General features: G+C 40.7%; 1 protein-coding gene across 1 annotated transcript; it reads left to right on the top strand.

The window, feature by feature from the left end:
• The first annotated feature begins 5,331 nt into the window (after nt 1-5,331).
• On the top strand, nt 5,332-114,385 carry suclg2 (succinate-CoA ligase GDP-forming subunit beta). Its single transcript, XM_082532681.1, has 11 exons — nt 5,332-5,454; nt 22,426-22,567; nt 45,612-45,711; nt 46,777-46,867; nt 48,462-48,614; nt 50,717-50,806; nt 52,697-52,793; nt 58,781-58,942; nt 60,078-60,220; nt 104,343-104,463; nt 113,513-114,385. The coding sequence occupies exons 1-11, from the start codon at nt 5,371-5,373 to the stop codon at nt 113,623-113,625; spliced, it is 1,296 nt and encodes a 431-aa protein (XP_082388807.1). The 5' UTR covers nt 5,332-5,370; the 3' UTR covers nt 113,626-114,385.
• The last annotated feature ends 7,511 nt before the right edge of the window (nt 114,386-121,896 follow it).

Genomic DNA, 121,896 nt, shown 5'->3' with positions numbered 1-121,896 from the left:
GGCGCCTGCTTAGTGGGCTGCCCACTGCTTCACTGAGTGAATGGGTCAAATGCAGAGAAAAACAAGTAATTTCCCCATGGGGATCAATAAAGTATCCATTATTATTATTATTATTATTATTATTATTGAAATGCTCCCAAAAATGGCACTACAACATATAAATTTATAAAATATACTCTGGCGGACTTGGTTCTATAGGTCTTAAAGGGTTAACAGAGTCCTGCAGACTCCGAAGGACCTCAGTCTCCTCAGCAGGTGGAGTCGACTTCTTATACAGGATGTCTGTATTTGTAGTCCAGTGCAGTTTATTGTTGAGGTGAACACCCAGGTACTTATAAGAGTCCACTATCTCAATGTCTTTCCCTTGGATGTTCACCGATGTTGTAGGGGGTGACTTCCTCCTGGAGTCTATGATCATCTCCTTTGTCTTGCCAGCGTTGATTTGGAGTACGTTGGTCTCACAACAGCCAACAAAGTCACTGATGACCCCCCTGTATTCCTGATCATTCCCGTCTGATACGCATCCAATGATGGCTGTATCATCTGAGAACTTCTGTAGATGACAATCGTCCGAATTATAACAGAAGTCTGAAGTGTAAAGGCTGAAGAGGAAAGGTGAGAGAACCGTGCCCTGTGGTGCCCCCGTGCTGCAGATTACCACCTCGGACACACAGTCATGGAGCCTCATATACTGTGGTCTGTTGGTAAGGTAGTCGATGGTCCATGCAGTCAGCTGTTTGCCTACTCCGGCTCCCTCCAGCTTTCCTCTCAGTAGTGCAGGTTGGATGGTGTTGAAAGCACTGGAGAAGTCAAAAAACATGATCCTCACAGTGCTCCCCGCCTGCTCTAGGTGAGAGAGGGATCAGTGTAACAGGTAGATGACAGCGTCATCCACCCCCATTCCAGAATGGTAGGCGAACTGCAGGGGGTCCATCACTGAGCCCACCAGTGGCCGAAGGTGGTGCAGGATGAGCCTTTCCATGGTCTTCATCAGATGAGAAGTCAAGGCAACAGGCCTGAAGTGGTTGGGCTCCCTGGGGTGTGCAATTTCTGGCACCGGAACCACACAGGAAGTCTTCCACAGTTCAGGAACCCTCTCCAGGCTCAGGCTCAGGTTGAAGATGTACAGGGCCACCTGACAGAGCTGGTCTGCACAGTCCCTGAGCAGTCTGGAGCAGATTCCATCCGGACCTGCTGCCTTCCTTGCCTTCGTCCTCTTAAGCTGATTTCTCACCTGATCAGCTGTGAAGTAGATGTGAGGCTGGGCTGGAGTGGGGGGTGGGGCTGGCTTTGTTGTGGGTAGATGTGTTATGTATCTGAAATGAACACAAGCTGCTTTAGTCACACTGTTTTGTGCTATAAAACATTCAGCCATTTTCTTCCATTTATCCAAATCAGAGTAAGTGGAAGGGAAAAAGATGAGGTACACGGTGGGCAGGTTGCTAATCTTTCACAGAGCTAAAACTTAGTGTTAATTTAGAGTGACTAGTTATCCTAAAGCCACTAATTGCATGTCTTTGGACTGTGGGAGAAAGCTAGATTACTCAGAGAGAACCCACACAGACAGGGGGGAGAACATGCAAGCTCCACACCGAAGGGCCCCAGACCTTCTTGCTGTGAGGTAACAGTGCAACACACATCCTACCTCACGATTCACCTGAATCCTAGTGAAACATTTTAAGAATTTTATGTGTGATTAAAATGTTTTTTTTTTTAATTAACTTTTGTTTTAGTCAAAGAAAGGAGGCACAAACAGCAAATACCCTGCTTTTCTGGTGCATTTAAAAAGTATCACTGACTTGAAAATCAGCACGTACTTCTAGTTGTGTATTCATATATGTAGATATCGTTGTACTTTGTGAACTGCCCATTGAAAACAAATTCAATTTGTGTTAGAAAGTTTAGGTAGTTTTGAAAAGAATACAAAGCAACAATAGCTGCTTTGTATTCTGGGATTAAAATGACATGATTGCTCCGAGTGCAGACAAAAACACAGGTTTTGTTCTGAGCGACAGGACAACATCTCAAATTTAAAAAAAAAGCTGAATTGTATTAGTTAGGGCCATTGATATTCTGACAGTCCTGTTTGAATATCAGTTCCTTGGAGAGAAGAAAATGTCCCTGGTGAGAGAGAGAGAAAAAGAAACAAAATGCTTTAAAACGCTCACGCGAATCATCTTTTAGTCATTCTGCTGGGCTCCCACTCTCAGTGATTTTGTTTTTTTTAATACTTAAGTTACACACGCCACTCTTCACTGACACAAAGACACTGGGTGGACTTTTTATACATTCGGTAGGATTTGTTGACACACCCAGATATTATGCTGGTGCAGCAATTTTCACTTCATTTGTGCAGTTACTGTGCTAAGGTTTTTTTGTTTTTTTTTTAAAGCTGGCAACCACAGAATATTTTCAATGTGTGAAATATGGATCACTGACTTCCAAAAAGCTCTCACCCACAAGCTGGGGGGGAGGTTAAGAGCAAAAAAAAAAAAAAAAAAAAAATCAAATAAACATGAGGCAAATTCTCTCCCCGTTGACATCAAAGTGGCTCACATTTGCAAATTTTTCTTCTTTCAAAGTTTTTCAGGGGTTTATCATTTCAACTTACTTATTGACCATAAAAGGTCTCCAGAAAAAGAAAAAAAAAGATCCTTTGGTTGTAGCTGTTCATCATCATCTCCTCCCCTCCGTCATGTCCTCTCTAGCCTGCTGACACTGATGGTTTCTAAGTGAGTATCTCATCCAACTCTCCCTCTCTCTCTCTCCTCCTGTCATAATCACTGCTCTTTATGATCGGTTTGCCCTCTCTGCCCTTTCAAGATGCGGCGTGTAATGAGGGCTCTGGAGAACTATGTGAGTGGGCTATTTAGCTATTCAGACAAGATCAGCTCACACATCCCACGCTCTCTCTCGCTCGACTCCCTACCAATACCTTTCAGCTGAGTGCAGTGATTGTTTGTCCTGCTCACAAGGTCACACTGTGGATGGAGCCGGAGCAGCTCCGCATTCAACATCCATGACGGGCCTTTTAGTGTCTGCTCACCACATGGAAATTGAATGATTAAAATGGGCGATTTAAATATTCAATTCGATACTACTGTCAAATTATTTTGTATAGCTTAATAGCTGCAAAGGCAACATAAAGGGTCAGTTTTCTCAAATTAAAATAATAATTATAACATAAAAGACATATTTCCTCCCACCAAAATCTGTGCACGCCGTATGAATCCATCATATTTTACACCAGCAGCAGCTTTTCTTTTTTTTTTTTTTTGCAATACTGCCAGAACTCATTAACCTTGAGTTTCAAGTACTGCTTGTACATGCTGTTTGCAGACACATTAATAAGCAGCAAATAATATTATTTCTATTAAGGCCCCCCAAAAAACTTGAAACTTACTCTGCAACCTTCCCCACCCACTGGATAAACAAATTATGTCCATGAGTGCTTATAGATAAACCTGTACAAATTCTTCCTGCAATTCATGTCCAGTCTGCTTGTGTGGGTTTTCCTCCCACAGTGCAAAGCCAAGCATGTTACATTAATTGTGGAGTTGATCCCCAGTTAAGAAAACGAATGGATGCATTTCCAGCAATGAGACTGAAACTAATACACACACACATCCTCCCCATCCATCCAAGCAATCAACCCCAAACGCAAAACAAAGACTGTATGCACTATGTGAGTCAGCACATTATAAATCCAAGTTATACATATATGCAGTAAAAATGTTTAGTTTGTTTGTGCCCTTTTCTTATGTCCTTTGATTCTTAACATTAGTGGAAAATTAACTCATATTGCTGTTTTTAATAATATGATTTATTATGATTTTCAGTTGTGATTGTTCATCACACATTAGTAACATAACTATTTTAAATCATATCTAATTTACCACATAAAAGTGTTAAATTGGAACAGATCGAAAGCGCATCAAATCTGACTTTTTTGACCCAATGCGACCCATGTGCGATCATGCTATGACAGTGTGAACGGCACAAATCCGATATTTTCAAATCCGATCTGGGTCACTTTCGTATGTGGTACTGAATCCGATACATAGCTGATGTTTCAGAAAGCAACTGCTGTGTGAACGGTCATGTCGCATTAAATCCGTCTTTTACGTCACTGACACAAGACAGACGCCAATTATCAGCGCCCGAGAAGACACTGTGAACGCTTCCTGGCCATCCAGTGTAGATGTTGAAACTGTTGGGAAAACAACTTTGAAGAAACGTGAACATTTTATTTGTACTGTATAATCTGCAGATTCTGACAGAAATCTGCAAATATCCTTTGGAGCACCGCTCCTCTCTAAAACAGCAATAAGGATAATTATTAAGGCCATATGTAAATAACAAAATAACTTAAAGCAAAATTGGGAAACGTAAAGTCCGAAACAAGTCTTTATATTAAGGGTCTAAACAGAGCGCGTTGTGTGTGACGTCTTCTTTTGCTTTGAGGGTTCACACTAGAGCGCATTTGCTGTCACATTTTATTTGTAGTGTGAACAAGCAGACAAGAAAATCGGATTTGATCAAAAAATCGGAACTGAGCATTAAGACCTGCAGTGTGAACGTAGCCTAAGATTCAAAGCTTATTACATTAGAAAAAAGGAAAAAAAGAAAAAACCTGCATGTGTAACATGAGTTTAATAATAGAATCTAAACTCTTCTTCAGTTGGTTAAAAACCACAAATTCCCAGAGATATTCTGAGGACAGAAACTCAGGGTCCTGTGTGGCAGTTGTAACACTGCACACGCTAACATGTACTACTTATGTAACGTGTAAGGGAGAAAATGAACATTAAAACTTAATAACAACAAGTTTTACAATCTTTGGTTTTACCCCACATATTGCTCAGTTACAGTATTTGGTCTAATGCTTAGATGACCCCATTAAGACCTCAGTAAGATCTAGATTGCTCAAAACAGCGATGCCCATCTTGCGCAGTGTCCACTGAGGGACACATACCAGGCTGGACATTTCTTCCTGTTAGAAGCGAGTTTTTCCTTCCCACTGTCACCAAGTGCTTGCTCATAGAGGGTCATCTGATTGTTGGGTAATAGAGAATAGAGAAGTCACAAGTTAGGACTAGTAATACTCCTAACTTTACAATATAAAGCGCCTTGAAGGATTTGATTTTAGACAAAGAGAAATTGCTAGATCGTTAGATTTTTAATCTAGTCTGTTCTCACCTCTGTCCCTGTAGTTTAGACTAAGCGCCAACAATGTCCATGCCTGCTAAACGTGCACACCTGCCTCCACCGTGTGCATGCGTCTTTTAGAAGCACCGCCCACCTCTGATTCTTGACCTATGATCGCTCATAGGCTTTCAGCGTCATCTCCCGTTGGACTTGCGTGTCAACATGGCGGCTTCCATGGCATCCCAGGCTGTAGCGAAAGGACTGAGGATAGCTACTTCAAAGCACATACTTCTTGATAAAGCGAAGGTAGCGTCACAGCTTCTCTTGCTGATGTTACGGTCTGCTGCTCGGGCTGGGTGGCTTCGTCGCTGACAGCGTCTCACGGCTAGGGTTAGCAAGTTAGCATGTGTGAGCGGACAGAGGTTTGACAGATCAAAGTTGAACAGTGTGACAGTTCACAGGTGACGTAACAATGCCGTCTTCAAGTCCTGCAGTAGCTCTAATCATGGAGGCTGTTAAATATACGCGCTGCTCTACAAATGATAGTTATTCGGCAAGAGCTTGTTTGAGTAAAGCTTTTCTAATGCGCTCCTGCATGTGAATGTTACTCGTGTACACTGTCTGTCACTATAACTGTGAGTCTGTAAGTTTGTGCGTTTAAGATATTTTTAATTTTTCTTTATTGCGTATAATTGAACTGCAAGGGTCTTCTCGTCAGTAAGTTATTTTGCATGCTTAGGTTCAGCACTTCTACAGTGGGCTGTGTGACCTCTGATGAGCAAAAGTCATAGTGAACAAAACCTCCAGCCTGGCCCCATTTCAGATAAGACCCGAGTAAAAAAGGTTAACCCTTGCACTTTGAGCTTCCAGCATGTGCGTGTGAGCTGGCAACAGCAGCCAGCAGAATTCGCCTGATTAGGGTTGTCTAAGTACACAGTGGCAAATGCTTACAGTTGCACAGTTTCTCATTTAGCAAACAAAGCATTTGGTCTGGTAATTGCAAAGAGTCTTAAACATGCTGCCAGAGCTGCAAGACATAAATCCCCACACCCCTGCACTGTACTGACTAACAAACAAACCCAGTCACACAGAGTTGTGCTTTCATAATAAATTTCAAAGCTCCAGGACGAACAGATGAATAAATTAGCATGATATGCTGTACTGTCAGTTTGATGCTTTTCTGCGCAGTCGGTATCTGAGAACTGGTCTTTCAGGTTGAGGTGCTTGCATAGGTATTTGGAACATTAGTACAAATCACCATAGTGGGTGGACAAAGCAGGGACATCTCATGCTGTGTTTACCTTTCATATTTACTCCCAGATGGATTCAAATGGATGGTAACTTATCATTAAACAGATTTCATGTGCAGTGTGGTAGAGTATTTTTTTATATAGGTGTTGTACCTGGAGGAAAGGTGATTGACTGAAAAATAATTGTGCTTTATGCTGATAGAAAAGAAAATATGTAAATTGAACTTCTTCTTTTATCCAAATTTGTCCAGATTAGCTTGGTAAGCTCCTAATACTAAAACTATTAGACATAATTACATGCTACGTCTCAGTATCAGAATTCATTATTATTGCTTTTCAGCTTTAATATTATGACTTATTACAAAGTATTGTCAGAAACGCATGGAGGTTTTCTTTTTGTGCTTTTGATATGTCTTGTGTTAAACTAGTTGCTTGCTTCTCTGCAACCATTACTAAAGTATAGAGAGGCCAAGTAATGGCCCACACTTTACTCCGATTATAAACCTGCATATATCTGTGCGTCATGCCTCCCCCCCCCCCCCCCCCCCCCCCCTTTTCTTCATGTGGCTATTGCACATAGCTGCATTACTTTCTTAGTCCTTCCAAAATGTGGGCAACCTACAGCTTACCTTGCCGGAACATCTTGGATTGGATGCTGCTTTGATAATGTGCTCTTCACACTGTGCCTTCTATTTAGCCATGTGTCTGTGTCTGTGTTGTTTTTTTTTCATGATTGAAAACCTTTGGTTAATGTTATTACCTAAATAAAAACAATGTCCCAACCAAGGCAACAAATTGCATGAAACATTTCCATTATTTCTTTTCTCATTTTCCACCAACACATTCCTTAGAGCAGGGAATGGGACCCCCTGTAAAGGCTGCAATTATTATAATTTTTTTCCTCCAGCATTAGAAAAAATGCTCTATAGGATTACTAAATCTGCTATTATTATATATCAAATATAAGTGTTTTTTATTTATTTAAAAAAATATATTTTTCATCCATCTAAGAAAGCAACTGTCAGTTTGCTAGTGGACGACAACTTCGCTCTTATTTTGAAAGGTCATTTGGCGGTTAAAATCTGGCCTTTCCAACTCCTGTTTTTCCAACTGGCTATCTTGCTAGCCGGGGGTGGAAAAAGAAGTGTATTTCTTTTTTAGCACTTACAGCACCAACTATATGAAATATCTCTGAAATTGAGGAACCTGCATCAATAACCAGCCTATCTGCATAAGGTAAAATTTAGATATGTCAGTGGAGGCCTGAGACCTGGCCTGAACTGTTCCTTTAAAAAGTAAACTCTAACAAAAGTTTTTATCTCATGTTTACTGGCTCTTTACCTGCTCGTCTTCTGCTTCTTTCACTTCTTTCGCTTCTGTCTCTCTCTTTCTCTCGTTCGGGCCAGGTGATAAGAGTAATGATCGGGGATTTTCTCTGGTGTGTAGCACAGTATCAGGGCCTGAACAGATTAACAGTCAGGTATCGCTACAATAGAATCAAATCAGCTTTGACAGTATGTCAGCTAAGCTGTGGAATTCAATTTGCAATGATTTGTCACCAACAATGCACAGGACATTGCAATATTCAGATGGTTAGGCTCCAAGATACTCCTTAAAGGAGGAGTGAGATGTTATTTTTTTTTTCTCTCTCACACTCTCTCTCTCTCATAAATCAAATCTCCTGAATTCTTGTCTGCACACCGAGATAATCCTCGGGTTGTTTTTCACTGTCGCTGCACAGGGATGAATTTGTAAACCTTTGCTAAGTTTTTATTTTTTGTGTGGCGAGCGTGCTTGGTAATACCCCAACTGTGTTGAAGCCCAGCGTGGTTTGAAGGGGTACACTGGGAAGAAAGGTGTCTCAATGAGACTCAGTCCTGAATATTTTACAGAACAGGGTGGAGAGCCCTCTGCTTGCAACGGCTTCTTTTGCTGGAACTTCAAACGACGGGAGGCTCCCCCATCTGTCTCAGCAAGAACACATTTACATTTCCTCCCCGCAAGGGATACTGGAGGACGAAGTTGGCTCTAACTGGATTTGAATATCGTTCGCCAAGGTTAATAGCCATTTCTGTAGCTGGTGAGGTGCTTAGGCTTTTTCAATAATTTAGAGCGGCTGCAGTCATTAGGAAATGTTGCCAGCCTCTGCAATGAGTAAATGCGCTCCTATCAGCTTAACTTATGCTGTTGTGCCTGTGTAGATAATGAGGGAGAAGTGGGAGTAATGCTGAAAATTACTTGAGAAAACAATGTCAGTGATGGCTGACAGGCGTAATTCATTAAAAGTGCAGTATATTGAAGATCATGTTCAGCTTCTCTATCATCTGTGAAATGAGACCTTCAAAGATTGAGTTTTCCTGGAACTACCCTTTGTGCAAGTCATAGGGATCCGATTCATTGAAAATTCTGACTGGGTCTGGCTGGCTGATCTCTCTGTGCCATAAAGGCGGTGATTCCACTAGCACTGCGTGAGTGAAGAGACTGTGTTACAGAGCACAATGGCTGCTGCCACTTGTAATAAGTACGCTGTAGTACTCTTTGCACAGTTTTGCCTAGATATCGACCATCTCGCCTGCTTAACCTTGGCATGCATGCCATGATCATTTTTAAAGTGGTGACGGCATATTAATCTGAACTTATTGATGAACAAGATAATTAAGCCATCAGCTAAAAGCAGTGCGTGGCTGTTAAAGCACAAGGGGAAGGCTTTTGCAATTCATGAGCTGTGACTGAAGGTTTGTGCCTGTGGCAAAGTTCACAGATATATGGGACTGAACTTTGCCACAGTTGCGCATCCTTGTATTAACTTCTCCTTATTTACTGCATTATCTTCCCTTTAGACCTGACACCTTTGAATCTGACTCCCTCCTCATATTAACTATGCTAATTACTGAAATCCCTATCTGTAGAGACACAACAGTCAGGTTTTCCTTTCTTAAGCCTGTCTGCAGGAGATTAGACCTGCCCTGCCTAAAGACCTGCCAATGATGCAAATCTCACTGATCTAAATCCTGGAGCCATGCTCTACTGCTTCCGTCTCTATCTCTGCTCCACTGTTCTATCCCCGGCTCTGTAACAGGCAGATGTCATTTCTCTCTCCTTACTAAAATGGTCTGAGCGTGACCTTTTTAAAAGGCAAGGGCAAAAAAAAAAAGCTACAAGTGGCTGCTAGCAGTAATAAGAGCAACAGCGCATCTTTTGTGCAATAACCAGACCCAAATTTAATTTATCACTTTTTTTATTTATTTGTTTTGTCCATGTGATCAGAAAGGTAAATTCAGAAAAAGTAAAGTTCTATAGTATAAAGTGCCTTTCTCTGGTAGCTACAACAGAATGAATAGGCCAATCATTTGAAACGCTTTAACATGCATAACTTTTTAAAGGGGGTTATGTAACCTGCAATTTTATTTATTTATTTATTTATTTATTTAAACTAAATAACCTATTCATGCTTTCATCCAAATCTATAGAGGCACTGCCACAGTTGAGGGGTAGAGAGAGGCACTTGTGCCACGAACACTCAAGCACTATATTAATTAGAGCAGATAAGGCTCTTTGAATTAGTCCACTAAAGCTTCATGAGGCATACTCGTGCTGCTTTAAATGGAAAGCATGGCTGTGATTCATACTGGCATGTTTGTGAACACAGCTTCTTCGCGTCGTCCATCTCTCTTATTTTATGTCACCTCTAGCACAGCTTACTACGCAGCGCTTGTCTTATCGCAAGACAGTTTGTATTTATGAGATGCAACGAAGTAGCCAAGTGCCACCTCATTAACAGAGTAACACTGTGCGATCAGTATAGCAGTGACTCTGATAGTCACACAGAGGACTGCTCAATGTGATTCAGCATGTGCGAGTGCGAATGGACACTATAAATTTCCCCTTTTAATTTTTCCTTGGATGGTTAGCTGAATGGATGGGGAAAAGAGATGAGTTCATAACCTGAATGGGAACAAATCAATTACATAGAATTGATGAACTGGCAATCTGTTAATTTCTTAAACATTTGATAATGCCCCTTAAGGAGCATTCTGGTTAATTAAGTCTGCAGTCATTTGTCTTAACTAATTAGGCAGTGTCATTTCAAAGGGTTAGGGACTGGCCATGACAAATAATGAGGATTTTAACCTCACCAGACATCTGGGAATACCACTTAATAATATGTGATATTCGGTGACTGTGATTCGCAGTTTGGAACAAGTGCATTGGTTTGTAATAGGTGAGAGTAAGGACTCATTTTTGTGCAGAAAAAATGGGACTTAACAGCCAATAATAACATGTCAGTGTGTTGCCAAAATTGCTCAAAAATGCTTAACTCTATTGTGATACATTAAAGAAAAATGTCCTTGTATACGGTTTAATGCATCGGTATTGAAACATACTGTTGTCCTGAAAAGTAATTGTTTCTGTACAACAATAACAACAATAACAAAAAAGATGTGCATGGGAGGGCATGAGTGGGGAGAGCGGTGTGCCAACCAAACCTCATTTAAAAATCTGGCCTTGTCAGCTCTTGTTGTGAGAAGTAGGTGCCACTTTTCACTGAGTGTGTGATAAGCTGCAGCTGCTTGAAGTGCATGCCGCTCCAGTCCTCAAGTTAGTGATATTGTCTGTAAAGTGTCTAGATAAGCCTGAAACTAGGTTTAACAGATATACAAAGCATATCTGATATCAATATGCTTATTTCTTATATTCTATGTAAAGTAGAATAGAATATATTGGTATTTCGTTATTCCCCCAGGCATATATGCAAATTAGGCATTTATTTTACTTTCTATTCTATTCTACTAATCTTCCTTAAAGAAAAAGAAAGTTATCACTCTGAAACTGTAGCATGGGATTTGTAAAAAATAAACAAACAAAAAACACTGATTAGTTTCTATTTAGAAGACAAAACCAAAAAAAATGAGTCAACAGTTGAATATGGAAGCCCGTTTCCACCACTAAAAAAAAAAAAGGATCCATAACTCGAAATTTCGAGTTATGGATCCTGGAAATGACGTCATTTCCTTGTTACCCGGAAGCTGAAGCCCTCGGGTACAAATGCTACAGCTAAGCTACCGGTATTACATCCAGTCATGAATGCACAGATTGCTGAGTATTTTCAGCGTGGCTTCAAAAATGATGAAATCCTTGTGTTATTAGCTGAATCACATGGCGTTACTATCAGCAAACGTACTCGCGAAAGCGCCAATTTGTTGCGATCAAGTTTTGAGTGCATGTTACTCTGTGCCATATGCTTCCGGGTAACAAGAAAGTGACCTCATTCACGTAGATTACTGATTGGCAGAACTAAGTCGAAATTTTGAGTTATGGATACTTTTTTGTTTGTTTGTTTGTTTGTTTGTTTGTTTGTTTTAGTGGCGGAAATGGGCTTCCATAATTGAAAAACCCCGGTAAGACCTGAATTGGAGATTCACCCATTTTAAGTTTAGCATCTTTAAAGACAATATATTCCGCACGTCTTTGAAACGCAACTGAAATTTATTGCTAGTCTGCTTGTCAATGTGCCCACTAATACAATCTGAACAGGCTTTTTGGTTTCGTTGTTAAATGTGCTGAAGACTAATTGTAAATGTTCTGGAATATTGTTGCCCAGTCCCTAATGACTGTGACCTGGTGTAGCTAAAACCAAAGAAATGTTTTTTGATGAGAAAAATGTTATTAGATTTTCATCAGAGCTCCCCTTTTTTTTCTGGCTGTGCATTATATGTGCTTAGGTTTGAGCATGTGGCAGCAGTGCATTCATACACTAGATGAAACTGAATCCTTTTTGCAATTACAGATGCTGTTTGATAAAACAATCTGTTGTTCTTTTTACAGAGCTTGCACGTGGACTTGGCACTGAGGAATGTATTTTATCTTTATTTTATTGATGCTGACCTTTCATTTTCTAGTGTTTGACAGCCTTACAAACTAGGAAAACTTCAGAATATGTTTTATGTGCCATAAAACCGCTGGTCTTGCTTTGAGGACCTGTTTCCCAGACATGTATTAAGCTTAGTTCAAGGTCTTTTCTTCAGTCGATATTTTTAAAAAGTTAATCCAGGACTGGGCTCAATACATATCTGGGGAGCTGGATGAAGATGTTCTTCAGCACTTGAATTAATAATAATAATGATTTTAAAGGCACAGACTATTGTTTTTGACGCTCATTATTCTTTAAATGTTGAGTTCCAGATGTCATCAGGGATGGAAGTTTAGTGCTACCTATTGGGAAAACTAATGGATACAAAGTGTCCTTTGTCCTATCTTTAATTGGATCTTTAAAATAATTACAGCTCTGAATGTCATTGTGTCTGTCTTTCTTTTCCCCATGAATCATGGTGACGGTGTGGGAGAAGTAGATCTGCTGTTTGCTTTGTGTTTGATGTACAGGACATGCTGGTGTTGGACTCCTGTCTTTCATTTACATTGGCCTGTTGGCAATTATGGTTTTACCATAGCAGCATCCAGTTATGTTTTTCTGTCTTCTTATTCAAGCACATTAGTATGCTAACATCTGTTAATTATTTCAGAATATCAAAGTACAGCTGGGGGTGATTGGCACATTGGTAATGGTGATTTATATGTTCATAAATGTCCAACTTATCAGTGGCTCCCCTGAGATATCACAGCTCATCCTTAAGGGAGCGTGAATTCAATAGCTGTCAAATGTAAATCTCATAATGGTGCTTTATATGAAAAGTCAGGAGGTGAAGGTAAAACATAGTATATGTGTAGTTAAAATCCACTAGATATTTTGGCAGTTCATTGCAGACATTCTTTCATGTAATAAGGAGGGGGACCAGCAGATTCACGTTTCCAGCTGCAGAGCTTTCTTCCTGCTGGAAATAAAAACATAATTCTTTGTTTTCACTGTAATAGATTCTAGGTGTAGCAGTGCACCTATGGCAGTTTGCTGCAACTGACAGCATATACAAACAAAAATTAACTTTTGCATAACTCCATTTTAATAATTGTATGACATTATTAAACTTCACAACTTTTCCCAAACTACTATAAGTTTAAGGATCTTTTCTCACTTACTCATCTGAAAATAAAGTGCTCTGATATTAGAAACCGGCATAAATACTTAACTGAAAGTGAGCTGCTGTACATTCATCTTCACCTGGCGTATTTGACTTTACAAGACTAAATCAGGTGCAACAGATTTATATAACAAAACCAATGTCAGTTTCTTACATCATTTTTTCAGAGGTAAAATATCGACCCCGTTTTCTTTTTAACTCTATAAATCTCTCTCCATAATTTTCCTCATACCTGCTTTGGTCCTTTGCTCATGCTGAGGCTGCTGACTTCTGAGGTTTAGATTGAGTTTAGCGTTAGCTACTTTTCCTTTGTTAGCTTCTTTAAAATGTCCACGTTCAGGTGATGCAGAGGAGTTAAGCATTGGACTACGTTTGTCTTTATAAATGTTTTTCAGACTCGTCCATCTGTACTTGAATTTATGTCCTCACAGTGAAGAGTTTCCATGGTGAAGACATGTTAGCTTGTGGATTTAAATGTGCGCACAACTATAGACCAGCTTGTAATCAAACATCTGGGAGGCTGTTTGGCTGGTCATTGGTCTCTACTGAGAATGCTGGAAATCGGTTGATTTAAATCATGGATTGATCGATGCATCTCTAATAAAAAATGTCTGCTTTTTTCTGAAAATGGAGAATAAAATAAACACAGCAGGCCATTTCAGAATTTGGCAAGTTAGGAATTCTAAGCAGTCATTAAAAGAACAACAATGAGGTCTTTCATAATGCTTAAATATTTCAAAAGTCCCTTTGACACGTCCTGATTGGACTGTTGCAAACTTTAGAGCTCTGAAAGGAGTGTCACGCAGGTTGCATCGATACAGATTTGCAGTGTCCTCATGAATATGCCTGCTTAAAATTGCCTTAGTCTCTCAAAGGTTGTCAATAGCCTTTCTTTATTTTTGCATAGAAACTAGTAAGGATCAATCCAGGGTTGACTTATTGAAAACTTCCTGTAATAGAACTCACTTTGTCCTGCCATCAGGGCTTTTGATTGATGATAGGCTTTTTGTAAGTGGGATGGTGTCTTGTTCAAGGTGCATTTCTGACTCAGTGCAGCTGTTTACTGCCTTAATGTAGCTCTTCACAGTGTATGTAAGAGATTTATCTGTGTATATATAATGTATAAACTTACTAAGTAAATAATTCAGTGAGATAATGTAAGGTTATTTGTTTTTATTTCTTTTTATTGAGTTTTGAAAGGTGATGACTGACAGTGGCTCCTGTTAAAGTACGTCTCCTGCTTCAGTGCAGCCTCTTCACAAAGTCATTTCATCACTAGTGTAACAATAGATACCATTAGGTTCTCATATTGCTCACATTTCTATATAACAGTTTCCATAAAGTACTGAGTTTTATTATCGCTTTGTTTGTCTGTTTTTAAGAATGGTTTTAATATAACTGTTACAAAGGTAATATTTTTGGAAAGCTGCTGAGCTTGTTTGAATAAATGTTATAATAGGATAGCTGGAAACTAGAGTTTTTTGGGGGGAAATAGTGAAATTGATTTATCAGATGATTTTCTTTATGCATCACTTGACACTTTGTTAGTTACACCCTGTTAGTACTGGGTTTGGACTCCTTTTTGGACTCACCACTGTCTTCGCGGCATCAATCCAGCAGCAATACTCAGATCGGCTGTACAAACCAAGTACAGTTCACACGGTCCTATGTGAACTGTACCTCAGTTTGATGTTTTTAGCTCGCACTTGGTGTGTGTGGTCTTCTGCTTTTATAGCCCTATGCTTCAAGTTTGATGTGTTGAGCATTCAGAGATGCTCTTCTGCACACCACAGTTGTAACAAGTGGTTATTTGAGCCGTCCTATCAGCTTGAAGGATTCGATCTCCTGTGATCTCGGGCATCAAGAGGCCATTCAGACCTCTGTAAACACTAGTGATGGTTGTGGGGAAATACCCCAGTAGATCAGCAGATTCTGAAATAGTTACACCAGCCTGTCTAGCACCAACAACTGTGGCACATTCATAGTCACTTAAATCAGCTTTTTCCTTATACTGATGTTCAGACTGAACCAAAGCAGGTTCTTGACCATGTCTAGATGCCTAAATGCAATGAATTGGTTCCATGTGATAAGCTAATTTGTGTTAATGAGCAGTTGAAGAGATGTACCTAACAAAATTATACTTTGCATACAACATCTTAGTTATATAGATAATGGTAACTGGTCATTTTTATGAACCTTCCAGCAACCTCTTTGAAAAAATATTAACATAAGGTGAAGACACTGCTTAACTGTGCACCATTGCTACATGTGCAGCAGTGTGGGGAGCATTATAAACAATGGAGTCAGAACCACTCTTAATTTGATTTTTCAATAATCAAATGAATCGTTTTAAATATGCCATTTAATATTTTGTGAGTACATATGTATGATGTAATTACTACGAGGATACGTGAATTTCATTACATTGCCAAAAGAAAACGTGTGGCGGAGTCTTTCTTTTACAGCCGCAGTGCTGAAGTCTCTTGTATGATAAATCGCTTGTGTTGAGAGATAATGTTCCTGTACTGTTAACACCTGCCAAATCAGAATCACATCTTCACTCACTATTCGCTGGATCCTGTCTAGACTTACTTCCAAGAAACAAATGTGTTGTTTGACCCGCCGTGTCAACCCTTTGAATTTTTGAGTAACAGATTGACGAGCAGTGCAGCATTGACGCTCGGCTGTTTATGGGCCTGATCAGAGGTGATTGCCTGCTTTGTAACCTTCCCCTGTAAATTAAGGCTTATGGCTCCAATAAATTTTCAAGGGAGCTGGAACTGCTCTGTCAGATGGTGACTTTTTGACATTGTTCTACTCTCATAGTGATAAAGACAACTGCTCTAAATTAGCCTTAGGATATTGACTCCTTAAGTTTAACAGAAGGGCAAATGACAAAGTAGTGGCATGTCTTGAAATGACTTTGCAAAGTGCCAAGATCAGACATACCCTAACTGTGGTGACACTTCTCACAACAAGTGTTGTTTGACATTGTGCATTCTGCTCTCAACTAAGCTTGAGACTGCACAATTCTGTTCCTCTTAGGAGGAAGAGAAGTCCTGATGTTGCACGATGCCGCGCTGATAACCATATGGTCCAGCCAGAGAGGTGTTTTGGGACTAGTGTTGTACATACCAAGATTTTGTCCTTCAACACCACTGGTGGATCAGTACAGCTGCGACAAGGACTTGGCAATCTGATGCATCTGCTGCCATAGCACTATCTGTCCTTCCTGTGCCTCTTTGTGCGAGGGCACAACCAGTGAGTGTTCTGGAAAGAGAGCGCCTGCATGTCTATTCTGCTCATTTCAGTGTTGCAACTATTCTTGTTTGCTTGTTCGTTTTTTGCGTGTAAATCTCATCAGAATTTAGTGCAGGGAATTCAACGTATGAACTGTGGTCTTTAGATTTGTTTACCTTTTTGCAATTCTTTCATTTATGCTAACTATCTAATAAGGTGCCTTTGATGTGAATCGTTTTTGCAGATACTTATGGAGCAAAGGACCATGTCAGGTTGTTTTTGGCTCTTTGTCACATACACGTGAATGTGTATCATCTATTTGTTTAATTACACTTCATCGTGTCTTTTCAAATCTAATATAACCACAGTACACTGAGCACTGACTCACTTAAGGCATATTTTTTGATTTTTCTATTTTTCTATTTTTGCAATTCCATCAGAACATAAGCGTGTGCAAAGCTCCTCTCTTTTATCGTACTTTTCTAGACAAATTTTATTCGCACTTTACAGCAATAACCTTGTGCACCAATACTTTGTTGGAGTTTTACTTTACTGTGTTAAAGGGAAGAAAATTTAAATGTTGATCAAGTAAGTAAGCAGACAACCCATCAAGATATGGCTAAATGTTTGATGTTTGCTTTTAGCATTAAATGAAAAGCCCTGTTAGGATCCATCTTTTCTACAGTGTATTGCTGTGACATTTTCTGATCACTCGCTGAATGTCAGGACTCTTGCTGCAAGCATGCCAAAAGCAAAATCTTTCTCAGAATAAGTGCTTACTCAGTTTAACTTCAGCTTCCCTTTCCTCTGCCTAATTTAAATTTTATAGTTAAGTTATTTTTCCGTGCTTTTGCATCAAATCTAAAATGCAGTTGCACAGGTATAAAGAAGACAAGGTTGAGCTAATAATAGAGTGGTATGGCATTAATACTGTATGACTTTGTGGTTAGTTTGGGGTTATTCCTACCTCCTGGACATTTGCGTGTTCCTGTCCTGAAGGGAAAACCGGAGACAATTTGTGTGGGCCTGCGATGGTTTGTCAGTGGGCCAAGTTCTTCGAAAGTATGGCTGGAATGAGAAAGGGGACTTTTTGATTTACAGAGGAAAATTGTTCCTTCAGTTTTTTTTTCTTCTGCCTCCTCTTACCTTCATATATTAATATAGAGATCATTATTTATCATTGTCACCACTCCACCTCTCTTTCTCCAGTGTGCCCCACTTCCTTCACTTAAATGCATCCATATGAGAGATCTTGAGTGCTTTTGTCTGTAGAGAGGTTTGCTCTGAATACTTTATCCCATCTTGGGCCCATTGCATACAACTTTGTTTGTGCCAGTGTCTAGTCTAGTCACCATTGTGCACAGCAAACCTTATGTCTATTCTTGTCATCTTTGTGTGTGCATTAAGAATAAGTAGAGCAGTAGTTAGGCTGAAGGACTGTGTAGGATCGTCTCTAGAGTGCTGCTGATGATAATTACTGTAGAGAGTGTGTCTCGAGGGACTGCAGGCCAGCTGCCTGCTTGCCTCCCTGCCTTACTGCCATACTGTCATCCAACACTTGCAGCTTTTTTGTTTTTTTTCCAGGGCAACCATGCAGTACTCAGATTATTTCTCTTCCTGTCAAGATGTCAGCACTATCATGACTTTCTTGTCTGAGTGCAGGATTAGAAATGGCTGAAACCATAACTGTTTCAATGATTAGTCCGAAAGGAATTTTAAAGTAGTGATATCTTTATATGGTTCACAGTATCTATTGTTAAGGTGGCAAATATATCTGTGCTCTGAGTTGCAGCATCTGGGGAATTGGCTAGTATAAAAGGTTTTGCAATACTGTAATTCCCATTTGACACTTTTCTTTAAGCCTTACTGTTTTCCTGTTACTCAACTTTGAAATAACAGAGTTTATGCAATAGCCTTGCATAAATATTAGCATTACAGAATGACAGTTAACTAAAATGTTCCTGTACTTTAAAATCTGTCAGTGATCGAATGTACCGTCCTCTCTGTTTAAATATTTTAAAAAAAGAAAGAAAAAAAGTAGTAGTAACGCAGGCCGGGCAGTTAATTGATGTTTCTTTTTTAATTAAAACAAAGTAAATTGAAAATGAAATGAAAGCAATAATTAAGAAACGGTAATTGCAACACTGTGATAAAGATTATTGTGCAGCATTTCCTTTGCAGTCACGCTGTTGTGTATCCTTGTTGTAAATCCATCACACTTCTTTTACAGTGGTACATTTTTGTTGCTCCCTAAAACCAAAACTTGGTGTTATATTTAAAGTTCAAGAAAATCTAGTGCAAATTTCCATGAATTACTTTTGTTCACTTTCATAGCATTTCTTTTTGTCTCACCCATGTTACTCAGAGAACCAGGGTTATATTGATGACCTTACGTTTCCAGATTCGGAAACTAAATAAGCATCAAATAAACATGATTTAAATATTGACCTGCAAAATTTTAAATAAGACTTCAGTATTAATCAACAGCCCTTACTTGAGGATTTTATGCCAAGGCACAGTGACCTCGTTATGGGGGTGCATGTTTGCTCAACACCATCCTACGTTACTTCACTATGTGGATTTTTACATTAATTTGTCTCCCATTTTTATATTGTTATCAGCAGTAAGAGCCCATCTTTGATACAGACTATTTGTCTGTGGATCTGCGACACAGTAAAATGTGCCTCAGGTTTCTTTCCATTCCCTGGTGTTTTGCCCAAGGTAACTGTCAGTGCCTGGAGGGCCACCTCAATCCCTACCTGACTTTCTCAGTATGCAGGGGTTGTTATTTTAGGAAGTCTGGATATCTTTTTCACCCTCGCTCACCCTTTCTTTGGGTGACAGTGAAGCCTTATTAGTTTGAATTTATTTAACTTTCCTGAGTAGTTTTTCTAGACCACAACAGTGTTTCTAATAATATATGCATAAGTCAAAGATAGTTGAAGATGCCTCCTGTGGAGGAGAATAAACACTGACACTTTGGGTTTTTTATTTTCTTTTTTCAGATTAAGTAGACAAAAATTAATTGACATGGTAACTGTTAATGAAAATAGTCACTGGTACAAACACTCAATTAGTATGCTGTTTTATGATGCTGATGTATTTGTGGATGACTCTTAACCTCTGTAAAAATGAAACCTCAAGTTAGAATAATACACTGCAGACTAATACATGAAATTGTTTCATGCACAAACTTGCACTTGTGTAGTTGAGGTTGACTACACACTGGCATTACTGATGAGCATAAGAGCTTGGATACTTTGCAAGTATCTATATACATACCATCTGACCATACTGTGATGCGTCTTAGGTCACTCGGATCAAAGCATTTAGCTGTCTGGTTAATACGTGTTGGTGTGATCTGATGATACTTCCTATTAAGGTGTTTAACCTGGCCCTGGGAAGGGTCCCATTTGCCACTTTCTTTTAAGCCCATTATAGAGTAAAAGATTGACAGATGGAGTTATTCATTTAGGCAGCAGAGCTGATCCTCCTGGGGCAAACAGTTGGGTGGCAACGGAAGTGGATGTTTTAAGAGAGAGGGCCCTGCAGGTACCTGACAGCAGTCAAGTGAGTCGGCAAAACAGAGGAAACGTGTTTTGCAGCTTGGTTTGTTAAGGCTGTGTGAGATTTTCCGCTAAAGTGGACATAAAGGAGTGAGCGACAGGCAGAAAAAAAGAGTAAAGTTTTAAAGTCATACACATCAGCCAAGTTTTTGGCCAATACCACGCAGTACAGTTAATTTCCTGCCCTTCCTTTGAACCCCATCCACGCACTGTGAAAGAATGACATTATCAGAATGTGCTGCATTAGAGGGATATGGGTAATAGACTTGGAAGCATATATGTGTACAGTACAAGCTGTAATAGCTAAAACATATAAATAGTGTAGTATTACAAACAGTACTGCAGAGGTGACCTGCACATGCCCCTGTTTAGTGTAGGCCAGTATACATCAGCGTGCGCTGCTCTCCAAGAAAACAACCTATTTTGGCTGTAATGAAGTCTCTCGACAGGCTCTCACAAGAGCTGGAATGGAGAAAGCATGCTAATAGTGTGCTGTGGCACAGAGAGGATTGGTTTTGGCATGAATTGTGGATTACTGGTCTTGCAGTTTTGTTTTCAGTCGAGGTCCACCGATGATTGTAGATTGAAAAGGTTTAACTTGGCTATTGCCTATTTAAGGGACCATGTCAAGATCATTATCCTTTAATCACTAATAACCATTAAGTGCTAGTCGGGGTTACATTTTACTCCGTCTATCAGTAAATGGTTGAAAGAACATCTCTCTCTTTCAATTCCCTCACTCTTGTGTGTTCCCCCTTCGTGAATGATGGAGTGACTGATGACTTTAAAAAACACACAGTGGCCTTTTCACGCCCCATGAACCACTGAATCAAATTGCAGCCTAAAAATGCAGACACAGTCCATGTGCGTGCGCTCAAGTGAACAAAAAATGGCTTCTATTGTTGCCTGTTTGGTCCCTACTGTAAGAAGCTTTCAAAAATGTAGTTTCTGCTCCTCTGTCTTTATTCCTCTTGAATTCAAACTACATTATTCATTCACTGCGCACGGGTCTCACGCTGTTTGCAAGTGTGAGCAAGAAACATATAAACATGTTTGCTTGCTTGCAAACATTTTTACCATAATCTGAAGAGGTCCAAATAGTTAAACATGACTTAGTACGCAGAAGAACATGATTCTGTTATGGTTGTTTTTTTGTTGTTGTTTTTTTACCACATCACAAATCCTTAGTCTGTTTATGAAAAAGTCTATAAATAATTTGTTAGACTTATGTCATAAACTTTAGACAAAATGGCATTGTTTTGATTTTTTTTGTTTTGTTTTTTTTCTTGCCATGAGTCATCGAGAAATCGACAATGCTTCCTTAAGCACAGTTCCTGGTTTGTAGCATTTGACGTTGTTGCATTGATCTTTTGACAGTCTGTTACTAACAGAGTTTCAATAGTACACAAAAGCAGTGGATTATGTCACAAGTGATCATTGTCTTCTACATTTTTAGATCACTTATGTGGCCCTTATGCTCATGCAGGTGTCCCTGAATAACTAATGTATTCTCTAACAGCATCCCATCTCAGTTTAACTCGACTGAGTCAGCAATAACATATTGTGTTGCAGTCCTAATGTTATCCTGATGTAAGTTTAATCTTTACCGGGTAGACAAATAGAAATACTGAAGCATTCTTTCTGTGCCGGCCGTGATTTAGTTCATAGTTCTTGTTTTTCCTTTACTTTAATGGAGTTTCTCTTCTTAATGACTCCCCAAAGACCTTTGCTGTGAAAACATTTGCATCCAGGCTCACATACAAGCCTGCTGGTGCAGAGGGATTCTAACTCTAACACAGTCTATGTCTCACTGTCGCATTAAAAAGCCAATTTCTTTTTAATAGCAACAACAGCTGGAGCTGACAGGACCGGTGTCTTGCTGATGGAGCAAACGGCTTCTTAGCTGTCCTGCAGTTTAAGCCCAAATTGCTGCCTCATTACAGGAAAAGAGAGCGTAAAATAGTTGGAGAGGAGGGAGGAGAGGAGTAGAAGATATATCCTATACTTGCTATGTGTTGTTAGACATGTTATTGTTTAATGTAAAGAAAACACAGCAGAGTAGACAGGCTTGGCGATGTTAAGGTGAGGGGAAAAAATTGCCATTGTTAGATGTGGTGGGAGCCTATTTGCACTATTAACTTTGTTTCATTTACACTTTTACTCTTTCTACCTCGATCTTTCATCTAGTGCACCTGGTTGAGTCCGAGGAGATGGCTGAATCTACAGGAGTACCAGAGCAAGAAGCTGATGCAAGAGAGTGGCGTAGCTGTCCAGCGCTTCTATGTGGCTGACACAGCTTCTGAGGCACTGGAGGCTGCAAAGAGACTCAGTAAGTAGAGGACACACATACAGAGACATGTGATTCACTTATGTCAGCAGCTGCAATACGTTGTTGTTTAATATTGGTTTGTACCAGTGCTCATTCGTGGATTTCACTGATACATTACTTGAAGCTGTATGTTCAATGATTATTTGGGATCTGTCACAGTTTTTCACATTTATGGTAAATGGCCTGTATTTGTATAGCGCTTTTCTAGTCCCTAAGGACACACCTGTCATCCACCCATTCACACACACATTCACACACTGGTGATGGCAAGCTACATTGTAGCTGGGACGCACTGACAGAGGCGAGGCTGCTGGACACTGGCGCCACCGGACCCTCTGACCACCACCAGTAGGCAACGGGTGAAGTGTCTTGCCCAAAGACACAATGACCGAGACTGTCCAAGCCGGGGCTCGAACCGGCAACCTTCCGATTACAAGGCGAACTCCCAACTCTTGAGCCACGATCGCCCCCAATTTAATGAAAAGCAAGTTTAAGGTCAGTCTCAAATAAACTGGTGAGTCTGTGTTATAGCGGTCAGAATTGTGTTATTTTCAATTATTTTCATGCAGTATAGATTCAGCAAGTGCACTTGACTGTATTGCATTTGTAGCTCTCTTTTAAACACAGATGTAGTGAGGCATAAGCTAATTCCTAATTATTCTCTTACTGTAGTTTTAATGAGTTAGTGTAATGGTAAACTGTAATTGTATTGCTGTACCCAGTAAAACCTTAACGGTCCTATTTGTGCCGCATGGCTTTTGGCCCTGCTACCCAATGGCTGTGTTTGCAATTTAACAAGGCTCGAAGTTTTATCATGTTAAATTCCATCTTTGCTGTTTGCGTACGTGTGGGAGCTTGTGTTTTTGTGGTAGTGCCTGCTCAGTTTTTCATCACGGCATTCATCCATACTAATTTGTTTCGCAACCTCTCATATGAAGTTTCATATATAAGTGTCAAGCTTTTGTTTGGGTGTGTGTGTGTTGTATAAAATTCAACTTGCTGCCTCACACAGTCATACAATGTAAGGTAGTGGCCAAAATTGTGATTTTTCTTTTTCTGTTTTTGTACTTGTGGTACAAATTTTCACAGATGCATTGTAAGCACAGTGTTAAGCACACATACATATGTGTGTGAACCTACATCTGTCCTCTACCTTCCCTGTTCTACTTTCCTTTCACACACCAAATTGTCCAACACGTATAGTGTGTATTTCCACCCCCAGCTTTATATTTTATTCAGTGTCCTCTCTAGCTACAGCAGCAGCTTTCTGATAGTGCCTCCAGGTTGGTTGTCAGCCAGTGAGGTGCCACTCTTACTGCTGCCTTTGGGCTCAAGCGCCTTGGGCGCTGCTTTCAGTGGCCCTGGTTAAGATGCTGGCAAAGATAAACTGAATACGGGAAGAGAATATATATTTTCATGACAGTATCTAGAATGTATTGCTTGGTAGGGGATGAAATGGAGAGTCGGAAAACTTGGACAGAAAAGTTCGAAGGGTAAAATGTAATTTTTCTGCACTTACATAGCTTATTTTACACATACCTGAATTTTAAGGCCATGTTTTTCTTGTTCACTCATTAACAAACACATTAAAACACAAATGGCAGCGTTCACCTGCCATCAGGAACAACTTGGGGTTCACTCTGTTGCTAGCTCTGCCATTAGTTTACATTCCACACTACCACCTAAATTACAGCACAACAGTGGAATGGACAGTCTAATGAAACCATCAGACAGCCTTAAAGGCATGTGTGCTCTCAATTCAGACAGCATTTGTCCATTGACAGTACATGCACTCACCAACCATTCACATATTCAGGTTTTCTTTGTCATGCAAATACTGAAAGGTGATTTAAGTGAGTTTCAATGTGGCATGGTTGTAAGTGCCACATTAGTTAATGGGCTGGTCCGTGTATTTCAGGAACTGCTGAACTACTGGGATTTTTCCGCACAACCATCTCTTGTATTTCATAGAGAATGGTCTTTAAAAGAAGAAATATCCAGTGAGCAGCATTTCTCTGGAGAAAAATGACTTGTTCATGTCAGCAGTCAGAGGAGAATGACCAGAGTGCTTCTAGCTGACAGGAACGAAACAAAGAATCACTCGTTAGAACCAGGGTATGCAGAAGACCGTCTCTGAAAGAAAAACATAATAGAACCTTGAAGAAGATGGGCTACAGCAGCAGAAGACCACACCGGGTGGCACTGACTCATTAAAGTTAGAGAGAAGATTGGAAAAACATTGCCTGGCTTGATTCTTGATGTCTGCTGCAGCATTTGGGGGTGGCAGCAGCTCAGGAGGTAGAGCAGGTCATCTACTGATTTGAAGGTTGGTGGTTTGATGCCAAACATCCTTGGGCAAGATACTAACCCCAAGTTGCTCTGTGATGCATCCATCTGAGTATGAATGTGTGCCAATGTTAGAGCACTTAAAGCAGGGGGTGGGCAACTCCAGCCCTCAAGGGTTGATGTCCTGCAGGTTTTAGATCTCACCCTGGGTCAACACACCTGAATCAAGTGATTAGTTCATTACCAGCCTCTGGAGAACTTCAAGACATGTGGTACGAGGAGGTAATTTAGCCATTTAAATCAGCTGTGTTGGATCAGGGACGCATCTGGTGTGAGTAGGTTAATGTGACATGTTGTATAAAGCGCTTTGAGCGCTCCAGGAGAGTAGAAAAGCGCTATATAAGAATCAGTCCATTTACGAATTACATTTGGATTGTGGTCATATGGCATAAACAACTTCCATCCTGCCATCATCAATTAAAGTGCTAATAGTGAGGAAATGGGTTTGCATTATCTTGGTGCACTCTTAGTATCAGTTTAGCATTGTGGCCTCCACAGTCACCAGTTCTCAATTTCATGTAGTTTTATTGATCTTATTTCTTATCATATCATAAACAAATCGCATGAGCAGTCACAAAATTATGAGCTGAAAATTGGTAGGAACACATTCAAATTACAGCTCCCGCAGCTGACTGGGACCTTTTTTATGTTACTAATGCATTTCCAGTGTCCCTGACAACAAATATGTTAACCCAAGTTTTTGCAGTAATTTCAAGTCAGCTTGGTTAACCAATCCCTTGCTTCCCATAGTCCCTCAGAGCAGCTTTGCCCTAATATCTCTATTCATGCACTGGGCTTTGGTTGGTCCTTATCTGTGTGTGTCTTGCACTTTTTGTGCCCTTTGACTACTGCTGGCTCGCTAATAAAGCATGCAAGTGAGCATCCACATATGGTTCATTTCTTCAGACACACACTGACTGACTTTGTCTGGGCCATTTTAGGTCATACATAAATGTGTTAGAAAGTAAAAAAGGCAGAGATTAATAGTCTTTAGTTGAGATTTGTGGTGCTGATATACAAGCCGAGGCTGTGCCAAGCTTTGTGTCTGAGGCTGTGATGGGAAGGCAGGGAATGGAGCCAGCCTAGGATGAAGATCTATTTCATGGCTTTCCACTGTAGAGGACACGTGGTATGGCTCTCTACAAAAGATATGGATGTTTGGGGTATCTGAGCTGATCAGAGTGACTCACATGGATTTCGATGTCCTGCTGCGAACCCCTGACGTACACACAATTGAATGAACTCATCAAACATTGAAGCACGGGCACAGATGAATGACATTCATGGAGTAGGCTTGCTTCTATGAGCACACAAACACTCAAACATTCACACCAACTAGTACACTCCTCTCTGCTCTCCTCTCTTAACCGTGAAGTGGTTAAATTGGCAGTTCAGTCGCAGCAATGTTACACAGGAAAAAAAACTCTCATTCCTCTCATGGACTGTGGAGTGGTCCAGCTCTGGTAAGGTGGGCACAGACCGATTTGTTCTATTGCTGCTGAGGACAAACAGATTTTATCCTTCTCTATCAAAGCATTAAAAACATGTATCTGGAGCAGACTTTTAATTCGCTTTAACTTGAATGACACTCTTAGGGGAGAGTTTGCATTGCGTCAGATGGGCGATTCGCTACCAGGTAATGGCTCATAGAAAGTAGAGTTTGATTTCTTTAGTGTTGTACTGGGTGAGTCCTGCAGGGAGCTTTTGTGATGGCTGGTCCACTGGGACACTGAAAACGTTACCACACTAACTGCTGCTGTCGGTCCAAAACCAGTGACCCACATCCACTATTCACATTCACAAGCTACTAATTTTTGTATTTTGTGTGTGTATATGCATGTACAGATTACAGTTTACATCTACAAATTACACTTTTCCATCTAAGTATTTCTTAATCTAACCTTAATATGTAAATACTTTAAATGAAAGTTAGAGTTTGTACCATATTGCCTGATAATGCCTGATTTGGAACAGATTGTTTTCTTTAGGTAGATTTTCATCACCATAACCCAAAAATTTTAATATGCAAGTAGGAAATCAATCCTGTCATTTGAAGACTGCATCGTCTCAGATGCTGTGCCTGGAGCGACCCCCTGCTTGGGCTTACAGCAACCTGATGCTCGTATTCCCACGGGGATCACTTTGAGCTTCCACCTTCCACATCTGTTCTTTTTGTTCCTTCAGCTCCTGGTGCTTCTCGACGTTCTCATGCTCCTTCTTGGGATTACCACATCTATCACTGCTAATGTTTTTTGCTTGTCAGCCACCACCATGTCACCGTGGAACTGCTTAAAGTTGAATTCCTGCAGGATCTTAGCTCTGCTGTTCTCGAGCAGTTTTGCTTGTATGTTCCGGGTGGATTTTGGTACGTCTTGCCTATATTGGACAGAGAGCTTTTTGTACACTATCCTTGCTATATAACCGATCAGCTGCAGACCAGTTTTATTTTATATCTCCTTGAGTTTATTCAGATAAATTGCATAACACGATCTTGTTACAATGGAATGTTCTCCTGGGAAACTTTGCGCCCTGGCATTCATGTGGATGTTAGTTTGACACATACTGCTTACCTAAGCATTGTGCAGACAAAGCACAGCACACTATAGCAATGACGCTTTCCATAGGGACCCCAAGTAGGACAGCGTGGCCTGCCTCAGAGTATCACAGGCTCACAATTGTGTACAAAGCCCAAGGTGTTGACCCAGCTTTCAAACTCATCAGAGCCACCTTTAATCCAAAATTTAAGGTGCAGGCCAGAGATGATTCCTATCTAGGAGCCACAACCCAGCAGTTCACTGGGCCTAAAAGATCTTTGGGCAACATCCTACGCCAGAAACAGCACATCCCAGATATCCTGTGTCCATGCCAAACAGGGCAAAGTGGTTTTAGTGAAATTAAAACCTAACTAGAAGGAACAGTGCCGTCTTAAAAGCAAGCAATCATACTTAATATAAACACCATTGCTATTTTTTGTTCTGCATACTGCACTTTATAAAGACAGTTTAAAGAAATAACTTTTTAGTGCATTTTTGAAAGCGCTGTTTCTTATCTGCTAAGGCCTAAAACTTTCATAGGCAGAGATTTTTCACAAATGCTTTGTTTGAGATGTCACAGTAACTGCAGTAATGAATATAGATTTTGTGTTTGCCTTCGAAGCAGATTTGCACGGCCATGCACACAAATATACAAACACACATACCTGTGCCCTGCTACTGCCAAAGAGAATATGATTATGCAGTCCACTTTGTGTGTCGCCACCCGCCTGACAGATGCATCTGCAGAGCAAATCTTGATGGATTTTCAGTCTGAATTCTAAATCAAAACCACATTTTCCCTCTCTTTTCTTGGTACGAAAGCCCTTCATGTCTGCCATTTCCTCTGCCTCCCACAGAACTCGTTCATTGACAGAGCAGTGATGGGAAAAAACATCGGTCTGGATTCTTATCTTAACCGCATGTTGAGCCTGTGTGATGAATGGGAGCAACATATACTTGTGTATATGTACAGCTTACATCAGATGGCAAAGTGTTCTCTTTTAGCATTGTCATCTTCCTGACTTTCCTTTCAGAAATTGTGCTGCAGTCATATTCTCTGCGTCCTTCATTTTTTCCCTTTCTTGTTTTCAGTTTTATACTTTAATCTTTTCGTACTCCTCGCTCACCTCAGTCTCCCTCTGCTGCTCTCTTCCTCTCTTTGTGCTTAGCACAGCCTCACTGCCAGAATGACAATTAACAGAGGAAGGAAATATTTTAATTTATTTTTTTCCCACTGCTATGAATATTCAGTGTAAACAGTTTTTATGCATGGCTGTCAAATCTCATGTGTGCTTATTAAAAGGATGGTTGGTTTGATATGTTGGCTTACTGAATAATAGCAAGCTACCTTGACATTAGCCAACCCTTTGATGAGGCAGGTTTATGTGTGTGTTTATGCAGTTTTGCAAATTTGGTTATTCTTGTAAATTTTGTGATGTTGCTGGATAGGAGAGGGAACGAGAGCTCTATGGGATGTTCCCAGCTCACAGACACATTTACATTGGTTTCCACTTTTTTCCCCTCTGAAGTTGAGGTACTTTAAAAGCACTCAGATTGTCGGATGACATAGACGTCAATCTCAGAATAAAAACCGTGTGTGTGTGTGGGGGAGGGGGTTATTCTATATATAGTGGTTTATGTTCTTAGAAGTGAAAGAGGCTCTTTTGTTGGTCAGGATCTACTGTACTCAAGGGAAAGAAGCTCATATTGTTTTTTGTACGTATTGTATCAGTAAAACTAGCTTCCATACATTTTGTTGAACTTTGAAGTGAACAAAAAACCCAATATAAACAACAGCTAAATAACAACCTAATTACAGCTGCATACAATAGTTACATGGGCTGTAAAAGCCAAAAATTCTGTCAGATGTGGAAATTTGCAAAAGTCTTAAGCCACCCCTCATTTTTTAAAAAGTATTTTGTTAGGAAGATTTTTATTTTTATTTTAAATTGTTCTTTGGGAATCACCTTGTTGGTGCTGGTACTGTTTTTATGCTTGTCAAACTCCGCTGTTTTTGGCTTTTTTTTTCCTAGATTCATTGCTAATGGGAACAAATTTGTTTTTGTGATAGGCTGCTAGTATCAAAATTATCAAAATAAAATAAACTGTTTACGGCAATATTTTTTCATCGTTTTGATGGTCACTGTAGTGGCTGTATTAATTTCTTAAAGTGCTCTCTTTCTCTTGTAATATAACCACACTACGGACGGACAAGCGCCTGTTTTTATGTGTTGTCGTTAGCAACAACGACGGTAAAACCATCGCGTGTCCGCTTGTTTATTTTCCATATAAACCTTTCACAATAAAGCTCAAGATCCTGTTGAGACTTTTCAAAATAAACGGAATCACGTGAAAGATGCAGAGTGTTTACGGATGAGAAGTAAAAAGGAGCTGTCAGGTGCTAAAAAATAAACCTTGGACTCAAACGTTAGAACAGGCTTTTCCCCGCAGCACGGCGTCTAATGAATACTCACAAAGAAAACGGCGGCCGTTACAACTTATGTCTAAAAATGTATCGTTTCAAGCATCGGTTAAAACACTCGACTTCAGGTACATGACGCGCAGCTGGAAACACTTCACGCAAGTCGAGCTGCCCGAGATTCACAGAATTTACAGAAAATGTTAAATTTTTGTGATTTATATCGTTATCGGGACGATAGATGTCTTGTATCGGGATATGAGATTTTGGTCATATTGCACAGCCCTACAGTAGTATTATAAAATACTATATTTTTATCACAACATGATCATAATTCGGTCGTGGGGAAAAAAAAGTGTCCCGCTGTATTTCCTGTTCACTCCTTACTTGAATGATCTTTAAACCTTAGAGCTTTCATCAGACTGTCATGCTCTAACCAAACCTTAACCGCCACATCTCCGTATCTCAAGTTTCCATACGCAGCATAACCTCATCAAAGCTCAACCTATATTTACGGTATGTTGAACCAACACTTTCTGTACAATTCATATGAAATATGCTTAGTGTAGTGAATTCAGAAACTGTGCTTCCAGATGCAGTAAATGAATTAAATGTAGGTTATATGCTCGTTTAGATGATTGGTGTTTGTATGTGTAATGTTGCTCCAGCAGCCAGTTTCTGATATAATCACTGCAACCATCCTAGTTTTGTGTGACTGGTTTTGAACTGTCTTTTTTTTTTTTTTGTATCAGATATACGTTTGATTTGTAGTACATGCTCCATCCGTTCAACATCGGAAGAATAACAGCATGAATGAGCATTTTGTTTTTCATCCATTTTTCGTGGAATCTGGATTTTCAGGGTCGACTGAGTACTTTGTGAGTGCTTAGCTGATTTCCTGCACAGCAAGTTTAGCATTTTCTTTTTCAAGTTTTCTTCAACAAAATTGGAACAAAACAACAAAAAAGGTCTTTCCATTTCTGAACTACTTGGCTCCTGTAATTGTTGCTTGCAGGTGTATTATTTATATTTGTCTTTCTTCATAATTCAGCAAAATGTGGAAATTCAACAAGAGTATATTTGACAGACTTTAGGTAAAGCACCGCTTTAGGCAAAGCACCACTTCTGTGTAGATGCCAAAATATATGTGGGAAAGGCTTGATATTTCAGTAGATGCTGAAACAGTTACTGCTGACATTTTGATTCACTATTTGTTTAACAATTGTAGGATTGAACAAGTTATTTTACTGCTATTTTATTATTGCATTATAACCACGTAACAAGCATTGCATTAAAGCATATATTGAAGCTGTTAACATTACATTAAAGTCTGTTATTTCAGGTGGTATCATAATCATATAATAATCTTTCATTGCAGGAGCAACTGTAATCATTTTATACACATTGCATTTTGGTGCTTATTAAAGAGTTGAAGCTCGGTCAGTTAATTGATGGTCAGAAGCTTCGTCCGGCGCGATGTCCGGCCGATCTATTGAGTAAAGTGGCCTAGAGCTATGGAAAGATTGCATACAGGCTTACAATACATATATCACATATAATCTAGAAACAGGCCTGAATAAAGGCCTGAGTGTATTCAACAACCTGCTGCATTTGAGTTTGTTTGGTAACAGATGACTCAGAATAAGTCAGGAAGTATACTTCTGAAATGTCTTTGTTTCCTCTGTAAAGTGTGCATTTTTTGGTGGTTATTTTGAGGAGCTGTCTGGATGAGGCTATTTGAATAACCAGGTTGTTCATTGTTATCTTTTTCTTTTATATTCTTTTATTAAGTTTTAAGTAGTATCATTTGATTAAAACATTTAAATCAAATCAAATCAAATCACTTTTATTGTCACATCACATGTGCAGGCACACTGGCACAGCACATGCGAGTGAAATTCTTGTGTGCGAGCCCCACAAGCAACAGAGATGTGCAAACACAACAACACAAACGAGCAAAATACAAGAATGGCCAACCTGAAACTAATAAATATATGTACAATATATAATAGTGTATGCATTTCTGGATGTGTATACTAAATATTTTCCTACGTGTGTGTGTGTGTGTGTGTGTGTGTGTGTGTGTGTGTGTGTGTGTATACACATTTTTACAAATTAAATAGTAAAAAAAAAATAAATAAAATAAAATAATAATAATAATAATAAAATATATAAAATATACAGAGTTGAATATGTGCAAAACAAGTGGCATTAATGTACAGTATGGAGTGCATAATGTTGAAGTTCCAGTAGTGAAGCTGAGGTGTCTATGACGTGTTCAGCAGTCTGATGGCCTGGTGGAAAAAGCTGTCTCTCAGTCTGCTGGTACGGGACCGGATGCTGCAGAACCTCCTTCCTGATGGAAGCAGTCTGAACAGTTTATGGCTGGGGTGACTGGAGTCCTTGATGATCCTCCCCGCTTTCCTCAGGCAGCGCTTCCTGTAGATGTCTTGGAGGGAGGGAAGCTCACCTCCAATTATCCGTTCAGAGCACCGCACTACTCGCTGGAGAGCTTTGCAGTTGTAGGTGGTGCTGTTGCCATACCAGGTGGTGATGCATCCAGTGAGGATGCTCTCAATGGCACAGTGATAGAAGGTCCTGAGGATGCGGGGGCTCATGCCGAATCTTTTCAGTCTCCTGAGAAAGAAGAGGCGCTGCTGCGCCTTCTTCACTGTTTTGTTTGTGTGTACTGACCACGTAAGATCCTCAGCCAGATGTACACCAAGGAACCGGAAGCTGCTCACTCTCTCCACAGCAGCGCCGTTGATGGTGATGGGGGTGTGTACTTCTCTGCACCTCCGGAAGTCCACTATCAACTCCTTTGTCTTTGCGACGTTGAGGGTGAGATGGTTGTCTTGACACCAGTGGGTCAGGGCGCTGACCTCCTCCCTGTAAGCCGTCTCATCACCGTTGGTGATAAGACCCACCACTGTAGTGTCGTCCGCAAACTTCACAATGATGTTGGAGCTGTTAGTGGCTGTGCAGTCGTAGGTGTAGAGTGAGTACAGGAGAGGGCTCAGTACACACCCCTGTGGAGCACCAGTGTTCAGTGTGATGGGGGATGAGGTGATGCTGCCCAGTCTGACCACCTGGCGTCTGTCAGACAGGAAGCTAAGGATCCAGCTGCAGAGGGAGCTGCTCAGTCCTAGATCCTGCAGTTTCCTGTCCAGCTTCGAGGGAACGATGGTATTGAATGCTGAGCTGTAATCTACAAACAGCATCCTCACATACGTGTCTCTCTTCTCCAGGTGTGACAGGGCAGTATGTAGTGTCAGGGCTATGGCATCATCAGTGGACCTGTTGTGGCGGTATGCAAACTGTAGAGGGTCCAGTGAGTCGGGTAGTGCAGAGCAGATGAAGTCCCTGACCAGCTTCTCGAAGCATTTGCTTACGATGGGGGTCAGGGCTACAGGTCGCCAGTCGTTCAATGAGGAGATGGTGGAGGATTTGGGTACAGGGACGACGGTGGCCATTTTGAAGCAGGCTGGGACTACAGACAGAGAGAGGGAAAGGTTGAAGATGTGCGTGAACACTCCAGCCAGCTGAGCCGTGCATGACCTGAGGACGCGGCCGGGAATCCCGTCCGGACCAGTAGCTTTATTCAATATATTACACATATAGTTTCAGTTGTGTACGTGCGTGCCTTCGGTCTGGTGGAAAGGTTACAAGGTTTAGCTGGTGAGGTGAGAGGTGAAACTGAGTGCATTTCAGGTCAACACAAACGCACACCCACACGTCAGACGTGTTGATACATCACAATAGTTCATTAGTCTTAACTAAACTGCCAGTCTTACAAGGTATGACATAACACACACATACACTTTTGCTGGTGATGCGAATGGTTCCACTTCCTCTGGCAGGGTGCAGAGAAACATTTACACCTCCAACTGAGCCTGGCGCTGCTGCATGAGATCATCTAGAGGGTACCATATGCCTCTACACCAACCCCACACACGGCCTAGCCAGTGCCATCTGTCACGAAAATGCACTTTTCCACCATGGGCATCACCACAAGTCATTTTGAGGAGTTCCTTATCCAACCATGACGCACCTCACCTGAGTCCTCCATCACGCTCCCCTCCGATCTGTCTAGACTGGCCTGTTTGCCACCAGAAATTCTGTGCTGTGCTTTCTGTGTTTATTTTTTTTGTTCTTATTTTTATTTAATATTAGATAATTGGGGTGTTTGTCGATCATTATAGCTGCTTGAACATCTTGTTTTATTGTAGCTTTATTTCTTAATGAACATGGGACATCGTTGCATTGGATTAATACAAAAGGGTGAGCATGAGGCATTCTTAAAATTCCCTATTACATCAGATTTGTTTTTTTCCTAATGAATAATGCAAGTAAAAATGTGTGCTGGTTAAATCTTAGTGAAAAATAATTTAACAGCAATTATTGTATGTGTGTTCAGTTACTGTTCAATTATAAAGTGCCAGAACTGCATAAAGTCATTGGGGCTAAACTGACGGGCTAGAACTTTGTTGTGAAGGTCAAGATTTCTTATTCAGCTGATCACACCTTCATAGCTGATAAATTGTATGACTCGTCAGACTTGGTGGTAACACTCGGCAGCCGTGTGCTGTTCACACTGAGGATCTAAAAATGAAGCAAACAGATCAGGCTCGGGTGGTTTCTATTTCTTTCCAAACCTTCACACCTTCCTGACATTTCACCAGGCTTAATGCTCCGCTATGGTACTTTGTAGTGTAGTTGGGGGATATGACTAATTACTCGATTCAATGGTTAAACTAGGTAGACTAGTCTGTCAAACTAGTGCCATTACACAGCTTTTTTTTTTCCCCAGTGAGGCAGTAAATGTTACATTATAGCAGACTCCACTGATGAAAGTCGGTATTTTTGTTTGCAAAAGTCAGAAAATGGAGCACAGACTTTTCTAAGTGTTAAAAATCACTGCTTTAGTCAGCAAAGCCTGGCAGGTTGGAAATGAGGTCTTTCTTTTTCAGTATGTTATTTTCTTAAGTAGCAGTGTTTCTTGCACAAATAGGTACATTTAACAGTCATCAGAGGGAAACCCAACCTGCCACCTCGTCTCAGAAATGAACATCTGCTGTAAATGGCACTATATGAAGCGATATTTGTAAGCAAGGTCTGGATGAGTCAAAATTGAGTACTTTGGCCATGATCACCAAAGGTGTGATTAGAGTAAATATGGTTTACAATTTTATGAAAAGAAAAGCTTGAAGAATTAAAGTGAAAAATTCTCGACTTTAAGCCTCTAAGGCAGCTACTGTAGTGGCAGAGGAAACATTGCACGGATAGAGGGAAGACGGCATTTGTTTAAAGAGCAGTAAATACTGGATGCAAATGTCATGCAGTCAGAGGATGAAGTAAAGGCCTGAATGGAGAATCATCCTGGGAAGTTATGAGTGGAAACATTTTGGATTCAGCACCACAGATCGAAAGGGTGTGGATGGAGGAAAGACAGTTTGCTCTTTTGTATAAAGGCAACTGTCTTGCATCGACACAACCACAATAACATATCCAACACTGCATCTTAGCTTGCCATTGAATTGAATTAGTGGAAATTTTACTAAATGAAATGAATTCTACATCTTAAGTAGTTTAAAATTAGGTTACATGAGATGCATTCAAATGAAGTGAAATACATTTCATTATCTTTTCTTTAATTCAAACTTGAATGAAAAATGAATGCGAGTGCCAATCCAACTGTGTTTTTTTTTTTCTTCTTCCTTTTTTGGATTTCAACCAGAGAAATAAATAGAAATCTGCACATATTGCTGACTTCTCGAAAGCTTGTGCTTGGCAGCTACTACACCTGACCTGCATGAAACAGACTGTGAACTAACAGATTTTATATGCATAAATATACATTAAGCAAAAATGGTGAAAATTGAATTGATGAACAAACTGCAATGCATGTAATTGAATCTAACCCACTGTACAAACGTGAGCTTTGATTGACTTGGTATCATATATGTATTGTAGGACTTGACAATCAGAAATATGTTGAAACCTTGTCGTGGGCTTTGAGTATTTATATGGCACATTAGCGTTACTCATGCTTCAGTTCACTTGAGCTCTTTTATGCCTTTGTGTCCCAAAACTTGTGCAGTTGTAGAGCCATTATCTGAATAATACTCAGCCTAAATTGCATGTTTTATTAAGGCTATTCCATGATTCATTGAGCAGTGAATTTGTAAGAAGCAACGCAGTGATATTTTCTCTCTGTTGTGTGTGTGTGTGTGTGTGTGTGTGCGTGTTCTCTCCAGTTCACATCCAATTTTTGCCTACCTTGATTTGGATAGCAGTGCTGTGTAAGACCTGGGTCTTTTGTCATCAAATTCTATTATACTCAGCTCTGTGTGTGATAACTCTCCCGTTCTATCAATGACAAATGTTTGGACATATCTTGCACTTCAATAGAGGGTTGAAAACGGGGGGAAAAGGTACTGTACACATCGCGTGCACATGGGGCCCTTCTTCCTTTTCAGCGAGGGACAGACAAATATTTTACTGTCAAACATGGTTAAAACACGGAAAATGGCCAGACCTCTCCTCGCTGTGCACATCCTCCCTTCTCATTCACACTGTCCCCACTGGAGCTGCTTCATGCACTTCAACATTTCAAGCGCCTTTTAAGACCACTTTCATCTTCCCCCTTCAGAAAATGAGGCAGAGTCTCTGGTGAAAAGCGCTGACAGTAGCAGTTAGCGTTGAGTAGTGTTGGCTCAACCACAGCTCTTTTTCTTCTGTCTTTGTCTGAAGTATTGAGAGATGAGACGACCCTCTCAGAAGTTGGTCTGTGTGACTGTGTAGACCAGCTGGAGCCCTCATTGCGTCCTCTCCTCGTTGGTCTGCTGGACAGAGGACACCGAAGCAGCTGCTCATCTATCAAGCCACTTGATGTTACAACGGGTTCTCGCACTTCATGAGAATATGCAGCCTGAGCCTCTGAATTTTGCGCTTGTTTCGCTGCCATCTTTGTGCTCTTGCTGCCAGCAATTTCCATCAGAGTCTTTGTCATTTCCACCTCTACTGTTTCCAGTGTAAACATTATGTGGTGAGTGGAGCTGTGCTGAGATTGGGTCTGTTTGGTGTCAACCATTCAGATGGGTGAGCTTGTGAATCACTGAACAAACACACAGGGGAAGATGTATTTGCTAGCTCACTACCTCTTTTTTGACATGCAAGCCTATATATGAAAGAGCTGTTTAAGCGGTTCATGTCTTGAGTCTGTGGCTTCCAGATAGACATTTTTTTTTGAACACACCACTATATTTTGGATATTTAATGTTTGCTGACCAACAGTGCATAATTAATAATACTCAGTCTTTGTGTTGACTGCACAGTGTAATGTATAGTTTGCAGTAAAAACATGATTGGAAAATCCGTCAGGTCATTGGCTGCAGCTGCTAAGAGACTGATATGAAATATTTGTGCCCAAATGATAAGAAACTGACAAATTTGTAGCTGTTAGCTGTAATTTGGCATGCCTCAGCCTTTTCTCCAATTTCCCTTAATAATAACTTCTTGATTGCCATCCTACCACTGAGACCATTTCTGATGAGGGTTAAGGGCAAGTCTTTCAGATACAAGTCATCTTTTGTCTTCTACTTGTCCAGTTTCCTCAATATTTTTTAAGAACGCACTGCACACCATGCTGAGATGTGCCACATGTTTGGGTAATAGCACTTTGGAAATCACCGTGCTGTTCCAAAAATATTTTATGCCTGTCAGACTGTTATCTTTGGCAGTTTTCCTAGAGTCAAATAATAAAATGAGAACAAATTGTGTTTTGGCAAGAGGCTTAAGTGCCTAAAGATACAATTTAAAATGGGTTCTTTGGTAAATTGTCTGTTATGTGTAGAGACAATCCTGGTTCATCCCATTTAGAACTTGTTGCACACGTTCTAAATGGGATGAGTTACATAGCTCTTAAATTGTGATTGTGAAGTTAAAACAGCATTGGAGTTTCTTATGTATTGAAACCACACAGTGCGCTGTTGCCTTCTTCTTTAGTCACTCTTTTCAGCCTTGTAATGTCTTTGTCACAGAACTATCCAGTTATATATGTTGTATACTATATACGTGTGAAAGTGTCTTTTTTCTTTTCTTCCACAATACGTGTTGACTTTATTCATATTTAAGTCGTGAGTGTATTATAGCATGAGTGTGTTTTGAGTGTTTTGAGACGTACAATGCAAAACTTTTTTTTTTTTACTGTACATTTGTTTATTTTTCTTTCCCATATGATTTTTCTTTTTCATTCGTCCCTTACTTCAGGCTGTTGTTGCTCACTCCTACTCGCAGCTCCCCTTATTTTTAGTATTTCCTAAACACCCCCTCAAAATGTGCCCAGACCTTCTGTAAAATCATCATAGATGGTACTCATTTGCCAGTTTAATCACATCGGAGGGGATAAGTAAACAAAAGCAGGTTGTTAGCTGGAGCCAACTGCAGATATCTGCGTCTCACTCACTGCAGGGCTCCTGCTGATGGACTGAACAGCTCTCGCCCCTCCATAGTGCTGCTCTGTCACACAGGAAGACAGATGTTAGCCTGCAGTTTTTCACTACCTGCCAAGATAGCACTCATAGCACGCAATGAGGAGAGAAAGTGGGGGTGGGGAGGGGGTGTGAAACAAAAGGTTATTAACACAGACACAGCGACCCGCCGACTTGGAGACAAAGCAGAAAACCACCCGTAGGCAGCATGATAGCTGTGAAGACACATGCGCATAAAAACGTCGAGAATTTTCAAGCACAATATGAGCGTTCCAAAATAAACAAGCAGATGCACATTACACTGCCCTCTCCAAGGACCTGTTGTTATCCATTACATTAGCTGGCTCTTAGGTCTTGCGTTGGTTTTAAAAAGGGGGAAAAAAGCAATGCATCTGAAATAGTCTTAACAGCTGTAAATAGGCTTTGCAGGGTAAAGCAGCCTGTCTCTCAAAGAGCTGATTTCCGTAAGCAGCTTAGTGTTTCCACCTCCTCATTACGCACCACAACCTTTTCATGTTGTGGAATTATTTTTCACACGTCTTCTCTATCGTATTAGGATGATACTAATGTGCCAGTGAGCGTGCCGCCTATTGTTTGTTGTCAGGGCACATCGGGTAAACATGGGGCACCTGGTCGTGCCGGAGTTGAAAGTAGTTCGAGCAGATACAGAAATTGTGGAGTAAAATGTGCAAGCTCGGCTGTGCTTCGTTGTAGTGAGCTCCAGCCATTAGATACGTTTCATTAGTCATCAGTGGAATTGGCATTGCGTTCCTCCTGCCCACTAATGCAGCAGCAGATGTCTGTAGATTTTAGAGTTTTTCTCTGCAGTTGTTAATGCTGAAATGAAGAAATTGTATCAGTCAATAAAAGGGCCTCTCAGCTAGTTAAACTTTTATTTATTTATTTATTTATTTTTTACTCTTTTTCTTTTTTTTTCTGGCGATCTTGTCTTTAACAAGTTGATTTTTATTTTTTATTTTTTTTTGTTAACTGTTTCCCGATGAGCCTCGATACAAGTAAATGTCTTCACCCTGGTTTTTGCTCCGAGACGAATGATTCGCCCTGCAGATATCTCCATGGTCATTTAGCACCCATTGCTCCACAACACCATTATCATTATGATCACCCTTCTGCTTGCATGGCAATTAAAAAAAAAAAAAGAAAAAAGAAAAAGGGGGAAAAAAGACTGAGAGGAGACCGGGGGCATCTCAAGTTGTCATTAGAGGTGCTGTCCTGTGTCTGAAATTCAGGTGGACTTGTCCTCTAATGAGGACTCAGCTGTCATGCAAGCCGTGACTGGAGGAGTGTCACAAAGAGGTGCCATTGTTGGTCAGGGAAACTGATATTCTTTTTCCACTGAGTAGCACCGAGATGCATCATTAGATGCAGAGACACATGGACACTGGGCTTAACCAGACAAGACAGTGACATGATAATTATTTATTTAGTTGTAGCGAACAAAGAGGATAAATGTTGCAGTCTTTGGCTATTTTGGTGTTCAAATCTGTTTGTTAGAGTCTTGTTAGGCCCATATATCTGGTTGAACTGATGCGCCAGTAGTAAGAGGGCTTTTACCAAGCGCGCTTATGATTTATAAATGTTGGTTGACTTTTCAACCTCAACTGAACAGGCAACATATTCTGCTTAAAGAATTTCAAGACCATTATATGTCAAGGTAGATGCAAAACAGAGAGATTTTATTTTCCTGTCTCTCCTTTTGGTTCACTTGCCATCGCTGCATGAATAGAAAACCATTTAATGTCTGACCTTTTCACAGTCTGGTAGAATTGGGGGAAAAAAGGTAAAAGTTTAGAGAAAGCAGAACTTTTTCCAAGATAATGTCAGCTTTATCTGCTGCGCTTACAGCCCCATCTTCTAAAAATCTGTATTCCTTTGTTAAAAACAATGATTTTACTGTATTCATTTAGACATTTGATGGCACAAAGAAAAATTGTCGAATACTGAAACTGGGAAATTTCATTGTTATTTGACTAGTGTGCTGATTTTAAAGTGCTAGCCCTGTAAGAGACAGGCTGTCCCAGGTGTATCCCAGCCCTGAATGGGATAAGCAGGGAATGATGGATGCATGCCGACCAGTTTATAAAAATCTTTTGCCGTTAACAAGTTATTTATGAGCACAGCTTAAAAAAACTAAAAAAAAGTTTGATGATTTGTCTCTGTGTTGTTGTTTTTTAATTAAATTTAGGCTTTAAATGATTCGCAAATGATTTCCTTTTGTTTTGATTTACATTTTACATCGCATTCCAGCATTTCTGGAAATGGGAGTCGTAAATGAAATCATTATACAAGCAGTCATTAAACATGACCCGCTCTGTGCACTTGCCCTAATGGTGCCTAAGTGTAATTAAAATAAAATGTGTTGATAAGGCTATTACACTAGGCATTTTACAGAACTAAGCGCTGGCCCTAAATTTGCCTTTTAATTCACATGAAAGGTAAAAATCCGGCGCACATATTCACTTTTGTGCTTAAACAATTAGTAAAGCTTATTAGATGGTTTCTTTGTTTCGGATCATTAGTTTCCTGCGTTGCCTATGGTGCTGTAGTAGATTATGAGTCCATTTTCACAATATTACTGATACATAGTTGTGACACAGCCAAAAATCACTGCGGCAAAGTGACTCATAAACTAGAGTCGACAGAGTCACTAGCTTTCTTGACATCAATATGCAGCTGACAGCATAATTGAAGTTATTTAAAGGTACACTATGTGCTTCTAGATGGAAGCAAATGGAGGTGCAGATTGTTTTGTTTTTTTCCTCCTACTTATCGTAAAATAGCTCTATACTGGGAAAGTATAATTGTGCCTACGCTACTTGTTTTAATGATCCTGTAGACTGACATTTCCGGCCTCCTTTTTTTTTTTTTCTTCTTCTAAAGAACAGATTCCACCTGTTCGACAGCAATCAGCACTGTCTGGCATCATAATCGAGCACAGATGTTGAGGGTTTGACTGCGTTTCTTTTTATTTTTTTTATTTACTGTCTTTCCTCTGGTGTTAATGGTATTTATCCATAGGAAGGCTGAGACTCAGACTGGCTGTGTTTGATTGTAGCTGTTCGTGGCTTGTGTTTGTTTTCTCCTTACTCCCTAGAGTTTGATTAGTCTTCCCCATTTAGCCGCCGCATTACTTTCATTACAGCACACGAGTGTCGGGGAGGGCCACCCTGATCTTTTTCTCTCTCCTTGCAGATGGTAGCCTCATCTTACTCTCTCCGGATTGGCGCATAGCCCGCATCTGTCCCTTACCAGGCAGCATTCCCCCTCATGGCGCAGCCTCGAAGGCTTAATTAAATATCAGACCAAAGCTAACTGTGCTGTTGGCCGCTCATGAGCTACATGCAGAGGGAGGAGGGTGGGGGAAGAGAATAGCCTTTCAAAGTGCACAGAAAGACTGGGGTGAAAGAGACACCGACTGCAGAAGTAACGTCCTCTTTGCCAGCTGCCTTCACTGGCAAGCAGACTGGGAGTTGATTTGCTCTCATTACTGGGAAATAAGTAAAGCCTGAGGATGATGACCGCATTACTCAAATTGCATACGATGAGATCGGAGATGTTGTGCAATGTTAATCTCCTTCCGTGTGTCCCCAAGAAATGGAAAATAAATGAAGATGAAAATCTAGCTCCATTTCTTCACAGAGGGCCATGCATGATACAAATGGAAGCAGTTAGCTGATTATGAAACACTGTCTCCCTCCAACTAAGAAGAGGATTCTCGTTCAGCTGATAAGCAAACTAATATCAGTCTGAGGAGATTTTTTTTTTAAATTATTGTGGCTGGATAACAGAAAGGGATTATTCACTTAGCCAGTACTGTAAAGAAAACATACAACAAAGCAACGTAATCAGAACATAGAAAATGTTCCTGTGATAAAACACCCACCTGTGTCACCTTTCAGATGTTTAGAGCTAAATATTGCATTTTTTCCACTGTGTGAACATCTTGAGCTGTGACTCATCACCAGCGCTTGCTGGTGTCTTTATTAACTTCAGACACGTGCCCTTGTTTCTGCTTTTTCTTTACAGTTTGACATAAGAAAACTTTGACTTGTTTCAGATTTTTTTTACATTTTATTACTCCTTTTCCATCCTGTCCTCACGCTGCTCTCATTATGGACCAACCTTTTTCTCTCAGTGTTAGAAGCCATCTCTTGTCTGCCATACTACCAGCTAATGGTCACACTGCTCTTTCACTCTGATCTTTAAGGACATTGTTATAATTTCCATGCATTTCAACTGAGATTGATGTTTCAGTGTTAAACAGCATTATTTGTAAGATTCTACATGGTGTGTGTGAGAGAGAGACCGAGAGAGATGGGAAGAGGCAAGTGTGTCCTTTTTAATCATGCTGTCTTTGTGATTGGTAATACTCACAGTTTATCACATTATATCTGCTTCTTCTGTTTTTCCTCTAAAGTTTTCTCTTATTATCAGCACATTACAGCTTCTGTGGCTATTCATAAATGCTGAAATTGCTTATATATCTTATTGTGTGCAGATTGGCTTCACTTACTAGTGCAGCAAGAATGAACACCTGCCTTGTTCTCACACCATTACCTTCCTTAACACGCCACATACCCTTTTCTTCTTCTATATATTTTAGTGTACTTGCTATGACGTCTTATCTTAGTTCTTTACCTTTCTTCACACCTCAATGATGCAACCTCCCTGCTGGGCCACATCCTTGTTCTTTAACTTGCTTCTTTTTTCTATATATTATTTCTTCTTTTTAAAGCAAAAGTCATTTCCTCTGTGCTGTCCCTCTCCGCTGCACATGCCCGCAGGACATGCTTTCTCATCTTGCTTTGAACTCTTTTTAATTTTGTGCAGTAGCAGTTTTTTTATTAACATATTTATTCATTTATAACTGCTCTCAAAGCCTTTTGCATACGAGCTCACCTTTCATTCTCTCTCCATCTCTTCATGCTTTCGCTTCCCCTCTCCCCTCAGCCTTTAACTCTCCTCGCAGAACGGGCCTCACTAATGCAGTGTTAGTTTAATCCCTGTCACCCTGTCCAAGCCTGTATTCCCTGGGTCCTTTTTTCTCCCCCCCCCCCCCTTTTTCCTCCTTTTTTTTGTTTTAAACTGCAGCAACAGTGAACATGGAAAACATTTTTAGCCCCTCCAGCTTCACCAGGTCCTCGATCTATTCCACCCTTCCCTTAGACGTCAAGAGTTTTTATTTTTTTAAATGCCATCAAGGGAGGAGCCAAGGTCAAGGTGTCTTCTTAACCACGTTTCTACGCCCCCTCCACCCACTTCCCAACGTGCTGGCAGCCACCTGTCAAAGGTTGAACTCTCCCCACCTAGATAATAATAACCTAACTGTAGACCATCTTTCATCAAGTGTCCTCTGATCCATTTGAATAGTGCGGGATTGTGGGTAAGATGCGGAAGAGAGAGCTCAGAGACGACCTCCTGATGCGACTGCTTGGAAGGTGGCAGTGACAGCGAAGGGGATGCTGGGTGGTTAAGTAATTAGGGCAAGGTCATGTTTCCAAACTTCCAAGACTTCAATGCTTTACCAAGTTTTTATTTTCCTTCTTCCTTATGTGGATCTTTTAATTCTTAAATTTATCATAATGGCAATCACCCCAGAAATGGTAATCCTCTGTCAGTGTGTCCACCACTTTAGCTTATATGTTAAATTCAATCACCTGAAATTGGTAGACATTTCTGTTCTTCAGAAGCTCTCCTGTACTGTTTAGCATAGCCACCAGGATTTTGACTTCTTTGGGAAAGTAGTTCTACTAATACTCTGATAACTCCAAAATGATCATCACAGTTATTTTAATCAGTACTGACATCGCAGTTAGTGGCTCTACATTGTGTAGTGCTTTATACTTCCGCCCAACAGCAGAAGCTCCCTGGTTAAAATCCCAGCAGGAGACACAAATTCCAGAGAGGTTTTATCAGGAAGGGCGTCTAATGTTAAATAAATAAATATCTGCCAAATCAAATGTGAAGCTACCGGCTGTGGCGACCCCTTTTTGAATAAGAGAGCAGCTGAAAGGAGCTTTATTGACATTATGATTAAGCATTAGATCAGATTAGATTAGATTAGATTAGATGGAACTTTATTAATCCCTCAGGTGGGTTCCTCTGGGAAATTCGATTTCCAAAAAAGCACAGCACCGACAGAAGTTACAGAGTTACAGAATATTATATATATATATATATATAATACACACACACACACACACACACAAAGCATGGAGCTTAGTGACAAAAATGCTTTGTAAGTATAACACTGCTTTTTCATCCAGGTTGTGTTCCTGCTAATGTCCCTTCATATTGTTCGTATTTACCATTTTCAGCAGCTGAGACAGATGTTTGTTTGTTTTTTCACATTAGTTTCGTATTTCTTTGACCTTTGAGCTAACACCAGCATCAGGTCAGAGGTTTTTATTTTCCTTTGCTTTTTATTTATTTAAAAAATGCATTTCAGAGATCCAGTTTACCTCAGTGAGTGAACAGGTGATCATATGCCACAAGGCTATAGTGCAGCAGCCCAGGTTCAAGCTGACCTGTGTCTCCTTCTCTCTCTTCTGTCTCCCCACTTTTTTTGTCTGTTTTCACTGCTGTACTATCAAATAAAGGTTAAAATGCCCCAAAAAATAATCTTTAAAAGATGCATTTATGCTGTTGACAAGTTAAACCACCTGTACTTTTTCTTTAAAAAACATTAATTAATGGACTTAAGTGTCCATTGATAAAACTGGTATGTTCTTTACTGGACTATAAACAGATGAATGTCTCATTGGGAGCCCTTAGATCTGGAATGCACTATAATTGGTGTTTAAGGAAGTCTTATCTGAAATGTATATGAAAGGATGTTGTCCACGAGTCCTGTTGGGTTGGTGGGAAGGTTAAGACCTGTCACTGTCTGAGCCAAGAAGAATAACATTAGGTTACAAAAGATATTTATTTTCCACCATCCGGCTGTCTGTAGACTTAATAGAGTTAACTTTGTGATGCATTACAACAGGACCTTAGTATAAACTAAAGTCAAAGTCTTGCAGATGATCACTCTGCTAAGGAATGTTAGCCAGCCTTCTGTTTTCTTCCTCCCTCTTTCCTTCCTTCAATCATATGGACAAATAATTGACAGGCTCAAGGGTGCGTTCAAGGGCATGAGCTTATATCTTAAGTGCTCCGTCTGACTTTCTCTTCTCCTCCTTTTGTCTCGTTCCCTCTCTCTATCTCTCTGTCTGTCTCACTCTGTTGTTCAGATGCCAAAGAGATCGTGCTGAAAGCTCAGATTCTGGCCGGGGGCAGAGGCAAGGGTGTGTTCGACAGCGGCCTTAAAGGTGGAGTGCACTTAACGAAGGAGTAAGTATGCCCCTACGTGCATTTCACACTGTGAGTTACTGTAGGAAATAGATTGATGTTATTTTCTCCAACAACAGCGGCTTTTACAGCGAGGAGGCTCAAAGAGCTTTCTGAAGATGCTCCCTAGGCACAAAGACACAGTCAGGATTATTCGGGCTGCAAATAAACATTTTTCTTTCTTCCACTGTCTCGTTTTCGAACAACTACCCTCAATTAAATGTTGAAAAAGGGGCTTTAAGGTCGACTGAAGCATTACTCACCCCATTTTCAGTTTCCCCGCTCGGGTTTATTGGGTTTTGTGCTACTATTTTGTTCCTGCTCAGAGTTGCGAAGTGTGATGGATGTATTTCTTCAATGAGGGCTCACTCTGAAATCTTATGCATTTTTCAAAAGGCTAAACAAATCTTAAAAGAGCTTTACTTTGCTCAGGAACTGCATTTCCCTCCACCAAGTTTCCCCCGTATAAAATACATAAATAATAAAAAAAAAAATGCTGTCTTCTTAGTAAAGGTAGCTACAACTTGCTGCCACCGCAAAGGCAGAAAGGTGATTTATGACAATTGTCCCAAGCATGTATCATCATCACCCTACTTCGGGGTTCGGAAAGGCCGGAAACTTTTTCAAAGTGAGATACAGTGAAGTTCATCGTCCCCAAACAGTGACATGAGTGCACAGTTCACCTTCCTCTCATCTATCAAAGGATGAGTACAACCCCCGAGCTTCATTTGTATTCACTTGCAAAAGCAGAGCAGGCTAACAGAAGCAGCCTCAGCATGCGTGCTGCTTTTAAATGGAGAGAAAATGCGGAGTTTGATTCACAGCAGTGTGCACGTGTACCCAAAAGCTGTCCTTCATCAGAATATTTTGGACTAATACCGAGAAAGTGCTGAGACATATTTCTTTTCAACCGAACAAAGTTATTGAGAGGGGAAGAAATGCGCTTTCATCTGTAGACCCCTCCTGCTTTTTCCACCTTTATTTTAGAAGTCTTTTATTTTTTGGCTTTATGATAAAGATTTATTTCAAAGAAGTGATATTGTTTGACCTACAACCTCTGTCCTTTAGCCCCGCTGTCGTTGGTGAGCTGGCCAATAAGATGCTGGGTTTCAACCTGACTACTAAGCAGACACCAAAAGAGGGAGTGAAAGTGAAAACGGTGAGCCACTGCAGAGACAGAGGGAAGGAAAAGATCTCTACCCTCACTATCTTTTCTTGCCTTTTTTTGACCTCATTTCAAGTCATTTTGAGTCCAGTAATTAATTTCTGTCATATTAATATCAGTTTTGTTGTTGTTGTTTTGTGCTCAGTTTTAATAGTAGCTAGCCCCCGATGTTTACTTTTGGGTTGCACTAGCTGGTGTTATGGCTCATTGCATAAATTGAACAGAACCCACTGTGAATTTAAAGTGTCTGGTAAACAACTGTTTCTGTGCGCCACTAACAAGCAGGAATACTATTTTCTCTGCTCGCATGCTGCATGTCGTCCCCCCTGAAAACAGACGTTTTCCAGGTGACGAAGCCGTTTCAGTCTGTGGCTTGTTTGTGTGTCCTGCTGCCTTCCTCTTTGTCTCTCCTCATCTCTGTTTCTGTTTCCCCTGTAAAGTTTACGTTGAATCAAATGAGCATCACACATCATTTTTATTGACGGCGGCTACAGAAAATTCAACAAGCTCAGAGTTAACTCGCTGTCTGAGGCAGAAGGCAAAGGCGGATAAAAGACACAAACATATGGCCAAAACCTGGATTAGATCTGACTGAGAAGAGAAGTGAAAACCAATTGGACATCTACAATCATTGTCTTACCAAGAAAATCTCACACAGCACAGAAATCTGACGTGGCAAAGAGCCGCCTAACGGCTCGAGTACAATAACGGTGTAGTCAGAACCCGGCGTTTCCGATGACAGCCAGAGCTCAGCTGTCAACCTGCCAATGGGAGCACACACCAACGCTCAACCCGTCCTACAACACAGATAAGGGGCAGCACTCGTGTATCTGTGTGGATTTTCACTCTCATAGCTCTGAATGAGAGATGAGGAAACGAGGCGGGACAGGTGAGCGAGGCAGAGAAAGATAGAAATAGACTGTGGAGAAAAGAATAGGTTTAGTTTGAGAGAAGAAACTGGTATAAGTCAAACGACAGGCAACTTAAAAGGTTGTTTGAGTGAGTGGGGAAAACAACTTTCGGACAAGAAGATAGGAGCGCTGTCTGTTAACACGGAGCGCAGAAAAGCCGATCCATCCTCATTCACTGGGCGATAAGGTGGAAGCAGAACATAAGGGCTGTGCATGTTCAAACAAACACCCCTTCCACCAAACCTGCACCCCATTAACCACCACAGAACTGATAGTTTCCTGTCAAGTCTTTTTTTCCTTTCCTTTTCAAATGGGCTTCTTGCTTGCTTCCTCCTGCCCCTCTTTCTGAATGAACACACAATCCCTCTCTATTTGCCTCTGTTTCTTTTATTCATAACAGATGACATTTCCTCAGAGCTGTTGCACGTAGATTGTGCCAATCTCTGCACTCTGCTTATGTTCTTGTTTTGTACAGCTAGTTGTAAATGTGTTACTTTTAAAAGATAAAGTTAAACATTTTCGGAGTTTTTGTAAATACTGGTCGGAATAAAGGGGAACACAAATGACTTATTTCCCTTTTTTTCCCCTTAATAATAATGTTTTCTTAGTGATGTCAGATCAGTAACATAGCTACCTTCTTCTATCCAGCCCCTCTGTTTTTGCTTTGCAATGTGCAGGTGATGGTTGCTGAGGCCCTGGATATTACCAGGGAGACATATTTTGCCATCCTAATGGACCGCTCCTTCAATGGTCCTGTCATGGTAGGAAGCCCCCAGGGAGGTATGGATATCGAGGAGGTGGCTGCCAGCACCCCAGAACTCATCTTTAAGGTATAACATTTCTGCTTTTCAGTCATTTCTAAGTTGTCAGTGATTACCAGCTACAAGAATAAGAAAGAGGGGGGGGAAAAAAACTTGAGAGCAGTCCAAACTTCCTTGAATTAGACATCTTACCATGATGCTTGTTCTTTACTGGCACAGTGGAGCTCTTTATAATCCCCTCACCATCTTACTTTAAAACTGATAAAGGTTTTGGTGGGGGGGGTGTTGAAATCATACCGAGTTTCCAGATGGAAGCTGAGATCTGTTCGCGCACACACAGCAGAAGCTGAACACGGCACACGCATACAGGAACACACTGGAGTTTAACATGTGCAAACACACACAGCCTTCGATGTTTTCTTTTGCCATTAATGAGATTTTATTTACAGCTTCTCGACAGCACGGCCTCATCGTCGTTAGCAGATGTAACCTTGAAGCGTTTACAGATGGCTACCTCCAAAGGTTATATACGTGTATCTTATTTTGCTAATGTGCATTGTGAAACATCAAGCTGAGACAATTACGTTACATTAACTTCACCAAAGACTGTAGAGTTTCTATAAATGAGAAATGCGTGGTTTTACTATCAAACAAAATGATTAAAATAGTTATTGTCCAGCCCTGTTTGGTGCTACAGACTGTCTGTACAGATGGATGAGATGTCACCAATAGGTGAAGCAGTAATGATGTTGTAAATAGGAGATGGGCAGTGAAGATTAGGCTGCTGAAGTCATGTTTCCTACCAGATGAAATGCAAACACTTGGGTTTTGCTGAAGGATGATGGTGTCAAAGTGAGCACCATCAAGTTGACTTTTTTTTAAAATAAAAACCTAATTTCCACATTGATACATGAAATTATCATTACTATGAGATTCATAATAAACTGAATCTGCTTCACTACAGTTTGATTTTGCACTTCCACATCTAACCAGCACTTGGAACACAGACGTGCCTCCACAGGAGCGTGCACACAGGTTCATGCCCGGACTTTTGCACTGCTTTGAAATGGATGTGTCTGCGGAGCAGTGACACTGATCCATCATCATCAAAAGAGAGAAAACAGGAGGATATATTAGGCTGCCAGGCTGACTTTTTGTCCTCCTTTATCCTGGAGCTTAATGTGACTGCAGTTTCTTTATATATGGTCTCCTTAACTTTTTGTTTCCCCGCGGGGGTTTCTGTCAGTGAAGAACGTGCATAGGAATAGTTGGTGAAAAGTGCAGAAGAAGCAGGTGAGATATTTTAAATGGAATAAAACTGTAGGTGTGAGGTAAATAAGTAAAAGAGCCAGCAAGTCTTATTTATATATGTTCAGCTTCTAATCAGCCACCGTTTCTCTCTGAACCATGTGCTTTTTTGGGTCACACACTCTGCTTTATGGAGGACGGATAACCTCCTCTGCCAACAATGATGCTGTCAGTCATCAGCAGTGCTAAAGGGGGAGGATAGAACGATTTGAATATGGAGCCAATTGCCCAATCCTAATAAACACACATGCCCAGAACTTCCCACAGATCAGTCGATGCATTGTGCATAAATTACCTGCATGTTATAAAAACCCAGTGGAATGTGGGTAAAGGATCTAAAAGGATAGATCTGGATCACTTTCTTCAATTTTGCAAACTGGCATTGGTCTTGGTGATGGATATGCACCCTGAAATTTTATTATGTTACACCATGTTACTGTACTCCTGCTTTGTGCAAGCTATAACTCTGGTGTCTGATTCTGGTTTTGTACAGTTTACGTATTTTGTGGTCTACAAAGGAAAATGAATGACATGGTTTAGGAAAGAAACAGTTCGTACATGTGCAGATGCTCCACTAGTACCTCAGGGATTGCTTCAGCTACTACAAATAAGCACTCATTAATAAGATAATCATAAGCATTTATAAAAAGTTTGATGAGTGTGATGAGCACTTTTAGATATATTTTTGGGAGGTATTGTGATCATCTTCATAGACAGCCTATTGCTGTTAGAGAGTTGGTCCATTCTGTGTATGATTATCAGAAATATATTGCATAGTTTATTTAGGATATAGCCTAATGTTTACTTCTTGTCTTCGTTTGTTTGTCTTCCTCTGTCTTGCATATTCTCTACAAATCTACCAGGAAGCCATAGATATCTTTGAAGGTGTGAGAGACGACCAGGCACTTCGCATGGCAGCTAATTTGGGTTTCAAAGGAGCTCTGCAGAGACAGGTAATGGGCCCATGGAAGGCTTTAAAGTCACAAAGAAGGATCAGTGATTCTGACATTCATATATATGTAGGCAGGCAGATGCTTGCCCAGTCATAAATAGGCCATACTTTGGCTATTATTAGTTTTCCAGAGGCAAGTTGTGAAGTGTCATTATACTATGCTGACTTGCCAGGTGGTCTGTTGTCATACTTGGCAGTGAGGCACAGCACTGTGCCAGGCTTAGGGAGCTTACAGTACTAACGATATCATTATTTGGTAGAACATGGCACACACTGATTTTGTGAGTGAATCATGCGTTAGCCACTAAAACTCATCTCAGTGGGCCAGTTATGATTTTGAGGACAGTGAAACAAACATTTTCTCTCCTCTCCCCAAAGTTTTGAGTCATGTTCAGGCATTTGCTCTGAAAATAAAGCTGAGGAAGAATAGCACAGCAGTAGGCCAAGCTCACAGTCTGAATAAAATGTGTGCTCGGTTAAGATTACTTTAGATCTTTTTTTTTTTTTTGCCTCTTAGTATTAAACCCTATTTTTATGGCAAAATTTCAAGTATTTATTTCTGGGCAAATTTACACAAATTTTGATTTTTATTCAGATTTTCTATGTGTTGTTTCACATTTGCCGTCACGAGCACTGGAAAAAACAGTTAACTTCTGGTTTGTGTGATTGCTATTGTTAGCAAATCCATGCAGGCTGTTGCCCATATACAGTATAAAAAAAGGCTGAATTGTGTCTGTGGGTTAACGGCACCTTGCCGGGGAGGTGACAGGCGTGTTTACAGTGTCTGTGAGCTATGAAAGGCTTCACAGTGTGGGCCTAAAGCCACACAGCAGCCAGACTTTCGGCCTTGCATGCCATGTCAAGAATGTAAGCCGACGTCACAGCTTTGTGCTGGAAAAGGACAGAAAATCTGCAAGTCATGTTTCCATCACTGCAGATTGAAGGCAGAGCCGATAAATACCCAGAAACGCCGTCAAGCAGACTAGAGTCATTTGACCGATGATAAATGCAGCTGTACCCTTTCCCGCTGTAGAGAAAAGTCAGATGTTTGTCCAGTATAAAAAGGGCTTAATTTGTTTTCTTTTGCACAAGCTCTGACTGGCATGAGAAATCAGATAACTCAAATCCTAGCACATAGAATAATGAAATATATAAATTACAAAAAAGTAAAAATCAAATCTGCCTTTGTGAAGCAAACTTGATTTGATGACATTTTTATTGCATCCTTTTTTATGGCCTGTTTTTGCTGGATACTGAAAGGAAATTGATTTTAAACAGGGAATGGGAGAAATAGAAAATTATTGGTTAGTTGTGTGCATTGTTAGTGCGCTTCTCCATGGTTGCTGTTTGTCAGTTGCCAAGCTGTTTAATTCAGACATAATTACAGCATTTCTAAAATACCTTTACTGTTTTGAAGGAGCTGTGTGGCGACGGGAGCTTTGTGCAGATACAATTTTTTGCGCGTCTGTCTGCACTGTCAGACTGCCTTTGTCACTAAAGAAGCAAAGCTATAGAGAATTAAAAAGAGGTTCCTTTTAAAAGGAGGATTTCATTGATAATGTTTAAGTGCAGTTGTGTTTAATATCCCGTATTCTCACTGACAACATTTGTTTTCCACATTGTAAATATCAGTTTTTTAAATGCAAAAGGCACATTAGCAAAACAGGTATGCATCGATACTACATCTATGTGCAATCAAGTGAAAGGTGTGCTAACACCAGGTAATTTAACTTTGCCTTCCTTACACATTAATGCCATAAAAAGACACGGCGATGTTGAAGGTGATTTGCCATGTTTTATGTAGCCTGTGTGGGAGGCTGAGCAGCCTTGTCAGGGCTGACTACTCAGAGCCGAACCATCAGGTAATTACTGTCCTCTGTGGACCTCACAGGCAGCAGATCAGATTAAGAGGCTCTATGATCTGTTCCTGAAAGTCGACGCCACTCAAGTTGAAGTCAATCCTCTCGGAGAGACTCCCGAAGGACAAGGTACTTTGTATCATTTTTTAAAAACATACTTGCCTGTATGTTTGTTTGTTTCATGTGTGTCTTTGGATGTGTGCCGTCCTGCTGTCTGTAATTTCTATTAAACATTTTACACGCAGAACTCAGCATTTCAGCATCACGATGCTGCCACATATTAATCACCGACTGCGAGACAGAGGCAGCACTTCGCTCCTCTGGTCTAAATGCATTTCAGAATGTGAAGTGTACTGTAATTGCAACACACTGACATCAGCTTCTTGTCAGCATGACTTTGTCTGGATCAAAATCCAAATGGCTTCAGGGAGCAGAGCTTTCCATATTCACAGCATGTTCATGTTTGTTGATGTTTCCTAGTTGCTGATGATTAACTGAAGGCATATAATCTATCATCAGCAAGTAATGAGGGACTACGAATAGCAGCAGCAGCAGCTTCAGACGCAGCCTTTTAATTTATGGTCGGCGAAGATTAACCACTTTGAGATGTTCTGTGAAACTCTTATGGGCTCTGAGTGGAGCATTAATGAAATAAAGTAAAGTATCATAATTAAAAATATATTGACATAGGTAACTTTGCATGACCGTTTGTAGTTTTTGAATTGATCAGCGTTTATTTCATATTTATTATTTTCATATTTATTTCATATTTTGCATGCGCACAAGATGTTCTGTGTAATCCCAGCAAATCTTTATAGGAAAGCTAACAACAAATAATGCTGTTTATATTTATAAATATATCAAGTATAAATGTTAAGATTTCCAAAATAATAGGAAGAAATAGTAGTTCCCAAGTTAAAAACGTTGCATCGGGGAATGCCCTTAAAGCACTTTAAAAACCACAAAAACAATTTAATTTATCATACTGTTCACTTGTTCTATTCTCAAAGGAATTATTTTCTATAATTGTGTCGTTGTAAACTGGCCTTATTCCAAATGCATGTGCTCAGCCAAAAGTACTTAACTTGGAATATGTCTGTAAGTGTCTCTGAATGGATGAAAGGGAGATTATTAAAAGGTTGAGCAATTATCATCTTCACTCGACAATGTTTATTGGAGTGAAGCTTAGCCTATTACACGCTCAGTCTATTGAAATTAACTTTCAGTAATTATATTCAAGATAAATTTATTGTGTCGTCAAGCAATAAATATTGTCTCTTAACTCTTTGTACTTCATGTATAAATGATCAGATGAGACACATGAGCCAAATGACAAACTGTAAAATAGTAATGCTAAATTTTCTAAGAAACAAGCAATGATTAAGGTGTTGGCCTTGATCAACATGTCTGACTTTGTGCTGCTGCAGAAGTAGTTACGGCTGCCACGATTAGTCGACTAGTCACGATTACGTCGACTATCAAAATCGTCAACGACTGATTTAAGTCGACGCGTCGTTTGAAGCTTTGTAAGATACCAAAAGACGCAGGAATAAGTAGTAGGATTTAAGAGTGTAATAACGGACTGAAACAGAAGATGGCAGCACTGCATGTACAAGGATGCCAGCTGCCGTTAAACCCCGAAGAAGAAGGAGCTGTGTCCCAGACAGTGTTGCCAACTTAGTGACTTTGTCGCTATATTTAGCGAGTTTTCAGACCCCTTAGCGACTTTTTTTCTAAAAAAAAAATCGCTAAAATAAGACGTGAAAGCACGTATCGCTTTTACTCTCAACAAGCAGCGGGTGCTGTAACGCAGTCAGTTCTTCTTTTACTCTTTTACTCTTATGCTGTTTTGTGGATTACAAGGTTTAAAACTACTTATAAACACAGACACAAAGTAACTCCACCAGAGTGCCTATTTCAGGTCACTTTTGCCGGTCCAAGCCCGGGTAAAGGAGCAGGGTTGGAATTGTGACATTAAAAAAACAATAATTGCTAAAATAAATTTAATTTATAGTTCTAAACTCTAAATGCATTTAGGACGTTTTTTACTCACTTTATGTCTCTTCCACGATGTTATTTCTCTCTCCAACAACATAGGTTACAATTAGATTAGCATGACCAATTATGCAAATTAGGCGATGACGTCATTTAGCGACTTCTGGTGACTTTTAGGACAACCAATAGCGATTTTCCTTACTGAGGAGTTGGCAACACTGGTCCCAGAATTCATAGCGCAGCCCAGCTCAGTTTCCAACAATGGCGGCAGCTAGTTAGTTTTAATGTTACTCTTATTATTCTTTCTGGGTCACAAAATAAACGTTTAAAATGTTTTCGGGTGAGAATGTAGCTGTGTAAACCTCAAATATCTGCTCAGTTTATCAAGACACCACATATTTTCAAAAGCGCTCCGACGTTTTCGGAGACGTCTGTTACCCACTAGCTCGATAGCTAGCCGGTGGCAAGGCTCACTAGAGCCCGTGAGAACACCGGACTCCCGGCAAATCGTTTTCAAACCCACCGCGGTCTTTCGCTACTCAGGTTAAACATGATATATGAGTCACTTAGATAACTTGGAAATGTTATTGTTTGGCTTTTTTTTAGTGTTTTATTTGTTCCTGAGTTAATCGGTTTGGCTGAGATCAAAGTTATAGTTTTTACACAGCTGAATAAACGTCAAGCAGACAGCTGATTATCAGAAGTGTGAGATGCTCGAGAATATACTCCGGTGTCCTGTTATATTTTAGATAGCAAGGAGTTTATTAAACTTCACTGAAACAATCTGCAAATTTCATTCAAATTTAATAAACTATCATCTTGTCTTTATTTTTAGTTAGCACATACCTTAAACACTTAAAGCTGTAAGCTAATGATAGTTATATAAGAGCAGATGCTGCTGGTGCAATAAGCTGTAGTTTTACGTCTAATACTTGCATGATCTGATTAGTCGACTAATCGCAAAAATAATCTGTGACTAGTCGACTATCAAAATAATTGTTTGTGGCAGCCCTAAAAGTAGTTAATAAAAAGATGGGATATTTCAGTCATTGAAAAGTGTCTTAGATTAGTAATTTAGAAGTACAGTCTTAAATCCCCCCTTATTTCTTTATATTTTGCTAGGATAATGGAAAAAGGGGTGCAATGATTTACTGAAACACACAAACATCCATGGAAATACAATATATAAGGCAAAGAGAGAGTTAATTAAATTCTACTGAGCTTAAAACTCAACATTTGGTAAGACCAACTTTATCTTGAGCACAGCCTGAACTCTCTAAGCAAACCTTTCTTGGCATTTCCTGAAGTAATCCTCAGAAATAGATCTCAAAGCTTCTTGAAGGACATTCAAAGCTCTTCTTTGGATGTTGGCTGCCTGTTCAGTTCAGCAATGTTGCTGATTGGACTCCGGGGACAGTGACTGTTGTGTCTGAGTGATGGTGTTTCACTGTGTGTTTTCTCTATCCAGGTATATTTTTACTGCATTGACGGTTTGTTCGGGATCGTAATGTTAAAAAAAATGAAAGTGCTGCCAGTCAGATAGTTTCCTGATGGTATTGCTTGATGGATCAAAATTTGAAGTGAATGAAATACAGCCAAAATCATGACACAGCCTCCACTGTGTTTTACAGATGGCTCCAGACACTCACTGTTGTATGTTTTTCCTGACTTCCTCCAGACGGGTTGAACCAAAAATTTCAAATGCGCTTTCATCACTCCGTCAGCCCTGCAGCCGCTAATTTTCAGCCCAGTGGTATTTGGCCTTTTCTACCCCGTTTCCCTTCATTAAGAATTTTTGATTCAATGAAGAGTGGATGGATCTCAAGTCTGTTCATTTTCTTTTTAGGCTTGCTACTTCTTTTGTCCTCCATGTATCCAGTTTCCTTAATAATGCCAAGATATTCACATACAAGTTATATGAATCCACAACAGTAGTTCATCCTTGAGTCGAGTAACTTTTTTTTCATATACTTGAATGTATCATAGGTCAGTGTTAAAGGGCTTAACAAAACAAAAATTCCTCTGAAAATGGTCAGGTAAAAGGACTGGAGAGAAAAGGCGACTTTTAATGGTTTAATGAAAAACTTTGAAAGGCCTTCAGAAAGCCTGGAGCACTATTGATCAAAAATTTTTTTAAAAATTACAAGAAAGTCTGTCTTCTTGGAGGAAAAAGATAAAGACATGATTCAAGATTTTTGCACAGTAGAATACAATTGGATCCAATATCTACCAGGATTGTTCAATTTTAAAGTAAAATACCATTTCACGGCCCCTTACTTTATTTGAAAGTCACCAAGAGCAGTTCACATTTCTGTCCTCCTCTCATTTGTAGCAGGCACTAGCAAACTGTTGTGTCCAGTAAGAGTAATGTAAGAGTAAAGTTTCTGCTTCTATAATTTCTTGATGTATTTTTCCTGTATGGCGTAATCCCTGTTGGAAGCAAGCACTTCCAGTCACACAGAAGAACAGAGATATGGGTAAATTTCAGTCACCTTGATTTCCCCTAGTGACAAAAATGGAGGTTAGCAGGAAAACAATTCAAGTGCTCGTCATTCACATGAGAAGGCTGTTATAGGAAGTCACAAAGCATTATTCCAGCGCTTGTGACGCTGCCAAACGTTGGTTTTTGTTTTTATTTTTCTCTCAAAGAAATAAGAGTGATTGTCTTGTCTTTGGAGCTGAACACAGATTGAGTGTGATGTGTCATACACTATTACAGCGTGCTGAAGATGCATCACTTCTTTGATCCTTAGTTTCCTCAAAAAAAAGATGCTTGCTCAAAGTTATCAAACACTCACACGACAATGTTTTTGTGTGATTCGTTATGAATATTAATGCAGAAAATGAGTCCTTAAAAAAACTGAATTTATACGAGGGGTATGATTTTTTTTTTTCTTTTTTTTTTTTTTAAAGAAGGAAGACGCAGGTGTTGTGATTGAAGCAGGCTTTGTAGAAGGGCTTCACATTAACATCAGCTCATTCTTTGCTTCGATTTGTTCACACGTCGCAAGGGAGCACAGCTATTTTCTTGCAGGCTTTCGACAGACGTGTTTGGAGAAGGAAAATTTCTCAAGGGTGGAAAATTTGTATTTTTTTGTCTCGTTTGGTAATAGCTGAATACATTTTGTAGATAGACTGCAATAATGGATGTGTCAAAACAGAACAAAAAGGAATTGTGTAGTGAGGAAAACGCTGGAGGACGCAGCATGCCGACTCCCCAGTCCCAGGAGAGTCTGCCGGCTCCATGTGTCTTGTGTCCATGTATGTTGCTCATGTTGCACTCATAAAATATTTGCACATTTCAATATTTTCCTTCCTTTCCTCAGTTTCGCATCAGGATTGCCTGAATGTTTAAATGTAATTAGCCATTAAGTGGAATAGTTAATATTGAAGGTGCTATAGAACATTACCGTAGTTCATTTTAAAGCAAAGTGTGGAAAATACTGTGAGGCCTGAGACTGAAAACTGGACTGGAGAATATAAAGTCAGCACAAGCAGCTGGTTAGCAAAGCAAAAACTGGAACTAGGAGACGTGGTCCTCCATTTGGATGTCATTTTTATACTTTAGGTTTTGTATTAAATTAATTGAGCTTCAATATCGGGGTGAATTTGTTACCTTTCCCCCTACTTTCCTGGTTTTAATAATAAGCTGAGCTAACTGACTTCTGGCTCCAGCTACAAATTTAGCAAATAGACGTGACTTTTCAAATTCTCACCAAGACGGCAAATAACTGTATTTCTTTTGAATGTCCAGTTATCCCTTTCAGTTAGAGTCACTATTTAAGTGTAAGCGCTTCTACTAATTTGTTACATTATTAGTGTGCGGTATTTTCAGGTGGCTTTAAGAGTGTAGAGTCTTTGAAATACACACTCTTTGATGTGTAAAGGAAATGTCCATTTGCTATAATAGTCTTTTCCTTAGAGGCAGTGTCAAAACCACATACCTTAGTGAGCCTGAAATAATTAAGACCAGCAGACTGAGGGGACACCCTGGAGTTCATTACTTTCAGGTTTTAGAAATGGTAATTAGGTTTTTTTTTTTAATGTCTGGATTCTGCTTCCTCTTTCTCACTTGTTCTATTTTTCCCCCATTGCTGTCTTTTACCCATCCCTTACCGTAGTGGTTTGCTTTGATGCTAAGATCAACTTTGATGACAACGCTGAGTTCCGTCAGAAAAACGTGTTTGCCATGGATGACATGACGGAGGCCGACCCCACGGAGATGGCTGCAGCAAAGTGGGACCTTAAATATATCGGACTGGATGGGAACATTGCCTGCTTTGGTAAGGAAGCGAATCTCTCCATCAGACCCGACACACCTGCTTGCACATACACCACCCAATAAAGGAGTTCTCCCCTCCTGCCATGTGGCTTTAATGTGTCTCTTAAGTAGAGTAAGCGAAAAGCTTAGACACAGTTAAAACTTAGTCAAACTAACGGCAGTCTGTGCTCTCCTCCAGTCCACATTACAAGCAGCTTTCTGAAGACTCCAGAAGGATTGCTGCCATAACCAATGTGTTCTAATTAGCTATAATCCACCCAGAAAGTCTCCTGTGAGCCAGATTGTTAGCATTCTCATTAAAGGCCCCCTCTCTTGTCATAAATCAAAGCTTTTACAGTGTACAACTGCACTAACAGGTGCTCTCACTTCTTACCCCGTAGCCTCATAAACACATTAGTTGTCTGTTAACACTTCTCCTCCATTCTGCACACAAACCCCATTCTGCATCCCCAGCTCCCAGGCTCTCCTAAAGTAACAACAGCTTTTAAGGCCCCGCAGCTTCCTTGAGAGCTCCGTAAGCCACCAAAGTGACAGCTGTTAAAGCGAATTTCCCTTTTATTGAGACCTCGGTTGGGGAGCTTGCCAGGACGCAAGTTCAGCTTGGCTAAACCAAATTATGTAGGACATTTTTGTGCACTTGGCTCCTGCACAACTCAGCAGGGCAGAGGCACAGGCAGTTGGCTAAATGATGACATAGTCCACAGTCCAAAAGCATAGCACAACCTCTTCTAATCAACACTCTCTTCTCTGAAGTCGGGAGCTGAGTTGTAATCAAATTTTCTATGTGTTGCTTGACTTGAATGTTTCTGATTAGAAGATTCCCAGCAGATTCACTTTTTAAGTGTGGCATTTTTTTCCAGCTATTTGCTCGTATTTAGTGGATGACTTAGCACTGAATTCCTTTGCGGGTTATTATAGTTCATGCCATCTTTCCTTCAGTGTCAGTAATGTTACTTTAATTAACTCGTGTCTGCATGTATCGCACTTTGTTCTCAGGCACGTCTGTTTCAATATCCGAATATTAGCCTTTATTTAATGTTCAAATTGTTATACTTTAGCCTCAATTATCGTTAACACAAATATGTGAAAGTGCATAAAAACGAGTGCCTAATTATTACATTACATTGTCGTAACAGTGAATGGAGCTGGTTTGGCCATGGCCACGTGTGACATCATTGACCTGCATGGAGGAAAGCCAGCAAACTTCCTGGACCTGGGTGGTGGAGTCAAAGAGAAACAGGTGTACGAGGCTTTTAAGCTGCTCACTGCCGACCCAAAGGTAGGAACAAACTGTTAACAAAGAGGTCGCTTGCCTGCTTCTTGAACAGCTTGACTGTAACAGTTGAGTACATAAGCTAAATTGGTTACTGATTTTTAAAGCACAGCTTGGAAGAAAAAGCAATTTTACCACCTGTTGAATTGCGTTTGATATTGCAGTCATGTATTTTGTCACAGTACATTCATAAAGCTCTATCTGTCTGGTTAGAGCTTTGTCAGTGCAACTCATTAGTCTGGGGACCTTGGCATATGCCCATGTTTAACTTAGGAAAACAGACTCTGGGAGGCTGTGTGATTATATGCCATCATTTCAGTTACTGTGGCATGATAAATTGGCGCTCTGTATTCTGCAGTAACTGCGCTTGTAAAGAAAGGCTAAGACGTGCAACCGCGTGCGCTGTGAACACGCAATAACGGGCGCATATGCAGCTCAGATTTAATGCACATATAAAACTTTAAATGAAAAGCATGCGACAGAAATTCTCGCGGCTGTGAATGAGTGGCAGCTCGGGGTGTTTTACAAGTGATTCTGCTCCATGTTCGGAAAGCTAATAATTCCAAGCTAAACAACGTAAGCCTTGTAACGATACCGCAGTGCTGATTGTGTGTTGACAGTTATCACATCGCTAAATCCCTCACTGCTGTCACTCCTGTATCCCAGGAATGATCACGGGTTCGCTCTCTGGGGCGTCTCTACTTGGTTGTGTTGAATACAGAGTAGAATTAGATTGAAATTCAGTCCTCAGCTCACTTTTTTTTTTAAAAAAATCTTTCTTTAAAAAAAAGCACATGCTGACTTGATTTGGCAGTAAATATTTTTGAAGAATTAGCTTCGCATCTAGTTTAAAAAGCTGTCTTGCCAGCTGGAATTTCCTCAAATGGCTTTCCAGGACAGGTTACTAAACAATACAGCTACAGTACGCTGTAAGTGCATGTGATACATAGTCTAGTCTTAAAATAGATATTCTGTATATATTACACATACCAGAAAGCTTTATTTCATCTAAAGCTCATTCGAAACACTGAAGTAGGATTTTTCATGGTAGCAGTGTTGCACACCTTTTGTTGATGAATGTTAAAAACTTGCTAACCTTAACACTCCAGCAGGTGATACATTGCCTGACTCGAAAAATCCACTGTGTGATCGATTTTGGTCTCACAAAATCAGCCCGGCAGACTGTGGAGAAAAATAAAAATGAATATGGTGGTTAAAAAAGAAATGCAATCAACAGGGGAGATTTGCTGCTCTCTTCCCCTGAGGGAGCCACATTTTTATTATTATTATACCCTTTTAAAACAAGTTGGATATCTTCAAAGGCGAGATCAGGTTTTAGTCTGTATCCACTGGCCCCCTCACCATCAAACACTCCTCCTGTTCCTCTTTCTCTCTCTTTTTTTTTTTTTGTCTTGGGTTGATTCCCCAAATCCAGATGGGGGAGTAGACCTGCTGCCTGTCCCTCCTGCTGCTGTGTATGGAAACGGAGACGGGAAGCTCCTCCCTAACAGGGAAAAAAATAGAGGAGGATTGACATTAAACTGGGTTGGAAGCACCATTAGCATTTCAACCAGGGGAGCTGAGAAACCTGCTCTGATCTGTGGAGGGAATGTTAATCATTTCACAATAAGAGCATGCTGCTCATTTGCATTTGGTTTTTCTTTTTTTCCTCCCCACAAATTACTACTCCCAAATATTTAAAGGATATATGAGCAGTAAGTAACAGTAAAATCATACCCTGGGTAAACGTGGATGGGATGAGATGCCGAGGCAAAATTGATCGGCTCGGAGCGTCAGTAAATTCTGTTTTTCCTTATTTGCCTTAAACATCAAGGCTTCAGTGCTTATTTCCTTCAAATGCGCAGCCCTTTGTTTAGTATTTATTCAAAGTTTAGAGTCTCAGACAGCCTGGTCTACTTGCATTTCACATCATTATTTTTCTACTGATTTAAAAAAACAAAACTTTTGCTGCTTTTGCATAATAGTGTTGATAGAGTGCCTTATAGGAATGCTTACTTCCACTGGCACTGAATAAAATGAGTTTGGTAGCTGCTGTGAGGAAGGCCAGAAATGTTCTGTTGCATATGTGAAAATGTGTTTTTTTTTTTATTAGGAACCACTGCAACTTTTGAGTGCCAAGATTAAAATGGTTTATGTCCTGCGAAGAAAAAATGATATAAGCCCATTCAGCAGGAAATATTACACTGTAATGACAGAGAGAAAAAAGAAGGGGAAAAACAGGTATTTTTGGGGTCCGTCTCTTCTTTCTGGCTTTCTTCCTCGGTTGCTTTTTCCGCTTTTGTCTCCCTCCCTCCCCTCTCTCTTCCTCGCGCTCTCTCCCTCTCAATCTCCGCTTTGATGTCTCAGGCTCATTGTGCTGAGAGGAGTGGATGCGACGCGAGTGTACCGCTGGCACTGAATAGCAGAGATGGAGCATGAGATGACAAAGGCTTCCTTTTCTTGTTTGCTCACTTCCCCAGAATCTACCCTTAAAGCATTCATTACCTTCAAATTATTATGTTGTGAATGAAAGGGGAAGAGAAAACCGATAAAATGGAGGGATACCGCATGAGAAGTGGGAACAAGACGAGAAAGAAAGTGGGAATGAAATTAATGCGAGAAAAATAAGCGAATCATAGAGCTGTATGTCAGCCCCCCCACCCCATCCTACCCAAGTGTGTGCAAGTGCGTGTTCGCGTTAACTATGTGAGATGTTATGTAGCTCAGCTGGGTCTACTAGACCAATAAGGTTTGTTTGAATTTAGGCCCCCGGCTTTTTTAACAGGAACATATTTATCTTCCATGCTAAAATAAATAGCTCCACTTTCTTCACATCCACGCGTGGAACAGTTTGATGACAGAATGCCTGAATTTATTAAGGTTTCCCTCACATCACCTGTAGGCACAGGAGCAGGCAGCAAATACCAACAGCCAAATAACCTCGTTATTGCCTTGCGCCTGTGCCGTAAAGAAGGTGGCAGATGGATGTTTTGTCCAACTCAACATCCATTTTGTTCTCCGGGCTTAAGGCTGTTTTCTATAATTTTTATAGGCTAGAGTAAATGATGACATTTTCCTAAAACACACTCTTGTTGTGGCTAGATGCCCGTATCAGGGCCGCCATTATATCAACCTACTAATTGTCAAGGCGGCTTATTTTGTGATTTATTGTGTCGCCGTTACGTAATTAATATTCTATTCAAGTAGGCCGAGCGTTTTCGTAATACTTTAACCTTTCATTCCCATATTCATGCGTCTCACTGCGAGTGCATAAAGGAGCCTTTTTCAAAGGTTTATTACAATGCGAAACATCTAAAGCCCTGATCTTATCCTCGACTACGGCAAACTCTGTGTTTTCAGATGAATGAGAAAGTAAGCACGTACGGCAGCCTGTCGGTAAATGAACATGTCGTGCTGACTCACGAGTGTGTGTGGGAAGCTTGGTTAACATTACACTGAGTTTGTGCATGTCATGTGTTTACAGATTAGCCTTTCGTTCCAAATTTACTGTAATGCAAACTAAAGTCTGCAGCAGAGAGGCAGCGCGGTGATCCTGGGGATGAATACTGAGGTTCTTTCTGTTTCTTGACCGACAGTTCCCAATTTCCATTTTACAATTTATGAAAACTACAGAATCCAAAGCAGTCCGACTTTAAAAATGAACTGGCTTTCGGTGTAGATAACGTCTTCCCCTTCCAGAATAAGGTGGTGTTGCGGTGTTGCTCGAAGGAGAGTTAAATTTTCAGAGTGAGCGAGCTGTCAGGGTTCTGCCGCCCACTCAGTTGTTTCTGCGTGTGTTCAAAGAGATGGCGATAAAGAAAGAACAAAAGTATAATGTGTTTAAAGTTGTAAATAATATAAAACTGGGAAATTACACATTTATGTATCAAATATGATAATAATGAAAACAGCTATTCCTACATTGTGACCTTAAACATACAGGCAGTGTTTGTTTCTGCGTCTTATGACAGATTTTCTTCTTTCTTCTTTGTACATTGTTACCTTTAGGCTTGTTGCATACTGCAGTAGTTTGTCACATCTCTGCGTTGTTTGAGGTGAAGCAGGGACGCTATGAGGTGGAAGAGGCACAGACGGGCACATTAGCATTAGTCAGCCGGGGGGACCCGCCTCTGAGGCAAAAACAAGAGTCGCGTACATATTCATTTTTTGGCGTTGCATAATCACACTGCCGATCGTGAAACATCTTTTAGCTCGCACTGGTTTGTGTGTGAGTGTGAAGGCAGTTTGAAATGCTGAGACTCACCTGTGTGTATGTAATTTCGAGTTTCTCCCTCAGAGAGCTCTCCCTCCATTCTCACTTGCTCTCTCCCTCCCTCTCGCTCTCTTTGTGTGGGATTATTATGCATGTCGCTCCAGCCCCCTCATTGCCCTCAAAGAAAACTACACACAATTTTACCTCTTTCCAGCTCAGTGACTCTGCTTTAACTCACCTGTGGTTCCCCTTTAACCACTTTCCTCGTTGTTGCAGTGACACTCCCGAGCCCTGCCGGCTCTAAGCCCCATCTCACCCTCTACAGGGAACACACCACTATTACTACCTTTCCAGCTCTGTCTTATGTTATCTGTGAAACAGTCTTTACTGGTGTTATACACCACTACTTATGTGCTGATGTATACCCAGGCATTTCCTGTCTGCTCCTGCTAGTCTGTCATTTCACTAGTTCTTCTTGTGTTTTCTGCTTCTCCTTCTCCACCTTTTATCTCTCCTTCTTTGTGCTTCTTCTTTCTTCCCAGCAGACTTTCATCTCACTAAATCCTGTTAAAGTCAATGTGAAGAGCTTCCTTCAGTTTCATGCCTGCTAGTTAAATCCTGCAGGTGCCCAGGCACTGTTTCTCATCCCTGTATGGAGATGTCTGTACCCGTGTCCAGTGTGCTCCACATGTATGCAGACAGAGAAAAGGGAAGAGGGCTCAGGTCCAAGCCAGGTGAGCCAGAGAAATGTGTCATGAAAAGCCCATCATCCTTTCCTCACTGAAAAGAAGGAAAAGAGCTCTGTGTTACAGGGCTGTTTCCTAAGGGTGTTACAACACAGTTTGCAATGAAAACCACACAGCTCTTCCTGTCACTCTTAAGAAATGCAAATAGGTGCAGATAAATGCTTGTGTCGTGGCACAGCCACATCATACAGACGCACACACACGTAGTCCTCATGGGAGCCAAACAACTTTTAATCACAACAGTCACCTGCGATATTAGAGTCCCATGCTGCGTTATTTTAGTAGGAAAGAAATCACCTTTCCGCCTGGAGCCAAAGGCCTTTGGGAGATTCTGGTCCCCTGTGTTATAAACACAAGCAATGCGAGCTGGTGAGAAAAGGAGAGAAAGAAGAAAACAAGCTACCTCAGTAATGGGGTTCATTCCCAGTGTGCAGAGTATTACACAAGTACTAAATAGGGGGCCAGACATAAAGGGACGCATGCTTAGTCCAGTCAACGCACTGGGGCAGCTATATTGAGGCCAAGCTGCAGGAAGAGTGAGCACTGCTCGAGACAGGCAGACAGTTTGTGCGCTCCGAGGGAGCTGTGGCTCTCTGTTTTCCAGTTACTGGTTGCGTAGGTCATTTGAGAAAGCCTCCATCTCATATTGTGTTTTCCTGCAGATTTGCTTATAGTGCATTTAAGTCCCGTAGTGATGGATATAGGGTTAGGTTCTGTGTGCGTCTTTGAGGACCTTTTCGTCTCCAGCTCATTTAAAATCAGTGCAGCAATGTAAGAAGCTTCTATTATAGGCTAACCTTAGAGTACACTGACCCTGGCGATAGTCTGTGAAATGTATTCACCTTTTCTTTGCTATTTGAACATATAGTTTTTGAATGCATGTGCGTATAAATTTCAGTGCTTTCCATTCTGAGCTCCCAAGATTGAGGGCAAAAGTTCAAAACCCCTTTGTGCAGCTTTATAAAATACACATGTACAGGCTGAGGCAGCATGGGTGAACATACTTGATGAGACCTTACCTGTTAGGGAAAATATTCTAAAACACTTCTTCAGTAAAGACTCAGAGAAGAGAAACACACAGAACTTCTTGCTAGCAAGGGCAGCCTCCAGACTGAGACTCGCACTAAGAAACTGCCCCAATCTTTATTTATACTTCAGTAGGTGTGTGTGTGTGTGTGTGTGTGTGTGTGTGTGTGTGTGTGTGTGTGTGTGTGTGTGTGTGTGTGTGTGTGTGTGTGTGTGTGTGTGTGTGTGTGTGTGTGTGTGTCCTGCTGATCAAAGGGTCATGAGAGCACAAAAGGTACATCCTTGGTCAGGAAAGGGGGTAGTCTCCCCCACCCTAGATAACATGGTGAGGAAGTCCAGCAGTTCATCTATATGTAAAGAAGCACTTAAACTAAAACAGACATAGCTACATTAATCCTGCCGTAAAACAAGGTATGAGCTCTCATGCTCCCAGACGTGGGGGTGCATTCCTGGGATGCACCCCAAGCCTGCAGCCTGTTAGAGATCACACACAATTAATTATATGCCTCTAAGTATACATGGTTGAATATTTCCTAATACAAATAACTACATGCAGTATTCTACCATATGCAAACTTATATCACTAAAAGATTATACTGACTACTAAATACAATTTTCCATTGACATTACCTCACGGCAGTATTTTAAGTTCAGCTTCCGAATTAACTTTTGGTGTTTCACAATTTTTAACATGACTTCTAACAAGAGAAGTCAGGAAGAAGCAGATGTTTGTTTTTTATCACATTTTTCCCCAATAGTTTTAATGAGTGCACCCATGAAACCAAGAGAATACATGTCACACACAGCAGCTGGTGTGTTGAAGTGTTGATTGGTAGAGACACGAGATGGCATATGGATTCATGCTTGTTTCGGTTTATAGAGATATATGCATTTTGTGTGTGTGTGTGTGTGTGTGTGTGTGTGTGTGTGTGTGTGTGTGTGTGTGTGTGTGTGTGTGTGTGTGTGTGTGTGTGTGTGTGTGTGTGTGTGTGTGTGTGTGTGTGTGAATCAATACCAATGTTGGCAGAGCTCTGTTTCTGTTTTCAGCTTGTGCATGTTTAGCTTTGGCTGTTAGCTTTACATTTGTAAACTGTGCTGCAGTTGTAACATGAGAGAATTGCAGATGGTGTCTTATACCTCTTTGCAGTGTGTTGGATGAAAGCAGTAGATTTATGCTTATAACCAGCCTAACTATATTTTCTTAATTTTCTCTATTTGGGTTTTGAAGCAGTTCAGGCTCGGAACAGATGAGGGATTTTGAGAAGCCAGTAAAGATCCCGTAACACTGAGATTAACAGTAAAATGTTAATACGCCCGGAAACACGTTAATATTAGCCATTTAACTATTATTACTAGCCATATTAGCCACATGCTAAGTTATTATTTAGGTAGCAGTTGTTGGCAGTGGCTAACTATTAAACTATAACATTAGTGAGGAAGCTAGGAAACAAACAGCATAAGTTCTGCCTGTCTTTAAGTCTAATAGAGGCAGTTAACAGGATAACGCAAGTATTTATGTGTATAAAGTTTAATGCTTTTCGTAAATTCCCAGAATGAAGTTGAGAAAAGTCTACTAGCAACTACAATATGTGCTTTACTTTTATATGTGTTGCATGAAAGAACAAGAGTATGATGATGAAATGCGAACTGCATCCAGAAACAGAAACTACTGCACAGCCAGCATGCTAACACAAAGCTAGCCAAAAACTCAGACTGACGTTAAAGGGCCCAGCAGCCTGACCCTGAATATCAACCCTAAATTTCCACCTGTACATGTTTCTACAGTAGGATCACTGTGCCTTTAAAGTTTCTCTCAGCTAGTTCTAATCTTTACTTGGTGTTTTTAGTTTTGCTTACTTACGTAAAAACTAAAAGAAAGCTCGTATGTGTGTCCTCATTAGGATTGGGATTTATGTTGGTGTGTGGGACTGTAGCCAAAAATTTATGTTAACTTGTACTTTTTTATTACAGAGTGCGTCTCAGGTCATTTGTCAGAGTAACATGGAAACAATGTAACAAATTACTTTCTCTGGTGAGTAATTAAGTAATATCCTGTGTCACTTTTATGAAAGCTAATGAGTCAAGTGTGATACATTACTTTTTTGAGTAACCCGACACTCTTGATCAGTACAAAAAATATGGTGCCCAGTCACCAGAAGCATACAAAATTTTGGCTTTTGTCAGGGGTTTTTTTTTTTTTTTTTTTTTTTTTTTTTTTTTTGCACAAATACTTCATATGTGGATATCTTAGAGTTCAGTTACTCTGTCACTGTCATTTACATTATTGTTTGTATTGTTCTAATCTTTATTTTTAAAAAGTGCCTTTTCCCTTTGCTTTTTTCACCTCATGGTATCAGAAAGAGTATCAACTATCAATAATTTTCTGGTCAGTATCAAGTTTAAAAATGTAGTATCATGACAACTCTGTACTAGTTTCTTATCTTAACCAGAATCACAGAAGTCTCAGAAAACGAGTATGTTGTAGTAGGTCGTATAAGCACACCATGCCAGAAGTACTTGACCTATTTGGACTTGAGCCTGAGTTACAAATGCATATCCTCTGTCGGCACGTTGATGCAGGTTAAACAAACACCGTGGGTCTGTCTGTGTGGTTTGACCCTCCTCTCCACCTGGGTTTGATGTGGGTCAAATGCTGCCCAGCTTTGGTCACTTTCTGTTGCTGTCTGAAGTGGAAAGAGTCTTAACTTTTAAGTGTCATTTACCAATTGGCTGAAGGAGGAGTGAGAGCACGGATGAGGGCAGAGAGAGAAAAAGCGATTAAAAAGCTGGAAAGAAAGAGAGAAATTTTGCACACCTTGGTGTTGAAGAGAGAGGGAGGGGTGAAACGAACTTTTTCCTGCATGTAATTCTGTGTCATTTTCAGCCTTAACTGTGAAATGTGAAGCACCTCGCTCCTAGCAAGGATAATTTAAAGGCTGCTCCGTGAGTGGCTTTAATGCAGATTGAACGAGAGTGAAATAGATCTGTGACACGCACAAGCGTGCTCTCTTGAAAGCAGTATTGAGTGGGTGAATGTTGAGACTAGAGATGGACCGATCCGATATTACGTATCGGTATCGGTCCGATACTGACCTAAATTACTGGATCGGATATCGGAGAAAAATAAAAAATGTAATCCGATCCATTAAATATCACGAAAGCACCTCACAAAACTTGCAACACGCCGTAACTCACCTCAGAACGTTAGCATGTCAGAGCAGTATGCATCACGTGATAGAGCGGCTGTGGCATGCGGGACCTGTCAGTGGTCTGGATAGCATTTGGAGCTTCGCTAGCAACCTGGCATTTCATCTCCGACAAAGTTATCCCCGAGAGAAGTAAAGCAAGTGTGTAAGTCCATCTCTGAATGTTTGTAAAGCATTCCTGCGTTAAGCTTAACGAGCGACTGCCTCTCTCTCTCTCTTGCTGCTACTTCAATCGTGAAACTGCTTAAATGATCAGCTGATCGGCTTTTCTGTCGCGAGTCCGTCTTTGTTTTTGGCCCACTTTGCACCAGAAAGAGGAAACCAGCGGCTGAACAACAGCAGCACGTTTAAGCTTGATCAGCTGTTGTTAGAATGTATTTAATATTACTTTCTACACCAGGATCTTTTTCTACGTAGCTGACGCTGGTAACTGTGCAGGGGCGGATCTAGCAAAGTTTAACCAGGGGGGCCGATAGGGCATTAACTGGGAAAAGGGGGCACAAAGACATACTTTTCTTTCTTATTCTCATTTAAAATGTCTAGCTTTTAATAAATAATTATCTGACACACAAAGTTTTAATTTGATGTAAAATGAATAGAAGTCAATTACTGTATATAGTGACTATTAAGTCTAATATATATACCCTAGTAAGCTATAGTACTTTTTCCTTTGGGAAGGTACCATCTGTGCAGTCTGCAATTTTGTTGAAGAAAGATGTTGAATCTATTTAATATTTCTTGAAAAATAATTGATTTCTGTGCATTTTTTTTCACACTGCATCAAATTAAGGTTGATTACGTCGATTAAGCATCATGAGGTGGCGCGTGAGGGGTGGTTCCCTATTTTTTATTTATTTATTTTTGTTGTTGCTGGGAGTTGGAACCCTATTAGTTAGGTTGCTTAATATTTACGCTAAGTACTCTTTAAAATACCAGAATAGGGAGGATGGTGTAGGTTTAAGTTTATTAGATTGATCAGTATTGCTGAACTATGAAATATTTTTTTTTGCATACAGGTATAACAGAATAGCTTTAGTGTAGTTGTTGTTTTAAACTTGAGTATGAACTTGCAGACTTGCAAAATGCAGCAAGATATTTTAAAAAACAGTTTTGTTGATTAAAAAACACTATATCGGATTCATATCGGTATCGGCAGATATCCAAATTTATGATATCGGTATCGGACATAAAAAAGTGGTATCGTGCCATCTCTAGTTGAGACAGGTCAATGAGATGTGAACTGAGAATGAAAAAGTCAAATGTACAGGCATGATGAATAAGCACAAAAATATATGCTTTCCACCACAGAAAAGGGATGTTTAAGCCGTAAGTGAAGAACAAACAGTACTTTTAGACTAACTATTGTATACTCTCTCTCTTATTTCTGTGCTTAATTTGAGGGCTCGAACTGTCCAGACATGTACAATGGAACTGATGAGTTGTCAGATTGATTTGCCCTTCAGGGAGCTGTCGTCTTCTCCACTTGATCTGGGTTGGAACAGCACAGCGTGCTTTTAAAGACTCATGTCATTTTCCACAGCACCATCAGCAGACAACACTATTAACCTAACCATCATGTATTCAAGAAGACCGTGGATCGCTAATGTATTCACCTCATCCCAGCACCTTGACTTGGCACCAATTTGTCCCCTATTGAGACACACACACTCGTGCACACATGCACACAGAGACGAAAAGACAAAGAGGGAGACGGGTCCCATGGGTATGTCTGATTGAGCTTTCACCTGTCTGCCATTCCTCATCCGAGGGAAATCAATAGAGGATCTGGGATTGGAGCTTGAGCTAATTGAGCTCTGCTCTCTCTGTTCTCTTATTGCTGCCAGGAGCATTTTGTCATCACAGCACCTGGTTCACACCACGGGGCCAGGGGGAGCTAGTCAGCGATCAGATAGGGCCTTTGGATGCCACAGGGAGGTGAGCTGCATGTGATTGAGCAACCTTGTGAAGTCAAGCACTCAGAGGAAGGGCATACCAAAGACGCTCTTCATTTATTTTCATTTGCTTCTTTGAAAGCGGCTTTACGTCTGCTCCTTTTCACCTGATGATAAAGGAAGTGGAAATACATTTTTAGTTTTGTAAAGTTTAATCATTTCGACAGTGATTATCACGTTGGGCAGATCCTTGTTAGAACTCTGTATCGTATTGGTCATTGCATCTATCTGCATGTATTTTACATCTCACTATTGGCTACAAAAAACTCAGAGAATAATTAAAAGGCTTCAAACTTAAACCTGTTGTCGTGCCAGTTTAAACCCCGATGCTTTTTCGCCCTGAATATCACAGCGTGAATGCAGCAGTTTTGTTGTGTTTACACACCACACAGGGTTTCAACATAGTCACCCACGATAATGGCTCAAATTAAATGTGGCATGCTGTTGCTAGCCAGTGTTCTCCTCTTCTGAGTGTTGAGTAAATGAAGATTTCTTCCATCCAAACCATCTGCTGTCATCACTCCACCCTTTGCCTCCTCTTCCCATCCTTCCATCTGTCCATGTTCCAAGACTTGAGAGAGTATGACCATCACAGACTTTTCCCTGTGCAGCTCTGAGAGACATTGCTGCAGAAATGTGACTCCCTCATTTCATGCTCCTCTGGCGCGTATGTGTGCACACAGGCGCGGGAGGGGGTGGATTATATGTGGCCACTCGAACACTCAGTCGATGAGATCAATCGTGCTCGGTGAGCCATGTATTGACACCACAAACACTGTACCCTCTCCTGCTCTCATGCTATCAAGGTGGAGGTCGGTGGTGCGCAGGTTAATTTCAGTGAAAGCTGGCGAAAGTTTGACGAGCAAACATGGCAGCTAGCTAGCTCTTTTTGGCTAGAGGTGACCAAAGTGCACCTCATTAACTGCAGTATGAGTCACTGTAAGATGCATCACTCATCACTCATGGAGATGCATGTACTTTAAAAAGGGCTAATATTTTAATAGCAGCATGTATTTGCTTGAACAAACTCTGAAATTTCATTCAGTTTACATTTTCCAGCTCCTGCAGGCTGCTGTGTTATAGGATTCTGCAGCTGAACACAATATTATCACACAATATTTTTGTTCAGTCGCATGAATGGGAGCTGAGATTCTGCACTTTAAGCATTTATTCATCATGAAATTGAAACTTGAATATGTTTTGGTACACTGCGAAAAATTGTGCCAGCTTCCAGAAATATGTGAACTTAACTGTCTTTTCTGGTCACGCTGCTTCTTTCTGTGCTGGATTTTCACTGCGGCTGGGGCTGAGGCAGCACCTCCATACACAGCAGACTAAAAATACTGAAACTGCATGAAATATCAACGCTTAGTTTAAGAATATGTTAGGTTATTTCTTTTGCTGTTGTGATATTTATCTGAACATATTTAATCTGCACCACTTTTTGTGTACGCATGTGGTGTGTTTGCCTGTAGATTTCATTCTTAGGGATTGCGTTTATTCTAACAAGGCCCTAGGCTCTGAATAACTCACATTAACCTTCTGATTTTAGTCAGACTTGGCTCTAAATACCTCCCCTCCCACTGCCCTCTCTGCTGTTGATGCCTCATGAGCTTTGACAGGGTCACAGGTTAAAACATCATCTCCTTTCCTCTAGCACCTCTATAATGTCCTCAGAATGAGCAACATTAAAGGACAACTGTTTTAGCTTCTTTGTCCACACTGTAAGTAAATAAAAGTAGGATTGTGCTAATGCTTGCAGTTTCAAAAAGAAAGCCACCCAAATTCTGAAAATCCCAAAGCATTTGCTCTTAAAATGCGGCGTCTTCCCACAGATGCTGTCGCTTCATAAACCATTCCTGGATACACTATCTGTTTAGATGTCCTGTCTCTTCTCAGCGCCCCTGCTCGTCATGTTTCAGGTAGTTGCTGCTTTGTATGGCGAGACATGCCAGCAGCAGTACAGCGAGAGATTATTGTCACAGTAATTGGCTTTTCCAGGCCTGATTTGATACGAGCCTCTTGTCTGATCCACACACTTCTTTATTATCAAGCGTAATGGAAAGACGATGAGGCTCCCATAAAACGCTTGGCTCGTCATATCTCCAGAGAAATCGCCTCTCGCGTTTTGTCTCCATACTCCGGGTCAGGATAGATGGCCTTATATCTGTGTGAAGACTGAAAACCCGTAGAGGCGCACACACTAGCATTAGGCGTACTGGATCTGCACACATGAGAAGAAAAATGGTCTTTTTCTATACTTCCTGTATTAATTTTAAGGTAAAGTTACATTAAAGGATATTGACATGGATAATAGTTTTTGATACCAATACCTAAACAGTTCTGCTATAGGTCTGATTCTTTATCACACATTTGCTGAGTTTGACTCAAATGGGACTTTAATGTCATTGTTTTGCTTTGTGCAGCTGTCAAATAACACAAAGTTTCTAGGAATATTATTTTAAAGGATAATTTAAACTGTGTTCTGGATTTCCATCCCTGTTTAGAAGTGCTGGTTGGTGCATAAGAGCGAGAGCATTAGGCCTAAACAAAAGCGCACATCACCCTCACCAATGAAATTAAACAAGTGCATGTGAATTAGATCAATAACTGAGTAACCACCAAATGATGATAATGATTGTCAGGCCAATACTGATGCTATTAGTATTTGCTCAGCAGGTGATGCTGTTTTTTTGTTTTGCTTTTGACTTTATTACTCCCTCTTCGATAACTAAAATACTTCATTATTATTGTTGTTGTTGTTGTTTAAAAACAGACTGGTACTCTGCTATCTGGATTTCACAGTGCTGTATGTGAAGTGACTCACAGTTTCATTTCGCTCCATTCTTGTGGCCGGCCCGCCTATCAAAACTCCGATCAGATAAACTCTGACAGATTTCATTTTCTTCAGAGGACAACATTACACTTCTACATGTTTACACAGCAAATTGTGGTGTGCGGTTTTATTAATGTTTAAAATCTCATATATTAAACCCTTAATCGCCATTTTGCTAGTACGCACTGCGGCACATTTCCCTTATCCAGATTTTATTGTCCCTGCGTTCCCCATAAGTGACAGCTGGTTGGAAGAATTTGCTATCAGATTGCATGATCCAGTTCAATTCCTGGTACTCTGTCCAAGCTGACATGACTGTCTGCTGCTGTGGCAGTCTGCCTTGTTCACCAAGCAGCAGAGACAGTGTTGAACACGGCTCTCCTCCATTATTATCTCAGTCACTATCTGCTACTGCCAGAGGAAGATACAGATGGACAAGAGATTTTCGCAGGGAAAATGGAAAAGTACTGTGAAGGCACGGGAAAAAAATGTTTTTATTTCTTTGAGATTGTTTGAAATAAAAATAAATTATTTCAGTTTCATTTCTGTAGTTTGTGTTCGGGGCTCAACTTTACCATTACCACCTGGTGAAGTCTGCTGGCAGCTAGGGTTTCATTTCTTATACGATGTCACATTCACACATTTTTAAGTGCTGATTCTACATTTTTATAGAATTTCCTCCATGACTTTGCTGATTCACTCACTGGGTTTTAAAGTCCCTCAAGCTGAGCATGTTTGCCATTGCTGTCATAGTGGATGCAAGGAGCAAGGGTTGCAACGGACTGAGACCAAGGCCACTGCATGCTCATACAGCAGGGAGTAGGCCTGCACTCAGAGCTCACTTTGTAATTTAAATGTAGTGGCAGGAGTTTACAATATATCATGTATATTGTTTATATTGATATACCAGCATAGTTGGATGATGAATTTACAAAAAGAGTTTCTTTATTTACACATCCAAGATATTGATGAGGAGAACCAACTGCTTGCTTACTGCGTAATTCTGATCTAAAGCAATCAATCAATCAATCAAGGCTTTATTCGCTACGTGCAGGTTGCCCTGCAGTTAAATAAGGACCCCCCCCCCCCCCCCCCCCCCCCCGACCTTACACAGACATCACATGGGGATACAGGTCGGAGATCGGTAGCGTTACAGAAAAAACACTGAGGACAGCATGAGAACGGGTAACAAAAAAACTACTCTGCACAAAAAAGCACATAAATGTCCACAGCACAACATTATGGAACATGTGACAAGCCACAGGGTCAAGTGGGGGGTGAGGAGTAATCCGAAGCAAACACAGCAGCCATCCTGCCCAGCGCTACCATTCCAGCGCGGGCTCAGTTCCCAGGAGGGAACAAGCATCGAAGGCGTTTGGAAAGGGAGGGGGGGATGAGTGTGTGCATATCAGTGTACATGTATATGTGTGCGTGTCCAGAGTTCAGCTGAGACGGTGTCCTTCATCCTGCTAGGCTAAGTAAACAGTCTTCCAGCCAACCCAGGTGGCCTCACATGGAATGGGAAGGAACAATCTAAACGCAGTCATTATCAGGGTGTTTTTGTTCGGCTCCAGCCTTGCGACCGCAGCTGGTGCCGAAAGGGTCTCCGCATGAAGTGATGGTGTTTTTTACTTTAGTGCGAACAGCTCATATGAATTTCAAAGCAGTTCTAACAGTCCAACACTGGTCTCTCAATCTCCCGTTGGAGAGCCGCGAGCTTCTCCGTGATGTTATCAAACTTGCGCTCTGTGATGTTATTCCGAGCGAACCCCTCCAAGATGTAATCCAGTCTGCACTCAGAGATCTTATTCTGAGTATTCACGGCAGCCGTAAGCTTCTCCAAGATCTTATCCGTGCTGCACTCAATGAGCCCGTTTTGAGAAACTCACGCCTCGTCCCATCGTTTCAATCCCAGCGGGCAGCCTTGTGGGGGTTTGAACAGCCAGTTCCGCTTTCTTAATTCTTCGATAAGTCAGGGCCAAGCCAGCTCCGATCAGCAAGAGCCCTGTTACCATGGTTCCGAATAGATAGTTAGATATCTTCATCACTCAGGCTCACCCGAGCTCAAACTTCTCGTTGAGAAAGGGGTGTCAATTGCATTTAGGGACCAGTTGATCAAATCCATAATTCCTCTTTTAGGTTTTAGAGAACAGACTGTGAGAGAGTGTTCCAGGGAAAAGTAATAAAAAACACGAGACTAGACAAGGACACAAGAGGCTAAGCAGGGAAGCTAAGGGAGAGGAGTCAAGAGCAAGAGCAAAAGCATACCACAAAAGCAATCAGCGAGCTGCTCAAGGCAACAAAAAAAGCGATGTTCTTCATGACAAAGTCAGTCACTTGATCTCAACCCAACAGATCAAATATTTCAGTTACTACAGAGGAAACTAAAGCCAGAGAGACCCACATATAAGCAGCACCTGAAAGTAGCTGCAGTAACAGACTGGAAGAGCATCTCAATGGAGTAAAAATGGCATTTGGCGATGTTCATGGGCTCTAGACTACAGGTGCTCATTAATAGAATAGAATAGAATAATCCTTTAATTGTCCCACAAGGGGAAAATTGGTTGTAACAGCAGCAAGAAAAACACATACACAAGCAAACAGGACACAGAACAGAAACATAGTTTTTTACATTTACATCATGAACAGTAGTTACCAAAAAAGAGTACTGTACAGTAATTAAAATAAAATGACTGCAAATGATTTGTTGTTACAAGCATACCTCATATTTAAAACGTTAATCTGTCCAAATACTTTTGAGCCTCTGAAAATGGCACACTACACCACAGTGATTGTATTCATAAACTGTTAATGCACTGTGTTAGTTAAACCCCTTGAATCAGTCTATATTTCAGTCACATCTTGACTGTTTGAAATCCACTGTGCTGGTGTGCAGAGAGAAAACTACAAAAATTGCGTCATTGTCCAAATACTACTCATGGACCTTGCACTGTGTATTTTTGGTTAGCATTAAACGAGAGGGTACAAAGCACTAACATACCTGGTTTTAAATGAATTGAATCAAATGCCATTGAAAAATATAATTATCTGAATCCCAAAGGGATGCACTCGCTATTGATCCACTGATATTTTTTTTCATTAGGCTTTTGTTGTGTGCTTGTTTCCTTACCTACAACAGATTGTCATTTCAACAGCCGTATGACACTCATTCTTTGTTTATTTGTTGTAGCAAGCATAGTGAGGAGTACTGGGAGAAAATGAGTAAAAGCGAGTCGGCGTGAAAAGAGCAACCAAATGGAAAGTGAGAAAGCGCAAAGGATGAGAAGAAAAGGAGGGAATGTGTATGTAGTGTGTAGAGGGTGGTAAAATGGGTGGAGGAGTGGGGCTGGGAGAGGAGTTCTAGCAGTGATTACATTGTCCATCAGGCCACAGGACGGCCTGCATCAGCCCGCAGGATTGATGTTTGACAGAATAATTAGAAAACTGTCGCAGCCTGTAATCACTGAAGCTCATCTTCCCGAAGAAGACTTCCATTCACTTTGTGCCACACATACACACACACATATACAGACTAGTGGGAACCATCTGTGGTTGACTGGTATATGGGACAGTGGGTTGATAGAGTGGTAAGATGGGAGTGTTCCTGTTTATTCTTAAGAAAGTGAAAGACTTTATCTGCAGCAGTGGAGACAGGAGGCGAGCGTGGCGCCTCACTCACTGGTTGGCTGACGGCAGGAGTGGGGAATGCGCTGGTGATTTTAAAGGTGCCGCTGGTAGGATTTATGGCATGGCAAAAAATGAATTAAATGGAGTTTTATTACAGTGGGTGGCAGAATGAATGAGATGTGGGACCAAGAAAAAAAAACCTCACTTTGACTATTTCATTCATGGGTGGATGACTGGTTGTGTGAAGCGCTTTGGGGTCCTTAGGGACTAGTAAAGCGCTATACAAATACAGGCCATTTACCATTACTAGTGTGTTTGCTATAGGAGTGACTAGATCTGCAATGCTAGTCAAAGTGGACACAGTGTATTTGCAGTAGCCCATAGTGAATGGTAGGACATGAGTAACCCATCATTACTAAGCTGTGACACACCAGTGAACATGCTTAAGAGTAGTGGATGGTAACTAAAATCTAATCACACCTTAACTGTGTTTCCTTAAAGGTACAGGTTTGCTTTTGCCTCTGGCATTTGTTCATAACACCAACAATTAATCCTTACCAAGTATCATAAGCTATAATGAATAAGGCTTATATTTAAATAAACACACCAGTGTGAGATGGAGTAATTACAGTGAACTACACTGAGTCAGTGGAAAGTGTATTGAACAAAGCACTCTCATTACAAGAACAATTTAAGCAGGTGCTCTGGAACTTTCAGCCCTTGCATGTTTTTTTTCATTTAAGCCTAAAAGATGCATAACAACAGATATTGTAATCTAGTTATTAGATTGTAATAGATTATCTTGAAAGTTTGATATTGCTATTCAAACTCCCAGTTTCAATGCCTGTTGATGGTTTATTTATCAGCAGTATAATATTAAGGCTTTCCTTGATTCAGCTACATGTTGAGTCTGTGACAGCCCTGTTTTGTGATTATTGCACATCAACTAGCATTAGCGCCTCCAGGTAAGAGGTCACAACATTAAACATGTCATTCTTACACAGCTTTTAAACAGGCTTGTGGAGTCTTTCCCAGCTTTGAGTGAGGGGACAGGATACACTCAGGATAAGTTGGCATATTAAAGTTAAGTTAAAACTAGTGCTGTCAATAGATTAAAAAAAATTAACTAACTAATCTCACAATTTTCTGTTATTAATTGCGATTAATCTCAATTACTTTATTAATAGCCTGGCTCCAATTACATTTTTTTATTCTTTATATTTTAAGTAATTATCGTTGTTCACCGAAGTCCAGTGGTCTCCGGTGAGAGCGACATTCCTTACTTGCACAAGCTTGCTGGACTGCTGAGCCCTCTGGTCCCCATACAAAGTGTGCAGTCTCGACACAATGGTTCCTCTCGAGGGCAGATTGTAACACTCATCTCCTGATGCAGCACGAATGACTTCTCTCAGTCCATCATCTTCTACTATGCTAACTGGTCGGCAGTTTTTAGCTATCCAAACAACCAAGGAATTGGTTACCTTTTCTCTCACATTTTTTGTTATTCGTCCACAAGCACCATACTCCTGAAGCGTAGACTGGCGAGGTCCCGTAGAGGTGGATTCAGTTGGGTGTTTTGCTCTCAGGTGATACGCCAGTGATGAACTGCTTCTGTGGTACTTGAATTCAGCGTTGCAAATTGTGCATCTTACTCTCGTTTTGTCCAACAAGCCATCAGGCAACTTCTTAAAGAGAAACTTTCCACCCAAAAGTCCGCCCTCGTCCATGCTTGCGTGTGTTAGCTAGTGTTAGCTAGATAGTAGCATGGTGTCACTTCTTCTTCTTCTTCTAATCATTTCTGTCAGGCCAAACGCCAGCATAGCACACTGTTGCCCCCTCCTCCAGAGGTGCTCATGAATTTAAAGGTCTTAGATTACAGGAAATTAATAAAAAAACAAAATCAGCGTAAAATTTTTTTAATGCATTAAACATTTCGCGTTGATCTTAACAATTAACGCGATAATTTTGACAGCACTAGTTAAAACACAACCAACCCCAATATCAAATAGTACAACAACCTCTGTTTCATTATTAGGCCAACACTGCAGGAGGAAAGACAGAATATCAGGTCAGCAAGATAGCCCAAAACATTCAAATGAAAGAACTAGATGTTGGTCTTGAAATGATAGACGAGCGGCACAGTTTCCATATTTAAACAGACAAGTTTATGTAGGATGAACTGGACAGAAGGATGAATGCAAAGCAACCTACAAGTGGAGCACTTTGCAGAAAGAGTATTGAGATCAACTTTCAACTGTTTTTTTGTTTTGTCTTGTTTGTTTGTTTGCCACAAGTATAATTAATTATGAGATTTAAACCTTACAGAGATTTTCAGTAGATGCAGCCATGTCATTGATTTGAAAATTCTGCGTTTCCTCGTTCTTGACTTATTGCATTCACAAACTTGGGTGTCCACACCGCCCCGCTATATACCAAACTCAAAAGATTAAGAGGTGTTTTTCATAAAAAATTACAGCACACAAATAACAAAAATGGCAACACTATTTTTGATCTAATGAAGTGCCAAAAACAAACAATAAATAAATAAATAAATAAATGGATAACTGGTAGTGAGTCTTTTGTGTGCACACAGTCTGTGTCAACACACAGGGGAACACTGAGACTTCAGAACATTTTCACTGTGTTTGTCTCATTCAGCCACATATTTGTTTCAAATAACTTTCAGATTTTTCACATAAAAAGCAGCACAGATTTTGTCCCTCATCATTTCAGCTGCAAGCACTTTATAAGGTGAACATTGAAACTGAATAGAAATCAGACCTAGCTTCATTCTTCAGATCATTCTCCTTCTGCTGGTCTAACAGCACAGGTCACAGCTAGTCTTCTCCAGCATCATTGCTCTAGTTTAGTGTATCCCAGCCACTGTGCCATGGCACACAGGTGTGAGAAATGATCAGGTGTGCTGTGGAAGATTATCTGGTTCCACCTGATTAGTACTCTAAGCGATCGGGGCGAGTAACGGGCAGAACAATTGTATTCTCTTCCAGTAGAGGGCAGTACAACTACCTGCTCTAATAAGGCATTTAAACATACACAGGCATAACAATACTGCGTGTATAAATATGAATATATAAAGTTGATGACTGTGAAAGTAAAATAGATCATTGTAATCAATTTCTTGTTTGCTCCCAAACCTGTAACACATTAGCTTGCACTTGAAGTTCAAAGGTCACATTATATGGCCTTCCTGTTATTCACAAGGCCCCCAGACAAGACTTTCATTGATCTGAAATCTACTCTGCATCTTCCTTCTCTCCCCAGGCTTTTATTGGTTTCTCTGATCCCTTTAATACCTGAGCAAACCATTAATGGCTAATTGATATGCTGCACCGTTCTCCTGAACTCCATCAAAGTATGCATGGCAAAATGTCAGCCATAAAGCCATTGGTTGCCCCCACCCCCTCCCTTCCTCTAAGACACACGAGAAATCCTTTGCATTTGCATATGTGAACAGGCCACATCTCTATTTGATGAGACTTCAGGACATGGGAATTTTTTATGTAAGAGCTCTCAGTGCAGGAGAATAAAAGGCATGAGCTGGGGTTGCTAACATGCGTGTGTATCTGTGTCTGGCTTCCTTAAACCCTGATTGTGCCCATCTGTTTCGACCAGGTTTGGATGTTCCTGGCAATTTAGCACCCACTTTCCCAGACCTTGTTGCAGCCACAGGGGTTGGGAAGGAGAGAAAGCTGGAATAGAGAGCAAATTGGGTCTATTCTATCAATTTCTGAATTACTCATTTAGCTGGGGCTGAGTGCCGTAGAGAAATCGTCATCTCCATTCATTAGCTGCTGTGATTTGGTCATTGACAAGAATGATGAATGAATAAGTGGGTTTGTTGGAAGGAGTTCTGTACTGTATGCAGAGGCTTGCTTTTCATTAAGCTTTTCTCTCGATTTTGGCATTTATAAAAGGACATATGAACTTTGACGTCAGTGCAACTACTATACTGTTCTCTCTAAGTATGTTCTAGGGATCTAATATGCCATCCTTTTGGTGCACGTAGCTGATTTCATATACTAAATTCTCACTCTACACCATATTCACCTGCCCCTTGCTTAATTGGCTGCCCTTCCATTCTTTCACAGCTTAGGTACGGTTTGTGCTTATGTATTCTTAGAAAACTTGCGCTGCGTTGGTGTAGTACTTGTAAGATGCGTTAAGGTGAAAATTGTAGTTGCGGTGCCACTTAATTGTGAGGGGGAGGAATGTGAAGTCCTGAATGAACATTAGAGAAGTTCTGTAAAAATCTTTTTCCCTTCCCTGTCAGCTTGTTTAAGAGCAGTTATTCCACTTTAAAAAAAAAAAGACTTTGTTTCTTTTTTTTCTAACTATGCAGAGTCTTGGAAATTATTACAGCAAAATCAAGCTTACAGTCTTTTAACCTGAAGATTATTCTGTGTTTGGTCTCATTTACAATCACTCTTCTCTCCTGTGCTCAGTGTGTGTGTGTGTGTGTGTGTGTGTGTGTGTGTGTGTGTAAGCGCTTTGTTCTGTTTAACTGACTGTCCTCCGAGTTGTCCGGCTAACTTCCACACCAGGATTACCTGTTGAGCATTTTTGAGCATTAGTGTTAACTATTTGTTTATGTAACCTGGACGTGTGTCCCTCTATCTATAAAGAGATGATCTATACTGCTCGCCCAAGTGCAATGTCTACAATATCCGAATCTAGGTTTGGGAAGGAGATTGGCGGTAGCAACTCTGTAAGAGCAATGAGACTTCCAACCCACATAACACGCACGACCACAGGTTTATGAAACAAAGTTTGCTTTATATATTTCCTTTTGGATCAGTTCCCTTTGCTCATCCTCAATGTAGGGATACCTTCAAATGCAGTAACCATCTCAAATGCATCACAAAAATAATTGAAACAATCAAAACAGATGTAAGACAAGAAACACAATATTTCAACACCCCAAAGAAAAGGAAAAAGAAAAGAAAATAGCATGTGAGTGTCCAGTTCCTTATGGTGTCAGTTTATTCAGTTACCCACTGTCCTGGGTTAAGAACTGAAAACGACCTGAATCTCAGGCGGAGAAAAAGTAGCAAAGAAAATGATAAGGTATCTCTCAGGTGGGCTTCCTTTTGTTTTTTTCCCTACCGCCCTCCTGGTACGGCAGGCATCAACGTGTCGGCGTCCTGACACAGAGAAGGCCTCCACAGCAGCAACAGTGTCTTAGACCCACGATACCAGCTCCTCACTTGGCACCCATGGAACTGTACCTCAAAAAAAAACCAGTCTGCACACAAATATGCAGAATGTTAGATGTCCACATTCCTTAAATGTCCTTGTTCCTAATGTCCTTGGTTCTTTTGAAATATTAAAATAAATCTGCATCTTGTGACACATTAAAAGTAAATACACCGGTATTACTGTGCATCACCCGCAGTTACAGTAACAGCACAGCTATTGCACGTGAACTGCGCATAACCACTTAGCTGGCCGCGGCTGAACTAGCAGGCCCAAGAAAGTAAAAACATTAGACACTCATAATAAACAAAACTGTCACAACATTGCAATACTATGAAAACACATCTTAAACATCATTAAACACATTTACTACTATTCTGACTGGTTAGTTATTTTTTCCAGTGCATTGAACTGCAATAGCGGTGCTAAGTGAGCTAGGCTAACTCACCAGAATAGTTCAAAAAAGTTCGAAGAAATACTCCGACTCCTTTCAGGTAGGTACCCGTCTGTGGTTCACCGCTAACGACAGCTCTCTCACAAATGTCTTTCCTCTCTTTCAACTGGAAAAAACCGTGCTCCGCGGCAGCATGGAGTTTTTCCTTGCCGTCCTTTTTCCTCTACACCACACGGAGCCGCAGATGGTGCCTTCAGGGCAAGCCCGGAAATTAAACTATCAGACAAGGACTACGATGCATTCAAAGAACCCTGTACTTCTGATTGCTGTAAATCTTACCAGGGTTACATTTACACCAATGTTTACTTAGAAGTCATCTGCTCTGTTACTTTTTTGTTAAGTTGTTTATAGTGGAATGCACTTCACTGAAAGCGAGCAGTCAGGCCTGCTCTGTCGGACACGTAAATGGTGGGGAGGTGACTAAAGATGAGAGTTTGGGCGATGATTTGCCTTGCAAAGCACACCCATCTGCCCTCTCGATGGCTCATTGGCTCCCAAGATCAGGTGCTATCTGAACTGGAATCATTTGGATAATTGACCTTCTGTGTGCATACATTAGAATAAATTAATTCTGATTGGCCGTGCAGCATTAGGAACAAAGCGGGAAATGTTGGCTCTTTTATATTCAACTCCTGGTGTGTTGTACCCAGTCTCTTAGGTGATTATGTATGCCATTCCCCAAACTATTATGCATTTCTTCAGTTTAATAAAATAATTCTTGCTCTGAGCAGAGTAGAGCACAACAGACACACACCAGTACTCAACTTTTTAAAGCTTCAGCCTGACTTTGCAAAAAAGTATCCATCCTACCATATGTCTATGCACTTATGCAAATTTCAATACATATTTCACGAGTAAAGGTCAGTGATGTATACCAATCTGTGTGTCTGGCAAAGAATAAGAATAATATTCCTGCTTTCATCATTTGCGTTCTTGTCTTCCAAGTTGTTGTTTAGTTTGTTTTTTTTAAATCTCCAAATGACCTTGCTATTCCAGTGAAAGTGGTTACACTGTGTGTGCGCACCAGGCCCGTGTAGCTTTGTATGTGTCGTTGCTGCGTGATGGACAGCCATTAACCCTTGTTCAAGGGGTTGAGGAATATTTATGTCTGCCTGTCAGCAGTAGCACGACACCCTCCGGGGATGAATAATATGCCTGCCCTACACTGGCTCCTATTGTTGAGTCTAATTCACACCAAAATGGTTTGTGTGTGCATGTTGGTGCACCTGCTGATAGGTTTACAGTGTGTACGTGTGCATGTGTCAGTTCGGGGCTCTCTGATACCCTGAGGTGAACAGCAGGAGATGAGTTCTACATCCCTCACTGACATCTGACAAACCTCCCGCTCACCACAGAGGTCGGTCTCTCCTCGCCTTGCGTCATGCATGGCATCTCTGTTGCCTCGTAACTGTTCTTTCCCTTTTTCTCTCCGTGTAACCTTCAGTGTGCACAAATATATAAAAGGATTTTAATCCTGATTATGTCAACATTAGGATCGGATTGAAAAGGTTGTTCAAAGGTCCCGAAACCTATAGCCTGGAAGAGTTTGCAATTTGTATGGTGACTGTATAGAAAGTGGAACATGGTCTTAGGGCCTTCATAACTAATTATCAAATCCCTTCATTTTACTATTATTAAATCTCGTGTCTACCATCGTTTCCAAATTCATGTTTTTTTTTCTCCCTCTGAGTGTGACATATTTTCATAGATGGCTCTAAAAGGTCTCCCAAACATTGCTGTTAAAAATGCCTTCTGGATTGCTTTCACTCACCGCAGTAAGCTTTAGGGCCTGTAGTGAATGACTTTTGCTGCCAATGGGATCATTTCTACTCTCAGCCTACATGCAGTGCTGCTCCAGCCTCTGCTGCTGTGAGGTTGTCAAGGTCTAAGAAGAAGAGAAATTTTGTGGAATAAAATAAATACTTATACAGCTGACCCAGAATCAGTCGATACTCTGACACCAATCAATGCAAAAAATTACTATCAGATGAGATACTCGTTTGTAGCAGTATCAGTACTAACGACACCATTTTTGCCTCCTCCAGCTGATCCACAACTTCACACAACACCTGCAGACTTGCAGACACACAGCCCCTCCTCTGACATTCATAACACTAAATAACACTTTAAGTTATTCTCAGAGACCAGTAAAGCTCTCGTTTAAACAAGATTGAAGTATTGAATAGTTATCATAAATGTTAACTTGGCCACATTAACATTTGTGATTCCCACTCAATAGGTCTCTGAGGAATCAAAAGTAATATTGAGTCGTCATTATCGAGCTTGAAATTCTGGTATCATGACGACCCTAGCATGACCTTAGTGCCACTCGGATCAGATTTGTCTGTTCACTGTGACGATTTGAGTACTCGTCCCTTTAATGTAACATTGGCCCACCGTATGAATTCGTTGAAACACATTCAGAAACTAAGTATGCATTCCTAGTCTAATCAAGCTCCTCTAGCCCAAAACGTGTTCCAGATAAAGTCACGTCTAAACGCGTGAACATTTTAAAACTGTGCTAATGTTTAATGTTCGTTCACATTTTTAAGGTTCTTCAAAATGCTATCCTGGCTTTTTACAAAAAAAATGTGCTTCTTTACAAGGTCTGCTGTGGTGGTTTTTGCACCGGAGATTCTTAAGTGAGACTTTCATCCTTCTCGGTTGTTTAAAAGGATTAACTGGCAGCGTAAAAGAATGTGGAGTAACATGCTTACTGCTCAACTCCTGCTTCATTAGAACTATCCAGTGCTTTCAGAGTATCTTAACCTGTCCTTCATAGCTTTCAACAACAAAGTTTTTCCCCGTCCGCACCTCTAAGCCAGCAACATCAGCTCCCTGCTCCTATCTGCATGACAAAGAGGAAGTATATTTTGTAAAGCTGACCTTCAGAGGCACCTTCTGGGTTTTCATGTACTTGAAGTGCATTTAAAGACAAATACACATAAACTCTGTGACACTATTCATAAAATGTGTACATTATCAAAGTTATAGGTGTTGTTGTGGGAGCAGTTATTCATAATTTTCCCCACTCTATTATACCCATGTACTCAAATAAAATGCTAGAGTTGTCTCTGTAACACAGCAGCGTGGATAAGATTACATACTTTACCAAATACAACTTCACAAACACATTCTGTTTGGCCTAAGGCACTGAAATGTTTGGTCTTAAACTCAAACTCTGTCAAGATGAAAGCTTATTTTTGTGTGTGTGAATCATAATAATGTAAATGACAGCTGAATGAGTTCACAGTGTATTGTTGGGATGTATTTCATAGAAAATACAGTTTTGTTTTTTATAACTTTTTGTGTCTGATAAGTTGTGAGAGTCTCTCTTAAATTTGAAATTTGATTTCCATGAATACTAGATATTCATTCTGCTTATAAATCTGAGGGGAGGTGAAAGGGTCACATAATCATTGTGATGGTTTAGTAGCTAAGAATAAGAATAAAGCTTCAGTTACACAGTGACATCTTTATTTAAAGCTTCTTAAATGTTGGTACAGGTGATAACCATCACCTAACTGCATCCAGGAAACTCTTGATCTAGCCTTTTTTTTTTTTTCTTTTTCTTTTTTTTGTCTTCAGAATCAGAATGCATTGGTCAAGTTTGTGTACATGTGCAAGGAATTAGGCTTGAATTTTCTTTGGTCTCAGTAGAAACAGAATAGACAAACAGACAATTGCAACATGACACGAACAACAGCTACATGTGTAGCATATTTATATTTAAATATTCAGTCGTGTAAAGTGCAAAAATATTGAAATAAATTATGGAATAATATCTCTTCTTATTGAAGTGATGTTTCCTGGAGCTCGGTGGACACTTGGCCTTTGGTCACTATTACTTATTAACTGAATGTCTCTTAGAGAAAAAAGGACATAAGTAGTAAATCCAGAAGTACTTGGATTGTACACAGTTGCACTTGTAGTTTTACAGTATTCCTTGTTCCTTGTACAGCCATTTATTAAAACATGTGCAATCTTACATATAAATACATTATGTAAGACAAAAGCAAGTTAATATATCAGCAATTGTACAAGTGGAAGCTTTCCAGATGGTTTTGCATGGTTGCTGAAAAATTGACGGTGTATTTCTGTTTTCATAAATCCATCGATTTTGACAGGATCACCAACACCACTGGCTGAAATGCAGCCATGAACCAGTGTTTACAGCTAACTCCCTCACACTCACTGTTGTACCTCTCATACCTCAGCCTTTTCTTAATGGCTTCTTTACAGTCACCATTCAACTCAGACCTTTTCTGATGAGGCTTCATTGAAAAGTAGACGGATCAACTGAATGGCCAGATGCATCTCTCAGGTCTAATAGCTAGCATGTTATTGGTACAAAATTACTATTTTATGCCTGTTATTTTTGCTATCTGTCATAGATTCATCTAAAAAAAAAATGGGAACAAATTACATGTTCTTGCAACAGGCTTTTAGTAACAAAGTGTCCAAAGATACAATTTCAGATTGTAGACAAAACACCGGTTCCCTTGATTTAGATTCGTTTTTTATGCTTGAATGGTTCACAGATTGGTGAAAAACAAAAAACATCCCTCTGAAAATGGTCAGGTACAATATCCAAAGAAAGAATTTGGAGACCTCCATAAAGCCTTTGAGAACTTTTAAAAAGTGTAAGACCGTCTGGTTCCTTGGAAGGAGAATATAAAGAAATTAGGGGCCGCTCAAGAGCTTTGCGCAGTACTGTACGTTGATCCAGTCATTTAACCCCAAGAAATGAGATGGTTAATAGTAAGATCTGCTGTGGTGTTTACATTGGTCTGTCTACAGTTAAATGTGTTTGATTCTTATATTTAACAACAGAGAGAGAAAAGAGAGAAAGAATCACATCCTGAATGACAGAGTAGAAAAAGTGGTAAAGACGTGTCACTAGAGATCCCCAAAAGTCCCACAAGAAGAGAAACTTGTCACAAAATGTTAGCAAATCACAAAATGAGTTTCATGAAAAAATGCTTTGCTTGTTTTTTCTACTTTACTGAGGAAAAATCAAAGAAAATCTTTAATTGTAGGGCGGTGGAGCCCCTCTAAAATAATCCTCTCAGTCACGACACATTGCACAGTTTTTGTGTTTGCTTGGCATATTAGACAGTTTTGGTTAATTAGCATTATTTGTGCCTCTCACACCTGTCAAACATGTTTAAACTAATCTTAATGGGAATGCCTGGCAGTGGCTGGATCAGAAGGCAAATGATTACAATCATTAAACTCCACATGCTGTATGATTTTATCTCCCGACTGTCGACACCAACTGGCCCACACTGGAACAGATTTGATCCCACTTGGTCCAATCAGTCATTACATCCAAATCATAGCTATTAGTGGCCCAGAAATTGTAATGTATATTCACCTCCTACTCTTTTTTTTCTTTATTCAGCCAGAGATTTTTGTGTACATACTCATTGCATTACTTTGACAAAACCACAGAGTGCAATGACTGATTCCAGAACAGTGCAAAAGTTTGTGAGAATAAGATCAGACGAGCAATGAGAAACGAGATATGTTAAAGGCCGTTTTCAGGATACATTCTGTGGTCACACAGGTTACGCCAGACCTCAGTTTGGTTTTTTCCTCATTTCCCTCTCCCTTTCTGTACCTACCAATACCTTCACACAAACTGATTTTGGCTGGAAGCAAAGCCATCTTTTCCTTGATTGGTTTCTATTCTTTCGCCTGCAGGGAAAAAAAGGAATCCCAGGGGGCTCTAGGTTGGAGGTGGCTGAGTGCTCATAAAAGACTCTTGGCCAGGACATATGTGAGAGGACTCAAAGATGTGGATGAAAGCGTGCAAGACATTTCGATGCATACTCGAGTTAAGGCTCTGAAATAGTGCTCCGTCGCGTTGCTCTCAGGATGATTTGTTTTCAGAAAAGAGAATTGATGCCAATAATAAAAACGATGACTATCTGTTAAACTGCTGTTCAGTAGATGGTTAAAGTTGGGTTAAATACAGTCACTCTGAAAGCATGTAATCATTGCACAGCTTTTAAATTGGCACAGAAACAGGAACATAAAGGAGTATGTGTAGTTAGTAAACTTAGTTTAGTGATTACATCCTTATGTCCTCCAGATGTAACCCCATCAATCAGACAGGTATCCAGCTGCCTGTTGCGGTAGGTTTTTACCATCAGCTGAAACTTCAGACGCCACTGTCTGTCAAAAGGTGTCTCTGCCAGTGACATGGCCAATCTTTGACATAATGCTCAGTCTGTCTCTCTGCAGTCCCAAGAAGGGGCTGTCATGCTTCAGCAGGCCGGATAATTATTTCCCTCTTATCCCTCCTTGCCAGGGCCAATCCTAGCCTTCAATAGAAGTCAGGGCCTGCACCACTTCCCATCAGTTCTTTCTGTCTCTTTTCTTCTCCATCTCCCTTCTTCCATCTGTTTCACTTCACCTCACTCTCTGACTTTAAGACCTTCTTTTTCCTCAGTCTGTCTTCATGTCATTCTCTCTTTCCTGTTCTGTATCGTCTCTAAGAATAGATTTGCATGGTAAAATAGATACTCCGTTTGACAGAATCAGTGGTCATAATGGCAAATGTTCCATAAAATTGCCGTGTGGGGTGTTTGATTCTGTGAAGTGGTCATTTAATGCAAAGCTTGTAGAAGAGTTGGGTTTCCCAGAGATGACAGTGTTACATGATGGAGCTCCTTGATTTTTAAAAATGCTGAATTTAATTCAGTAGGTGCTGTCAGGAGTTTGGATGCTCATTACTCCTCTTGGCGTTGTTCACTGGACCACTCACTGAATGAATGAAACACTCTGATAGAGGGAAATACATAGCATTATTCGGATGTATTGAATGAATGAATTCCTAGTTTTTGGACCTTTTTATCAGCATTTTAGAACCCAGCTGCTGAACCTGGACCTTTCAGATGTTTTTCTATAAACGTCAAAATAAAGTAAATGACCCTGCTGCCATTTGTGAGATTAGGCTCTAATATGGAATTTATAAGCAATTTACCCATCTCAGTATCTCAAACAAGGCTAAAAAGAAGGAAAAGAAAGCATGCTAGAATACTGTGAACAGGCTCAAGTCACTCCTCATTTCTTTATATTTTGCATCCAAGTAGCCGGTCTTTCTTTCCATTTTTAAAGTGCTCTTCTGGAGTACTTTTAAAGTTTTTCCCAACTCAACTTGCTGATACAGTATGGCTCAATCAATGACAATTGCAAGCATATTTGGGGGAGAGCAAAGTAATCCAGATGCATAAAGAGATTGCTTGGGTTTACGGTCAGTGAGGAAAACCTCCTCCAGGCTGCAGGAACCAAGTTTTCTTTTTTATAGGCATGGTGAAAAGCATCTTATTCCATTCTTTGAAATGGATGATGACTTTGTTGATTGTGCTGATGGTGAAGGTCTTTTGAGTGCAATGGTTGTGAGTACAGTGCAGACAAGTGAAGGCTGTTCGTTAACGAATCAAATATAAATGTGTCTTACTGCATAATGGCAAATACTTTGCATCTATGCCAATTCGTCTTTCTGTTAAAATTGAAAAAACAAGCAAAAGAAAATGTGCAGATCATGTTGGAGAAGCTGAAATCCAGTGAGCACAAATGGACCATATGTGAAAAAATGAATTCGCATTTTGTGACAAAATTAGAATTTAATATTTTATTTGGTATTTTTTTTAACTCTGCCTCACTGAGTTAGGTAAGTTTTTTTTTTCTTTTTAGCTTTTTGAAACTAGATCTAGTTTTTAGCTCCCTTTGAGTTGTTCTTTTACAAAGTTTAAGCTATTTGAGTGTAGAAACTAAACATATACCAAGAAATCCAAAACAACTCAGTGCCCATCTAAGACAATTTAATGCTTTCCACTTCAAACACGGGCAGAAACAGAATAATCGTTTCTCGCCAACTGCTCCTCCTTTCATTCCAAGATGTTTTACTAGAGCCAGCAGGCCTACCTTGATTTGGAAGCCGTCCATGTTAACCTGTGGCCCCAGGACCAAGAACTGGGCCCCCAGTGGATCGAAAACAAATAAACAAGACCTGCCAGAGCAGGCGGTGACAGTACAGGCTGTCTTCAGTAGATAAGACAGAACAATAGCCCTTAATAGGCCACAGAGAGACACACACCCATCTCCATCCCTGCCTTTTTTTATACTCTATCTTGCTTGCTGGTAACAAAGGGAACAAGATTCTTTCCCTCTTCTATCCTGCTGAGAGATTAGCGGTGCTTAACAGCGGTATGGGCATAAAAATGTGTATTTGAGTGATAATTCAGCAACGCACGCACAACTCATGACAAGGAGCCTCGCAGAATGAGAAGGAATACAATGCCTTTATTCCCTTCTGGGCTAAAATTTGGAGGAGAAAAGTACATCATGTTTGTTTGCTACTTAACAGTGTATGGAAATGAGCACCAAGACATCCCCAACATGGAATGGTGCTTTCTAAAGTTGTCCTCATTTTTCAGTCAGTACAGATGACTGTTTCAGTATATACTGATCCAGATCTGTGCCCATAATAATTACACACAGTGGGGGTTTTCCCAGACATGTATTCAACATATGTTTTATAAAAAGCTCAGACAGCAAGACTACAATGAAGGTCCACATGAGCATGGTGAATTGTCTGAGTTATAGCTTTCTTGTCCTAAGTGCAGTTAGTGGGGTGTATAATAGCAGGCAGAAAAGCCTGTTTCTCCTGTGAAGGCCCCCTTTTTTTGACTTTGACACAAAAAAAACCTTGGCAGAGTATCTGAATGCCAGCAGCAATGATCCTATTTTCTAAAATTTGAATCATTTCAGCGGCACCCAGGTAGAAGGTAACAGCTCATGCTGCAACTCTGCCTGAAAGAACACACAAAGATCCTCTAAAAGAGTGAGCTGGCACATTATACCTGATGCCTTTATGCTGAGCTCTGATGAAAGAAATCCACCCCGCTGCCAACTTTGCTCACCTGAAATGAATGCCTTTAAGGAAAGAGACTGTAGCGTTTTACCGTCTGTTGCAGAAGTACAGAAATGCGATGTTGAAGGTTTGAGGCGGATTGAGGGGCGCAGCGCTATTTCAAACCTTGAAATCTGGATTTCTGAGATGCTGAAAGGATACGTGGTGCAGGGGAGTTTGTCGTTTAATTGTACAGGACATCAAACAAATGGGCTTGGCACTAAATTTGGCTCCCATTCTTTTTGTTTCCCCTGTTGTTGCATTTTAACCCCACAGCTCACTAACCTGCGGAGAAGCAAAGTAATTCATACCTAATGTGCCGTTTTCATTCCACCACAAAGGAACCGTACGCTTGACCTCACCATATTATACATTTTGAAACCGAGTGACTCATTCCAGGGCAGAATATCTTTAGAAAAATGAATAGTTAGAACTGCCGTCGCTGCCTTGTTCCCTCCTGCCGCACGGTTCTGTATTTAACGTATATCTGCGATTTCTGCTTGGAAAATATAGCAGCTGAAGAGTATTTATATCAAATGTCTGCTTATTTGTCTCTTTGTACGAGGTGCTCCTTTGGGATGTACACATTGTCATAAAACGAAACGGGAGAAGAAGGGAAAAAAATAAAACGAACTTTCAGCAAAGTGCAACTTATTCCTCGCCACATCCATATTTCTATAAACTGCATTTACTTTTGTGGCCAGCAACATAAATCATGCCTTATATATCATTAATATACATGGGTGTCAATAGGAGATGCATGAATGGAAGAAATATGGTTCATCCCCACAGAGACAGAGTTGAAAAATGGGCTGTGGACGGGGTGAGAATAGAGGCTTCTCTAGTGAAGCTGCAAAAGGCGTCTAAATCTCTGCTGCCCCCAAGTGGGACTCCATATAATGGAGGGTGTGTGTGTTTGCGACACTAAACAACTGTGATACAATATGTGCAGCTTGAGCCACCAGAAATAAAGAAACGCACTGTTATCGTAAATCGGTGCCCCATTTTGCTGTTGCTCAGTGTCAGCTGTGTAACGCGAGGAGCACTCCAACAAAACTGTCACATTAAATGCGATACATTGTTAACGCACTGCACTGTGCATGCGAAGTCATGGCCGATGATACGAGCATTGTTTGCTCACTGGTAATACAAACAACTCCAATGATTATCTTCCCTCAGCGGGTCATTTTTTCTCTCCACATTTGATCTTTCTTTAAAGCTCTGTTTATGCTCTGGATTTTATTTATTTATTTTTCATCTATTGTACGTTGCTGGCAGTCAGGATAAAAATTGGGTGCGTGCATCGACTCGAGCATTATAATTTGGTTGATTATGTTTTCTGTGGATAATATCCAGTTGTTGTTGTTGCCTGTTGTTTGCCACACCTGCACGGGGTAATGTAAAAACACACACTTTCATACTTGTGCCCTAAGGCAGGATGTAGTGTATATGGCCAAAAAAAGAGGAAAAAATATAGACAAGCATGGACTTGGTGAACTCTGCATCACATCAGCTGCTAGTGAGTCTTTGTCATTGATGGTAACGAGTGAGTAAATGTTATTGCTAATATATTGCATATGTTTCCTTTAAAATGTATGTAAATTTACCCATATTTCACCTCCACATTAACCTATATGTGGTCCTTCCCCTGTAGACCCATTATTGCAAACACACAGGTCATACAATGTGTGGTGGAGCAGATTCATGATTGTGCAGTGATGTCAGTCGTAAACATAGACAGTAATGAACAGCAGGGATAATTCAAAGCTTCTCCTTTTAGATGTTTTACAATAGGTAGAATTTTTTAACATTATATTGACTTTTCAAACTATTCATGGTGCAAAGTACAAAGTGAACATAAAATAAATAAAAAGACAGAAAAATGCAGAAATAAAACGCCCTCCTCTCCTACCTTTTCCGTTTCAACTTCACATGAGGAAAATATGGATATGTATATGTAATGACATATAATAGCTTTCCTTTTTACAGAATTTTTTTCTTTCAACGCCGTGCCTTAAAGCAGAGAGCGCAGCCTTTGTTGCAGCAGTCTTTTCTTTTTTAGCATTCGGAGGTTATTTTGCAGCATTTTGCAGATATGGGTAACATAAAAGAATTGTAAGATTAATTTACAATAATGAAATTAGACTCATAGAAGTAAAAGAGAAAACAAAATGATTATAAAAGTGAAAAGGTGCTTTCCATTTTTGAGCAGTTTGTAATTCTGGGAAAGGATGAGCAAGTGTGCTTGTAAATATTATCTTAATAAAATGCATTTAGTTTGTTACTGTTTAAATGATGGGAATATTATAACAGGGAGAGATGAAGTACTAGAAGTACCTGAAGCTGCTGAGTGGCACAGTTATCATTGTTTAGAGTGTATCGTCAGCTTTTCCGTAGACTGGGATTGTGACTTCATTGGAGTCAAAAACTACAGCACACATAATTCAAACTGCCTCTACCCCGTCCATAATTCTCCATAAAGCTCCTCATCATACAGCATTACTCTCTAATCAGGAGGCCGTGTTTCATTTGATCACCTTTGCGTTTTATTGAAACATCAAACTGTTATTTTCAAGTTTGAGACTATCGATTCCCGGCCTCTTCCTCTTGTTTGTTTGTTTTTGCATTTCAGGGCGAATTCCCTGTGCGATGCACTTAATCAGCACAAAATGGGTCTCGGTGTGAATCTTTCTCGGTGTCTTTGCGTGGTAAATGAGTTTTTATAGTCCTGCCTATGTTTGTGTTTGTTCGGGAACGCTCTCCTGGTCTTGTGCCATTCTCCGCCGTTCGTACGGAGATGCTCATTTGGATAGCATATAGAGGACAATGCCATGGCGACACTCTGATAGCTATCCAAGTCCTTGATCTTCTCTCCCTGTAAACATCATTACCACACACTGACAACATACACATGCACAACAGGCACGCACACACAAGCACACAAACACACACCCACAAGCTGCTCATCCAAATCGCTGCTAACAGATTAGCAGTGATTATAAACAAACATGGAGGATTAATCCTGTGTGCTCTCAGTCTACTTTTCCACTGAGCTAGCTAGGGTAATTACCAAGTGCTAGATTGTCAGTGTGTAATCACACACACATGCAAACACACACACATACAAGCTGCAATACTTCTCTATTTGGTGATATCACTTTTGTGCTTGTTTTGTAAGAAAGTTGAGCGTGTCTTCATCGATATTTTAGGGCAGCTGTGCTCTGGTAAAGATGATGGGATGTTAAGTCACTTTCCAATAACCTGACAGCATCTGAACAGGTCACTGATGTGTTGTAATGCACAAACTGGACACTTTTCTATAAAGGTACAACATATATATCCATATATCATTTACATAACACTTTGCACAGAGGCTCAAACAAGATTATCCTAGTTCAGAAACACACTGCTGTATCGTGCCCTAAACAGCCAAACAGAACAGCCTTTTGTCATGAGACACACTTTTGACACTGTCTCGCAGTCTTAGTCTGCCCGTGCTGACAGAACAGACAAAGCTGCTCCTTTGTGGAACAAAATGTGTTTTTATGCACACCTGACAAAGTGTGAACTTCACACTTCTTCCACCTTTCACTGCCAGCAGAGTGCAAAGATGCACTCTGTATGTCTCTGTGTGAGTTTGCCTTTTTCACTTTGCCCTACAACTTTACAGTAAAGTCTTCACCCCAATGAAAACTTACCAGCAAGAAAAATAATCGTGATAAATTACCCCTGAGACACTGAGAGGATTGGCCATGTTGCGTACAATACTGTGTACTCCACGTAGGGCTGGGCCATATTATACCGTTCACGGTAATACCGGTATAATGTTAGGCAACGATAGGAAAATGAAATATCGCGATAGAATGGGAGTAAAACGCGCGTGCGCAGTGCCTTTGTTTTCATACGCACATGGCCGATTGTTGAGTGAAACAGATGAACCAGAATTGGTTTGTAAAAATGGTGCAACTTCAGTGATGTGGAACTGGTTTGGTGTTTGTCCGTCAGATACACAACAAAGCACATTTTTTTGCAGAACATGCAAGCGGCCGTTGTTATTGTCGTATTTGTCGGACTAAGATGCTCTTAAATCTGGGAGTAATCTGGGTCCTAAACTCCGTATGCTTCAGGTCAAACAACACTGCAGCATCACTTAGAGTTAAAAACTGTCTAAATTCTTTCATCTTTAATAAAACGATCAGCATTGCTGCTTTACCAGGTGTAACTATAAAGTTTAACTTCCAGGCATCCATGAAAACAAAATGTATTACATTTAACGGAGTTAGAAGTTAGCAGGAAGCTAGCGGAAGTTAGCTCGCTAGTTTCGCTAGTTACCTAAGCATGATATTGCATGTTCTGACTGAGAGATTTCTGAAAAAAATCAAACGTACAGCTCTGCTATCACTTCCAACATAAATGAAGACAGGAAACTAAACAGCAGTGACGTTTGTAGGGTTACTGAAGTTGGGCTAGCTGGTATATAATGATGTGCTACGTGATCGCTAGCGACACAGCTATGTTAGCATAACATAAACAGTGAAGCTGGAGGACGAACACTAACACTTTTCCACTTATAAAAGTTAACGTGAAGGTTCTTCATGGTTAGAGACAAATGCAATCGCATGGCAGGATGCTGTAAACGGACCAAACTTCAGTCAGGAGAACAACTAGGGTTGCCAACTCCCTGAAAAATAAATAAGGGACACCTCGTGGCCAGGGCCGGGCAACCCAGTTGTCTTCACCCTTCCCAGTGTGGTAGCTCTTTTTTTTGTGTGTGAAATTATTTTTTAACCATTTGACTTGAACTTGATTTAAGCAGATGCATATTCTTTGTGATATGACCATATGGGAAACAAATGATCATTTAGCCATTTATTTTTAGCTCACAATGACAACATTAACACAGTAAAACAGGTCTCTTTCTTAAACAGAAGCCTGTCATGCTTAACTTTTGAGAATATAAGTAAATCTTTCTTTAAAAGAACTCTGTCCTACTTAACTTAAAATTATATAAATTAATAGAAAGCAATAGAACGAAAAATATTCTTGTAACAGTGCGAATTTAGTGCATTTAGTACAGTTGGCTTCAGTTGAGGTATTATTTCAGCTTTTCTAATGCTAATCAGCTGCTCCTGTTTGTAAACCCACTTGTTCCCATGATTACGTATCTTAACTCATCATCATTATTCATCTGTGTATTACTTTTATGTATTAGTGATCTATTTGTTGTAATCATCTATCCTTGCAGTTGTTTATTACACAAAATAAATTATATTATTACACTTCTGGCCACATAGCCCTGATATTCACTGCACATGCCCATATTAACCTTAACCAGAGGGTTTAAAAAAAACAAACCAGTGTTTACATACCATATCTGCTTCTGCCGTGGCCTGGCGGACAAAAAATTGGTAAAGGGTTCCCCGAGCTTTCATGCCCCTCATGTTCTTCATGTGCCCACCACTAGAAGCATGCCTATGGAAAAAGTGCGCCAGCACACAGTGCAGTGCGCTTTATAGTGCACTTTTCCAGCCAGGTGTTTTCCTTTTCCTATTCCTCCCTGTACTTTTGCAGCCTTTTTTTTTCTTTCTCTGAGCGAACAAACATTGCTGCTCTAATGCTGGGCTCACACTGTGCGATTTTTGGCCCATTTTGAGCCGATTTTTGAGTCGTGCGACCGATTTGGTGATCAGCCCGATTTTGGCCTTCATCGTGCATCGTGTAGTATACGTGGGGTAACGAGAAGCGATTAACACCTCACGACCAGCTCCCGATCATCAATCGCTCGTGAGGGTGTCACTGCAGCTGCTCACGCGCAAACACGTAAACGTCGGTGAAAAAGACGTTGCAGCACGGCAGTGGCGTGTCTAGAAAATTTTTGTTGGGGGGGCCAGGTAGGGGCACAGATTTGGAGAAGGGTGGCAGATGTAATTGGCAGATAATGTTTAAAAAAAAAATTCTACCAACCCTTAACCATAATTCAATAACCCTATAAACCTAATAACCAAATGCGCTTTTAACTCTTATTAGAATGAGATTTTAACCACTACGGTGCAAAGTTTTCAGATACTGCGTTGATAAAGTACAAGAGATACAATCAGTGCTTTGTCAGTGTTTACTCAGCATTCAAGGACAGCAATATTTGCATAGTATTTTTACTGACATATACTGCACATATGTTTTGGGCAAAAACATTTTTTAATATTAAAATACGAACATTTGTAACAAACAATTGACAAATTAGCCAGTTCCAATGTAAAACTTTATCTGCCTGTTAAAAAAAAGAAGATAATCTTCTCACAAACTGGTGTTTGATTTTGAAACAGGAAAAAAGTGGAGAAACAACTGAAAAGACTAATATTTGAATAAAACCTGAAAGCAAGTAAATACTTTCTATGCTGCCTTATGGTAAACTTTGGTAATATTGATAAAGAACAGCACTGGCTGATGATGAAATACAGTCAGCTGGCATGGTGACACTGCCAGTATAACCTGCAGGGCTGGACTGGGACAAAAAAATTGGGCATTTTCACTACAGGCCGACCCACCAGGTATTAAAGCCATAAAGCCTTTGACTGAAAACAAACCCTGTTGTGACAGTGATGTACACTGTCTTGTTGGTATATGTATGATTTCTATACATTTTACGTCAGATAAAAACTTTGGTTGTAAGATTTAGATAATTATTTAACCCTTTAAGACCTACCATAGAACCAAGTCCGCCAGAGCTTATATTATATTTTTACATGCTGTGGAGCCATTTTTGGGAGCATTTCAAGTTGCTATACATCAATACAACCATTATAGCCCAGATTTTAATAATATGTATTCATTAAGTGCATAGTAATTACATAAATTGCAAAAAAGTGCAATAAACTACAAAAAAATTGAAAATCGTTTTTGATTTTTTAACATATATTTGTAGTTAGAGAAATTTAAGAGGCTTATCCCTCAAAACTGTAAATACAAAAAAGTTGCACAAAATAGTTTCCCACCACAGGAAATTTATTTTGAGTGTCTTCATAGTTTTATTTTTGAAATACACCAATTTTTATACACTGCAGGAAAAACGAAAATAAATATTATACTGCAAATTTGCAAAAAAGCAGCATATGCATCAAAATAAACTATTTCCAGCAGTGCAATATGAGTCCTAAGCATCCCAGAAACGACACAGAAAGTCATAAAGTCAAAGATAACTTTTAAAAAGAGCAGTATAGGCCCTGAGGCCCTGATCGCAAAAAAGACTACATTTCCGCGAAAATGACGTCACTTCCGGTTTCGGCCAGGTAATGGCGGAAATGCAAAAGTTCGCGCTGACGTCTATTCCAACGTAGGAAGTGTTTTGAACAGCTGATCGGACCGGCAAAGCTTGTTTCTGGAATATTATGTTTTTGTTCCTGCAAGCGCTTTTTATGCAGTTTTTGCAAAGCTTTATGTGGAAGGAAACCGTGACCTAGGACAAGCTGATGGCACAATATGTAAGTACAACTCCTCCGGTTTCATATGCAAAAAAAATTTTTGCGCTAGCTTACGTGGTTGCAGTGCTACCGGGATTTAAAAATAGTTACGCATAACAGAGCGTTCCCGCTCCGATCGGCTCTAAAGGGTTAATAAAAGCTAGGTATTTTAAATGAGAATAAGAAAGAAAAGTATTTCTTTGTGCCTTTCCCTGTTAATGCCCTACCTGGCCCCCTGGCAAAACTTTGCTAGACCCGCCCCTGCACAGTTACCAGCTGTCAGCTACATAAAAAAGGATCCTGGTGTTATTTGTCTCTCAGAAACAGTTCAAAACTTCCCTTCAACTCATTCATGTCACCTAAAAGGTAAACCTGTTTCTCCATCACCTGTTCAGCTCTGATGATTCAGTAAGGACATCTCCTGGTTTCATGTTTCCCTCTCACCACATATCCAAACCGACATCATGACCAGCAGCTTTACAGCTGTGGCTCCAGCAAACATCAGCTGATACTAGAAATTAATATTAAATACATTCTAACAACAGCTGATCAAGCTTAAACGTGCTGCTGTTGTTTAGCGCAACATCTGCTGGTTTCCTGTTTCTGGTGCAAAGTGGGTGATAAATAAACAAGAGAGACGATCAGCTGATCATTGATCAGTTTCATGACTGAAGTAGCAACAGGAGAGGCAGGGGAGAGAATGAGAGAAGAGGCAGCTGTGCAGCGTAAACACAGAATAACTCCAGCTTTGTGTCTTTTTCCATTCTAGCTAAAGTTCGGGACAAACTGCGTCTCTTCTCAGCTCAATACGAAACGTGTAATATTTTCTCTGAATGAGGGACCATTCCATTTTTTTAAGGAGCCGTTGGCAACTCTACTAACTAACCTTATGAATAAAATAAAGTTCACTATCAGTAACATCATAGCACCACCCAGCTGTATAAAAACTCCGTCAAGCTGGCTAGAACGCAGTATGAGTTATTGCAACTGACAGTAAAAAGTCAGCACAATGAAAATAAACTCCACCTAAACTTAGTTTATATCTGACCCAGATAGACTGCAGGTCATAACTTCTTACCTGAAGTTCAGTTCACCTGACACTCGGACTGGCGGCTGCCTCGGGGCTCTCCTCCTGCCTCCCCTTCCCTCATCCACCTGCTGGCCTCTGTGGAAGCTCCGCCATAGCCACCACCAAACAACGGAGTTATTTCTACACATCGACCTGCATCTGGCCAATCCACCACCTCTCATTGTTCATGCCATTACAAACAAAAATAAAAAATAAGTCACTGGGGATATGCCCGATGGCCAGTCCAGCTATGTTAACCTGCAACCAAATCTGCAGCTCCATACAGCAATGTTACGACTTAGATTACATCTTATAACTCATAACTCTTATGTTAGCTGCCCTCAGTAGCATACTGTCTGAAATATTCCACGGCTGCAATAATTCTTTAAGTGTTATTTTTTCCTTGGTATTCTAATTTTACCGAAGTTTACTAAACTCAACAAACTTAATATTACTTACCGGGACATTTATTCTGTCCTCATTTTCTTTCACCGAAAAATTGTTTCCTGCGGTGCCATCTTTCGCGCTTGGCTCTCCTACCTTTGCTAACATGATGCACATAGCGCAGAAGCCGATGCTGCATTCACTTACACTCGGATATCTGAGCGTCACCGTGAAAACATAATCGGACATTTGATATTTGATTGAATTTTATTGTTTTGCCTTTGGGGTGGCACCTGGGGTGGCCAGTCTGGTTGGGGGGGTGGCCTGTGCCCCCCCAGGCCACCCCGCTGGACACGCCATTGCAGCACGGCTGTGCAGCGTGTGATCTGGACACAAGCGATGGAGGCACAACTTGTAGAACTTTGGAAAGCTCATCCGAGCCTTTTCCATGTGGCATCACAAAATTATCACGACCACAACAACCGTGAAAATAGTTGGATTTACACTGTTGCTCAATCACAGCTGCCTGATCATGTTTTTCATTAGCAATTTAGCAAAGTTGATGTGGTGGTGTGTCTGTGTGAGTGAAAGACAGAGAGAGCGAGCGACAGATTTTCTGTTATAACCTTCATTTTATGGACGCACAGTGTGCCGTCCGAGACTTGCACCGCAGTGTCGGCGTTTGTTTCCCTGTTGGCCATGCTTGTTGTTGTGGTCATCGGTTGTCTTCCGGTATTTTCTCCGTAAGCGACCTTTCCTCAACCAATGAGATGAGCGGTAATCTGACTTGTCATACTCGTCATAAGTGTGCTGTCAGCTCATTGGTCACAAAGCAGGAGAGGGGCTGGGAATTATGTTTTCAAACAAAGTGTTAATTCCATTAAAAGTTATAGACTACTTTTGATTCTCACTGTATTACGGGACAAAGTGCGTCCCTTATTAGCTCAATACGGGACGTGTACTTTTGTTTCTAAATACGGGACGATTCCGTTTTTTAAGGGACGGTTGGAAACCCTAAGAACAACAAATATATTTGAAAATTTGCGATAATGATATAACTGACGATATAATTGATGCGAGACAAAATACAACTCCACAACATTACTAGCGCAAAAAGACAACCTTCCATTTATTTTCACTTAAACAAGAAGCTGGTTTTTATGTACATTAAAGCTTTGTAAAAATGTAACAGTGCAAATGCAAATTCCTTGCTGAAAGTTTAACCAAAAGGCATTTCCAGTAGAAATGGGCTGACATATCCTGAGCATAACCATGTATAATATCCACTGAAGTTAAAAAGAGGTGCTTTGCAACATTAAACTGCAGTGTGCAGTAAGTATTTTTCGGACCATAAGGTGCACAGGATTATAAGGCACATTAAGCGAAACAAAGCAGTCAGATAAATCAAACTTTATTAAACTCATTCTTCTTGCTTCCTCCACTTCTGTACCTTTGATTCATAAATGTTGATTTCTCTGGCAGCTGCTCTATTCCCATGTTGTTGCAGTATATTAATAACTAACCTCGTATTGTGGATGGATTATCTTAGTTGTTCTCCTGACTGAAGTTTGGTCCGTTTACAGCATCCTGCCATGCGATTGCATTTGTCTCTAACTATCAGGAACCTTAACATTAATTTTTATAAGTGGAAAAGTGGTAGTGTTCCTCCTCCAACTTCACTGTTTATGTTATGCTAACGTAGCTGTGTCGCTAGCGATCACGTAGCACATCATTATATACCAGCTAGCCCAACTTCAGTAACCCTACAAACGTCACTGCTGTTTAGTTTCCTGTCTTCATTCATGTTGGAAGTGATAGCAGAGCTGTACGTTTGAATTTTTTCAGAAATCTCTCAGTCAGAACATGCAATATCATGCTTAGGTAACTAGCGAAACTAGCGAGCTAACTTCTGCTAGCTTCCTGCTAACTTCTAACTCCATTAAATGTAATACATTTTGTTTTCATGGATGCCTGGAAGTTAAACTTCATAGATACACTTGGTAAAGCAGCAACGCTGATCGTTTTATTAAAGATGAAAGAATTTAGAGATTTTTTAACTCTCAGTGATGCTGCAGTGTTTGACCTGAAAAAGACGGAGTTTAGGACCCAGATTACTCCCAGATTTAAGAGCATCTTAGTCCGACAAATACAATAACGACGGCCGCTTGCATGTTCTGCAAAAAACCGTGCTTTGTCGTGTATCTGACGGACAAACACCAAACCAGTTCCACATCACTGAAGTTGCACCATTTTTACAAACCAATTCTGGTTCATCTGTTTCACTCAACAATTGGCCATGTGCGTATGAAAACAAAGGCACTGCGCATGCGCGTTTTACTCATATTCTATCTATATTCTATATTTCATTTTCCTATCGTTGCCTAACATTATACCGGTATTACCGTGAACGGTATAATATGGCCCAGCCCTAACAGCAACAGTGATCACAGCAAGATCACAGCTGACATCTCTTTGTCCTCAGCATTGTACACACCTTTGCTGCTCTGGACCAGCAAACTGCCAAAGCTTCTGCTTGTTCAGAGGCACTCACACTCACTAATTATCAGTTAATCAAGTGCATTTAATTAGCAGGACCTGGCAGCTACTTACTCTCTTTATTCCTATAGAAGCAATAAGGGAATTCTTGGTTTTTCATGTACTGCTTTTGCATTATAGCTCAGTTTTTGATAAAGAAATACTGACACGCAGTAATTTGTCATGTTTTGTTATCTGAGGTTGCAGTTACCTCATTTTAAGACCAGCTAAGGACCAGATTATTTCTATTTTGTCTTTATAAGTAAGACATTATCATTTAATGATATAATTGAATGTCTTATTTAGTACATGTCTGAATGAAGCCGCTAGGATTCCCAACAAGACATGCTCTGCTGTTTGTTTAAATGATGTTTCTTGCTATTGCACAAAGATGGTACAGCTGAAACTTGCCTTTATCTTATTTCATTTCACTTGCTGTTTATTGTTGGGTTAATTCTTTTTTTTGTCTATTGTCTTCTTTCACAGGTTGAAGCCATCCTGGTCAACATTTTTGGGGGCATTGTTAATTGTGCCATCATTGCCAACGGCATCACCAAAGCTTGCCGAGAGCTGGAGCTCAAAGTGCCGCTGGTGGTCAGGCTGGAAGGTAAAACAGCACTTGACACTCACCAACACTGGAACACATGCACAAAAGTTTTTGTTTTGCCTCTCTGACGCTGTTAGTAAGTCATTGGCAGTTGGCACTTCCAGTTAAACCAAACAGACTGCATCATTTCTCTTAGGCACATCTAGCCTCCAGCGAAAGAATTTCACATTAATGAGCATTTAATGATTCAGGGTTAATACGCTATAACATGCAACTAGGTTCACAGCTGTGTCGCTCGTCACAGTTGTTCACCTTGACCTGGCGCATGAGTAACATCATCATCATGTAAACACAAGTTCCTTTTGTCTTGCTTTTACATATATGTGTCAGTAAGTTTTATTTTTCTTGAACTGTACCTAAAGTCTCCTTTGCTCAGGGTACAGCTGGTTCGAGTTTATATGGACTGAGAATATAGCTTGCAGTATCGTTTTATGAATATTTTCCATTTCAAAGGTACAAAGAAACTCATTCCCCACCTAGTTTTAAACTTTGGAGCCATTGTATTATTGCTGCTGTACTCTCAGGAGCATATCCATCTTCATTGTGGCCCAGTGTCCCAGAAAGAACAGCAGTGCATTTCTCATAGATGTCACATTCTGCTGCACCTGTCATTAGCAGCAGCCAGAATAACTGTAGAGACGGCACTGATTGGCTCACCTTTCACCTCTATATGCTAATAAAACCTGCTCAGCTGTGTGTGTTTGCCCGAGTGTGTGTGTGTGGGGAATGGCAGTGGTGACTCAGAGGCATAGGGCCAGTTGGTGGTTAGCTTAATTGTCAAGATCCTGCCGAGTGGTGTGTCCAGAGCACAGAGCAGGGGAGAGTGTGTGTGTGTTAGCGCTTAGCATTTCATGCTGTATGTCTGCACACATCTGCTATTTGTAGGTCAGGGCGTGTAAGCTGTTTCTAGAAGCCAACTGTGTGTCGAGGTGCTGTGCAGTAGTGAGGGCATGGTTGTTCAGAGCACGATGTAGTGTGAGAATTTTACTCTTAACTGTCATTTCCACTACTTTCCCCTAAAGTCGAATAAAAATGTCATGCAGGTATGTACATCTACCCCATGGCTGTAAAAACTTTGCGTCTGAACCAAAAATAATATTGTTGACTGGAGTTCAAACACCCCAAGTTCAAGATGCACATTTGTCTCTTTAGAATACACAACTACAGAACAAACTAGACTGGCAATCTGCACGGATCCTTAATTATCCACCACACATTTCTGATAGTAGCCATAATTCAATATGACTCTCAGACAGTCCAGAAAGTCACTTCTGGTGGATGCCGGATGGTCCAAACACGTCACCCTGACCGAGGCCTAATCCAAGCCTTAGTTGTGGGTCATTACATCCTGGGCTGCAGTCTTGTGGAGAGGATTGGCTCTGAATCAATCAGCTCAGCTTGCTAGGCTGTCTGCTGGGCATTGAAAACGGCCCAACGTTCTTCAACAGGATCAGAATGGATTAACAGGCACACTTTTAATTGGAAAGGCCCTAAAGAGCCAGGGTTGATTGCACTGGCAGAGAATTATGTGCTCCCATATGTGGGGAAGAGAGGCCATGTGGTCTAGTTCTTGATAGAGTTGTGTTAGTTGATAGAGTATGCATGAAGTGTTTGATGTGGGCTGATTGAGTTGATCTAAAACAGTCTGTAATTATCATCGCTAGCACTTAGACTCATCTGGTGAAAACTGAGCAGAGAACACGCAGACACACTGTCGTTATTGAAGGTATAGAAAGGAAGCGATACCTAAGGAGGTGCTGTACTGCCCTCTTTGGCTACAGTGTGCGCATGGTCATCCTGTGTTTCTCTGCAGGTTTGTCTGCCTCTTAAAAAACCTTTGGCATCCAAGAAAAAGGTGACTACATTCATTTAACTCTGTTCTGAGGTGTCCCCCAACTCTCTGTCAAAGAGTGGAGAATGTTCTGTTTGAGCAAGATTTGAAGGCCCTGTTTCAATGGATGAGATTTCAACATCAGTCCTGACAGCATCATTATAGCTTAACTAATTGCTGCAGCTATATGCATATCCACATACATAAATATAGAGTAATATACATTCACACACTGGTTGATTTGGGGGGGGTTCTGTCTTTGATTTCACATATATTACACATTTTTTCATTTTTGTAGTGCTTTTTAAAAATAGCTATTAACTTACCCTCACATAGTGTAAATCTCGCTATTTGCCTCTCACAAAGAATCTGACAAGAATTGATTAAATCATGAGAATGAATGTCATGCACATTATACAAGTATGCAAATAGGGAACACAGTGTTAAGATACTAAGATACTCTCTGTTAGAGTTAGCACTGATGAAAACATGAAATCTGGTGGTGCAGTAAGCTGCTCTTAAATAACAGATAATACAAAAAACTGAATAAAAAATGTAATGTGTTATGTTTGTTTTAATCATGTAGACCAGGGGTCGGCAACCTTTCTAATGGCGAGTGCCATTTAAAATTTCCTCAGAAGTCAGTGTGCCATATGATTGCATTAGCAATAAATTTAATAACGCTCTATATGAACAGTTACACAATATATAGACCCACTTTATAGAATTATATTTGTTTACAGATTTTGGCAGCTATCAGTGAATCGTTATCAGATATTTTGAAACAAAAAAAAAGAAAAAGACACTTTTTATCCATAACAGCACATGAACTGTACAACAGAAAATACAAATGCTATTTATGGTCTCCTCACAACAATGATAAGAAAAATAAACTAAGCCAATGTGGCATGTCTGTTAATACAGAGACACACATGTTAATGTGATCTCTGGTCTCCCACTCAGAGACACAGGTCTTCGAGTGTCCAGCATTCAGACGGCTACCTGAGGACTAATGTGAGAGGAAATCTGCGCACACAGATATGTACAGCCAAATACTGTCAATAAGGCCTCTGCAATGTTCTGAAGACAGTTAAACTTCTCAGGTAGTGATGTCCAGCAGGTGAAAATGCAAGCTCCATGAACACGCACAGCTGTGGATTCCAGCTACGTCGATGTCGCATTAACTGGCATCAACTCAGCCAGTTAATGTGAGACAAATCCAGCTGCTCATTAAAGATTTCTGGTTTGATCAGAAAAGAAAACATTGGTCCAAACACCTGAGAGCACCACTGGTGCGGCCATTTATTTTTTGATGCATCTTCTCAGATTAATTCACTGCGTGTCGTGTCCACGGCTGGACTGGGACAAAAAATCAGCCCGGGCATTTTGACTACAGACCGGCCCACCAGGTATTAAAGCCATAAAGCCTTTGAATGAAAACAAACGCTGTTGTGACAGTGATGTACAGTCTTGTTGGTATATGCATGATTTCTGTAAATTTTACATCAGATAAAAACTGTGGTTGTAAGCTTCAGATAATTATTTAATAACAGCCAGACATTTTAAATGAGAATAAGAAAGTAAAGTATTTCCTTGTGCCCCCCTCTCCCTGTTAATGCCCTACCTGGCCCCCTGGAAACACTTTGCTAGATCCGCCCCTGCACAGCTATCAGCTGTCAGCTACTTAGAAAAGGATCCTGGTGTTATTTGTCTCTCAGAAACAGTTCATAACTTCCCTTCAACTCATTCATGTCACCTAAAAGGTAAACCTGTTTCTCCATCACCTGTTCAGCTCTGATGATTCAGTAAGGACATCTCCTGGTTTCATCTTCATGTTTCCCTCTCACCAGATATACAAACCGATATCATGACCAGCAGCTTTTACAGCTGTGGCTCCAGCAAACATCAGCTGATACTAGAAATTAATATTAAATAAATTCTAACAACAGCTGATCAAGCTTAAACATGCTGCTGTTGTTTAGCGCGAAATCCGCTGGTTTCCTCTTTCTGGCGCAAAGTGGAAGATAAACAAACAAGAGAGGAAAGCCGATCAGCTGATCATTGATCAGTTTCATGATTGAAGTAGAAACAGGAGAGGCAGGGGGAGAGAATGAGAGAAGAAGAGGCAGCTGTGCAGCAAAGACACAGAATAACTCCAGCTTTGTGTCTTTTTTTCCCCATTCTAGCTGAAGTACGGGACAAACTGCGTCTCTTCTCAGCTCAATACGAAACACGTAATATTTTCTCTGAATGAGGGACCATTCCATTTTTTAAGGAGCCGTTGGCAACTCTACTAACTAACCTTATGAATAAAATAAAGTTCACTTTAGTTCAGTAACATCATAGCACCCACCCAGCTGTATATAAACTCCGTCATGCTAGCTCACGCAGTACGAGTTATTGTAACTGACTGTAAAAAGTCAGCACAACGAAAATAAACTCCACCTAAACTTGGTTTATATCTGACCCAGACAGACTGCAGGTCATAACTTCATACCTGAAGTTCAGTTCACCTGACACTCGGACCGGCGGCCGCCTCGGGTCCCTCCTCCTCCTGCCTCCCCTTTCTCTCATCCACCTGTTGGCCTCCACCACTTGCTAATGTTACTGAATCTGTGGAAGCTACGCCATAGCCACCACCAAACAACTGAGTTATTTTTACACACCGGCCACATCTGGCCAATCCAACACCTTTCATTGTTTATACCGTTACAAAAAATAAAAAATCATCGGGTCCCGAGCAAATGCCCGGTATGCCCAATGGCCAGTCCAGCTATGGTCGTGCTATCAGTTAACCCTTCGCGTCCCAACCGTGGCACGCGTGCCCAGGGTTGCCGACCCCTGATGTAGACTGTCTGGTTGGGGCTGGGTTAAGAGTTGAGTGAGTATGACAACATGCAGTCAGTTAAATAGTTTTCTTTTGGGGGGAGGGTGTATACATCAGCTGCCTGTGGTTCATCTGGCTGGTCTTGAGGCAGAGCGCCCTTCTTTGTTTTAAACTGCTTTTACTAAGTGAGTTACTGGACTGTAGCATTGTGACATTTATGCAGATTCCCAACACAAAAAGTTAATGATACAGATTATAATGTATGTTAGGACAGTGGCACGAAACAAAAACAGACTAAAATGTTAACTTTTGGTTTGCCATGAGATTTCCTGACAACTGCAATGACATACATACAGTTTACATACATAATTATTTGCTTTATTTGTACTGAGCTTGTGTCTAATTTAAATAAATAAGTCCTCTAAGAACTTCTTTCACAGCGTACCCCAGTATCTTCAGACAGCTGACAGATGGTGGGAATTATGTTAGTGTGACACATCAAAAGCTCTCATTGACAGCCAGGAGATTATTACGTGGGGAACTAATCACTTTCTAGTGTGAAGCAAACCATAACTCACCAGCAGTGCAGACAAGCCACCAACTCAGGAAACCTGAAAAAAACTGTCAGTGGACAGTCTTGCAGAAGCTGCCCGTCTAATTGCCACGTATTAATGACAATTGTAATATTTAAAAGGGAAAAGAAATATCCAGACACGCACAGCCTTACACTGACAATCACTCAGTCACCACATGATTAATTAACCGGTTGGCTTGACTGTGAGAGAAGGTGAAGGGGTTTCCATTTTTTGTTGTGGCAAAGATTTTACCAACAGCAGGCGAAAGAGTTCATTTATCAAGCTCTACATCTTTTTGTTTCCCTTATCTTCTCCTGCTAAGGAAACAGTCTTTATCGTGTCCTTGACACATAAGGAACCTTTACAACTTCAGACTTCCTTTGTATGTGTGACTCTACGGCAACGTGTCCTTCTCTCAGATGACAGCAACGCTAAGCACAGCTTGTTAGGACAAAGCTGCTCACAAATGTAGGATTTGCAGCATCAAGAAAGCTCCTCCAGCACAAGTCTTTGGCACAGCCCCAACCCTTATTATCCCACTGAAGCCTAGTGGCCTGTAAGTCACACGTTAAGGCGTCATTTTTCACAGTAGTCACAGGTACGCTAGTTAATTGCCACATAAATGTGAAAATATTGTGTTGTGATGCTTGCCACCTGCTGAATGCTCTTATGTTGTTTTCTTTGTTAAATGCTGAATCTAATTTAAAATCCTTCTCTTCATGTACAAGGTCTAGAATAATCAGGTCCCATCTTATATTAAAGACCTCACAGTACCACTTTGCCCCATTAGAGCACTTTAGTCTCAGACTGCGGGTTTATTTGCAGTTTCTAGGATATTTACAAGCAGAATGGGAGGCAAAGTCTTCAGTTTTCAGGCCTCTCTTCTGTGGAATCAGCTCCCAGTTTGGGTTATGGAGACAGACAGCCTCTAGTGTTAAGTTTAGGCTTAAAACTTTCCCTTTTGATCAAACATATAGGGAGGACTGGATCAGGTGACCCTGAATCCTCCTTAAGTTACTCTGCAATAGGCCTAGGCTGCTGGGAGATTCCCATGATCACTCGTCTCCTTTCATAAGTAGTGTTCATAAACTACTCTGTATTTAGTCATTAGTTATTATTAATCCCAGGCTCTCCTCCGAACTCATTGGTGTGGTCTTTCTCCCCTTAGCCCAACCTAGTCATGGCAGATGGCTGCCCCTCCCTGAGCCTGGTTCTGCTGGAAGTTTCTTCCTGTTAAAAGGGAGTTTTTCCTTCCCACTGTCACAACCTTCTTCCTCTAAGGGGTTGTCTAGCTGTTGGGGTTTTCTCTGTATTACTCTAAGGTCTTTAAATTACATTATAAAGCGCCTGGAGGCCACTGTGGTTATGATTTGGTGCTATATAAATAAAGTTGAATTGAACCTAATTAAATTCGGGGGGTTTTGTCGGTTTTTGATTGGATTGAGCACTTTTGAAAAGTGAATTAAAGTTTGATTGAATTTTCAGGAGTTGATTGTTAATAAAGAAAAAAGTTCAGACTAGCAAGTTAGTGTTCTGTGACATTTCTCAGTAATTAACAGGTCAGTTGGACTAATGATCGAGGTCTGGAGAATACGTGTTGTGATGAATTTCTGCAGAAATCTATATTTTTGCCTTCTCTAATGTTCATTTCTTATATTTAATCATATAGATTTAAAACAATCATCTTGCTTTGGTTATTTGTGCATGCTGACTGTGTGCGTTGATGCCCTCTCCAGACTGTGAGTAGGTCTCTGGCAGCACCTAGTGGCTGCAGGTGAACACACACATATCCCCATTCTCCAGTTATACCCTACACTCACACACATATACTCCACACATGCCTTAGTAATTCTGTATCCAGCTGAGCTCAGCCCTTGCTGATGCTGCTGGCGTGAGCTATCAGTGCTCCCTACTGCTCACAGTGGAACTGCAGTCAGCTCTCACCCATACTTGTGCAGAAAAAGACTCCCACAAATGCACGACTCCAACACGACGTGTGATTCTTCCACCACACATGTCCTGAGTAACACACAGATGCTGCACAATCTAAATAATACACTGAATACTCCTGCTGGTCATGAATATGTATCAGCTTGGGGAGAAAAAAATGCATGTTTACTTTTTGTTCCTGTATACACTTTCCATAGGCATATTTGTCTTTCAGAATACCTGCTGCATTATGTATTTGCTGGGGGCCCATATGGCTGCTTCCACTTTCGCCAGTTTTATCTTGTGCCGTTTGAACTTTGTTGTGCTGCAGCTTTGTTTTAATCTTGTGACAGATAAACCTGTCAGTACACAAGCATAGATCCATCAATCTCAGTGAAGTTTGCGGATTAGCCTGTTGAATGTAAAGCATACAGTACTGCACCGCTCTTCTCGCTGCGTGTCCGAATCGAGACGCACACAGTCGCACGGAGAATATCCGCTGTTTGATGTGAAAACGACTTGAGACATCCGATCCCCTGTTTATGCAGCAGAGCAAGAGCTCTTCCTGCTCTTATTCTAATTAATTGCATTGCCGAATTGATTGTTTGGAGTGCGAGCCTGCAGAAATGTGTTTGGAATTACTTATTATACGGCTGGACAAAAGAGATGAAATATTAGGCGTTAAGTGGCAGTGGTAATAGAATTCCTCATGAAAGGTCTATTGATCAGGGTGGCCCGGCCTCCGGAGAATTCACATATCATGCAGTCTTAATTACACGGCAGCCACGAGAGCGAAGGTCAACCTGTGAGCGTCTGAGCATGCACAAACACTCGCACATCGACTCGTTTAACACCCGAGCGAATACAGGGAGACACTAATATACAGAGAATCTCAACACACCCTTTGTCCATATACAGCAAACGTAACGTGTAAAGTCACAATAAAGTGTTTTTCCAGAACCTTTTTTAGAGACTTTTTCAAATGTTGTTTGTTTGAATTTGAAGTAAGAAAAGATCAGACAGGAGTGATCGTCAGTTGAAGTGTTCAGCATGGACACAGAGAGGTGCGTCCACTCAAAATGTAATAAATGAGATCTGAAATCTGATTAAGAAAAACAAACAAATGCAAGTAGTTCGGGGGGAAAAAAAGATAATTAAATGTTTCAGCAGCGTGCTGAGTCTTTGATGGCACATCAGACAGATTCAGTTTTTGTTCTTCATGTGTCGAATCAGTAAATGCCACATAAACAGCTGGCTTTTGTTGTTTTTAGCTGCAAGGGGCCAATTTTGCTTCATTTGACCTTTTGCTCTGCTGCCCCACCAGCACCACCACCTCGTTCACTCTCTCATCCACTCCCCTTCCTGCGTCCCTCCGTCCGCTGAGGCGCCCCCTGCCCTGTGTTGTGACAGGCTTGTCAGGCTTGCATTTGGCCGAGCGGTGTGCAGTGCTGGGAGGCAGCCAGCTCAGTGCGTAGAGCCTCGGGGTTGCACAGAGTATCTCCGAGTGTCTTCCTCTTTCTCTCTCTCTGGTTGGTTGTGGGCCTACTGGGGGCACAGGCATCACCGTATCACCCAGCACCTGCTACCCCTGACCTCACTACAGCTGGGGGAGCTGACACACACACGCGCGCACACAAATTGCCCTTTTGCCCGTTGTTCACACTCTACGACGTTCGGATCAGCAGTTGCATGTGCCACCATTGACCCATGACTCCATCTGTCTGTGTGGATTGATTCCTCCAGAGGAACTCTTCGTCTTTCACACAGTGTGGTTTTTAACATCCGTGCAGATGGCAGATCAGGTTCACCCTTGTTTAGCCATTTTTGTAATGTTGGTTGTCGCCTGTTGTAACACTGTTTTCCTTCCCCTTTTTTGCCCCTTTCCAGGGACCAACGTCCACGAGGCTAAAAGGATTCTGACCGAGAGCGGCCTGCCCATCTTGGCAGCAGATGACCTGGATGATGCCGCCAAGAAAGCGGTGGCAGCCATCAAGAAATAGAGAATCCTGCAGGACGTCTCATTCCAGCCTCAGCACAGCACCATCAGCCTTTTCTTCCACATGCAGACCTCCAAAACCTTGAGCCTTTGCGTGCATTTCTCACTTTAAATGCCAACTGAGATCCAGATCACGAGCACTTACAGGATTCTGCCATTACACTGGTTTCCTCTCTGCAGATCAGATCAGCTGCAGTTTCTTTAATCATTAAAATGTGCATTAGTTAGGAAGAACCACTGACATATTCAGGCTAACATATTGAAAGGACACCCAACACTTTGTCCATTCCATTAGCTTTCTTGTCTTTATTTTTCAGCAAAATATGAAGTGGGAAAGACATTTTCCATCTTCACATCCCATCCACTGAGTTGTTGCCATGTTATCGCACACCATTCATAAGCTGTGATATCATTCAGTGGTACTTGCTGAAACCGAGATGAATGGAAGCTGTAAACACTTTCTTACTTCGTCCACGTTGGTTACCAAGCCTGGTCTGCGTTTCAAATGAAGTAGATGGCGTACTCACTCTGAATTTGTGCATCGTGTCTTATTTATAAAGTGCTACTATGAGACGTCCATTATCTGCTCTAATCCTGTGCCTGTCCAGTGAAAGCTAATGAGGCATCACAGGTGTCGAGAAAATGAATAATTAAAAACAAAGAATTGTACTTTTTTATAATCATGAATGGATGTTGACAGGATGTCTGAAATACAATGAGAAAATGCAATTTGTGACATTAAACAAAAAATGTTTTAAAAACTACACTTTAGTGTGTTGAATTTGTCCGGCCCATATCGGAGTATCCTGATGGAGGAAAAACTGGCAGAAGGTGGAAAGTAAGGCGGAAAAAGAAATTCTGCTGAATTTCCCGGGTATTTCTGAAGGAAGCACACTCCCAGAATAAATGTGATGTCAGTGAGGAGAGCAGATCCTCAGCAGTTTGCAGTTTTCTTAACACTATTGACTGCATGAGCACATATTTTGCAAATGTTTTTCCAAGTAAATCAAGCTGCTTCTTCAATGGGCAAGTATTTTTTTTTTTTTCCAACAAGGGAAAAAGAGACTTGGATGTAATTTATAGTGAAAAGTTTTAATATAAGCAGTTTTTTTTTTCATTCTTGTAATAGATCTCCCTTTTTCTTTTCAGGAGGATGACACAGATGTAGACATCTCAAAAACTCATGTATCAAATATGACACAGAAGGGATTAAGGGGTTAAGCGATCCAGAGGCCAAAGCTCATCTTTGTGTTGAAGTGTCAGTTGTCTAAAGATATTTAGTTTCTTAAGATTTCTACCATATATTTTCAGGTCTTCTTTCTTAAATGTTTAGAATTTTACGTTTAGAACGTATAAATGTTACGTTTATTATTTTTCCATTCTTCAGTAGTTCAATAAATCAGGATTTTGACAGAGCTCAGAAACTGTTTGTTACAGATTCCATGGTAACTGTAAAACTAAAGTCACTAGAAACGCCCTCATGTGTATCCAAAAATATAGTCTACATGATATCATTTAAATCTTTTTTTGTTTCTTTGCCATTTTCTTTTTGAACAACCCTGCCTTCTTTCTTGCTTTTCGTCTGCACATCAGTGTACGCGTACACTTAAACTCCTCAAATCATCCACCTGCAGTCTTCTAATGAAATTCAAGTGTACGTCGTCCCAGGAGAGACTTGAAAAGAGTGATTGTCCTTCATAGGGCCCGTGTGAGCGCTACAGAAAGTTGACTGAGACCTCTTCCTGTCAGACACACTGACTGTGTGATGGATTATCTGTCAGGCAATCTGAGAGGGCTCACAGGATCGACTGCCACCTCCAGGAAAGACGCACGCAGAGAGCACTTTTCTCGTCCTGCCTGCACCGGAGAAGAACACCAAGTGTGACTCAAACTGAAGCTTTTCTCTACAGCGCTTTTTTTTTTCTTGGGCAAAGTCAGGAGGACTCCAGAAGGGCCTCTTGGAAACTGCTGCCATAGCTACACGTCTTTGTGACATGTTTATTGACAGGCTATATTTAGAAACAAAAAAAAGATGTTGCCTAACTACTGAAATTTCTTTTCACTGTATTAATTCTTAGCATCCCTATCGCTGAGAGTCATCTCACAGCACAAACTCGGAGCTCTGAGGCTCTGTGCTGCATCGTGCCAGCCAGCCAAGCCGTAAAAATGGGCTGAAGGGTTCAATAATTGCCTTATTTCATGCTCTTCCCTCCGTGTGTCAGAAATATCCCCGCTGATGGATTGGACGGAGGAATTTAAGGCTTGTTAAAGCGGGCTTCTTGAGCCCTGATATTGTTTAATTCAGTGTCAAGCTGGAGGTCACAACGGAATGTGCACACTGATTTACTGGGCAAAATTAGTGCCGCTCCTTCATATAAATATAGATGAGGGGGGAAAGAAGCTTTGGAGGTCAGTCTGACGACTTCTATCGTGTAGCCCGCTGCTTTTAACTCTGCTAATACCTCCGGAGGTGGGAGACACGGGGGTGTTGTTGTAAATGACCCTTTGGATGGGCTGCTCCTTTAATTAAGCTGAATTATTATGCCGCGGGAGTTTTATTTTCCCGCTCTCGGTGGCTGGCTTTATTTGCCTCTGTAATTGTCCAGTTTGCTTTCTCAAAACAGGGCAGGTTTGTTATGTGCTTTCTGAACTGATGTCAGGATGGTAATTGCCACTTTACCGAAGCTGCTTTCAGTGTTTAAGCGTGTTGGGGGAAAAGCGTCCACTCGTGAAAAGCGTTCTTTCAGACAACCGGGTCAAGGCCGTCTCTGAGGAAGTATTGGATATTTATTGAGTAATTTGGAAGCGGCAACTATGAACATATTAGTTCATAAAAAAGCAATAGTGGGATGAATTGCCTCCGGCTATTGTACTTCATTTTTCAGGGACAAGGGGTTGCTCAATATTTACAATTTTCTGCCTGTGAATCTGTCGACCAAGCGGTGGATAGATGAGGACAGTGTGTGTGTGTGTGTGTGTGTGTGTGTGTGTCAATTGATTGTTATATCAGTTCCTGTAAGCGCTGTGAACACATGTTTATGCATGAGCTCTAAAAACCGCCAAGGTAGCTCTGCTCTGTGGGATCATACAAACACACAAACATTGTTTTCCTTTTCTCGGTCATGGAAATGCCAAGTGAGATGGAAGGTCGGGCCTCGCCCTCTCCACGGCCATTAGTGTCTTACCAAAACCCTGAAATCATAAAAAAATAGCTGTCGACAGATTTTATGGAGCAAAAGCAATACAGCGAGGTAAAAACGTCAAGTGAAGGAGGAGCCTTGGCTGGTAGCAGCGTGCTTTGTTACAGCGCCGCTGTAGAAGTCCTCAGATTTGGCCTTGGCTCACAGATGAGCAGAAAAATCCATTTCCCCTCTCTCCAAACTGTTGTCAGTGTGTCTGTAATGGAAGGACTTAGAATCGATTTAAATTACCTTGGCTGTCTCGAGAAATTGAGCGAAGAGGAGGCAGATTTAAAAAGTTGCAATAAGCAACACTCCTCTTTCCATGACAATCTCTTGTTTTCAGCCTGTCTCCCAGCTGCTTCCACAATCAATACAATTTCTGCATCTCTTTCAGTTTCCAAAGTTTAAACACGCAAGATAATTTTTTGGGGTTCAAAGTCTAGGCCGGGGCCTTTCTGTGTGGGTTCTCTCTGGGCGCTCCAGCTTCCCTCCAGTCCAAAGACGTACTTGAGGTTAGGTTAATATGAGATTTTAAATTGTCTGTAGGTGATCATTACTTCTCTCCCTTCTTCTTTGTTTATCTATTCAGGCTTTGTCCTCTCTAATTTTTCCTTCATTCTTACTCCTCCCATCTTCATCTATTGTTTTTTGTTTTGCTTTGTTCTCCATCCAGAGGTATGTCATCCTCTTTATGTCAGGTCAGGATGGGCATATGACATGAAATTCTGCTTGTGGTTGAACCCTAAGTTCTGATGTAGGGGAGCAGTGGGGGGAAATTACGTAATTAGAAATACACTCCCTGGAATCACACGGGTGCTCTGATAGACTGAGCTCTGGTAACTGTGGAGGCCATTTGAGTTCAGTGAAGTCATTGCACTGTTCAAGACATCAGTTTGAAATGATTTGAGTTTTGTGACTCAATGTGTTATCCTGCTAGAAGGATTGACATGGTCAGTAATAATGCTCAGGTAGGCTGTGGCATTTAAGCAATGTTCAGTTGCTACTAAAAGGCCCAAAATGAGTCAAGAAAATAACCCACACACAATTACACCATCACCAATGGCCTGAAAGATGAGAATATTAAAAGAAGCATGTGTGCAGGCGGGACCGTGTGGTGAATAACTGTGTCCAAGGCATCAGCTGCAAGCACAGTCAGGCTGCTGCACATGAAAACTGAACTCGCTTGACAGTATTTTGTATTTTACTGCCTACAAAATTGAATTAGTTATTAGCTGAAGTTAGTGCAAAAAACGGTTCCAGGTGGTTCTACCTCAGCACCTTCACTCTTCCATCCTTCCCTCTACATTTCAAAAACATGTGAAATCCCTTCCAAACCATTTTTGCACATGCTTTAAACTGCAGTCCTGATCAGAGTTGCAAAGATGCACTCAGTCTGGAAACTCTGGCATCTCAAATGAGACTTCAAAGTGTTTTCTGTGTCGCTCGCAGTGCAGCATACAGTGATCAGATCAAATCAATAGTGCTGAGCAGAATCCATGAAGGACAGCATGGAGAACAACGGTGGGTTAACAGATGTCCAAATACATTATTTTGTAGCACTTTGAGGTGAGATGTCAATACAGGAAAAGCTAGAAGGAAAGCCACATCACCATCATACCTACGTGCTGACTGATGGCTTAACAAGGTCCTCAAAGCTTCTGTAATTACAGAGTGCAATACAAACAGCAGGAACAGACAAAGGGAGGCAGGGTACATAAACTACATAAACGCTGCATAAACCTGCTTTCTTTTTCTCATCTCTATTCTGACTTATAAACCTTCCCCTCAACGCATCCTCATTTTTTGGTAAGCGTCCTACGTCATCAACAAGCCAGCATCAAGTGTGTCAGTGTGGAAAAGAAATCTACTCCTGCAGTGGGTGTAGTTAAAAGCTCATTTAGTTGACCTCTGAAAAAGCTTCCACCGCTTAATTAAAACGGAGGCAACAGTTTCAGATTGCTCCCAAGTTATCCTGGTGGAGCGCTCAGCAGGTGTTCACCTGACACTCTCAGGCGCTCAGTTTTCCCACAATGCCATGCTTTGAGGCCGTTCTTTACTGCACTTCTTGCATTTTCCTTATCTTTCTTCATATGGCTGAAGGTGTGTATGCTGATGAACATTAAGTACACACCCAGTGACGTGATCTGTCTCCGTTCATCGTACTGGTTGCAGTGTGTTTGCACACACCCCTCGGGGCGAAGGTGACTTTGGCAGTTAATAGGTGTAACGTTAGCTTTGCCGTCTCATGCTCAGGCTGAATATATGAAATGTGTGTGTTCGTGTGTGTGTCGAGCGTTATCACCATCAAATGATTCTGCCCACAACGCGCGCTGAACGGGGGGCACCAAAGGAAAGTGGCCCGTCACCTGTGATTTTGGCAACGATATAAAGCAGAGCAGTACCAGCAAAATGAAGGCCGCTCTCACAAATCCAGCTATGAAGAGAAACGGTAAATAAGGTAATGAGGTTTAGTAAGTGTGCTAGATGTGCCTTGTGGAGGATGCAGCGGAAGCCTGAATAGGTCTGATTGTGTTTATTCTTATGTTTGCTCTGTGGATGTGTGTCAGAATCCACAGGAACATCAAATTGGTGCATATTTGCACCTGTGTTTGTATGTGTGTGTGTTTATTCACTGTGGGAAGATTTGATGAGGCATTTGTGTAGGGAAATGTGCTTGAAGGTTTGTTTGTGTTCAGGGTTGCGAGTGAATTGCTTTCTGTAAAAAAGTAAACTCGTGACGGTTTAGTGCACGTCAGCCTGGAGTATTTAAATCATATGGTAGCGATTAGCATGATATGAATCCGCTGACTAATTGTAAACTTTGCCTCACCTTTGTTTACCTGCTGCTGTTTTGCTGAGTACACAGGCTCGCTGCATTCACGCTGGACTGCGCATTCATTAGTGGGAGCTCAAACTGTAGAGCACAGCCATCTTCTTCTTTTCTTGACTGCTTACCAGCCTCCGTGGAGCAGTTTGGGATTAAAAGCCTTGATCGTAAACATATTAATGGCATTTGGTCAAGATGGTGCTTACTAGAGCTGTGCAGGAGGTACACACTCTTGGTTCTGTCTTTACACAGACGTTTATTATGTAGGAGGGCATTATTTGTTTCTTACAAAGCAAACCTTAACAGATAATAATATGGGGTAAGGCAAGTATTAAGTAAGGATTTGAAATGTGTTGATATATTTCAGAAACTAGATTTTTGTGATTTTTTTTTTTCACCATGCAGGGTAACCAGTAAACACAAACGCCCATTAAGCCCACCAGGGAGTATCAACTTATATATAAATAGCCCTGAAGGCACAAAAGCGATCTCTCCACTAAGGCGTGCAGTTCTAAAAGTATAGTTGTTACACACAGAGTAATAAAAGAAAGAACTAATCTTCATTTTATCTGCCCAAGTGTATTTGTGCTGGAAAATCAGACACTCACTTTGTAATGTGCACCTGTTCAATTGCGCTTTAACACAAATACCTAATCAGTCAATCACATGGCAGCAATTAAGTGCATTTAGGCACAAGGACATGATCAAGACGACCTCATCAGAATGGGGGACAAAGGTGATTTAAGGGACTTTGAATGTTTCTGAAAATGCTGATCTACTGAGATTTTCCTGCACAACTATCTCTGGAGAGAAAATATCAATTGAACAGCAGTTCTCTGGGTAAAAATGATTTCTCGTTGTCAGTGTCCAGAGGAGAATGGCCAGATGCCTCCGAGCTGATAGGAAGGCAAGACTAACTGAAACAACCACTTTACAAGCAAGGTATGCAGAAGAGCATCTCTGAAAATGCAACACGTTGAACCTTGAAGTGGACTGTTTGCAGCAGCAGAAGACCACTCTGGGTATCACTCCTGCCAGCTGAGAACAAGAAACCAAGGCTACAGTTTTTGCATGGGGTCACTAAATTTGGACCACAGAAATGTTGCTGGATCTAACAAGCTTTCATTTCAGACAGTTGGATTGAAGGGCCAGAATCATCCGGCCAAGCATCCACCCATCCATCCATCCCCTGGATAATGCACCACATCACAAACTGGTTTCTTGAACTTGATAATTCTCTTAATAATTAATTAACTTAATAATTTCCCTGTATTTTAACTGCCTCTACAATCACCAGATCCTTGTGTAAAGGTGCTTTAACCTTTGGTGGAATGAAAGATTCTCGTCATGGATGTGCAGCCAACAAATCTGCAGCAACTGTGCGATGCTATCATATCAGTACAGACCGAAATCTCCAAGGGAGATTTCTAGCACCTGGCATCTGTGCCACAAAAAATTAAAACGCCAAGACATCAATATACTACTCAGTATATTAGTCATCTGACAATCAATCAAAACCTTTGAAAAAAGTTCAGGAAATTTCCTCCTGAGAATCTGCAAATCATGCGCAACAATGTGTGTGAGAAAAAGACGTAGTTTAGGAAAGAAAGCGGAGCCTACTTTCCCTAGATGAACACATTACCTACATCCAAAGAATCTTTCAAACACTTCCCCTTGTAAAATTCTCTATTACATGGGTCAATAGAGGGCAATGGGAGAAGAATAAATACCCACCCCTCTCCCATAGACTGCAGCCCTCTTCATTGCCTGCACACAAACATGCACACACGCGCCGGCTGACACTCGCTGTCAGCCCATCTGATTGCCTGTTAGGCAGTCTCACCCACCACGACAAGTGCCCTTTATCGCCAAGAACCATTTTCTCCGCCATGTCAGATATGGAGATATTAATAAATGCACAGTGACAGTACTTAGGGAGGCGAGCAGCTATCCTGCCTCTGCAAATTTACCTGCGGGTCACTTTTGTTCGACGGGAAAAAGAAACTACGGAAACAAACAGGTGCGGGTCAAAAACTCATCTCCTCTCCCAGATTAAAAACTCATCTTTCAAGGCAGTGCGCCGTTATTGAGGCTGATTCCCAGTGCTCTCCATGCAAATGGAGGTGTGATTAGACACATGGGAGGGGTAGGGAGGACGTGGCTGGGGATGAGGAGAACAATGTGTCCCTCTGTTCAATTACCCCTGTAAGGATAACTGAGAGATAGAGGGCCAAAGGCTGCCTCTGCCTCAAAACACTCATTAGGA

This window comes from Aulonocara stuartgranti (genome assembly GCF_965226115.1).
Source record: "Aulonocara stuartgranti genome assembly, chromosome: 5".
Classification (NCBI taxonomy): Eukaryota; Metazoa; Chordata; class Actinopteri; order Cichliformes; family Cichlidae; genus Aulonocara; species Aulonocara stuartgranti.
This window is presented reverse-complemented; position numbering and strand designations above follow the sequence as displayed.

Excerpts from the sequence above, each read along its gene's own strand:
- suclg2 (XM_082532681.1), top strand. The coding sequence starts at position 5,371 with ATGGCGGCTTCCATGGCATCCCAGGCTGTAGCGAAAGGACTGAGGATA. Across the intron at positions 48,615-50,716 it reads CCCCAGAACTCATCTTTAAG|GAAGCCATAGATATCTTTGA; the intron begins GTATAACATTTC and ends CAAATCTACCAG. Across the intron at positions 50,807-52,696 it reads AAGGAGCTCTGCAGAGACAG|GCAGCAGATCAGATTAAGAG; the intron begins GTAATGGGCCCA and ends TGGACCTCACAG.